The sequence below is a fragment of the Silurus aristotelis genome (genome assembly GCF_946808225.1).
Source record: "Silurus aristotelis genome assembly, chromosome: 26".
In the NCBI taxonomy this organism is placed as follows: Eukaryota; Metazoa; Chordata; class Actinopteri; order Siluriformes; family Siluridae; genus Silurus; species Silurus aristotelis.
Genome location: NC_139599.1, coordinates 12,872,920 through 13,017,098, shown reverse-complemented (window position 1 = coordinate 13,017,098; position 144,179 = coordinate 12,872,920). Strand labels below are relative to the sequence as shown.

The window sequence follows — 144,179 nt, the reverse complement described above, 5'->3', positions numbered from 1 at the left end:
GTTGCAGTACTAAAATTATATCTTCTTCTTCTTCTTCTACTTCTTCTTCTTCTACTTTCGGCTTCTCCCATTAGGGGTCGTCACAGCGGATCATCTGTCTCCATACCCCCCTGTCCTCTACATCTGCCTCTTTCAAACCAACTACCTGCATGTCTTCACCACATCCATAAACCTCCTCCTTGGTCTTCCTCGTTTCCTCCTTCCTGGTGGCTCCATCCTCCGCATTCTTCTACCGATATACCCCATGTTCCTCCTCTGCACATGTCCAAACCATTTCAATCTCACCTCCCTCACCTTGTCTCCAAAACGTCCTACATGCGCTGTCCCTCTAATAAACTCGTTTCTAATCCTGTCCATTATCGTTAGTCCCAACGAAAACCTCAACATCTTCAGCTCTGCTACCTCCAGCTTCACCTCCTATCTTTTACTCAATGCCACTGTCTCTAAACCATACAACTTTGCAGGTCTCACCACAGTCCTATAAACTTTCACTTTCACTCTCGCAGATACTCTTCTATCACAAGTACTAAAATGACATGCAGTGTGTTAATGCTGGAAATTTAGTATAGCAGGAAACGATATTTTACCATGTTCTCACGACACACCCGTGTGAAAACTCTAGAATAGATTACAGAATATAAACATGCAGTAATATTGTGGTATGTTAGACGGATGTGATATCCGTATTGAGAAAGGTCAATGTTGAGCTTTTGATTAACAGTGGTAGTGTTTTGCAGTTTTGTACACACACACACACACACACACACACACACACACACATACACACACACAGCCTCGCTTGAGCTCTGACCCACAAGCCCTGCTGTCAACTCCGAGACTTTGAGACGTGCAGTGCTGAAGGGAGTGAAAAGAACATCTCCCATCTGTCTGAGAGAGGGAAAAAAGGGAAGGTGAGAAAGAGAGGGTAGCTCTCTTCGCTTGTCCTAACGTAACCTTTGCATGGAGTTTAGCACACTGATGTTAGTGCACATCTGTAGCAGGAATATTGAAAACGGTTCGCTAAAGTGAAGCTTAGCATCATGTACTGTAGGGCTGAAACGATTCCTTGAGTAATTTGAATACAAAAAAAGGCAAATAATTTGCTTCGATGCTTCGTTTAGTCTATTTTACTACACACAGAGCACTGTGTTTCCCCACGGACCATTATTACTAACGCACCACCTGCTAAATTTGGATCGCTCTGGGGTCTCATTTACAACGGTGGCTACATTCGCTACTTTCCACGCATCGCTGTCGCCGATTCCCCTTCTTGCTATCCATCCATCTATCCATCCATCCATCCATCCATCCATCCATCTATCCATCCATCCATCCATCCATCCATCCATCCATCCATCCATCCATCCATCTATCTATCTATCTATCTATCTATCTATCTACAGTGCATTTACCTCTATTACCTTTCTATTTTTAAATTATTTATTTATATATTTCTATTAGCGTTTTTGATGTAATATGATGTAATATGGGGGAGTGGTGGCTCCAGCGGTTAAGGCGCTGGGTTGCAGATCGGAAGGTCTGGGGTTCAAGCCCCGGTATCGCCAAGCTGCCACTCTTGGGCCCTTGAGCAAGGCCCTTAACCCTCTATGCTCCGGGGGTCCCTTACGAGGGAAATATCAAGGTCCGTGACGTCGGAGTGACGTGGGGCCGCCTTCCCGTGGGCTCACCACCTGCAGGAGGGACCGTAAGGGACGGTGCTGTGAGGATTGGGCAGCAGTCGAAGGCGGGGGCCTGCTTAGACTGCTGCCCCCGCGACCCGAATTACGGATAAGCGGAAGAAAATGGATGGATGGATGGAATGTAATATGGCAATTTAATGCACTAAATGGGTTTAGTTTTCACAGATTGCAATTTCAGCAATTAAAATGTAATTTATTCTAAATAAGAAAACAAATTACTTGTTTATTTTAAGAGACCCGTTTTAGTTTCTCTTGTATATTCAGTATCGCTGTTTAATGAAGAAAAAGTACTTCTAATCCGATTACTCGATTGATCGATGAACAGTAGATACTAAAATAATCGATAGCTCCAGCCCAAGCGTCATTTCAGGTGCGTTACAGATGTGAAGTGCATGGGAACTTTTTTCGGAAAAGCGGCACTGGATTTCCACAGCTTCTTGGCAAGGATCGTATAAGGCCTGGAAAGGCGAACAGATGTTGAAACGGAGCGGAGGAGGTTCATGGCAATGACTAAAGCCCAAACACATTCCAACTCGCCATACAGGGACCAAAAACAACACCCTGGGAGCGCTAAGATACACACAGGGGTTATCACAGATACTGTCACTTTGACACCACACACACAGTAGTTCAGTTCTCACAAAAGCTTTGGCGACGAAGTAAAGGAGAGCGAGTGATATTTATATTGGGTTCTGTGCTTTCTGAGGACTGAATGGAGGTCAAGCAAGATTAGTTGGTGAAACATAAACACCCCACCCACACACCAAACTACACACTGCCAACTGCACCAGTGTACGGAGCACAAATATATCCATTCACCAGGATGATATTTTTGTAAGAATGACAAAAAAATGCAGAGAGATTTTTTTAACCCTTAGTTTAAAGTTGTAGAAGAATTGATAGAAACTCTGTGGATTCTGTGGGATTGCGTTTAGCAGCCACTTCACCATGATAAGCTCAACATTCAGGAACGTTTAACTTTTAAGGGCAACACTCATATCTCTCATGCACAAAAAAAAATACATAGAAACGAAGAACAGAACCTGAACGGTGGATCAAGAATTACAATAATCAGCGTCATGAGACGAGGTCTTATGATGTGCAGGGGGTGATGGGAGACATACGCATAATCCTGACAATATATCCACCTTAATCCTATAGAAACACTGACATAAGTGAACACAAACATTTATAGGGATTTACACTAGTACATGTCAGCTAACCATGAATGCTTTTTGTATGTATAAAAAGGGGTTTATTTAACCTTTTAAGGATGGAGTCTCCAGTATCAGTGCTATCAGTGCTCTGTAATAGTCTTACACATGACTGTTGAAAGTTTTCTGACACAGAACGGGTTTTAGGTTCTGAGAAAATGTAATTGGCTTAATTTAACTTATTGACTTAAATTGTGAAAAGAAAACTGGTGAAGGAACTGAAGTTTATAGATTCTATAATGTTAGCGATTAAAGGAACAAACCTGTGCCCATAAGTACCGTATTTTTCGGACTATAAGCCGGTACTTTTTCCCCACGTTTTTTTAACGTGTTGAGTCTGGGTGAAGAGAGAGCTCACTAAAACTCCAGTTGCAACAGAAATCATATAAGCACAGACAGGTTTCCAAAACTCGTGCTTTTTTATTTTTTCTTGGCAACAGCGTTACGGGTTAGTCAAAGAAACTTAGAAATTAGCATCACAAAAAATAATAAGGACATATTCTTTGGTCTTGCACACATGCAGTAATACCAGTAAAATGCGGCGGAGGCTATTCCCAAAATGCCGCTCTGCTCTTAAAGGAGCCACAACATATTTCACCCGTTACACCGTGTAACAGACACTGTCTTTCGTTAAAGCCTGTGTAAAGTACATTAGTTTCAGTGTAGACATACTGTTTAAAATAAAAATCTTTGTCAAATTCAGTGAGTGCGGCTTATATATGGGTGCGCTTTATAGTCCGGAAATTACGGTAGGTATAATGTGAGAAAATTTGTAATCATTGTGTATGATTAATGAATTAATGAAAAAAAAAAAAAAAGTTAGTGTTGGTAAATGGATGTATTGATTGTTGATATTTTCCAAATGACTGAGACTTGCATAGCTCCTGCTCTGACACACAACAAGAATGAAATGTACGAACCTTCGGCTTTTCTCTAAATCCCCTCTTGTTGCTCAGGTACACACACACACAGACACACACAGACACACACACACACACACACACACACACACACACACACACACACACACACACACACACACACACACACACACACACACACATTATTGCTGGTGTCTGTCAGATGGTCTTGCCTTTATTAGTTTTCACTGGCAGCCTATGCAGTCACCAGGAGGCGCCGGGGATTTGATCCGTTCTTTAATCCTTCCGTCACATTTTTATTATCTCTCCTGCATCTTGTTTATCTCACCTCTTGCTGTTCTCAACCTTCATCCCTCCTGTTTCAATTTTGTACTATTCTTTCCCCTAACAATTTTTTCATTAGGGCTCACTTGTATGTTTGCACGTTCGTCTGAACTGTTCACGAAGCACGGTTTAGCCGATCTTTTCAAACAGTAATACAGCCTGGCTGGGTATGATTAGCGCACAGCCTCCGAGCTGCGTGAACACATTTGCATGTCTGCGTGGTCTGTATGTCTATTAGCTTGTTTAGTGAGCTGTGTGACAAAAACATCTGTACGCCGATGTCCTGCTGCGATATTCGATACACGAATAGTGATCATTGAATAGGAATAATAGGAATGAATTTCAAAAAGTTGCGACACTTGACGATACTGTGGTCAAAGAGATTGCTGTTATATAAATGCTATAGTCTGGTCAAGTGGCAATTCAACAGTCCGCAGTGAAAGGAATTAGCGCTCTTTCAGAACCGAGGTGCTACCCAAGACAACACAGCGTTATATGAGACAGAGCGAAGACACAAGAGGACAAGGTCCTGCAACCACATACTGTATAGTGGTATAAGACCTGCGCACAGGACCACATATACTGTACAGTATTGCACTAGTACAATAAAAACAACAGTACAATGAATTATCAGTGGGGAAGCTTCCACACGAACAGCCGAAAGATCCATGAAGTTACACCTAAAAAACGAGGGATCTATAATGGAAGGATTTTCGGTGCCACACAAATTTTCCTTTGCCACAGTCGCCACTGGCTCGCACATTAGGAATAAACTTAGTACTAAATTTATACAGTCCAACTTTCTAGTCTCTGTATAGCTGCTATGAGATAATGTGCATTGTTTAAAGTGCTATACAACAAAACCTTTGTGTTGAATTGAATTGAATTTATATAGTGCGATTATGTGTGAACATCCAGATAGAAAACATCCCAAAATTTGTAGATGTTTTAAACATTGGTAAAATGTCCTGGGCTATAAAGCTGTTGAATTAATATTATTTCATTTAAATTTTCTCTTATTTGTTTGTTTGCACAGTGAGTTTACTGTATAAAAAAGGAAGAAACAACAACATGAGTCTTGTCTGTAGTGATATAAAACCTTGCTTATAGTAAGGATGTAGTGGAAAACCTTTGTCCTACATAAATGTTACATATTATTACTGAAATAGTATTCATTGATGAAACATGGGTAGGTCACAGTAGATCTGGAGCTGATCCCTGGAACACTGGGCACAAGGTGGAAATATGTACTAATTAAAAAAATAAAAAAACATTTAAAACTTTTTACCCACAAAGCTGAAAAACAGAAATATGACAAATCTTAACTGTTAATATTCCTACTGTCCTTTTAAGTTTGAGAACACATCACATTCATGGTGCTCTAATGTGATTAAAATGTGTTACGATAGATAGATAGATAGATAGATAGATAGATAGATAGATAGATAGATAGATAGATAGATAGATAGATAGATAGATAGATAGATAGATAGATAGATAGATAGATAGATAGATAGATAGATAGATAGATAGATAGATACACACACTCTGGAAATGATTCTATTAATATAAAAAAAATTTTGAGACGTCATGTTTCTATAGTTATATGTTTAAATATATATATATATATATATATATATGTGTGTGTGTGTGTGTGTGTGTGTGTGTGTGTGTGTGTGTGTGTGTGTGTGTGTTTTTTAGTGGTTGTTTTTTTATGTTAAATATGGTACATGGCTCCTACGTATGTGCGGCAGTGGAGAGGTCAATGCTAAAATTGTCTGGAAAAGCAATGTTTAGTGAATAAAAGAATTTTTTACGGGTTATTATTAATAGTTTTTTATATCTGAGTAAAGAAAGGACATCATGAATAAATGTGTGTTGCTTGAGACAATGTCTGTTGTGAAAAGCGCTATACAAATAAACTTGACTTGAAAACTTGACTTGTGTTGCGTTAAAGGTTTTCATTTCGCCTCTTTTATTTTTGATTTATTTATATTTTTGAATAAAAATAGTCGAACAGAAATGCGTCACAAATGCATAATCACGCGATCATTAAATTAGAGCCGTTAAAATGAATTTGCGTTAACGTGTATTTACCGCATACATTTTTACATATAGAATTTCCATAAGACTTTATGAACCAGAGCTGTTGATTTGTGTTCGCATGGCTTCATGCATTGCTCTCCTCCTACATGTCCTGCTCATTCAGTGGGGTAAATGTACAAACAAGTAATGTAATGGTGTTTCTATTAAAATGGCCGTGTATATGCTTGACTCAGTCTGAGTAGCCAGTTTAATATTTGCTTCTATTCCTATACCCCAGTTAATCATACTGTATCTACAAATAATACCTGGTGGCACGAATACTAGATCATGTGTAATACTTGAAATACTTCCACATCTATTGTATCCCTGTTTATTCTCAAGTTTAGCTTTTGATTCATCTTAAGCTGCATTTCTAATAAAAAAAGAAGAAGAAAAGAAGCAGTGTTTTCAGCAGAACTTCTGTGAGATTTGCATGAACGCATATCCTAGATAAAGTCTTCAATGATTGCCAATGATTGCCTGTATTTCCTGTGCAGTGAGGTCGAATAAGCCGTTACATAACGCGTTGATTCAGGCGGCGTTCGAAAATAAAACAGAGTTACGGACAAAATATTCAGCTCTGTGCTATTTACATTTGTGCTGCGTCATGAAGGAGGGAGAGCGAAAAGCAGGACTGAGAATTCTGGACAAATAAAAAGAGGCTGAATAAAGAGAAAGCAAGAGGAACAATGCGGTACGCAGCAAAATAGGAGAAATAGATCTGAAATGTAGCACGTGTGCTTAATAAAGTAAACTTATGTACAGTATATAAAAATATGTTGCGGTTTTGACGTGTGTATTTGCATACCTGAGTCACTAAGTAATAAGTATAAAACAAGGATTCTGATTGGTGAAAAAAATTTGTACAGTACAGTACAGACCTCATCCCCCCAAACAAGATCCCAGACTTTTTGTCAACTGATCAGAATTACAAATTTTTTAATACGGAAGGTTGAAAGTTGTCATATTTACCAAGTTTCCCATTGACCTCTATTGAAAATTTTGATTATTATATTATCCCAAACCTTCTAATGTAATGCTACATTCTCCAATCTGAGCACAGCAGTTTAGCCATTTTTATCTGATAGAACTGATAAAATTACACACACACACACACACACACACACACACACACACACACACACACACACACACACATATATATATATATATATATATATATAGGCATAAAATATTAAATGCTAAATCATGTTTTGCTCCGTTTAGTTTGTTTGTGTATGTTCTATGAATGCTGATGCACAGCTGCTTGGATAAGTGTGCACATCCTGTTTAAAAAAAAAAAAGAACAACTCTAAATCAGCTCCTGATTGGTTCCCTGCCGGTTCCATTTGATTAGGACGGATCTTTATATCAGCACCGAAGCTCGTTCCTTTATTTCCTTCGTTCCTGCTGTTGTTTTAATAATAATCTATACCTGCATAATGTCCATGTCAACACGTCTTGTTTCAGCAACTACTTCTTAGTTTCAATTTTTGAAGGAATTGAACATGATTTAATAGCCAGTTATCACAGAGGGGATGGTTTGCCATTACATGACACAATGAACATAAAGTTAGGAGTGAAAAGTGCAAGTGAAGCATTTTTTTGTTTGTTTTTATTTCTTTCACTTCTTTTCTTTGCCTAATTTGATATCATTTCAAAACATGGGCTACTCTGCTTTTATTTTATTGATGTTTTCTCAACTATTAGAATCTTAATGACTTCTCTCAGGATTTTGTTCATTTCAACTCCACAATATGTCACCATTTTTCTCTCAGTTTAGTGTTTCCAATTTTCAACCGATAAATAAATCTTCCAGCTTCAAACCATGCAGAATGAAGACATATATATTCTTTCTCTTAGACACATGAATCTTTTCAATTTGCTGCTCATGCTGCCTCACAGGGCATCAATACATATGCAGAAGACGATGTGTGCCCCCTTTGGCATACTCACTTCACAAATTAGCTAGCCTCACCTTTATTGACCAAAAAAAAGAGAATATTCAATCCCTCTTATCCAGACAGCATAGCTATTTCTGCTGTCTAGGCTCCGGGCCATGGATGGCTGTGACATTGTCACGGCTTGAACTCATGATCTCCCAACAGTAGGGCTGCTTCTTCTCCTCTCTAAACATATTTCAATGAACTGCAGCTGTGTTCAAAGTGTAGCTTATTCTCCATTCATCAAAGTTCTTTTTAAGATGTAGGTCTCATTATAAGTTGCTTTCTGTTGGTTGGTTTTCTAGTTTTCCAGAACATTATAGTGCACTTTATTGCCAAAAGTATTGGGTCACCTGACCTTTCCTGCTATATGTGGTTCTTTTTCAAACTGTTACCACAAAGCCGGAGGCACTTTCAGATGTGCTACAATGAAATTTTGCATTCACTTGAACTTGGAAACCCAAACCTGTTTAAGCACGGCAATGCCCCTGTGCACAAAGTGAGCTCTTCGAAGATCGGGTTTATATACTTTGGAGAGGAAGATCTTGAGTTGCTTGCTATAGAGCTCTGATCTTATCCCTACTGAACACCTTTGGGATGAATTGAAATACTGACTGCACCCCAGGTCTCCTCACCTTCATCAGTACCTGATTTTCGTAATACCCTTGTGGCTGATTAACACAAATATCTATAAGCACACTCCAAAATCTAGTGGAACATCTTCCCAGAAGAGTGAAGGGAATTACAATAGCAAATTGGGACTAAATGTGGAATACAATGCTCTAAAATCCCCGTACTTATGAGCAGGTGACCCAATACTTTTGGCAATGTAGTGTATAAATAAATGAGACCCTTATCCAAAGAAAAAAAAAGTATAAAATATAATTTTTAACCCTATTTATTTACTTCATACTTATAGTATACTTTTATACTGTATTTTTATCTATATTCATTACATTTTTTTATATTCTATTTCTATTTACATGTTTACATGTTGCACAGTCACAACAAGCAGTCACGTTTCTGTTGGCTATGCACATGCAACATCCTTTGCTCGTAGTGTGAAAAGTGCAATCGTTCTGTACAGGAAGTAGAAATGATTAGCTCACTTTCCAAGTACTCTGGTCCAAGTCGTTTGTTTCTGTTTCCTGGGCAGAGCCCACGTGGCTGTTATGTGAGAAAATAACAAATTCAGACTAGAAGACCTTGGTGAGCTAATCTTTTCTGTTTTCTGTCATGTGAAAGATTGTTCAAATGAACAACCATTTACTAAGTGACTCACAATTATCTCATGTATAAATCTGAGCAGTTGAGGGTTAAGAGCCTTGTTACCAACCTTCTGATCAGAAAGCCAACATCGTAACCACAAAGCTACCACTTCTCGATTAAAACACTTTGTTGTTTATTTGTCTGTTCATCCAGGACTTCCTGACAGACCTGATGATGTCCGAGGTGGACAGATGTGGCGAGAACGAGCACTTGATCTTTCGCGAGAACACACTGGGCACCAAAGCCATCGAGGAGTACCTCAAACTTGTGGGCCAGAAATATCTTCAGGATGCACTGGGTAAGACTTGAGAATCATGCGATTAAATGAGGAAGTTACTTGCGCACTCAGAGGTCATGGTGTTTGGTAGAATCTCACATTCTTTTTTTTTTTTTTTTAAGGCTGTGGAATTATACAGTACAGCACTTTGGAGTGCTCGATTCAGTGTTAGTAACAGTTGACTAGGAAATTTTTGTAACATAATCGGCTTCTCCCATTAGGGGTCGCCACAGCGGATCATCCGCATGTTTGATTTGGCACATGTTTTTACGCTGGATGCCCTTCCTAACGCAACCCTCCCCATTTATCCGGGCTTGTGACCGGCACTGAAAGTGGCTGGGATTGGTTCCCTGACCGGGGATCGAACCCGGGCCACAGCGCTGAAAGAGCCGCATCCTAACCACTAGACCACCAGGGAACCTTGTAACATAATTGTATATATTGTATAATTACACCGATCTGATCAGTAACATTATGACTGGTGAAGTGAATATCACTGATTATGTCTTCACCATGGCACCTGTTAGTAAGTGGGATATACTAAGCAGCAAGTGAACATTTTGTCCTCAAAGTTGACGTGTTAGAAGCAGGAAAAATGGGCAAGCTTCAGGATTTGAACGAGTTTGACAAGGACCAAATTGTGACGGCTAGACGACTGGGTCAAATCATCTCCAAAACTGCAGCTTTTGTGGGATGTTCCTGGTCTGCAGTGGTCAGTATCAAAAGTGCTCCAATGAAGAAACGACTGAGGCTCATTGATGCAGGTGGGAAGCAAAGCCTGGCCCGGGTGTGGTCCGATCCAGCAGACGAGCTTCTGTAGCTCAAATTGCTGAAGAAGTTAATGCTTTGATGCTCGAAGGGTCGGAACTGTTTTGGTGGCAAAAGGGGGACCAACACAATATTAGGCAGGTGTTCATAATGTTATATCTGATCGGTGTGCATTAATTATATAAGTAGTCTTATAATTTAATATAATTAATATAAAGACAAAACAATGGTAACTTTAAATTTAAAAAAAATTAGATTTTACATGATCAACCTACACTTCTATCCTTCAGCAGCTTCTAGTTTATAGGTGGCCTTGTTTTGAAAATCTTGGAACATCAGTTGACACGCATCATAACACAGCTCTGGATTGTTTTATCAAAATCGGTAGAACGAGTTGAGATTTCATTATCAGAGTACAGCGTGTAACGCCCAGCACACTGATAATATGTTCTGGGTATTTCACATCTTGAATCTTAAATCTGTATTCCCAGTGTGACCAGAATAATCTGTATAATTTAGTTCTGGATTGTAATTTAGTTCTGGATTGTAATTTATAATGTAGTTCTGGATCGTTTTTTATTTTATGTTTTATTAGAGACACATTTGGCAGCGTTGAATAATGTAGAGCTGTTTTTATCTGATTAAAGCGACTCGTGACGCTCATCTGAATTATTGAACAGCTCACGCCTCGAAATTGACTGAGAGCCACAGAAAAGGACGACACAAGGACAAGACCTAAATATCTTCTTGTCTGTATGTGTGTGTGTGTGTGTGTGTGTGTGTGTGTGTGTGTGTGTGTGTTCTGATTACTAGAGAGGGAGAACTTTTTTTTACATGCAGATGACTGAAATAGCGACCGAAACAGATAAAATCATTAGAATGATCAGCTCCAGATGACTCTCTGTGGCTGAGCGTCAGCTATGTGACACTCGTCAACCCCAGTACACACACTGTGTTATATTCTGCTCGGGGTTACACGAGGGTAAACTCCTTTCTAATGGTCCCTATTGGTGTCCAGTAGATACCAGCATTTAATCTCCAAAAAACTAAATTAGTCCTTAATGGTGTCCACTAAACAGTGTGCCACCAGCAGGGACCTACAAGAGACTGTTACAGCATCATTACAGATTAATTATTATTATTTTTAAGCATGAGGAAGTGGATATAAGCAGTTTATTGGTTATGATATAATACATAATAAAATTTACTTTATTGGCACAATATTGTGGTGTAAGAAAAAAACTCTAAGATGTGATGCTATAAAATTATAAGCAGCTGCTTGGATTATTATTTTCCTCTTAATCTAAACTGTCGAATTAGGATGTAGTTTTTGAGTTTCCTTTTTTTTTTTTATTAAAACAAATACATCCGAGTACCAAATAATATGCAGTTTTGTATTATGTTTCAAATATGTTTAAAATCCAGATTGTTATGATCAATTAGAAGAAAATGTATTACATAGCTAGAAATCAGATCAGTTTCTGTTTGATTAAATATGCAGAATTGACTTTCGTTGTGTCCGAAAATATTATATCTCTTTTCATTCTAATCATATTCTGAGCTGGTGACGTGTCCAAGACTGTGAATGACTTCTGTTTTTTAGTTCCTCTTAGCATCTTCGATGGGGTTTTTTCTTTTTTCTTTCTATTGTCATCCTTTAATTTTTTCACAGGTTAAGCCTAACTTAACTTTTTTCATATCTAGGTTTTATTACAATCTATATAATTTATACTGCAAAATCGGACCATGAAACTACATTAGAGTTACAGTGTTTCAGTTACAGTGCGCAGCCTTTATGCTTTATAATGTAGGATATTAGTCACAATGAGTCACATACATTTTTTTTCACAACACGGAAAATACATGTGTCAGTTGTCTCTGATGTAATAATTAAGAAGAAACAGTTAGAGAGCCCCCTAGCTGCCAAACTATTGAGCAACATTTACAGTACAAAGCTTTTGCAATAAATCTATTCAACAACAAAACGTTATTTATTTGAACGCCGAGGTCGTTTATTTCATTTTTACACTCTGCTCTTACTTTCTTTCAATAGGGGAGTTTATAAAAGCTCTGTATGAGTCAGATGAAAATTGCGAAGTGGACCAGTCCAAATGTTCAGGCGGCGATCTTGCTGAACACCAAAGCAACCTGAAGATGTGCTGTGAGCTCGCCTTCTGCAAAATCATCAACTCCTATTGGTAAGTAAAATGAAAGGAGAGATTTTCTTAATATATACTCATTAATTACTCTTACTCTGTCTTATAAAATCGACTGTAATTTCATATTTCTATCCGATTCTTTAATTCATTAAAAGCATTTTTTTTTTTGCAGTGTTTTTCCACGAGAACTAAAAGAAGTGTTTGCCTCGTGGAGGCAGGAATGCAGTAACCGTGGGCGTCCGGACATCAGCGAGCGTCTAATCAGTGCTTCATTGTTTTTGCGTTTCCTGTGTCCGGCAATCATGTCCCCGTCCCTGTTTAACCTGACACAAGAATATCCAGATGAACGCACGGCTCGAACACTCACACTAATCGCTAAGGTCACGCAGAACCTCGCCAACTTCACCAAGTGGGTAACGCTCTTATACTGATATTATTAGCTGCATGAAAAGATTTAGTGGATGCTTGAGGCTTTCTCTGAATTGAAACATGATAATATTTGTAACATGATACAAATGGTGTTTGTCTGCAAGGTTCGGGAATAAGGAGGAGTACATGTCCTTCATGAACCAGTTTTTGGAGCATGAGTGGACCAACATGCAGCGCTTTCTGCTTGAGATCTCCAACCCCGAGACGATCTCCAACACGGCCGGCTTTGAAGGCTACATCGATCTTGGCCGGGAACTCTCCACGCTGCACTCTTTACTAGCCGAGGTCGTGTCTCAAATGGATCAGGTGGGCGCTGTTGGTCCCTTGCTAGAGCATATGTGTAATTCATTTTTAGACTTTTGTTATTGAACTCAGAAGTTCTGGGGTTTGGTTTAGGGTTACACACCATATAACCCCAATTTGACATTGTTTCCATTATCCGTCCCCTGATGTGCAACTTTTATCACCTTGAAGCAACTTCAGCCTCCAAAAAGAAAACTTCTTACAGTTGCACTTTGGAGTTGAATTATGGATACTGTTTTATGTAGCACTTTTAGTCACAGGTGTTGAGCTGGACATGAGAAATCCATTACACCCCCCACCCCCCTTCACTATTTAATAGTAATATAAAAATCTAAAATTGATCCACGAACAATCCATTGGGTATCTTGTGGTACAGCATTGCGTGGTATGTTTCATAGGATGGATTCAAAAACATTTCTCTCTTTCTCTCTCACTCTGCACATCCTTTGATCTCTTTAAAGGATGAAACGTTTCTGTTGCAGAAAAAACTCCACAGAACCAGAGCCATTTAAATCATTTAAGGATTTAAAGTAGGCCAAACATTTTGAGCGTTCTTTTATTTTCAAACACCTCAGAAAAAGTCTTGCCGCTTCAGAGAGTCAGTCTCAGCCAAGGCTTCTCACAGTTTTCATTGGCAGTATAAAGAGTTTCGCTTGCCCTCAGAAGGCTTGAATTGGAAATCCACAAGCCTTTTTTGTGTACTAATATAATGAGTGTCATAGGGGAATGAACTTTGCCAGTTTCATATGGTCACTTCTCAATGCTGTATTTTAAAAGTGAGTCGCGCACACATTTTATAGTTTATGAGGTGCGAAGATATTTGCACCTTCGCAGTTTCTACAGTTGATAGTCTATCGTGAAATTTGGCTGAATACGTTTGCTAAAGTTGATTAATGTTTCTGTTGACTCGTCTCTTTTCAGGCTGCCACCTTCAAACTAGGTCCGTTACCCAGAATCCTCCGAGATGTTCACACAGCATTGACTAATCCATCGAGTGTTCAGGTGGCTGCACCTTCTGATAGTGCTCCGTCCCCTCCACCCACTGGGTGCAGCGTCTCTTCTAGCCTGCAGAAAATGACCATGGACAGTGACCTATCAGGGTAACACATGAACACATATACATGCATACACATACATGTTATACTTCATAATAGAAGCTAAAAATAACAGGTTCTTACTTTTTTTCCCTATATTCTCCTAGCCTTGTTGACTTCACCCGTCTCCCCTCACCAACTCCAGAAAACAAGGATCTCTTTTTCGTGACACGTTCCTCAGGTCTCCATGGTTCACCAGCTCGCAGCTCCAGCTACTCGGAGGCCAATGAGCCTGAACTTGGCTTGTCCAATGGAGCTAAAAGCCTGTCCATGGTGGACCTACAGGAGGCCACCAGGACCTTGGAACTTATCCCAGTCACAACAGAAGGTACTGTTGAGAAGCACATGGTGGCTTGGAACACCCGGACACCACAGTGCAACCCATCTGGAGGGCCCACACTCCAGAAGGTGGGGCAGAAGTCAACAAGTATAGAAAGAGAGGTAGTGCCAGGCAGGCCGGTTCAGCTCCTTGCCCCGCTGTCCTTCCAAAACCCTGTGTACCAGATGGCAGCAGGATTGCCTTTGTCTCCAAGAGTGCCAACTGGTGGCGACTCTGGCTCAGAATGTCACAGCTCTCTTAGCTCACACAGCAACAATGAGGAGGCTGGGTGTGGGAAACTCAGCTTTCTGAACCATGGGAGTGGGGTTGGGGAAGAGTTGGCAAGACGCTCAGGGGAGTTTTCAAGAAGGCAGCTCTCGCTTACAGAAGCACAGCATGGAGGATGCCAATCTGCAGTGCCACGGCAAAACAGCGTCGGGCCCCAACGTCGAATTGACCAACCACCACCACCTACGCAAGCTGCTCCCCCCCGTGGACGGACTACACCCAGCATGTTGGGCTCTGCTCCTTACCCACGGCCCTCGAGTGGCAGCGCTGTTTCTTCGTCACCTGATTGGCCAGGGAGTGGTGCCAGACTTCGTCAGCAGAGTTCGTCTTCCAAAGGGGACAGCCCTGAGGTGAAGCAACGCTCACAGCACAAGGTTAGTTTCTCTTCCATTTCTATCTATTTATCATGAGACACTTCTGGCCATTAGGGAGGCACAAGCCAGTGCACTCTTAGTGCTGGTCCCAAACCCGGATAATTGGGGAGGGTTGCGTTAGGAAGGGCATCCAGCTTAAAAACATGTGCCAAATCAAACATGCGGAGGATCCGCTGTGGCGACCCCTAATGGGAGAAGCCGAAAGTTATCATTTTGACGTGAAATATTCCATTATATCTAAATTGCAGGTTTTAGATGCTTGAATGTATGACTAGATGCCTGATGTGCATGATGGACCAGGCTGGCTTGGGTTACAACACAAAGTAATATCTGTACATATCTGTACACATATAAACCGATATAAACTTGACCGAAAGGATTTTTACATTTGTTTGTCTGTTTTTGCTTGTTCAAACCACACTGACCAGTCAGTTAAGGATGAAAGAATAAATCCTGTGAATACAACACACTGCCCCCCTCATTCGATTTTCCATATTTGTTGCATCCCACAGGATCCCAGTGGCAATGCAAAACTCAAGCATATGCTTACATGCCTTTTCTAAAAACTTAACAAACCAAACACACCTTAACAACAACAACAAAAGAGTTCTTTTCCTATGTATATGTAATTCCAGAGATTATGTAAGACCTGAATGTGCCTGTTCTCTAAATGTGTGTACACATGCTTGTGTTTACAGGAGCGCGGATAATAACAAGCTCCTTTATATTGAGCAGTGAACATCATAACTACTTTGCCCATGATTTGCACACATTCATTGTTTCCCCTTTATGCGTTCTGGGGCCACATGAATACGTTTCCACCCCAAAGTTGAATTTTTTTTTTTTTTTTTTACAATGATCTTTAAACGCATTACTTCCTGATATATCTGCTAATATTCTATTCACAAAACCTCACAGTCTTCTCTGCAGGCTCAGATTGGCCATAGTTTTTATAATAGCATGTATTAAAGGAACTATTCCTCCATTACTGATGTACATCCTGCAGTAAATGACTGTAAATGCAGTCTGAGGTTTTGCCCTAAGCATATGGACTGCTGTCGATGATCATAATTGTACTTTAAAGGGGACAGGAAGGGCATTTCCTCTCAATGCTTTGGATTCTCTCAGGGGATTTGATTGATTTGGCCTGAATGATTGATGGAAACCTTGGGGCACCACCAACATCTCTGTCTTTCCATCTCTTTCTCTCTCTCTGTATTATTGACTGTGAGGTTACCAAGGCCATACAGTATCTCTCCATAAACAGATGACTGTGTAATTTAGGGACATTATTTCATGGCTTTAAAAAATACTTTCAAAAAGTAACTTTGGTGAGTCAGAAACACGAAAGAATTTTACTGTGACAGACAGACAGACAGACAGACAGACAGACAGACAGACAGATAGACAGATAGATAGATAGATAGATAGATAGATAGATAGATAGATAGATAGATAGATAGATAGATAGATAGATAGATAGATAGATAGATAGATAGATAGATAGATAGATAGATAATCTTTAGCATTGTATTGTACGAAAATACATGGTACAGATACACAGCAATGAAATACAGTTTAGCATCTACCAGAAGTGCAAATAGTAGCAAGCAATTGTGCAATTATATATAGTTACAATTCACACATATACACATATACACACACACACACACACACACACACACACATACACACACACACACACACACACACATATATACACACACAGAGGTGCAGCTCAATAAATTAGAATATAATTAAAAAGTTGATTTAGTAATTAAATACAAAAAGTGGGACTTGTATATTATATAGATTCATCACACACAGACTGATATATTTAAAGTGTTCATTTCTTTTCATTTTGATGATTATGGCTTATAGCTAATGAAAATTAAAAATTTTGTATTTTAGTAATCTAAGAAAATTAGAATATTGGGAAAAAGTTCAATATTGGAGACTCATGGTATCACACTGTAATCAACTAATTAAATCCAAACACTTGCAAAGGTTTCCTGAGCCTTTAAATGGTGTCTCACTATTTAAGAAAGAGTATTGAGTACATATACAGTAAATTAACATACTTTACAGGTCAACAATTCACCCAAAATGTTTTTTGATTGGTTTTATGAAGTATTAAAATCTTTGGAGATTTTTGGGTGGGTTGCCAAAATGATCAAAATTATAGGTAAATAAACACTTTAAATATTTCAGTCTGTGTGTGAGGAATCTTTATAATATACGACTTTTACTTTTTGCATTAAATTACTAAAATAAAAACATACATATATATATATATATATATATATATATATATATATATATATATATATATATATACACACACACACATGCATACATACATACATACATACATACATACACACACACATATATATATATATACACACACACATACATTTGGTGGATGCTTTAAGACCTTGTATATATACAAGGTCTTATATATATTTAAGACCATTGTAATATACGACTTTTACTTTTTGCATTAAATTACTAAAATAAAAACATACATATATATATATACATATATATACACATACATTTGGTGGATGCTTTAAGACCTTGTGTGTGTGTGTGTGTGTGTGTGTGTGTGTGTGTGTGTGTGTGTGTGTGTGTAGGCACCTTCCCCAGTGATCCCCAGTGCGTTGGATCGTACGGCTGCGTGGTTAATGAATGTGCCGTACTTAGAGCAGGACACGGAGACAGATCCACGCAGGGAGGATCAGATACTCAATGAGAAGGTAACAGTCCTAACACGTACGCCTCAATTTGTAATAATCTACAATAATAACGAAGCCATTAACATTATGAATGAACACATAAGGAATTAGGCAGTAAAAAAAGGCAAATACTTGAGACAAATCTTAACCATAGATCTTAAATGTGTTAACTGGTATTCTTTTTTGGGGGGAAAGGAAACAAATGTCACTTTTCCAGCAGCAGTGCATTGATGAAGAACAAAGGCTGAACTGATTGTGTCAAAGTGATACACAATAAAGTCATGTTAACGAAACAAAGAAGATCTAAAACGGTTTAAGTAACTGTGAGTCAGGAAAGCTTTTACATACCAATCAGAAGTCTAATTTAACTTGCAAGAATGAGTTGACAATGCAGAGACAGAACAGGCACCTCATAAATAAAATGTATTTCTGAAGAGTATCTAGGTCTTCATTCACAAAGCCCTACTACATAGTGAAATTAAATCATTTTATTTTTATATATGGGTCAATGGCACTACTCAAAAAAACACCTAGGATGCTAGATAAACATTTCTAACAGTGACACTGAACATGAGACCTGAGCTGTAAGGAAGCTCAAGTGGAAGACATTTTTTGAAAACAATTACTGTATCATCTCTAATTGTTATCAAACAGTATCTTTTACTGTGTATCGGATACTGAATTAGTTATATGTTGACTATCATGTTTGCTGTAAATCAAGGTTTTGCTTCTCTCCTTCTGTTTTAACCATAACCATAGCAATGTTACATTCCGAAGGCGATTTATTATCATTTTTGTGAAACAATGAAGATATTTGGGTTTCAGATCCGAAGATGAACACAACAATATAAGAGATCATTTCAGCTTTCATTTCTTGATATTTACATCTGGACGCGTTATCCAACCTAGAACATGGCACCTATTGTCCCTTGCTTGCAATATGTCTTATTCCAAAGGCTTTCTTGAGTAGTGGAGTGTGGTTTCTACATACCTGCCCTGTGGAGTTTATTGGTGAGGTCACCTAAAGGTTTTTATGGTCTTAATTCAACGCTCTCACAATGTTTCTGTTATCAACTGCTGTTTTTTTTGGAAAACTACATGCTAGTTTACCAGCGGGTTCTTTCTTTTTCAGGGAATTTCAGTTTATTATACCGGTAATGCCTTTGACTGGTTTTCTCTCGATTCTCAGCTTCAAAATAGCTTGCTTTTTATCTATAGACAGCCTGTTCTTGATGATTGTTTATCTTCTTTTACAACAAATGCAGCCTTCAGACGTGAATCTTAGGGCTCAAACCAAGAGTAGAAATTCATATATATCAGTTGTTTGAACACTTAATGTGACAGGAACAAGAAACACTTATCAATCATGTATTCCAATGTATTTGATCACTTAAGAATATGTGTGGGTTTAAATAAGAATTGCTGTGTTCCAAGTTGTTTAACATAACGATGTAAGCAACAGGAAATAAAGGCTAAAATTCTGATTAACCATCTCATATTCATATTTTAATCTCAAACCCAAAAGTGTTGTGAGTGTATACAAAAAATAAATTGGACTTGCCGTTAAAGTATTTTCAGAGGGGGCTGTAAATAAACTACGATAACAGGACATTTCCATGTGTTCATGTGTTTACTTACTGCATGTCACTAATGATCTCCTTCTCTTTCTCAGTATCAGGCAGAAATATCCTTGCTGCAGGATCAGTTGCGTGGCTGTGTGCAGCAGCTGGAGCAGTGTGAGGCTCGGCTGCACTGTCAGGACGATCAGGCTCAGCAGCTGCTGCTGCAGTACCAGAACCGTCTGGAGGAAGCTGAGCAGAGACTGCACCGCCAGCAGGAAGACAAAGAATTGCAGATGAAGAGCATCATTAGTAGGTGAGTCACAGTCTACCAGATGCTGAATGTACTGTATACTCTGTTCCAGTGGCTAAATATTTGCAGTGTATATAGGGTTTTTTTGAGCAATCACGTGGTTGTGTTGGCTAGACGACTGGGTCAGAGCATCTCCGAAACTGTAGCTCTTGTGGGATGTTCCCAGTCTGCAGTGGTCAGTATCTATCAAAAGTGCTCAAAGGAAGGAACAGTGGTGAACGGCCAAGGCACATTGTTGGACGTAGGGAGCGAAGGCTGGCCTGTATAGTCCGATCCAAAAGACGAGCTCAATTTGCTGAATAAGTTAATGCAACGGATCAGGACTGTTTTGGCAGCAAAAGGGGACTAACAATATCAGGCAGGTGGTCATAATGTTTTAAATGATCGGTGTAAATAAAATTAGGCCTAGTCAGTGTATCTTCGTTTACACACTATCACCTTCAAAATAGTCCCCTTGCACAGCAATACAGCACTCCCAGCATTCCTGGCACTTCTGGATATATCCTGGAAGTCTTCTTTTCGAAGTGTGTCAAGCATATTCTGCGATTCGCACTTGAACTCTGCAGTAGTGTCAAAATGGCAACCTTTGAGCTGGATCTTCATCTTCAGGAAGTGGGGGGAAATCCACAGGAGCCAAATATGGCAAGTAGGGTGGGTGCAGATGATGAGATCATGTTTTTTCCATGTGAGAAGAGCTCGGTGATAGGGTGCATTGTGGAGGATCCACTTTTTTCGCGTACCACAGATCCGGTCGCGTTTGCCGAATGTCCTCCCTCAGACGCCTTAAAACCTGCCAGTGGAACTCGCTATTGACAGTCTGGCCCCTGGCGACAAATTCTCCATGCACAATGCTGCGCATTTCAAACAAGACCATGAGCATGCACTTGGTTGAGGGCAGACCTGCCTCGCCTTTTTCGGTTGTGGAGATAATGGGCTCTTCCACTGTGAAGACTGTTGCTTCTTCTCAGGGTCTAATTTTTTATACTAATTTCACCTAATTTTGCTCACTGGTAATGATCCTCGACATGAAGGACAGTTCATCCATGGCACGCTGACAGAGTTTTTGGCAGACTTCAGCACGGTGTTCCTTCTGCTCTGGGGTCAGATGTCTGGGGACGAACATGGCAGCAACACAGCGCATGTTCATATAACATGTGAGTATTGCCTGGACTGTTCCGTATGACACACCAACAATGGCAGAAATTATATAGATTGTTGTCCGACAATCATTATGCACAAGTTGCCGGATGGTTTCTAAATTTTGGGGATTGAGTTTGTTGAAGGTCTTTCTGATCTCTTGTTGACTTCCAGTGATGTTCTTCCACTCTTGAAGTGCGCGTCACTCAAAACACCTGTATCACTGTAGCACACTGTAGCAGCTATCAAGAGTCTCTCCTTCTCGACTGTTTTAAATTACTCTTGATGTCAATAATCCTAAAAAGCAGCATGCTTAACAATGTCAAACATTTTAAATTATGTGCATTTTGTCCCTTTGAACTAAAAAATGATAACGTTAAAATGAGCACATTGATATGTAACCAATGTTACTACTGGCAGGCCTTCTAACCAAACAGATCTGGGAATTCAACAGCGCAGTGGTATAAATATTCACTAATATTAAATATTAAATAGCAAGAGGTAGATCGGGAGGGGGTTGTGAAAATACTGACCTCCTTAATACAGATGTTTTATTTATTTTTTAATTTTTTTATAAATAGGTTAAACCCAGTGTCCCAAAAACAATAATTACAAATACCGATCAACAATCTTAAATTTAATTACGATAAAAAGAGAGCCGAATTAAACACTAGCTCATGACTTGGACAGGACAGGCTGTTTGTTATTACCTACGATAATAGCTAGCCAGCAACTTGCTAGTGAATTAAACAGCAGTTTGTGAAGTACAACAAAACTAGATTTAGCACATATACAAAACCAGGATAAAATATTCACAAACATTGCAAACAATAAGAAAGCTTGTAATGTAAATATATGTTGAGATGACTATATTTCAAAAGAAGAATATTCAGAAATAGGAACCTGCTCTTTTGGTGTTCACTACATACATTTCTTAGTCATTTATCAGCACATCTGAGGTAAATACCTCATCTTTAAATATTTTGTTTCAGGTAAAAAAAAAAAATATAAAAATATTGATATTTCGTTTTTTTGTGGTAAATATACATCATCCTGATGCTATTATTTTCTTTCTGAGGTAAATATACATCATCCTGATGATATTTTGTTTCTGAGGTAAATAAACATCATCCTGATGATATTATTTAGTTTCTGAGGTAAATATACATCATCCTGATATTTAGTTTCTGAGGTAAATATACATCATCCTGATATTTAGTTTCTGAGGTAAATATACATCATCCTGATATTTAGTTTCTGAGGTAAATATACATCATCCTGATATTTAGTTTCTGAAGTAAATATACATCATCCTGAGATAGATATATATATATATATATATATATATATATATATATACACACACACACACACACACACACACACACACACACACACACACACACATACATCATTCTGATAAGATTATTTTGCTTCTGCATTTATTCTGTTTGAACATTTTCTTTAATTGTAGCATCAGTCATACGTGCTGTCCAGATTTTTCAGTTGCTAAGCGACAGCTGTGTTCTCATGACTGTAAAAACTTGAGTAGTAAGACAAGTACAAGAACACGTAAAAAAAAAAACATTTATTACAGTACATAATATTGTCATTTTTCTCTCTTGCTGTGTGCTCTAAATAAAGCCATGATTCCTGTTTTTGACAGTTTCAACACTTTACGTTTTATTTGTTTTTTTTTTAATGTCGGGAAACATCGGGAACCAAGGAAATAGAAAAATTAAAAATTAAAAAATAATAAAAATAAAAAATTTTCAGCTCTGTATGGTTTGCTGAACTGACCTGTACTTAACTGAACTGGGAACTCATTATGGGGGAAAAAAAAAAAGCAACAGACTAGAATAGTCTCAAATAAACAAACAAAAAAAATGGTGTTACATACTGGGACAGAGTATCCTTTTTCATTAGTGCCAGTCCTCTAAGGGTCTGGATGGATAAAACTGGCAGTTATTTTCTAGTCTCTGTTTACTGAGATTATTTGTGTCTACTGTATAAACAGAGTAAATTTGCCTAAATACTAAACCCATTTTTGGACCAATCTCCAAATACTGTATAGTCAATAAAATTCAATTATTGTTTGTATTATAGTGCTTTGGGCATTGTCCCAAAGCGGCTTTACAGAATTAAATTGATTATGAATAAAACTTTTACATTTATAAATCATTAAAAGTTTATTGGTGATGTGTCCGTGTGGAACAATGGACAAATTATAAGCGCTGAAAATGTGTGGCTTTTTGCAGGTTGATGTCTGTTGAAGATGAGCTGAAAAAGGATCATGCTGACATGCAGGCCATGGTCGACTCCAAGCAGAAAATTATAGACGCACAGGTATGAAATGTCTAAAATTGTCTGAAAATGTTAATGTTTACAGAGAAAGTAAAAAAAAAAAAATAAATGCACTGATTGATATTATTATTAATAATAATCCATTTAGTGAAGTCTAATTATATCTCTCAACACATCAAACCATTTCCTAAAATCAGTTGATTATAATTTATAAAGAAAGAAATGCTGCACTAAAAGTACTAATGTATTATCGAATAATAAGCCAAGAGGCACAGCGGTGCAGCAGGTGGAATTTGACGCTTCACAGCCTCGGGGTCCCTGGTTCGTTCCTGAGCCATTGTATAATGAATCAATTAATCTCTCGAAGTAAAGCCCAGGTTCCAGTCGTTAACATTAATTATCTTGTTACATTAATTAACGCTGGTAGTTTTTTCACTTTTAAAGATGCCTCGTACTTCCACACACCTTTTCTAATATTAATCAACTTGTAAAGGAACTAAACATGACAGTTTCTTCTTTATCTATTTAAATATAGGCTTAGACGATGTAGATCTTTAACCAGTCTCATACAGGAATGAGCTGTTGCTATAGTAGCAATAACTTAATATATTGAGAGCAGACAGAACTCGAGATCTACATGGAAAATTCATCAACGCCTTTCTGAACAATCAGATTTGAGAAGTCAGCAACGGTGTGGTTCAAACAATGACGCTTACGTATTCCAGCTCTAACCCAACATGCACATTAAAAGAAACATTGATGAAGCAAGATCTGAGAGTATTGTATGAATTGGAGCTGAAATTTTCTTTCATTTTCATTAATAATTATTGAAACGATTCAAATTGTGATTTTTGAAATAAAAACAAAACAAACAAAAAAAACAATAAACCAAGTAAAGTCTGAATAGATTAAGGTATTTAGGACAATTTTTCTTTATTGTTTGTTTGTTCACATTTGTATTATACTCCCAGTTTTCCAGGATTTCAGTGTTCTTACTCACAAAAGTACAAAGTACTTAATGAAAGAATTTTTCCTTTCACACTTCTACTTGCGTAAAAATCCAAAAGACTTGCTTTTAAAGGTACTTTGGTATCAAAAGTAAAAGTACTGATTTGTGAGCTATGAAAACCAAATTTAAATATTTTATTGCAAGAACCGTAGGGTTACGTTTGTGTATTCGCTTCAAAGTAGCAAGGAATAAAATGTAGTGAAGCAGAAAGTTAGATATTACACATAAAACACATGTAGTGCAGCATTAGTTTCCCCGAAATAAAAAATACTTGAGTGCAAATACTCGAGAAATATACTTAGTATTTTACCATCCACCATTAATAACTACTATTGAACATAGTTAAGTTTTTTTTTTTTTTTTTTCAAAATACAGTAATAAATCAATTTCAACCACAGCAGCACAAACCAGCATAAAGATCATAAAAAATATATATAAATATATAAACATCACATTCAGGGCACTCCCTTTTTAATGATCAGGAACCGTTCTGTCTCTCGAGCTTCATAAACTGTTCCTACTCCTGTTTCAGGCACCATATTGTTCTCATTTCTGCTCTTCTCTGCAGGAAAAACGGATATCGTCTCTGGACGCGGCGAACGCGAGGCTCATGGGCGCTCTGTCTCAGCTGAAAGAGCGCTACAGCATGCAGACGCGCAACGGCATCTCGCCCACCAACCCCACCAAGCTACAGATCACTGAGAACGGAGAGTTTCGCAACACATCCAACTGCTGAAGCCAAAATAGACAAACATTCATGTCTTAATCCGGACTGAAAGAACGGACGGGGACAGGAGACCCATCCTTGACGTCACTGGAAGAGAACGAGAAATTTCTCTTTTTTTGAAGGACTGTCTCCTGAACCCATGCAAGTTCTTTTGGAAGAAAGATGAACCGTTTCGTTCTTTGGGGAACGAAGACACGAGTGAAACCTCAGAATTGTTGCTGTGACCGAGCAGTAGTGTCTGCTACTTTAGTTTAGGACAAACCACTAGACATACATCAAATCTCTCTCAGTAAAAATATCTACATGAAAAAAACAAAACAAAAACGGACATACTGGTACAGGTACATTGCTTTATCAATATGGAAGCTTCAAGCTGTTGAAGCTGGAGTGCGAAATGCCTAAAACATCCCATCGGAAGAGGTCATTCTTTGAAGCGTTCGGTATTACAGAAATACCAAGCTTCTTCAGGACATCAAGTGCTGCTTTGCACTCTTTCATCTACACGGCCTGGACTCTCTCAGAACACTCCACTTTTCCCATACATAGTGCACTTTGTGAGCTATTAACATGATAAGCCTTAAAAAAGAGAAATGAACTGCAGCTCCTTTATTCCTTGATCTGTGTCTGTATGGTAAAGAGTCAAAAGTATTATTTATTTTTAAAACAATTCCTGGCCAAAAAACAGTTACTTATATATAATATATATTATTAGTATGTACTCTGCACACAGGTCCTACGTGCGCACAGCACTTCTGTGATTAGAAAAAGAATTGCGGAGTAGTTTAATACCAATGATATGTCATAATATTAATAATCTTAATCAAATTGAATCGATCATCACGGAAAGCAGATCACCTTCTAAAGTTTCAATAGCACTTTACACTTTATCCTGCTAGCTACGCCATTTCCTGGCTCGATTTCTTTTTCTACTCTGCAAATTTTTTTTTTGCCTCCATACACAGTATATAGTTTTTACTTTATTCAGTCGATACATCCAGACTTTATTAATGACTCCAGACGCCATGGGTGCAGTCAGTTCCTGGTCATATACATTATTTATTAGCGTCTATGCTTAAAATGGGGTCCATTGACTCATGATGATTTAATTTGATTTTTTTTTTTTTACAATTTTTTTATTTACTCTTGCCATGAAAGTATCAGTTAAAATGCTATGAGCAGTATGATCTTGGCAGCACCACCAGAACAGTTTGGTCCTCACTTCTGTGCCTTCTTTTTTTGAAGGCAGTGGTGTTTTTTTTTTTTTTTTTTTTTTTTCCTCATTTGTTGCGCCAGGTATAGTCCAAAATCCCTCGGCGTATAAGGTTTTTTATTTTTTTTGGTTCATAACTGGTTATGGAGCCACACGCAGTTATGACACGCACTGTGGTGAAATGTGTTGCTGAAACTTCAATTCAGCCGTTTCTCCCCTACCCCTCCCCCACCACTACAAAAAAATGGAAGACAAATGTACCTGTCTTTATTCGACTGCAAATAATCTAGCGATGCATCAGGCCTGGGTTTTGGGGACCCCAAAACTTCAGAAATGAACATGGTATCGCTATTTAAAAAGAAAAGGTCTGTCTGCTGTAGCAAGACAACAGCTGTGTCCTGTAAATATTCTATAAAATCAAATATATATATAAAAAACATATAGATATCTATAAACTTCACCATGTGTTCTGCTGATAGGACTTAGAGAATCCATTTCCTATAATGTTACTGCTGTTTAAATGCCATGTGTCTTTTTATTTTTGAGATCCTGTCGTGAATGCAGTCGTCCCGCTGATTTATTAATACGCGTCGTGGTCATGTTGCAAAAGATCTGTTTATATCCAGAGAGTTTACAGAATACAGAAGCACAAAAACCTACCATTTTATTCTGCCCTGTTAAACCCATTAAGCCTGTGCACTTTTTTTTCCCCAAAAAAGATATTTTGTCCTCCTTGAGAGGGAAAGTATAAGATCAATTAGTGTTAAAAATGGATAAATAAGCAGCAGTAGCCCAATAGAATGGGTGGTTCTACTAGTTGAAAGGTCATAAGTTGGATTTGAGCTGCTGTTCGGTGCTTGGACCCCTAAATGCTGACAAACTTGCTAGAAGGTCACGTTGGTAAAGTTTTGTCTAAAGCTGATCTGGTTTAAGAGATAAGAGGAGGAGGAGAAGTCTGAATTGTGTAGCAAATCAAAAAATGTGAGGTAAACATTTATACAAAATCACACTGTGATGATCTACTTTAGATTCATTACTATGTAGACAAAATCAAGGTGCTCATTTGCCCTGAAATGGAAGCACTTTCTGGATCTATTTGTAACCAAATTGTTATCTGTGGTGCTTTATTTTGTAAAATTGTCATTTGTAGCCACTAGCATACAAATAAACATGTGCTGCAGTTGCATTTAAAGTACTATTTAATCGCCAAGCCGTAGCCACGCTTAAAGCCCATTTTTTCCGTCGCTTACATCCAACTGAACTGTAGGCCTTTCCAAATGACAATCTATTCAAAATATCTCTGTTTGCTAAGTGGTAAAGTCATTGTGTTGATTCTTATCAAATCGTGCCGCATACAAAAAGCATTCACAAAACCGAAAGATTCGGGTTCCTCTACTTGTTTAGCTCTATCTCGTCCGATATCTCAGTGACACGCACCTGTTCTCAGCAGTCGATGTGGTATATACGCTTCATCAAAAGACATATGGATCTCTATACGAATGAGACTATGTTATATAATCCTTGTAGAGAAATCTTTTGTAAGTATGTTTTAAAGTATTGGCTTCTTTTGAAGGACGACCGAGAACAATAATGTACAGAGAGATATGTCCATGTTAAGAACTATGAATATGTGGCTGTGCAATTAAATGTACATTGGCAACTAGGATGATTAAAAGTTTTATTTAGATATTTTATATATCTGCTTTCTTGTCTTGATTTTATGCAGAACGTTCTACAGTCCGTCTTCGCCACGAGGCAAAAAGCTTTGGAGCTATTTATCAAAGAAATTCCAGGCTTGGTTTTTGGTCCTATCACTTTCAATCAATAGCTACATTTTCTATACTGCAAATCCTACACAGGGTTGTCAAGGACTCTGGAGGTAATCCCAGGGAACTCAAGGCACAAAGTGGGGGACATCCAGAACAGGGCCCAGCCCATCACAGGGAACAATCACGATACAAACAATGTGGAAAATCCAATCAATGCGGAAACACAATCTCTGGGTTGTGTTTGTACTGGGAGGAAGGATTTCCCTGTGGAAACCCCTAAAGCATGAGGGAAGACCAACTGAAGAGATGCCACTGTGCCCCCTGGAAATATTTTTCCTCTTATTTAGGTATAAATACTTCTGAATGTAAGACGTACTGCTGATGTCGGATGACAAATTCAACCATACACATTGTTTTTTCAATGTTATGATCAGATTCTAGATTTTTTTGCCCTGAGTTTTTCCAAATCACCAATGAAACGGGTCTATATGACCAATAGAACAGCTTGGACTTTTGAAATCCTAAAACTGAATCGGAGCAAACTTGCTTATTAGTCCCTTATAATAAAGTGTTCTCTAACATCAATCTGGATTAAGAAAGTAGTGGATGAGTAGAAGTCTAAATGGTGCAGCAAATAAAGCAACAAATTAATGTGATGATCCACTTCGAATGAATCCCGACGTACATAAAATCAAGGCGCTCATTTCCCTGCTTGCTTATAGTCATTACTATTATTGCTTATAGTTCAAATCTCTGGGTATATATAGTATTTAAGAAAAGTGAGTGCACCCCTCACATTATAGCAGCCATTTTAGTTTATCTTCTCAAGGGACAATACTATAGAAATGACTCTTGGACATACTGTATCTCAAAAGTGAGCTCTACTCACCTCAAACTCACACAAGAACTTTACAACCGTAGCGAGTAGAAAAAGCTCTTTCAATGCGCATGTCAGATCTTGTTTGCTACATCAGCAGAAGAGCACAGCAGGTTCCACAGCAGGTTCCACAACAGGGATCGAGGCTGCAGAGGGCACAGGTGCAAACTAGGCAACAAAAGACTGGAAAAACCTTTTCCAAAAATTACATTTGAATACAACACAAAGCTCTTGCATCTGCATTGTATGTAAATTATGTTATACATCGCATCATTGGTTGAACGGCTAATTATATGCAGGAGCTGCAACGATTGTGACTTTATGAAAATAAAGCAAAGTAGAAAGGCAAGTACACAAACAAAAAAAAAAGTTCAGTCAAGCTTTATTTAGCATGACCATCCAAAACAAGAGTTAAAAAGATAAATACAATATTAAATTACACTATACAGTAGGTAAATGGTCTTATATTGATTCAAATATTATATATTTATATATTTATATTGCATTTATGAGACCTAGCATGACCTGCCCTTTTTTAATCAGATGTGTTTATAAATATTTAAATTATAGTGATGCACTCTGTTATATATAAACATAAAGATACACTATTGAATTAAATACTCTGCGAATAGAAATGCAGTAGTTAAAGTAAACATTTAGTGCACTCAGTGCCATAACATAGTGTTAACACGGTCGATTTTAATAATAAGGCCGCTGTGTTAGGTTAGTTGCCGGCCGTCATAGTTGTCAGAAGTGGAACATCAGTGATACAAATCCCTTTAAGATTCAATAGTCTGCTCGTCCCTGATTCTGCGATTAAAGGGATATGAACTTTTCCTTAAAGAAATTATGTTTTTAGCAATGCAGTGCAATTTTTCAGTCTCGGAATACACAAGTCACAGTCCTTATGATGACAGTACTGACATTAAAAGCACACAAAAAACAAGGATGTGTGTGTGTGTGTGTGTGTGTGTGTGTGTGTGTGTGTGTGTGTGTGTGTGTGTGTGTGTGTGTGTGTGTAAAATACATGCACAAAGACAACAAGGTAATCAAGTCATATAATTTCCTTATGCAATCGCAAGTGAAGGGAAAAAAAGTTACCTGATCACATACAGTGCCCTCACTAACATTGGCACTCTTGGTAAATATGAGCAAAGATTTGCACTAGCCTACTTTTACTGCACAAATTGTGTAATTGATCATTCAAAATGAATAGTCTTTATCTATTTTTATTAGTTGATCATTTTACTTTCCTAGTTTCTATAGTTCGTCATATTATTCATACACCGTGACAAATTCCTTGTACAGGCAACCCAAGATAATTGGCAATAAAGATCATTTTGAAGGTTGTGACTTGAATCTTTATTATTTATCCTTTTTAGCATTTGTTTAAAGAAAAAAAATCTCTGCTCCTGAATATTGCAATTGCAAACACAACATCTATAAAAGAATTGAACTTTGTTAAATGTGTGCCACAATTATTGCCCTTTAAGACAATACTGTGTGCTACCTGCCTTTGCCAAAATAATGCCTTATGAGGTTGGACACAAAATGGCAGGAATTTGAGGCCATTCCTCCACACAGAATCTCTTTATCCTTCAAATTTCGAGGTCTGCATTGGTGGACTTTTCTCTTCATTTCACCCCACAGGTTTTCTATGGGGTTCAGGACAGGGGACTGGGATGACAATGGCATGACTAATTTTGTTGCCAGTAGACCATTTGTCTAATCACTGTCTTACTGGAAAATCCAGAAAGTGAGTCAACATTATATTACCATAAGATACTTTCCAATATGGCTACCCTTCTGTGTGGGCCAACCAACCTCCGTTGTTCATTACCAAAAATCTCCATTTTAGTTTCATCTGACCAAAAAAACCCAGTACTGTCTTGCAAATTGAAGATGCCTTTGTTTGCTTTTTCTCTCGAAACCCTACCAAACAAAAAAAACGTGTAGGGATGTAGGTGACATGGATGTCACCCAAATGAGGATGGGTTCCGCTTTTGAGTCTGGTTCCTCTCAAGGTTTCTTCCTTATAACATCTAAGGGAGTTTTTCCTTGCCACAGTTGCCACGGCTGCTCATTAGGGATAAATACAGACCATTCACCCTAACTCCTAAATTCTGTAAAGCTGCTTTGACACAATGTCTGTTGTGGAAAATAGAGAAATAGAGAAATAAACTAGACTTGACATTGTAGTTTTGGAGGCTTTCCGACTCAACACAGACACGTGTTCTTTTCAGCTTGCTTCGTAACATTTCCAGTACAATCCAACTTCTTAATTTGCTCTGATGGCGGTAAATGGCTGTTTTCAATGCTTCTGACATCTTCTTATGGTTACTTTTCCATTTGGTCAAGTTCAAAAAACCTGTCACACATCACAGCTTTATTCCTTGCTATCTAGTTGTACAAATCAAATGTGAAATATCAATGGGATTATACTTTAGATATTTTCTACATAATCGAATTCAAGGTGCCAATAATTGTGGCACACAAATATTAAACAAAGATAGGTGTTATGTTTGCAATTGCTTGATATCCATGAGCGGATCAAGATTTTCACAGGCGTCTTTGCTCATATTTAATAAGGCGGCCAATATTAGTTGAGGGCACTATGATTTTTGAATAATGCCATGCATAAAATATTAATGAAATATCTTCCACAAAGAGACAGCGCCGGCCCTCTGAATTTTTCCCCTCTATTATTGCTTCCTGTTTTAAGTAGTGGTGCGTGGGTCAGCCTCCCAGGTCCCTACGTTCCCTTTCCCAGAAGGCTGCAGCGCCTGACGACGGCGAGTGCTGGCAGGGGAATTGAACGCGCTTGGAACGTAAGCAGAATTGAAACCGGGGTGGGGTTTCGAGGGGCGTGGCTTCTCGGCTTGTCCTTCCCCCTCGAGCGTGGTTTCGCACAGCTCCAGCAGCGAGAGCACTTGTTCCTTCAGCGGTGATGCTTTAAACCTGCGTGAGGCTAAGAAAAAAAACGCCTCCACGAAGGCCTGCAGTCCCATTCCTGAAAGAAGCAGTAACCTTAAAGATGCATTCACTCAAAATACTCAAATTTGTGACATCATATTTAAATAAATAAATACAATTCTTTATGTATCCAAAAAAAAAAAAAAAAAATCACACGGTGGCAACTTGAATAATATCTTGTAGAGAACAGAAATACACATCTGCAGTCCTGCCGTAGCCATGGAAACCAAAGTCACCAAGCAACTATAAAAACAAGCGCTTGGTAGTCTTATTTGGCTAAGCAAGAAGCAACAGAAAAACTGCTTTAGTATGAAATCATTCACACTGTATTCATTTGCTGTATACGGGGCTATGAGCAAATCGCTTTGACGGTATTTTCACCGTTATATAGTATAAATATAAAGAAATATAAAAAAATATTAAAAGAAAAGAAACACACATTCACAATATAAATGGAGATCGTCCAAATATCCCATTTGCCTCCCCTGTTGTTGCCACTTTGTGTTAGATTATGTCAAATGTTTGTATGTGGCTATGCTTAATTGCTTAAATGCCTGCCAGTCCCAATATCCTGACTATTGTTCCCAGGATCGGCTGTAGGTCTGTGAGAACTGTAAGAACCCTAACCAGAATAAATCCCTTAACTCATGATGAATAAATGAATAATGATGTCATGATGAATCATGATGAATAAACCACACCATTCCAAAACATTCTAGAAAAAAAAATAGAAATCTGTTAAACAGATCAAACGCAGAACACCGGGTTGCTTACCAGCTTCTCTGGAGTCAGAAAGTGCACCAGCCCAGCGGCGAGTGATGTCGATGTACAAGATGTCCACTGAGGCCATGGTGAAACTGCTGTTACTCAGCTTGCAATTCCTTCAAGAGACAGTGTGCTAGTTTGAGTGTTTCAGTATGCTTTATTGAGTACAAGATCAAAGGTAATGATCTCACTGTATTATAATAAAGGTGTTATTTAAGCACGCTTTTTCGTACAATGAAACATAAACCTCCACACTTTTTACTACCTGATCGATCAAAAGGTGTTAGTTTCCAAAAAATATATAGCGCAATTTCCGGACTATTAAGCGCACCCAAATATAAGCCGCACCCACTGAATTTAACAAAGATTTTTATTTTGAACATAAATAAGCCGCACCTGTCTATAAGCCTACATATAAGCCTACATATGTCTACATAGAAACTAATTAACTTTACACAGGCTTTAATGAAAGACAGTGTCTGTTACACGGCTTGTATCTAAACAGTAGCCCACCAAGAAAGTCATTGTTCACTGTCTTCCTCCTTCCTTTCACAACTATTTCTCTCGAGAGTTTTTCTTTTGGCATCGTCGTGCGTTTAAAATCACCATCGGTGAAGCTTTTCTCCCGATACCGTGCAGCTCAGAACACAGGTGAAGTGTGTTTTTTCATGCCCGGTTGTTTTCAGCGTGACGAATGATTCGCATTTCCTGTAGACAGTCCGAGTGAGCGGCAGGTCAAACGTCAGAGGAACATCATCCATATTTATGATGTGGTGCAGGACGATTCAGTGGGAGCGCATCTGATTTAATATAAAGAGTTTCATTGGTTCACCTGAACCTGTTCCGCAATTTCATTGGTCTAATGTTATAGGGCTCAGTTTTTTGGCTTGAAGTTTGTGAAACCGGGAAAAACACATGAAAAATCCATTAATTTACCCGCTTCGTTGTTTAAGCCGCGGGGTTCAAAGCGTGGGAAAAAAGTAGCGGCTTATAGTCTGGAAAATACGGTAAATATATGAAATGTAAATAAAGTTTAGTTTATTGCAATCAATTTTGTTTTATATTTCTATAGAAACATGGGGGCCAGTGTTTTTTAGAGTCTCTATTGTTAGAACTTGGACACGGAATGGAAGTTTATTGGTACCATGAAAACAGTTTATATTATTATTATTATTATTATTTATCATTAACTTAGATTTGTATAGCTGTTATGGTATCAGATATTAAACTATTAAGAACAGATACTACTTTGTATAGCTATAGTTATAACTAACGGCTAATATAAACTTGTTTCATGGCCTTTCTGTAAATGTATAATATAAAAGTAGACTATTAATACATTTACAGTAGATTTTATATAAAAGTATTATGTCACTTTACATTCATGCAGAAATATTACTTCCATAAAGAAGAATCGACTAGTCTTGCCTGATGAAAGTGCGGAAGCTGGTCGGGCCAAGTTTCATGGTTCCTTTGACCCCAAGGAAGCGCAAGAAAATGTCTGCGATTCGCTCTAATATTCGCAAATAGTTGAACTGCTTCATGTACTTCGGAAAGACTTGTTTGAGACACAGAGACGGAAGTGACTCGACAAGCTCTGCCTTTTCATCCGATCCGGCTTCCACTTCTGAAGTTCTGCGGGAAAAGGAATAGGATCACTGGATGAACACTTTGAAAATGTGCCCAGATAGTATTTTACCCAAGCAACAAGACATGGTCTCTTACTTGGGTTAGAATTATAAAACCATTAAAAGTTTCTTTTTAATCATGACTTTTTGTCTGTTCATATAGTAGAACTTCACACAATTAACTTAATTTCATGGAAACCATCATTAATGCCCCAAACTGATGAGGTGTAATCGGTTTTTATTTTCCTCGATCTCATTTGATGGACCATTAGTTTTATGTAAACAGTGAAGAAATGCTTGTAGCTGAAAGTCTAGAGACAAAAGAATGAATGAAGAATTCTTTAATGACATTGAGATGTTTTCGTGAGATTTTCTCCTATATTGATAAAAAGAATCCGTGAGCGGATTTTAAACAAAGTAAGTGCCCTTCCCAATCACAGGCATTTTAAGTGTTTTAATTGCAATTTAGAATTTTTTTTTTCTTTGATATTTGTAGCATTTGGTCAACATAATAGTAAGTCGCTGTCATGTTTCTTTCGTGAGAAAACGAGAGAGAGGCCCAGCCCATCAGAACACTTTGATGCACCTTAGCATTTGAAAGATGTGATTTTTAGCAACCAATAATCATCTTTTTAAATATTAGGACATCAACAGATGAAAAGTGGTTTACCAATGTTAAGCTAAAAGCAGGAAAATTACCCACTTTTGAGAATAGGAAAGTTCCACAGCATGTTTAATCATGAGGTAAAATGAAAGATTTGGCCTTGAAATTTTATTTCTAATGTATTATTCCTGGCCTAATATTTTATGGGTTGCTTTGTACTCTTATTTTCCTTGTATAAGTATGAAATACTGTGTAGGCCCCATGGGGGGGGGGTGTAATATTCTGTACATTATATTGTGGACACCTGTCTATCAAACGTGTCTCAAACTGTCACCACGATATTGAAAGCAAACAATGGGATGATGTGGTATTATATTCCCCCTTCACTGGAAATTTGATTTCAAAACATGTTCCAGGTGTGCAGATTTTTCGGGGCTACAATGCAGAAATGTTCACATCACCAGAAGGAGAGTCACAGTGCAGAAATCGGTACTGTATATTAGTCAGTGCTTGGAATGGGTATAAGCATTAGCAGAGACTACATACACTATATTTCCAAAAGTATTGGGACACCTGACCTTTCCTGCTATATGTGGTTCTTTTCCAAACTGTTACCACAAAGCCGGAGGCACTCAATTGTTCAGGACGTCTTTAAATGCGCTATAATACAATTTTGCATTCACTTGAACTTGGAAACCCAAAACCTGTTCCAGCACGGCAATGCCCCTGTGCACAAAGTGAGCTCCTTGAAGATCTGGTTTACATGCATTGAAGAGAAAGAGCTTGAGATCTTGGTCTGCTATAGAGCTCGGATCTCATCCTTACTGAAAACCTTTGGAATATATTGGAATGCTGACTGCACCTTAGGTCTCCTTACCTTCATCAGTACCTGCTTTTCGTAACACCTTTGTGGCTGAACACAAATATCCATGAGCACACTTTAGTAAGACAGCTTCCCAGAAGAGTGGAGGGAATGATAAGAGAAAAGTGGGGCTAAATGTGAAATGCGATGCTGAAAAATCACATATACTTATGAACAGGTGACTCAATACTTTTGGCAATATAGTGTATGTGGACTGCTGAAGAAATGGGAAAGTTTAAGTGAATGCAGACACTGATTCGATCACCTGATGAGTGACAAACAAAAGCCCTAATAACTATTAGAAACTGTCTAAAGGTATGAATTATAGAGATTGTACTTTAAAAATGGACAAACATAACCTAAAGCCAAATTCTAATCCCATGTGCTATTAATAATGACCATTTATACCCCTTTCGTGAATCAACTGGAAACCCAGATGTGGTGCAGCAGTGTGATCATTTATTGGAAAAGGCTTCTGATAGGAACTGTAAGCTGTAATTCCACAGGAAGGCAAGAACATTGGTCATGCCATTCATGGAAAATGTTTGATTTATGAAGCATGGATTGGGGCTAAAGATTGTTTATAGGCCAGACCTTGCCCTATTTGGTTCTAGTGGATTTAACTCTGCGGCAGCAAGACCGATATCCCATTGTTTGGAGGTTTTAATGTTTAACAATAGAATAAATAAAAAAAGACAAGAGTAAACTGCTTGAAACACTCCTACAACGTAAGAGCCCAACACCTGTATAGGATTTTTCTTCTGTTGAACTAGGAGACCCAAACCTGTCCCAGCATGACAATGCCCCTGTGCACAAAGCCAGCTCTGTGAGATATAGTTTATTAGGTTTGGAAAGGAAGATCTCCTGCTGTAGAGCTCTAAACTCAACCCTATTGAAAGCCTTTGGGATGAATGTGAATGCTGATTGCACCCCAGGCCTCCTCACCTCACCTACATCAGAACCTGACTGTACTAACACCCTTGCGTCTGAATAAGCACAAATCTCTACAAGCAAAAACTAGTGCAGGGGTCCTACAATTCAAATTTACATGTCAAATTTCCATACTTTCCCAGACTCGAATACGCCGATTTCCCTGAGGTTTTTTTTAAGAACTGATCCTAGCACCTCATGAACTGGCACATACTAGCATGAATTTACGGATTAAGTAGGAGAGTGAGAGAAGTGTATCTGCTTCCCTTGGTGGATGCACTCTACAGCACTGTGGGTTTTATGGTTCTGGTTAAAAGGTTCCAAAGGAGTGGATGAGCCAAAATGGTTTCACTTAAGAATATAAAGTTCTTACTGATCCAATAATATTTTTTTTTTTTATACAGTGAAGTCTGATACAGTGATTTGTCTTGCACAGCTGTTCAAGAAGTCTTATTGAAATGAAATGCCAGTTCCAACAATCTGGGTGGTCAAAATGTATTTTAGACCTGTTGTCTAACAGAGGAGTGTTACAGGCCTGATTTTTAGAAAAGCTCACACTAGATGCACACTAGATCCCCTTTTAGGTGCAAAGCAAAAAAAAGGCAGGTGTATCAGCACATTGCGTCAGGATGTTAGTTACAAATCCCAAAGGATCCTAGTCCAAAAGAAGACATCTATACAAGACGATTCATTTTCTCTATAGTCTATGGGATATACAGTAACTTATGATATATTGTCATTCCAGTGGCTATTAATCCCTTCAATGTTGGTTTCATGGCATCCATACATCTCTAATTTGTGTATTAGTTTTCCACCTGTTACACATCAATACCAGAGTGAAATATCATGTACTGTACTGTGAGCGACGGAGCACGCTGGTCAGAAGGCGGGTCCATAATTTGCTATGCAATTTGAAAACTTATCTGACGCATGTAATACAATATTTTCATTATGCATAAGCTCTGGGAATTGTGTGGGAAGTGTTCTTAAGGGAAAAAAAATAAATAAATAAATCGATTTCAACAATTGCAGGAAGCCATTAACCTCGAGTCTCGTTTATGTTCTCTGTTCTAGTCGTGATTATGCAAAACGAAGGCAGTGAATGCCCACGCACAATCCAACAATTCATCTTTCTCGCTTCTGCTGCGTTCTTGTTTAAACAGATCACCTCCTCCCTTTTTTTCCCCCTTTAAGCTTTCAGTAAATGGTAACGTTGAGGGGTGGTGTTTCTTGAGGGTGAAGTCAATTTCGATGCTCTATTTAATTTAATTACATAGATTTTTGGAGATAAGGATGTACACACAGACAAACGGAATTCAAACCAAATGCGAAATGCTTGGTATGAGCGATCCTGAAACACACACACACACACACACACACACACACACACACACACACACACACACACACACACACACACACACACACACACACACACACACACACACTGTAGAGCTTAATTTATTAGATTTTTTGATTCGTGGGTCTGTGACAACCCGGCTACCAGACATTACAAGAACGGTGTACCGTACTTTATTCCCCAATGCCTACATGGTGTTGCAAGAAACAAGAGTCCGAATAATGCTGCACTACACACTTCCTCACAGCAGATTCAACCTTTTCAAAGCAGATTCCTTGTCTTTAGTCTGTGTTAACACACCTTGCCATGTCTGCTTTCACATTACATTAGTTTCCAGGTTTAGCTTAACCAATTAGTCTTGCAGCAAGCACACAAGAACTTCTATTCGCCCAATGGAGAAGCTAATGAATTCATCATTTATCTGATGGTATAATTACGTTTATTGGCATTCTTCTACTGGCATGAGTGCAAGGGCATGGTTTTGATGAAGACTACAAAGCACTTCGGTGAGATTCTCTGGAAAATGGCATCTGCTAAATGCTGAAATTGTCCATGTAAATGTGGGGACTGAGAAAGCAAAAGTTCAGCAATGTGGATGTCGAAGGTAAACAAAATGTGAAATAGAATGACCTGCTCCTCTTTAAAACTCTAAAAATGCCCAATAAATGTGTGTGTGGAATCAGATTTTCCCTCAATGCTGCTTCAGGTTTTTTCATTTGATCATCACAGGCACTTTGGTATCAGTTTAGTGACCTCAACAGAAAAACAGACTCACGTGGTTGGCTTCCTCTGGGCTGGATCCATAAGGCGGAGAGTGTCCCTGATGACACCTACTTTGACTTCCTCATCCACTGGACTAGGTACATACTCAAAAACACCAGGCGATACCTGAAACATAAGAATGTTTCATAGTTGCATTTTAATATGTGGGTCTTTATACTATGATGAAATATAGGACAATAAAAACAGATGTAATAATACAACATTTTATTCTATTTCCAAACTGCATGCTATTGTAAATATGAATGCATGAGAATTTTAAGTAACCAATAGAAGTACCGTAATTTCCAGACTATAAAGCACACCCATATATAAGCCGCACCCACTGAATTTGACAAATATTTTTATTTTTAACGTAAATAAACCGCACCGGTCTATAAGCCGCAGTGTCTACACTAATATACTTTACACAGGCTTTAACGAAAGACACGTTACACATAGTGTAACGGGTGAAATATGTTGTGCTTCCTTTGGGAGCATAGCGGTATTTTGGGAATAGCCTGGCACTGCATTTTCCAGTATTACTGCGTGTGTGTAAGACTTAGGAATATGTCCTTATTATTTTCTGATGCTAATTTCTAAGTTTCTTTGACTAACCCTTAACGCTGTTGCCAAGAAAAATTAAAAAGCATGAGTTTTGGAAACCTGTCTGTGCTTATATGATTTCTGTTGCAACTGGAGTTAGCGAGCTCTCTCTTCACCCAGACTCAACACGCTACAATGGCTTGTATCTAAACAGTAGCCGACCAAGAAAGTCATTGTTCACTGTCTTCCTCCTTCCTTTCACAACTATTTCTCTCGGGAGTTTATCTTTTGGCATCGTCGTTGCGTTTAAGAAAAACGTTTTGGGCAGCTCTGAACACAGGTGAGGTGCGTTTTTTCGTTTCCGTTTGGAAATTTCATTGGTCTAATGTTATGGTGTTCAGTTTTTTTGCATTGAAGTTTGTGAAACCTGGAAAAACCCAGGAAAAATTCATAAATTAGCCGCTTCGTTGTTTAAGCCGCGGGGTTCAAAACGTAGGAAAAAAGTAGCGGCTTATAGTCCGAAAAATACGGTAGCCATTTCTGTCCAGTTATAATAAAAAAACAAAACATTTAGCAAATCCTGAATATGGAAGTGTAAAAACCTTATTTTCTTTTGACTGTTCCGCATAAGAACACAGAGAATAATTTACCCGAAGGTAAAAACAAGAGTGCCGTAGATCCATTTTTACCCTAAAGACACTGGTCTGTTGTCTATGTCAATACTCTTCTATATCTGAGCTGATAAGTGCATGGATAGCTTTCCCATCTACTTAAATAATGACACAACAGTGCCTACACTGTCTGCATTACTCAACATGAACAGCCCTCCAATTCAGCCTTAATTCATGTAGGCACAACTAGATATTCACTCCATGTTAAATAGTACTGAACTTCATTTCCAAAAAATACAAATAAAAAAACAGTACTCAATCATGAAAATGTGCTATATAAAATAAATATATTAATAGAAATTTAGAAAAATAAAAGAGATTCATTCAAACTGAAACTAAAAGTAACACTCCAAAAATATTTACATCCAATATAAATATTTTTTTTAAAAGAGACAGTGTCAGTGATTCGCCTCTAGAGGCTGCTCTTGTACTGTATAATGACAGCAAACCTTCTCAGCTGCTCCAGTAACCCGAAAAAACTGGATCAGTATGGATTTTTGCTTATAGCCAATAGTCTCAGCAATCAACAACTGGGGAGTATTAATAGGCAAAACTGCAAAATCGGTCACCCTCTAGTCACAACAGCGGACCAAACTGGACATCACCTTCCCATGTGAACATTGTGGAGACACTGCTTCATTTAGCTTGCAGAAATGATTAAACAGAAAGCATCCAGAAAACCTTTATGAGAAATCAGTGGTGGGTAATTGTGTCCAAGCTGACTGTGGTTTCAAATCAAGGGTTGCCACATTTTAACCAGAAATTGCATGCTCTATTACTGGGACTTCCTATGCTGTTTACACTATTTGCAGGCCCCTATATGATTTTTATGATTGAACCTGTACTTTATTAGTCTTATGCCATACATTTTAAATAAATATTCTCCTACAAAAAAATATCTGACAAAAAAGAAAGAAGTAGTGGTGTCTTTGTAGGTTGTTGGTGTTGGCCCATGCTAACTTACAGCTTCAACTTTATGGATTCTACAAGTCTTTGGAATTGTACTGGAGTGATTAACACCATTTATTAAAAAAAAATATTTCCTCAGCAGTTGGAAATTAATGGTACTGACAAAAAGTGCTCTCTGGTCCAAAATCTCCCAGTTTCACAAAAGTGTTGAAAATTTCTGACTGTGAAAGCCATAGTGTATGATTTATCATCGTTTTCTTTATCATCATCAAACCATTCGATGGGTTCATGTACCCTGAGGATAGAGTCATTCCAAAAGAGAAGGCTCGTGCAAGGTGAAAAAAGGTTTCATCGTTGGAAGAAGAACTGACTCAAGTGAACAAAAATCATGGGAGTAAAATAGATCCTACAACATAGTGGTATTCACGCTTCATGTCAAGCATTGGGGTAAATACCATTCTCTGAAAGTATGCCATGCTTTCCCGATGTATTTCAGTAATTCCAGAATTGGGAAAAGAAATCAACCTAGTTGAGCCTTTTTATGAATAAAACTTCTGCAATCTGTGCCTTTCGCCATCTTGATCCAAAACCCATTGGCTGGCGGTCAGGACCAGCAAAGCAAAAGGACCTGCTGGACTAAACACTATCAGAAGCACTGACCTACATTTACAAACTAGATTCTAATATTTGTTCCATGAAATTGTATTAATTTATTCTCTTCATTTCGTAGCGTTTCTCTTGGCTGCACTGCTTCCAGTACTTGTATGTGGATTTTTTTGTTCAGTTGTCAGCCTCTATGTGCTGCCATATCAATCTAATCTGCCCAGGGCCTGCAAAGTCTGTACTGCTGGCCCTTTTACCTCTGAGAATATTATCAACGGGTCTGTTTATTTACCCAATCAGATTTCAAATTCACCTCACAGGGCAGCTAGCTGGCCCAGAATAGCGTCAGCATTTTTCCGTCCTCTAAATTGGTTGGTCAGAGGGAAACTGTGTTCGATTGTAACCCAGTTCGACTGGCAAAACACGTCTGTAGCTCTCTCCACACATTAATACATCTGAGATAGATTATTTTATGCCTACGGAGGAAGAGAAATTGATTTTTTTCTCAGACATACTTAAAAATACATTTTAAAGAAAAGCTAGACATTGTGAGGAGGTCGGCCAACCCCGAAGCCAGCGTGTCTCAGCCCCGAAAAGGGTTTGTTCTCCACTTCCAGACCAGTGAATACGAGCGGTACCACTATGTTTCTCCCCTCATTTATTCAGCTGTGTGTATTGAATTTTATATCACCTCACCTCCTGTTCATGTTCAATCCTCATGCTCGGATTGGCGTTGACCTCCAGGAGAACAGGCTTTAAGTTCTTCATCAACAGGATGTCGAAGCCCAGGATCTATAAATTCATAAGTTGTTCATAGAATATGGAATCATTACCCACTATCACTGTTGTCATGGTGACATTTTAGCATCGCTATATGAGCTGTGAACAGCAAAAAAATTGTTATCTAGAAAATGCTGTGTTCAAGTGTATTTGTCTTGTAAAATAGAATTGTATTATATCATAAAACATACCTGAAAACAAGTAGGTCCTGGTTTGCCTGGTGGTATATCAGCTTGATAATAGACCTTCAATTCAGGTACAAGTGCAATAACTGTCTTGATAACCAGCGCTATGATATCTGACCAAAGCTTCTTAATGTCAACTCCTTTAGAGGCGAGACGATAAAGGACACTGGAAAACGTGCGCTTGCTCCCTGTGCTGCAGCTGTCCGAGTGCACAAAATTGCCACTTTGAATGTTCAGCGAGTAGTTCGTCAAATGCATGAACACATGATTGAGGTTTTTCTGGCTCGGTTCCTGGTACAGTTCTGTGCAAAATCTAGAAAGGCCTTCTTTAGCGATGTAGATTTCTAAAGGGTCCAGAGAACGTACAAGAACGTAAAGGCGAATGTCAAACTTGAGCTTGTCGATGAGGAGCGGTTTCTGAATGTACTCTTGAACCACCGCCTGCTTGACTTGTGATCCTGAGATGGCCCGGAGGTCAGCAGGGTCACGGATGAGGTAGATGCCGTCGCCTTGGGAGCCGGAGTTGGGTTTGACAATGAATGTGGGTTTCAGGCTGGAGTCGCTGTCTTTCAACAGCCGAATCTATTATGCATCAGGTTAAAAGAATGAATGGGGGGGGGGGGGGGGGGGAAACCCTTACATTTCTTCTCAAATTCCAGCTTCGAATTTACAACAGAACTCTGCTGCCCTCTACAGCATTTGGGTCAAAATGTACAGTTATGTAGTTATAAACAAATCAAATGATTTCCTCACCTGAATTTTCCTCCTTCCTGATTCTAAAAGGGGTTTGCAGAATTAACCTAGATCCCAGGTTGTCATTACTTGCTTTCTGGCAGATACTGTAAATGGCTAAACCTGGATTCACAGTAATTCTATTTCTGCCAATTACTGCCACAACTACTGCTAAAAAACAAAACAAAACAAAAAAACAGACTAGGTGTAAGTGAGGGGAAAAGTTTGCACACTGCGTATACGCCAAATACAACAGCAGCAGCCATATTCTCTGCCTTGCTAACAATAGCTAGTTGCACCAGTTAAATAGAAATTTCATTGTAAACGAAAGCAATATAGAATTTCCGCTACTCGATTGAAAGATGTACGTGTGTCCTTTTAACACAATGTTTTGTTTGTTTGTTGTCCATGATCATTTCTAACCTATCAAGTTACATTTTTTTTGTTCCTCTTTTCCAAAAATTAAACTAGCAACTAAACTAGCAGTTACGAGGCAGTTACATAGGAAGCTCGCATGAATGCACAAAACTTTCTGGCATTACCATTTTCTATCCTACATGGGTTACATTGCTAATACTGGGTAATAAGTCGTGCTCTTTAAATCACAGAGTAATAATTTTAATAGAATAATATTTCTCAGGCTAGTTCGATAGTTTTGATATTAATGGCATCAAGCTGTAAGAATTTACAGACTCTGCCTCAACCCAGATTCCACCCCAAGCTTGATCAAAATGAGCTCATCCGCAAACGGCTTAAAAATCACAAAAGTAATTATGGAATTTGTTCGGAATTTCAGTCGAGTCAAATCTAATCATAGTCTTAATTTAATCAGTGTGCGAGAGGCAGCGAGCCCTCAAGGACTATCTCTAACCAAAAGGTGTCCGAGACCATGATTATCTTTTAATCAATACCCTACCCCGACCTGCTGGGGGCGCCGGCACCAGCAAAGGTGTAAATTCCGTTGACTACCATCTGTTGACCTCCAGCTAGATAGTGGTATCACCCAGCCATGTGTTTCTTTACTCATTTCCTACACTTCATTTACATTTAAAGACTAAACCCTATTTACACTTCAAAGAATAGAACAATATAAAATGTCTGGGCAGAATTTGTTCTGCGTTCTTTTTTTCCACTCCGATGAACCCAAAGTACTTCATTAAGATCGTTGTTGTCCAATAGCTGGCTCATTAAAGGCTTAATCATTAACTAATCAAGTGGATCAAGCAGTTTGGCAGGGTGTATTGTGCCTTTTATAGTATGCTTTCTTTCTGATGGTATATTCATTCTCTTCATGCTCATGAATAGAATTCTGCACCTCAGTGGAGAACAGCTGATACTCCTCAGGCAGGATCCATGAGCGAGGGTAAAAGTTGTACTCTTCCGGGAAAAGCTGCTGCATGGTGCGTACAGCACGACTTAGGTTGATCTTGTGCAACATCTCTACCATTCCTGCACATAAACAGAGACAAGACCTTGTATTACTAGTAATCACTTTCTGACTGGTAACGATATTTGATCTAATGTAATAGAGGTTTCATAAGTCAGTCATCTATCAATGTCAGAGTCAAACATGGTTAAATGTATGGTCGGGTCGAGATTTAAACATAGTTACATGCACTGTTTCACTCCTTCTGACAGTCACAGGCAAAGAGCTTCCAGCAAATAGACATATGATGCGGCATTTGTAATAATAACATCGGTCATACAGCTATTTTTCTTTTTCTTTCTCTTAATTTATCCATGTCAGATTGTGTGTACAACAATATGGAGTTTATGGTAAAACCAGAAATACATTTACATGTGCATTTTGACAGATGCTCCTTTTTGGAGCGACTTACAATTATCTTAGCAGATGAGGGTTAAGGGCTTTGTTCTTGCTGGTGCTGGGATTTAAACTTCTGATCAAAAGTGCAAAATCTTGACCACTGAGCGACCACCTCCCATATACAAATACACGTTTTAGTAATGTTAATGGCAATTGTTTAAGATTTTAATATAATGTATTGAATAGGTTTTTTACATTAACAGACTGTGGGACAGTATTACAAAGGAGTTTATTAGAGAGACCGCGCATGTAGGACGCTTAGGAGACAAGGTGAGGGGGGGCGCGATTGAGATGTGCAGAGGAGGGACATGGGGTATTTCGGTAGAAGAATGCAGAGAATGGAGCCACCGGGCAAGAGGTAAAGAGGAAGGCCAAGGAGAAGGTTTATGGATTTGGTGAGGAAAGACATGCAGGTGGTTGATTCGAAAAAGGTAGATGCAGAGGAAAGTGTGGTATAGCGACGGGTGATCCACTGTTGCGGCCCCTAACGGGAACATCTGAAAAAGAAGCAGCATTAATAATGTTGTGTTGGCTTCATTCACTATTTGACAATGGTTCACTATTTCACTATTATTTAGTAGCTACTGGTCTTTGCTGAGATCTGGTAGGGTAAACATAAAGCAGAGGGTCAGTTCCTTTGAAACCATCTCCCTGAGCATTAACAATCCAGCGGTCAAGCCTATGCATAGGTGTTGCAAAGTGAGATCAACCAAGTGCATCTTGAGTTCGGTTCCTCCCATTTCCAACACATCTCTCCACCAGACGAGGTCCTTGCACTGCATTTATTATTGGCCCATACTACTCTGTGGCTCGGGCTGCTAAAGTGATGAGAGACACACATCTGGAGTCGGGTTTCCATCCATCCACAGCCCATAGCTAAAAACTGCTAGCATGCTTGAATGAATTTCCCCTGACCACAATATATACAGTTTCCAGTTAGTCAAGCTGGAAGGGTGACACCCCTGTACTTTGTGTTAGAACACTTTGGAAGCCAAGCAACGATGCATCAACAACGTGCTCACTGCCTTAGCATTGACCATCGTACCAGATAGAGTTCTGCAATGCTAACAATGCCAACATGGAATGCCCTTGACGAGTGATTTGAACCCCAACTTGAAATGAATCCAAATAATTCAGCCATTTAGCAGTGCTACCAAACCACTTAATGGCCAGGGCCTACAGTGGTGTGACTTTCAGCCAAAAAATATTGCACACTGGACATCAGGTCAGCAGGTCTTGATGACCATTTTCACAGAGATGAAACAAACGCCTGGCCCATTTCCAATCTCCAACATTCTCTGCAATCAGGGTTTTCCACATAGGTCTGTTTTGGAGGGAAGCATGAAAAGTAAAAATAAATCCAACAGCCCAGAATAATGGATATTACTAAAATGTATTTTCCGTTTTAGAAGACGTACAATGACTTCTATCCAGTCTAGATTTAAAAGGGCTGAACTGGTTATTTAAAGCTGTTCCATTCCCATGTTCATTTGTGCTATGCAAATACAGGACTAGATCGTGCCAGTGGAATTACGAAACACATATTTCCATGTTGCCAAAACACAACTGCCTTGGGAGATTTGCCAGACATTCCCTGTTCTACACTTTAGTCTCTCCCTCACAAGTCTTTCAATGATGTACCTATGCAGGTGGCCCTAAGACACCGGTATACAGCTCTATATATATGTAATTTCACAGAAGATGTGTTATTCAGGATACATCTGAACTTCTCACTGACATTACACACTACTTAGACTGAGGACGGCCATTCTTCAAGACATGGAAGGCTGCCTTTTCTAAAGAAAGACAGGCCCAGTGGGTGGTGAACATACTGGTAAGCTGGTTAGACACCAAACCTGTACCACTCAATTAGTAGTGTCTCCTCCTCATAGTCATTACATAGTTGTATGCAAGAACACAATATTTTGTTCTATTTGGGAATCACCATGCACCATCACCAGGTTCTACTAATTTAACATCACACCTGCCAGTGGTCTGAGTAGAGATTATTATTATTATGGGAGTTATTCTACAAACCCAGAATGACTCCCATGGTGCTCTGTCGTTCACTATTAGTGCTGAGTCGACAAGGAGTCGACAAGAACATTCCAGGAAAGGATGGTGGTATGACATATGATATTAACCTCAAATACCAGATAGAGTAATTTTTACATTTTAATACAGGGTTCATCAAACCACAGCTTTGAGCACAGCAAGCATTTATTTGTCCTTATAGAAAACATTTGGCGCATCATAAAGAGGAAAATGCGACAAAGAAGACCCAAGACAGTTGAGCAACTAGAAGCCTAAATTAGACAAGAATGCGACAACATTCCTATTCCTAAACTTGAGCAACTTGTCTCCTCAGTCCCCAGACATTTGCAGACTGTCAAAAAAAAGAAGAGCGGATGCCACACAGTGGTAAACATGGCCTTGTCCCAACGTTTTTGAGATGTGTCTTCCCTTAAAATTATACATTTTCTCCGTTTAAACATTTGATATGTCATCTCTGTTGTATTCTGAATAAAATATTGAAATTGAAACTTCCACATCATTGCATTCTGTTTTTTTTTTTCACAATTTGTAGTGTCCCAACTTTTTTGGAATTGAGGTTGTAGTAAAATGAGTAATAAACAAATCTTTTAGGTATTTACTGTAAAATAAATATACCTGATTAGAATAATGCATCAAAAAAAAAAATATATATATATTATAAATACTAGTAAGAACGATCATGGCCACAATATTTTTGAAAGTCTGTAACAGCTTTGCCAGGATAATTTACCGAATTCAAACACATATATCGTATACACCTTATTCAATAGACTTACATAACACAATTTGTTTCCAAACAGCCAAAAAGTCCATATACTGACCATGCATTTCTAAAGCCCTGAAGAAAATTTAACTTAAATAATCAAACCCAGGTTGCCCTTATGAAATGTTACAATGCAATTGGTTTACATCTTATCTTGGAATTAGATAATTGATTTGAATTAAGGTTTGTATATGTAATGATACAGTATATATATATTTTTTTATATATATGCCAAGCATATATATATATATATATATATATATATATATATATATATATATATATATATATATATATATATATATATATATATATATATATTTTTTTTTTTTTTTTTTTTTTTTTTTTCCCCAGTGTAACTTACCTGGGAATTTGTTGACCTGCCCTGAAACAATATTCTCATGATCATGAAAGGAGACGCCATGCCAGTAAATATCACATGCAGTCCGTCTGCCTGTTGGAAACTGAGAGAGTAAATAGAGAGAGAAGGAAACAACATTAAAAATCTTCAACTACAGACCAAATTCAGTACTGATACTTCATAGAAATACCGAGTAAAAGCCTAAGGTGTATATAACACAAAAAAGAAAGTGAAGCAACTAGTATAATATACATTTCAATTGTTCTAAATTAAAAAATATCTGTTTATGTGCAGTACACGCACATGTAAACTTATCACAGATATACACCTAATACAGTTATTACATTGATCACTGTATTAATACCCCATACTGAATGAAATAAAGTGAACACATCTATTAAAAAAGTACAAATAAAAAGTCAACATTAATTCACAAACTTTAAATATCTTAAATTAGCAGGTGTTTATTATTGGCTTATGGTTTATTTATTCAATGATTCATCATATGAAACTGCAAAATATGACGTATTTTAATTGTCTAAAACTAACTAATGTTCTGCTACACCATCATTGTATGGCAAAATTGTAGGCTTTTGAACAGTCAACAAAACTACACTGAAAAATTCACGAGTGAGAGCTAAAAACTGTGCACCATCCCCCAAATTAGCGATCAAGAAAACATTTTTAGGTACTATTAATAGTGTATGTAGTTATTTGATTAGAGCCATCATTTAGATTTTCAGTCTTATACTACATTGGATAAGGTTTATTTTTAATCCCAAACTACAAACCATGGGGAAACAAACCTGAATGTCCCCCCCCTCAATACAGCACCTATATAAAACAGTACAGTGGTACCTTGTCCTAAGAGTGAATTAATGTCCGAGTTTTCCGAGGTACGAGTCGTCATTTGTCGATTTTTTGCTCTGTTACGCGAACAAAAAATTAAGGTACGAGCTCGAGACGCCGCTGCTAGATGGCGTAGTGAGCAGGGACGCCACAGCATCCCCCAGCCTCCAACACCCTCTCATTCTCTTCACGTGTTCACCTCGTAGATTAAACACTGTGATTCGTTGTGCTCGCGGTTTCTTGCTTTGTGCTTTGTGCGAATTCCTTCTTCTAACTTTTCTTCTAATGTCTCCCAAAAAAAGGAAGTTCTAGTGACAATGCAGAGAAAAGAGGAGGATGATGTCCATTGAATCAAAGTGTGAAATTATCGAGAAACATGAACAAGATATGCGCGTTAAGGACTTGGCCAGGCGATACGAACGTTCAACGTCTACGATTAAGATTATAACGCCAGCTAAAGGTGTTAAAATAATTTTTAAGCTCCGGGAAAAGATGGAGGATCGGCTGTTGGTGTGGCTGACAGAGAAGCAGATTAACTGAGACTATTATTATATCTTGACATACTCTTTCTATTATGTTTTTATACAATATTTTTTATTTAGAAAGGTATTTTCCTTATTAAATAACATGAAACATAAAAAAATGGGGTGGGATTTTGAGGGTTAAACAGATTAAGAGCATTGTAAGTATATTCAATGGGGAAAATTGATTTGATGTGCGAGCAAATTGAGCTACGAGCTCGGCCACGGAACGAATTAAACTCGTAGGTCAAGGTACCACTGTATATAGATTTAACAAGCATATACATCTAAATCTTCACTTTTAGAGTAGGAATTCTAAGGGCACATGGTGATTTCTTTGGGTTTACCTGGTTGAAGCTATGCCCTCTAGATATAACTAGCTAGCTATCACTAGCTCTTGATAACAGCTAGCTAGAACACACTGTAGAGTAGATTTTTATGATTTACCCTGTGGAATAAAGTATATTTATAACACTGGAATTTCTATTTTGTCCTTTTAATCTGGATTTATTTTTTTTTGATCTGGAGTTTTATATAAATTGCACTTTTTGATTCTACTGGTTTTTATTAATCAAAGGAAACTTGTAGGTATGCTTTTTACATGCTTATGCGTGTAAAGTATGTCAAAAGTATATCAAAAGAAATAATCACCTCTTTTATCAAGTCTTTGAGACACGTGCATGTTCTTTTTGGTTTTTTTTATGTAACAAACAAGGTTATTTAAGGGTATGAAGGTTTACTTTTGACCAAACAAATGTACAATTTTACAGATTTTGCTTGATTTTAATTTTAAAATCCTCCCTTAGTATGAATAACAGCTTTACACACCCTTGGCATCTGGACAGTTAGTTTCTCTAAACATTCAGATAAAATACTTTGCCATGTCTCTTGTAAAACTTGCCAAAGGTGTTCTTCACTAGTGCAAAATTTCACTGAGAGTTCATCCCAGAGCAGTTCAATGGGATTTAGGTGCAGTGACCGGGCAGGACAGGCCATTCCATGATAGATAACACGCCTGCTGACTGTTTGCTCTTTAAAAAAATGCTTACAAAGCTTTGACCTACGTTTCGGGTCATTGTGTTGGTTCCAATTAGCCGCAGTTCACACAGAATGTCTTCGCAATGAAGTATGGAATTAGCCATTTTGGTTTAGAATGCATTTCACTTGGAATAAGTCTCCAAACTTCAATGCTCCGAAACAACCACAAAACATTAAGCTTCTCCATCTTGCACAAGATCCGTAGTTGGAGCCAAAAATGTGCAATTTAGAATCATCTGTCCACTAAACTTTCTTCTAATCATTTACTGTCCAAATCTTGTTTGTCTTTGTCATTTTTTTAGTTTGTTGCAAAAAGTTGCAGTTGTCTGAAAACGATAAATGAAACGGTCTCAATAGTGAGCTTTTTTTGAGCCTGCTGTGCCTTTTTAAGAATTAAATATAAACGCGATGTTCAAACTGTATGTAAAATGACGTGTACCAGATTGGATTCTGTGAGGACTATGTCACTGTTTAACAGGGTAATAGAGATGGAGCACTGTTTCTATATTAGGCACTTGGTACACTAAGGAAACGAGGGATGTGATCAGATTAGTAATGTGTAAATAGGGTTGTGGGAAGGTCACATGCAATTGAGAAACAAACACACAATCAAGGAAAATCTCTATTATAATCAGTGACTCTCATTATTTACAAGTCTTTTGGTTTAAAAAACCAAAAGAAAGGATTTTCTATTCAAACTTTATACAAGTACTTAAAAGTAGCTTCCACACTGGCTTCTGTCTGTTAAGTCCCTCATTGACCTGCAAACGGGATCGGATAGAAATAAGATTATCCCAGATTAATCACTAATCATGCTTAATCATTTTCTACCTTCAAACTGCGACCCATGAGTTTAACGTCAGCAGGAAGAGCTGAGACACTTTTTTGACACACCAAAAAGAATGGCATTCACTACATTTTCATTTTTAATTTAAATAATGCAGTACATTTCAGAATGATCTACACTTCCAGAAAAAAGGCCAACATGTGCTATTGGCATAAACATACCAACAAGCATAATTACACAGTTGGAAAAGGACCAGGATGAGGAAGATAATTAATACATTTTTAAAATGAATACTGGATAAAAAAAAATTAACACTATGTAAAATACTACTGAACTTTATTACAAAAATAAAACACAGAATTTTGAAAATGGGCAAAATTAAATAAGTATGAATTATAATAATAAATATTAAAGAAAATAAGATTTAATAAACAGTATTTAAACTGAAACAAAAAGTAGCACTTCAAATAAATAAAACCAGTATTGAATGAATACTAAATTGAATGAAAGAAAAGACAGTAAACATGATCAGTAAATCATAAACAGTATGTTGTGTCAGTAATTTACCTCTAGAGGCCGCTCTCGTACATTATAACGTAACCCGGAAAAACGTATCGGTATGGAGTTTTGCCATCCGATAATTCCAGCAATCAACTATCCATGCAGATCAATCGGCAAAAGCGATGAATCGGTTGACCTCTACCTGCGACCTCAACATCATAATATGACATAACAAAAAATTTTACAAAATGACTGCAGTATAACACAGTTAATATAATGACAATTTAATGTATTTTGATTTGGCTAGGAGTTTAGCTTTGAAAGTTCGTTTATTTAACTTTGTGGGTTTTTTCATTTAAGTTCTCTGTTTCTTAATATTTTTATGCAGGTGTACAGAATAGTCTTTTTTTTTTTTTTTTAACCAGACAGGTATTTTATTCGGAGCGGGCGTGTAAGTCTGCTTTGGACCATGGCAGCTTTGGATAGTTTTCACACACCTTACACACCAAGCATAAAAGTCAGTACAGTCAGATGCCTCAAAATAAATCCAAACGAAAGATAACTTTCACTGTATTACCTCTAGCTCACTGCTTTTGCTTTTTTTTTTGGACCATCGCTCATACCAGGGCCTTTATCTGGGTTAGAATTTGTCCAGAGCCCAGTTCGGAGTTAGCATTTTTCCTTTTCAAATATATCTCCAGTGCTGTCAATTGCTACCTGTCGCACTTATGATTTAAATAAACAGTACGTTGTGTCAGTGATTCACCTTTAGAGGCCGCTCTCGTACTGTATAGCGTAACCCGGAAAAACTATCAGTATGGATTTTTGCCATTCGATAATTCCAGCAATTAACTATCCGATCCAAAACCGTTTGACCTCGAACTGTGACCTCAACATCCTAATATGGTCATCAACAAAACATAAAAACGTATGTTTCCACACATACACACGACTACAAACTTACTCAAAATGCCAATCATTAAAACTCTTCACATTGTTATGAGCAACCCAATACAATTAAGTTATAGCCACCAAAGCCAAACATGCTTTACTCTGCTGTCAGACACTGTCGGATTTAGTTACTTGAGTGACAGTTTTAGTAACTTATCTTTGTTTTTCAGTCTGTCTCATTACCAATATCACTACCCAAGAATGTACATGAGTCTTTCGGTTTATTATAGGCGAACAGCACAGGACAAAAGGGTAAAACAGATACGGATCAAATGAAACCCAAGGCTTACTAGGAAGGTTTAATGTTACAAGTGAGTCTTCACATGCATTCATCGTGTGTATAACTCGCACCAGGCAGCCGTCACACAACACACATGGCCATGCGTATGGTGCCATGTAATGGGTAATTATGTATTAATGGGAGGCATGGAGTCATTCCTGTTACCCCAGAATGTGGAATGTAACCATACACGAGCGACTCTGAAAGTGTTGAAGAACAAAATTGAGTTGCAAGTGATAAGTGATAAAATATTCAGCTGAAGTATATGAGCCATTGGAAATTTGACTCTAGTATCATTCAGGAGATAAATTTACTAATCAGGCATCTTATTCGTGATGATATATTTAGGCTTTAGCATATTTTGTTAAAATTCATGCGGAAATTCATTTACCGGCCATTTAAGTCATCCAGAACAAATTCATCCAATTCCATCAGTTAATTCAAATACAATATAAATGAAAACGAATCCATATGATTTTTTTAAATTAGTAATTTCTAAATAAACAACATATGCTAATGCATGGTGTAAAATGCTTAATATCTAAATCACCTCTAGAGGCCGCTCTCGATATAGTATAGTATAGTATAGTATAGTATAGTATAGTATAGTATAGTATAGTATAGTATAGTATAACGTAACCCGGAAAAACTGTCGGTATGGATTTTTGCTATCCGATAATTCCAGGTCGGTTGACCTCTACCTGTGACCTCAACATCATAATATGACATAACAAAAAATTTTACAAAATGACTGCAGTCTAACACAGTTAATATAATGACAATTTAATATATTTTGATTTGGCTATGAGTTTAGCTTTAAGAGCTCGTTTATTCAACTTTGTGGGTTTTTTTTTATTTTTATTAAAGTTCTCTGTTTCCTAATATGTTTATGCAGGCGTACAGAATAGTCCTTTTTTTTTTTTTTAAGAGAGGGCGTTTAAGTCTGCTTGGAACCATGGCAGCATTGGATAGCTTTCACACACCCTTACACACCAAGCATAAAAGTCGGTACAGTCAGATCCCCAACATTCATCCTCATTCATTCATTCATTTTCTCCCGCTTATCCGTAATTCGGGTCGCGGGGGCAGCAGTCTAAGCAGACCCCCGCCTTCTACTGCTGCCCAATCCTCACAGCACCGTCCCTTACGGTCCCTCCTGCAGGTGGTGAGCCCACGGGAAGGCGGCCCCACGTCACTCCGACGTCACGGACCTTGATATTTCCCTCGTAAGGGACCCCCGGAGCATAGAGGGTTAAGGGCCTTGCTCAAGGGCCCAAGAGCGGCAGCTTGGCGATACCGGGGCTTGAACCCCCGACCTTCCGATCGGCAACCCAGCGCCTTAACCGCTGGAGCCACCAAGATCCCCAACAGTAAACAGTAAATCCAAACGAAAGATTTTACCTCAAGCTCACTGCTTTTGCTTTCTTTTGACCACCACTTATACTAGGACCTTCATCTGGGTTAGAATTTGTCCAGAGCCCGGTCCGGAGTTTGCATTTTTGCCTTCTCGAATATATCTCCAGTGCTGTCAATTGCTACCTGTCGCACTCATCATTCATGCGACTGTCACGAATTAACAAGGTAATTCTTGTGCTACCTACACTGCCACCTATTGACAGGCCCCGGTACTCGAAAATGGCAAATTATTTAAGTTAATAAATAATTTCTTTGGAACAATTAATGGGAAATTATCCAATTGTGAGCGGTTGAAAATCACAGCTATATATATATATATATATATATATATATATATATATATATATATATATATATATATATATATATATATATATATATATATATAAAAGAGCCACTCCTTGGTTATCCTGGCTGTGTGCTTCGGGTCATTGTCATGTTGGAAGACCCAGCCTCGTCCCATCTTCAATGCTCTAACTGAGGGAAGGAGGTTGTTCCCCAAAATCTCGCAATACATGGCCCCGGTCATCCTCTCCTTAATACAGTGCAGTCGCCCTGTCCCATGTGCAGAAAAACACCCCCAAAGCATGATGCTACCACCCCTATGCTTTACAGTAGGGATGGTGTTCTTGGGATGGTACTCATCATTCTTCTTCCTCCAAACACGTTTAGTGGAATTATGACCCAAAAGTTCTATTTTGGTCTCATCTGACCACATGACTTTCTCCCATGACTCCTCTGGATCATCCAAATGGTCATTGGCAAACTTAAGACGTGCCTGGACATGTGCTAGTTTAAGCAGGGGAACCTTACGTGCCATGCATGATTTCAAACCATGACGTCTTAGTGTATTACCAACAGTAACCTTGGAAACGGTGGTCCCAGCTCTTTTCAGGTCATTGACCAGCTCCTCCCGTGTAGTTCTGGGCTGATTTCTCACCTTCCTTAGGATCATTTAGACCCCACGAGGTGAGATCTTGCACGGAGCCCCAGTCCGAGGGAGATTGACAGTCATGTTTAGCTTCTTCCATTTTCTAATGATTGCTCCAACAGTGGACCTTTTTTCACCAAGCTGCTTGGCAATTTCCCTGTAGCCCTTTCCAGCCTTGTGGAGGTGTACAATTTTTTCTCTAGTGTCTTTGGACAGCTCTTTGGTCTTGGCCATGTTAGTAGTTGGATTCTTACTGATTGTATAGGGTGGACAGGTGTCTTTATGCAGCTAACGACCTCAAACAGGTGCATCTAATTTAGGATAATAAATGTAGTGAAGGTGGACATTTTAAAGGCAGACTAACAGGTCTTTAAGGGTCAGAATTCTAGCTGATAGACAGGTGTTCAAATACTTATTTGCAGCTGTATCATACAAATAAATAGTTTAAAAATCATACATTGTGATTTCTGGATTTTTTTTTTAGATTATGTCTCTCACAGTGGACATGCACCTACGATGACAATTTCAGACCCCTCCATGATTTCTAAGTGGGAGAACTTGCAAAATAGCAGGGTGTTCAAATACTTATTTTCCTCACTGTATATATATATATATATATATATATATATATATATATATATATATATATATATATATATAGATAGTAAGCAACGATTCGCTTCACCACTTGAATAAATTTGATTGGTCAAACATTGCAAAAGCGCTCATATTTCGCGTGTTTCGATGTGTGTATCTCTTTGCCGGGCAAACAATCCTTTTTTCAGGAACACAATTTGAAAGCGTGTTTGATGAAGATGAAAAAAGTACCACGGGCTGGAATGTACAAATCAATATACACTAATTAACCAGCTATAAAGTGTGTTTTTTTTTTTTTTTAATTAGGATCTATTTCTGCTTCAGGAGCAACAGTAAATAGAACATACTGGTGAAATATCACTGTTTATAGACCTGCTGTATAAAAATAATTATGTGGCTATACTAAATACTGTGTTGCAATTTTGTGCATCAAAATAAATGTGGTCTCGTGGGTTTCCTTGAGGTTCTGCTGGTTTCCACAGGAAATCTTGGCATGTGGATCAGCTATAGTGCATCTCTTCCAGGTGTGGATGCACGTGCATATGAATCAGTGTGATGCCCAGAGCCAGGGTTCTAAAGATACTACAAACGCCCTTGCTGACTAAGATGCGTGTTGTGACGTCACAACTCCTGCAGTTTCTCTCACCTCTTTCCATTTGAGCTGTCTGATGCTGAGCTTGAGCGCCTCCAGGGACGTTTTGGCTTTGGACGTGTCCACCGTGACCGATCGTGGATTTCTTGCACCTCTGGTCGCGTCCTCATCCTCCGCGGCTTTGCACGGACTTCCGGCGGGGGTCAGCGCGTGCCGTCGTGCGCCCTTGGCGGCGCCGGGAGCGCATGCGCGCGCCTTGCTCCGAGCCACCAGATCGGGGCCTCGCTTCACGATTCCGGTTATTGGTTTGCCCTTAACTTTTCCACAGCTCTTTTCGGGCGTGCCGGTGGTTTCTGGAGCACGAGGACCGGATGCCGGTGAACACGCCGGCAAATGCCCGGTAGCGCGCGCCTCCATCTGCTCGTGCACGTTGGGCTTCTCATAGTGATCAGTCATAGTGTCTCAGCTCGCGCATAAGCCTGTTAAATACACATCTACCTTAGATCTAGCAATAAATAAATAAAATAAACAAAATCGGTGCATTGCATTTGCATTTAAATAAACAATTTTTTCTTTCTATTTTAAATAGTATTTGTTCTCCATAATATGTTGCACTCGTATATTAAATCAACACTCTTAACCCAATTTTTTATGCATTTCTTTTCATTCTTTTTGTAGGGGAAAAGAAAAAAACCCCCACAACTGATGGAATCTACCCAAACGCTCCAAGTGCAAGCATTGCAATGCATTCAGCTACTAACATTTTACACCAATCGGAGACACAAATAATACAAAATAAACACTAACTTAGCTTAAAAGTGTTTATTTCATGCATATTCTATATATAAGATGTATAATCACCTGCTATTTCTGCCTCTGTTATTCCGTTAAACAGTTCATCCTCCTCACCATGATGTTCTCTTTAATCTCGGAATAAAATACGGAATTAATTACAAATAAAACATCAAAATCCCCGTTAGGAAGGTAGAAAAGCTTCTTGATTTCCTCGTGCTAGAAAACAGTGCACGTCCCAAAGCACCTCCACTGTCACCACATTCACCGCGACTGTTTTGGTCTCATTGACCACGCAACGGACGGAACCCACAGAGGGACACGAGAGAAAATGCGTTTCAGTTTTTCCGTTGTTGTTGTCGTGGAACCACGAGAGGCGCTGTAGAGCAGTGCGACGTAAAGTATACACCGACCAAGTTTACGACCACTAATCAGGAATAACATTATGACCACCTGCTTAATATTGTGTTGGTCCCCCTTTTGCTGCCGAAACAGTTCTGACTGAGCATCAACAGCAACTTCTTCAGCAATTTGAGTTACAGGAGATCATCTGTTGCTAGACTTTGCTCCCCATGTGCATCAGTGAACCACATGATCCTGTCACCGGTTCACCACTGGACCACTTTTATTAGATACTGACCGGAACACCTCACAAGAGCTGCAGTTTTGGAGATGCTCTGACCCAGTCATATAACTTAGCCCTTATCAAACTCACTCAAATCCTTACGCTTGCCCATTTTTCCTGCTTCTAACACGTCAACTTTAAGGACAAAATGTTCACTTGCTGCCCAATAAATAAATCCCACCCTCTAACGGGTGCCATGATGAGGAGATAATCAGTGTTACTTACTTCATAATGTTGTTATCTCGTAATGTTATGCCTGGTCAGTGTATTTCGTGCCGCTAGTACAGATAATACATTTTGTTTTTATCAGCAGCGGGCCCAAGCATTTTAAACCCAAGCCTTCGGTTGTGTCCTGCCTGAATCAGTCCGCCTTCAAATACCATTATTATAACGGTTATAGAACTCATCAACATTATACAGAAACTCAGCATAATAATGTGTTGCGTCAAAGACAGGAATCACATGCAGTGAAAACAACAACAAACAACAAGTCTCCTTTCACTGCAGCCAAAGCTGCCTCACATAAAATGTGTCTTAACCTAATAAAAATGACCCTGGGTTTTCTGTGTATTGCGCTTTTCCTGAGGCAAATTATTCGTTTTTGTGCAAATTCTATTGAAAAAAGTATGTACAGTGGGTACGGAAAGTATTCAGACCCCCTTACATTTTTCACTCTTTGTTATATTGCAGCCATTTGCTAAAATCATTTAAGTTCATTCTTCTTCCTCATGAATGTACACACAGCTCCCCATATTGACAGAAAAACACAGAATTGTTGACATTGTTGCAGATTTATTAAAAAAGAAAAACTGAAATATCACATGGTCTTAAGTAATCAGACCCTTTGCTGTGACACTCATATATTTAACTCAGGTGCTTTCCATTTCTTCTGATCATCCTTGAGATGGTTCTACACCTTCATTTGAGTCCAGCTGTGTTTGATTATACTGATTGGACTTGATTTGGAAAGCCACACACCTGTCTATATAAGACCTTCCAGATCACAATGCATGTCAGAGCAAATGAGAATCATGAGGTCAAAGGAACTGCCTGAAGAGCTACGAGACAGAATTGTGGCAAGGCACAGATCTGGCCAAGGTTACAAAAAGATTTCTGCTGCACTTAAGGTTCCTAAGAGCACAGTGGCCTCCATAATCCTCAAATGGAAGACGTTTGGGACGACCAGAACCCTTCCTAGAGCTGGCCGTCCGGCCAAACTGAGCTATCGGGGGAGAAGAGCCTTGGTGAGAGAGGTAAAGAAGAACCCAAAGATCACTGTGGCTGAGCTCCAGAGATGCAGTCAGGAGACGGGAGAAAGTTGTAGAAAGTCAACCATCACTGCACCCATTCACCGGTCGGGGCTTTATGGCAGAGTGGCCCGACGGAAGCCTCTCCTCAGTGTAAGACACATGAAAGCCCGCATGGAGTTTGCTAAAAAAACACCTGAAGGACTCCAAGATGGTGAGAAATAAGATTCTCTGGTCTGATGAGACCAAAATAGAACTTTTTGGCCTTAATTCTAAGCGGTATGTGTGGAGAAAACCAGGCACTGCTCATCACCTGTCCAATACAGTCCCAACAGTGAAGCATGGTGGTGGCAGCATCATGCTGTGGGGGTGTTTTTCAGCTGCAGGAACAGGACGACTGGTTGCAATCGAGGGAAAGATGAATGCGGCCAAGTACAGGGTTATCCTGGACAAAAACCTTCTCCAGAGTGCTCTGGACCTCAGACTGGGCCGAAGGTTTACCTTCCAACAAGACAATGACCCTAAGCACACAGCTAAAATAACGAAGGAGTGGCTTCACAACAACTCCGTGACTGTTCTTGAATGGCCCAGCCAGAGCCCTGACTTAAACCCAATTGAGCATCTCTGGAGAGACCTAAAAATAGCTGTCCACCAACGTTTACCATCCAACCTGACAGAACTGGAGAGGATCTGCAAGGAGGAATGGCAGAAGATCCCCAAATCCAGGTGTGAAAGACTTGTTGCATCTTTCCCAAAAAGACTCCTCGCTGTATTAGATCAAAAGGGGGCTTCTACTAAATACTGAGCAAAGGGTCTGAATACTTAGGACCATGTGATATTTCAGTTTTTCTTTTTTAATAAATCTGCAACAATGTCAACAATTCTGTGTTTTTCTGTCAGTATGGGGTGCTATGTGTACATTCATGAGGAAGAAGAATGAACCTAAATGATTTTAGCAAATGGCTGCAATATAACAAAGAGTGAAAAATTTAAGGGGGTCTGAATACTTTCCGTACCCACTGTATATATACGTACAGTCTGAAGATTTCAAACATTTCTTAAGCTTTTAAACACACATATATATATATATATATATATATATATATATATATATATATATATATATATATATATATATATATATATATATATATATATATATATATATATATGTATATATATATATATATATATAAAAGCTTAACAAATGTTGTGATGTTGTGAAATTTTTTGACTGACTTTTTCTTGTAATGTCCAGTTTCTCTTTAAATATCCAGCTTGTAAATGTCCTTGTAAGTGTATCTATGACCAAATTAGTTTTTCCTCTGTCTCACACAATTATATTTGAGCTTGTGCAGTTTGCAGCAGATGCGGTTTGCTGCCGCTGACTAGTTTACCATCTATCCATCCCTAATCATCTAATTAAAAGATGTGAAAATGCTGACATGATCATACACCTGCTAGAAGGCAACAGCAACATGGAGTTTGAGCTGAAAAAAAAAAAAAAGTCACAGTGCTGAGTCTGGTGGTCTTACAATACTTTCTGTTGACCCCAGCAACACGAATAGTCTATCAGGAATAACTGAATTCGTGGACAGAAATATATTGAAACGTAAGCCAGTGATTCTGATTTGGTAGAGTCTGATTCTACTGTAGTTCAGGCCAGCAGAGAAGGCCTTGCTGGCCCACCATGGAGAAGAAGTTGGTAGATTTATGACCGAAAACACATTAAAAGGATTAACCCTCTAATCACCTCCTTTTCTGTGAAAACCTTGATTTTATATATGGTGAAAACGATTTTGACAGATTTTGAAAGATCTAAAGAGTAACATCGCAATTATAAAAGGGCATCGTGCCATGTTGCTCTAGCAATATTCTACACCAATATTCAGGAGAAATGATCTTATACTGTTAGATATTAACTGTTAATGTTAATATCCTGATAACAATGGAGACATTATAGCTTTCTGTTTTCACTACACAAATTTTGCACTTGTTCCATAGACCAGCCACTTGAGGGCGCTCTAATTCTAATTTTTCAAAACAGGATTTAAAGTACATTCAATCTCCAAGCTCCTTTAATGTAATAGTAGACACTTAAACATGTCACGTTTACGCTTCCCAGAGGTGGAAATATTAATAATTGTATTTGTAAATATGTATTAAATTTAGCCATATGCATTATGCTCTGCCACTGTTGAACCTTTGAGCAAGGCACTTACTGTAATCTGCTTAAGGGTCTCTGTACCATGGTGTGCCCTGTTCTCTGACTAGCTGGGTTATGTGAAAAATGACAATTTCCCTTCAGGATTAATAAAGTACTCAAAATTTCATAAATAAGAAATTAATTAAAGAAGATAGGTCATCTTTTGTTCGCTAAGTTCTAAAAATGTCTAACATTGAACAGTTTCCTAAACATTTAGCAAAATTATTTTGGAAAAAGTTGTGAACAATGAAAAGCTTATTTATTATGGAATTATATAATAACTGATTTTATTTCAACGCTCAAAACATGTCCAATTAAAAAATGGGATATCCATCCAGTGACTATTTAAAAAGCCCAGTTTAGAATACAATCATATAATTTTGCCATTGAATTTAAAATACATGTAAGTTCTATTAACTTGTTAACATGAAAATGCTTTTGGTCCTTTCCTAATACCAGCATCAGATGCACCACCTAGTTTTCCATGTTTTTGTGTGAGTTTCTTTCCCAGGTTTTTCAGTTTCTTCTTGCGGTTCAGAAAAACGCAGGTAGACAGAAGCAACTATGCTGGTTCGCATAAAAAAACAATTTTTTTAGGCAAACCAGCTTAGTTGCTTCCATTGACAGGCCATGCATTTGGTACCTGGGACTTAAGTGCAGATGTACTCGACCTAATCCACCTTTTAATACAACCACTATCACGTCACAATTAAAGAAACCATCAACACTATACAAAAAAAGCAAAAAAACAACGCGTTGCATTACAGAGAGAGAGGCATTTCACATATGGGGGAAAAATAACAAAGCAAGAAACCCAGTTAAGACTCCAAACCTCTACACTACAACCGCAACTGTGCCACCTACATCATCTGGAGCAGTTCAAAATTAAAATTTGTCCAATAACCTGACAAAAACATTTAAAAAAATACCAGTGGTATTGCTCGTATTCACTGGTCTGGAAGTGGAGAACAAACCTTTTCCCGGGCTGATACAAGATTCGGAGTTGGCCGACCTCCTCACAATGTCTAGCTTTTCTTGAAAATGTATTTTTATGTCCAAATCAATTTCTCGTCCTCCGTCAGCCTTTGTGGGCATAATAAAGTCTAACTCAGATGTATTAATGTGTGCAGATCTGCACACATATTTTGCCAGTCGAACTTGTACTTGTACTTGCTGTAACAATTTTCCTCTGACCAACCAATCAGAGGACGGAAAAATGCTGCCGCTATTCTGGGCCCTGTGAGGCCCTGTGAGGCGAATTTAAAATCTGATTGGTTAAAGAAACAGAAACATTGCTAATATAGTCTAAGGTACATCGGCCAGCACAACAGATTCTGAAGGGCCTGTTTTCGGCTTCTTCCATTAGGGGTTGCCACAGCAGTTAATCGGTCTCCATACTACTCTGTCCCCTACATCTGCCTCTTTCAAACCAACTACCTGCATGTCTTCACCACATCCATGAACCTTGGTCTTCCTCTTTTCCTCCTGCCTGGCGGCTCCATCCTAAGCATTCTCCTACCGATATACCCCATGTCCCTCCGCTGCACATGTCCAAACCATCTCAATCGCGCCTCCTTTACCTTGTCTCCAAAACGTCCTACATGCACTGCCCCTCTAATAAACTAATTTCTAATCCTGTCCGTCCTCGTCACTCCCAACGAAAACCTCAACATCTTCAGCTCTGCTACCTCCAGCTCCACCTCCTGTCTTTTACTCAATGCCACTGTCTCTAAACCAAACATCACAGGTCTCACCACAGTCCTATAAACTTTCCCTTTCACTCTTGCAGATACTCTTCTATCACAAATCACTCCTGCTATCACTCTTCTCCACCCACTCCACCCTGCCTGCACTCTTTTCTTCACTTCTCTAACACACTCTAGATTACTTTACACAGTTGACCCCAGGTACCTGAACTCCACCACCTTCACCACCTCTTCTCCCTGCAACTGCACTACTTCACTGCCCTCCCTCTCATTCACACACATGTACTCTGTCTTACTCCTTTCTCTTCAGCGCGTACCTACACCTCTCCAGGCTCTTCTACTCTCCCTACACTCACCACAAATCAATCATCTGGAAACATAATAAACTTTATCTATGACTCTGACTGACATAAAGGACATCACGAAGACTTCTGTCTGACCTCATCTGTCAACCTGTCTAACCTGCAAGCAGCAAAGGGCTCAGAGCCGATCCTTGATGCAGTCCAACCTCCACCTAGAACCAGTCTGTCGTTTCCACTGCACACTTCACTGCGGTCACACTGTCCTCATACATGTCCTGCACCACCCTCACATACTTCTCTGACACACCTGACTTCCTCATACAGTACCACAGCTCCTCTCTCCACCCTGTCATACGCTTTTTCTAAATCCACAAACACACAATGCAACTCTTTCTGACCTTCTCTTTACTTCTCTGGTCCTACTGACTTTACACTCTTCATCCTCTTAATCAAGTCAAGTCAAGTTTATTTTTATAGTGCTTTTCAGAGCAGCTTTACAGAATTTAACAGTTAAGGTGAATGATGTGTGTTTATCCCTGATGAGCAGCCATGGCGACTGAGAGACACATGAGGAAGAAAACCTTATGATGAACCAGACTCAAAAAGGGGAACCCATCCTCATTTGGGTGACAAATTATTCGCTGCTCTCACTTCCTCCTTACTAATCCCATCCACTTCCTGCTTCACCATATCCACATCATCCAACCTTTTCTCTCTCATTTTCCTCATTCATCAGCTGCTAAAAATACTCCCTCCATCTTCTCAACACACTCTCCTCACTAGTCAACACATTTCCATCTCCATCCTTTATTGCTCTAACTTGCAGCACATTCTTCCCAGCTCAGTCTCTCTGCCTGGCCAATCAGTACAAATCCTTTTCTCCTTCCTTAGTGTCCAACCTCTGATACAGCTCCTTATGTGCCTTTTCCTCCATTTGCCACATCCCTCTTTACCTCCTGCAGCATCTCCTTGTACTCCTGCATACTTTTCTTATCACTCTGTCGATCCCAAATCTGTTTTGCCAACCTCTTTCCCCTTATGCTCTTCTGCACTTACTTATTCCACCACCAGGTCTCTTTGTCCTTCTTTCTATTTCCAGAATTCACAATAAGTAGTACCTTTCTAGCTGCCTCCCTTATCACTTCTGCAGTAGTTACCCAATCATCCAGCACATCTTCACCACCACCGAGCCCCTGTCTGACCTCTTCTCTGAATCTCACACTACACTCTTCCTCCTACAGTTTCCACCATCTTATTCTTCTTTCAGTCCTCACTCTCCTCCTCTTCTTCTACATCTCCAAAACCATCCTACAGACCACCATCCGATGCTGTCTAGCTACACTGTCCCCTGCCAACACTTTACAGTCTCCAATCTCCTTCAGATTGCATCTCCTACATAGAACATAGTCCACCTGTGTGCACTTCTCCGCTCTTATACGTCACCCTATGATCCTTCTTCTTAAAATAAGTATTTACAACTGACATTTCCATCTTTTAAGCAAAATCTACCACCATCTGACCTTCCACATTTCTCTCCTTAAGGAAATGATCACCTTTTTTCCCTTTACCAACATGCTCATTAAAGTCTGCCCCAATCAATAATCTTTCTTTTCTAGGTTCACTCTCTACTACTTTATCTGACTCACTCCAGAACTTTTCTTTCTTCCTCATCTCACAACCCACTTGTTGTGAAATTTTATTGGAAGGCATGGGATTAACTTTCACTGTTATGCGGATAAAACCCAGTTAACGTATAAATCTCATCAAAACCAGACAAAACATCTTAATTGTCCAGGTTAACTGTGTTAAAGAATTAAAAGACTGGATGACGCATAACTTTCTATTAATAAATTCTGATAAGACAGAGATTTTGCTCATCAGCCCAAAAACCAGTACACAGAAGCTCCTGCATTTTAACCTGCATTTAGAAGGATGTACTGTAACTACTAGTTTAACAGTAAAAGACCTGGGAGTTATTTTAGACACCCACTTGTCTTTTAAAAATCATATCAACCAAGTTACAAAAACAGCCTTCTTCCACCTTAGAAATATTGCTAAACTAAGAAACATATTGTCTATATCTGATGCAGAGAAGCTCGTCCATGCATTCATGACCTCCAGACTGGACTATTGTAATGCATTTCTAAGTGGATGTCCTGCATTATTAATAAACAAGCTACAGTAAGTTCAGAATGCAGCAGCCAGAGTCCTGACAAAGTCGAGAAAATATGACCACATAAACCAATCATACAAACTATCATATCATCCCCTACACTGGCTACCTGTTAAGTTTGGAATCGACTACAAAATATTGCTACTTACCTACAAAGCCCTAAATGGTTTATCTCCCATCTATTTATCCAATCTTCTAACACTCCACAATCCATCACGCTCCTTGAGATCCCAAAAAAATAGATTTTTAGTAGTTCCCCAAAATAGCAAAGTCCACTAAAGGTGGTAAAGAATTCTCACATTTATCTTCTAAACTTTGGAATAGTCAATAGACAGTGTTTAGGGCTCAGACACACTCTCCCAGTTTAAGTGCAGATTAATTTGATCCTACAAATAACACCCATCACATATCATAACCTTGTGCTCCATTACATCTGATCACATGCACATTATCAACTTGTGCTTGTTAATATCATGAACAGCAGCTACACTAATTCCTCTCCATTGCTTCTCTTTTTTTACCCATCCTGAGGCATATCGAGGTTGCGCCAGCTCCAGTCACGTTCCACCTAATGAAGATTATGGACCTTTAAAGAAGCAGATGCCGACCAGCAAACATCCCGAACTATCTAGAGACGTACCAGCGCCATTTGGATCCCACTTCATGTAGAGATTGGACATTGGACCTTTTTGAGGGTTATAATGTCAACTGACTGTATAAGACTGTAGAAAGGACATTACTCACAATCTTACATTATGGTGCTCATATTAGTTCTCACTCCCTCTTGTTTTGTATTGCTTTAAGATTCATAATCACACTCATGATATCACCCAAATGAGGATGGGTTCCCTTTTTTGAGTCTGGTTCCTCTCAAGGTTTCTTCCTCATAACAGTTTTTCATTGCCACAGGTCACCCCAGGCTGCTCATTAGGGATAAATACACATCATTCAGCTTAATTCTTAAATTCTGTAAAGCTGCTTTGAGACAATGTCCATTGTGAAAAGCGCTATAGAAATAAACTTGAACTTGAACTTAAACTTGTGGAGCATAAGCACTGATGACATTTATCATCATTCCTTTAAATTCCAGCTTCACGTTCATCACCCTATCAGAAACTCTCTTCACCTCCAATACACTCTTACTGTACTCTTCCTTCATGATCACCCCTACACCATTTCTCTTTCTATCCACAACATGAAAGAACAGTTTAAACCCACCTCCAATGTTTCTGGCCTTACTCACGTTCCACTTGTTCTCCTGAACACACAACATATCTACCTTTCTCCTCTCCATCATATCAGCTATCTCTGTCCCTTCACCAGTCATAGAACCAACATTTAAAGTACCAACCTGAACCTCCACTCTCCTACACTTCTCCTTTTCCTGCTACATCTGTAGACGTCTTCCTCCTCTCCTTCTCCTCCTTTGGCCAACAGTAGCCCAATTTCCAATGGTACCCTGTTGGCTAACAATTCCTGTGGCGGTTGTTGGTAACCCGGGCCTTGACTGATTCGGTATGAATTTCTGGTTTGATTTGGCACATTTTTTACGCTGGATGTCCTTCCTAACGCAACCCTCCCCATTTATCCAGGAATAGAGTTTCTGATGAACAGGAAGCTGGAGGTTGAAGGCGTGATGAATAATGTCATCAGTGCCTAAGCTTCACAAGTGGGTTGTGAGATGGAGGAGAAAGAATTTTTTATATTTATTGTTAGATGAAGTGGTGGAGCGTGTACTTTGGGAACAAAGATTACTGATTAGGGCAAACAATTTTTTTTGCATTATTGTATATGTCACTTTGACTCTGGACTGTCACTTTAATTTGGGACTGGCACAGCACAATGTCACTTCATGTCACTTATACCCTCACATGGACACTTTAAGGACAAATTACAATGGATCACTTTAATCTGTACTTCTGTCAATATCTCCAAAATGTTTGAAACCACTTACCACTTACCTAACATGCAACATTTACTTTCTGCTCATGGCCCTAAATCTAGTTTTGGCCCTCCACAGAGGTTTGAGCACCTCAAAAATCCAAAAGCAGGTGTCTCATATTTTTTTGACGAAAATACTTTATTTTGTTGGGTCGGTATGTATAAAATATAAATATGTTTATATAGGGGAGGTGTTAGCGTGATGGCTATGGCATTGGACTTTGTATCTAAAGGTTGTGAATTCAAAGGCAGATCTCTGAGCAACCCTGTAGCTTCTCAGTTGTATAAATGAGATAAATGTAAGTGACTCTGAATAGGGGAATCTGCCAAATAATGTAAGTATTATATATGTTTAATAATACAGCCTGTGTAATATAAATCAATCAGAAAAACAGAATCATTTATTGATCTTTTAGGCAAATTGTTTGGTTGCAGTTGCTCACAGTAAAAGCCAAAAAAAAGAGAGAAAATATAAATATACATACAAAGTTATATATAAAGTGAATGCAATGTGTAGCAACATGAAAGGACATTTGAGGCAGAAAGTCAGTAATAAAAGTTATTGCAGATGCAACTAATGAATATTACAGCAAATTATTATTATTGCCCAAAATAAAAAGAATAAAATCTTTTTGTGTGTGTGTGTGTGTGTGTGTGTGTGTGTGTGTGTGTGTGTGTGTGTGTGTGTGTGTCACGTGACTCGTCGAGCTCAAACCAGGTCGCAAAACAACGGTCATTTTTTGAATTGCGGTGTGTAAACATACACAACAACGTCCCTGCGCGGTCACGTGACAGAACTTTGCTCCAATACGCTCGAGATTGTGCTTTGATATGCAAATGAGCTCCGCCCCACGGCCCGCGTGCCAACCTGCTCGAGCAGGAGGAAGCTCTTGGGAATTGTTCGGGATTTTCGAAGTGCGGTAACGGGTTCGGTTCTGAGTGTCAGTATTTAGTTAGAATTCTGTAATAAAATATTTAACAAACCAGAAAAAGGTCGGAGGGGCAAGTTTGGGGAAAGAATAAACATATATTTATTAATATTTTGTTTATTTTTGGAATCCTTCCTCCTTTTATTTGTCCTGCTCCACAATGCGTGCTGGTCTCCGGTCCTCGGTTACACGCTGGGACATTTTAGAAGAAACGGACACGTTTGGTGGATCTCGACCCAGCGCAGATTTAGGAGTGGAATATCCTGTTGACGTGTGGATTGTTTAGTTTATTTTCTGAATATAAATATCTATATTTTTCCTGAGTTTGGGGAGAAAATGCCTGGCCGGAACAGGTACAACCTGGTGGATGACGCGGCGGACTCGCGCGTGCCGCTGCACAACGACGAGGCGTTTCAGCACGGCATTAATTTCCAAGCCAAGGTGAAGCCAAAAGCGAGTCAAGTGCTTTTGCGTGGACTTCAACTTATTTGCATTTCATTATTGCACGCAGCATTTGGGATTTTTTAACATCCCTCGAAGAAAAAAACCCCAAACAAGAGTGGAAAAGAATCTTTTCAGAAGTAACCTGAGCAGGAAAAGCTCGTGCATGACTCTGCTTTTCATACTATACCATATATATATATATATATATATATATATATATATATATATATATATATATATATATATATATATATATATGCAATGATTTGTATATTTCGATTACAATCTTACACACGGTTTACATAAAGGAAGATCCAGAGCAGGACATATACATGCATATATCACTGACCAAGTCAAATCCAAGTTATCAATGAATAAATATTTGTGGCATGCAGTCCAATTCCTGAATCAGACCACGATCATCTGCCACAATACATGTTTTTGAGATGTGCATGAGAAAAATTAGGTCTTTTTTTTTGTTTCCTCAAACTCTGGAAGCGGCTGCTTTATTGTTCAATATTACAATACTCACTTTTCAGACAATTTGATATCATTTTGTAGACAATAAATGAAATCGTGGAATTAATGTTAGTTTTTTAGGAAACCTACATTCACCATCCACCTTAATGGCAAAACTGTAAACCTTTGCATTCATGAACTTAACCAATCAGCCAATCATGTGGCATTGCATAAAAGTGAAGAGCTTCAGCTAATATTCATATGAAAAAAATTAGAATTAGAATTAAAAAAATAAAAAAAAAAGTAAAAGAAGGACAACAGAGTATTTTCAGAAACAGTTGATCTTACAAACAATTTTAGATTTTACACAGAAATGGTGCGAAAAACAAAAAACATCCCACCTGCAGAGAGTCGGCAGGCCGAAACATCTTGGTGCTGGGAATGATCAGACTGGTCTAAGATGCATAGAAGTCTATGGCAACTTATATAAGCATCTCAGGATACATCAAACCTAAAGGTGTATGGGATTAAAAAATAAACAAAAGATAGCATAAGGTTTCACACCAGTCAGTTATGAACAGCAATCTGAGGCTGTTGGGGGCACACACTCACCTAAAGTGGACATTTAAAGATGCAGTGGGGGCATGATTATTGTTTTCTTTATTTTATTTGAGCATATGCATAGTTTCTGAGAGAATGCATACCAAACATTGCAGAAAATCTATTAATAATTACTTAACGATTATTTCCACAGTGTCAGTGTTTATCCCAAATTGTGTGGTGGAGGATTAAGGCGCTTTTTAGATTTTCATCCTTTACACTTTTATCCTTGGGAGGAACGAAGCTTTCATGCAGATTCGAGATCTTTTTTTTTTTTTTTTGCTGTGGGCAAGGATTTAAAAAGGTTTGGAGAAGGTGGATGATAAGTGGAAGTGGATTTGATCCAGAATAGCTTATCACAGCTTTCCCAAATGTTACTAAAATATATAGATATATTTAACAGATCATGAGATATATTTTGGAAGATCTCTGAGGAATATCTGATTATTAGATTTTCTAAAATGTAGGACGTTTTACTTTAAAGTACAAAAAAAAAAAAAAACCGCAAAGAAAACTTGCTTTTACCATTCTAAAGGTCTTTTGGCTTCGGTTTCTTAAAATCACAGACGTGTCTGATGCAATTCAATTCCAAGGTGTTGATTATAGTGTTCGAAATTCAGGTATATTAGCGGTACAGACCAACTTAATAACTTCTGATGTTTCATCTGCATGTCAATTAAAATTTCCTATTCGTATAACACTTTTAGCAGGAGGTGCGGCAAAGTAGTAGTCTCGATCTGGATCTCTATTCAGTAAGTCGGAAACTGTGGCAAAAAAAAACAACTCTTGAAATAAAAGAATAAACAGGAACTTATTCTCTTTTGGGTGACTTGTACAGGATCTTGGTTAAGAGCATATTGCCAGTAGTATGTTTGAGATGATCACAAAAGTAATTCTTTAGATTTTTAAGTCGGTTATTCTAAATGCCTGAAGCAGGTAGTGAATCATGAGTGCAAACAAAGCCAGACAAACAAGCAGCCGAAAAAGCAGTGGAAGGTAAAGGGCAAGGATCAGGCCCCAGTGCTATTTCTTTCAGGAAACAGCAGGAGATGTTTGCTAGGATCTGGCACACCAGGCTTCAGGAGTATAGTTCAACCAGGAAAGATGAATAGGTATGGTGAGAATGAACAGTGGCATGAAATGATCAGTGTGCAAGTGGGAACTCGGTTGATGAATATCTATGTCTACATCGCTGTCTTGTCTTGCAGTCATGGGCTGTGGATATCGACAGCAAGAATAAGGTCATGAGTACAGGCTGTTTCTCTCCAGGGTTGCTGGGATTATCAACCTTGATAGACTGAGGAGTTTGAAAATCTGGAAGTCTGACTCTTTTGCATTGAGCTGGTGATTGAGTGACCTGGCTGTCTCTACTTGGGACCAGGATTTAGACCGAGGAATGTTCTGTAGAATGAAAATAAATGACAGGAAGGTGGTACACAAACATGGAAACTTTGCACCTCATTACTTCACTGTCTCAATCCTTGTACTGTTGATTGAAGATGGTGCTCTACCGTGAGCATTAATAAGAAGTGTGTGATGGTCTTTTTTTTTCAAAGCAGCAAAGGTTTATTCCCTTGTCCTTTTTGAACTACACTAGAATCCCCCACCTGACTACCCCCCCCCCCCCCGCTGTTAAAAAAAAAGTTAAAACTCTGTAAATTTTACTTTTACATTTTACTTGAGTAGATTTTCAGACCAGTATCTTTACTTGTACTTATGTAAAATGTCATTGAAGTAACAGTATTTTCACTTGAGCGGAATATTTGATTACTCTTTCCACCTCTTTTCTTCTGACTCCTTCCTAAATTTTCCTACTTGCATTTGTGTGTTACAGTATATTGGAAGTCTGGATGTCCCGAGACCCAACAGTCGCATGGAGATCGTGGCTGCTATGCGGAGAATCAGAGTAAGTTCACACCCTTGCTGCTGGGTGTCATTTTTTGGGTTCCTCTGCAGGTGCTGTGTTTTTGTGGCTTGGCTTCCTCCAGCAGTTTGAATGTGGTTCATTAATAAGTAGTTGGGGGGGGGGGATCTCCTTCCACTTCATCATCTCTATTAAACGCACCTTTGGGCATGTGCATGCATGTGTGAGTAGGTGGTTCACCTTCAGTCTAATTTGCGTAGTGGTGTTTGCTCATTATTGTTCTCGAGGGTTTACTGTACATGCACAGAACAAAACCAAGTGTGGATAAATGAGATTAAAGCCCGGTGCACTTACACGCACATGCTGTCATTTCTATGCAGAGGTTATGTTTAGAACAGAGCTTGTGAAAAATACGGTTGTAGTAACACAAAGTCAGTGTGAGTTCTCCTTTAATAGAAGGGTTTTGCATACTGGGGACACGGAACATTGGAGTTTCAATGATTCTTCTCATGTAAATTCAGTGAAAGCTGAATATTTTGTTCAAGGGGTTGGAAAATGATGAAAATTGACATAAGTTTAAGGTTACAAAACATCTACAATGATTTTGTTTGATACTAAATCCAATTTGTTCGAATTTCAATGTTGAACCTTTTTGTTTTTTTGAATTATACCGTACATTCGATTCATATTTAAATAATAATTTCCATAATGGCACATTCCAAAACAGTTTGTTTATATTTCAATGGTTATATTTCATGAGTCTTTTACCAATCCGCCTCTCTATTTCTCTTTCATTTCTATATTCGAACATAATGGGCAAAAATGCAGGCAGTTTCTGCTTTTTATTAGAAAGATTTAATTTGAAGTTTTTCTTTTACTCAGTTTGAGGTTTGTAAGTAACTTTCGATTGAAAAATACAAACATTTCACATGATACGACTAAAGCATGACACTAATCTTTAGGGCGACAACTAACTATTATTTTGAAAAATTTATTATCGGACGATTTCTTTCCGAAGTAAAATAAGCTGTTTTGCTTATAATAACTTCATAGAAACTAATTCAGGGTATTATATGTATTAAAGTGTACTAGAAAAAAATGCAAACGCCAAATAATGAATTTAACTGTCTTTAATTTAGACATTTTAAAGCATATAGTGGTACATGGGGAATTTCTCCTTTCGCCTTCATCCGTGACACCGGTGTGTTACTAACTAATCGATAACGGCATTTGTTGACAACGAATTTCATTATCGATTATTATCGATTTGATCTATTAGTTGTTGCATCCCTGCTAATCTTCCTACATACTGGGTGATTTATCCTACATTAATACTGCATTTATTATGCCTCTTGTAGATGATATTGTTCTAGAAACACAGTTTTGGGTTGGAAACACTGCACGCATCTCCAGTGGGTATCTAATCATTGTTCTCCATGTGTTTATTCTGTTTTCTTTTTCTTTTTTTTTCCTATTCTCTTCTCTTCTGATTTGCTGCTTGATTGTGTTTCTCAGCCTGGTGTGCTGAACGTGTGGGTTTTCTGTGTTGATTGTCAGCGAAGATGACAGAAGATCACAAGGATTTATTTTTACCTGAGGATATCTTCCTCTACCTTTCATCCACTTTTATGTTTTAGTCATTGACTGCGGACCATCAAACTTAGAATAGTTTCCTGCTTATGATAAAGAAATTACACAAGGCCTGACTGCATTATGAAGTTTGTATCTGATGATGTTTTCTAGGTTGCTGTAATGAGAATGTCTCTGTTATCTGTCTTTCTTGTTCTTTCAGGACTGCAAATTAGGTATGCACAGACAGTTTTGATTCCCACCTGCTCTGTCTGTGTGTGTGTGTGTGTGTGTGTGTGTGTGTGTTGTACCTACATTGATCTGAATAATAATTTCTTAATATATCTAATAATTTTCAGTGAATTGGTCCAATTTTGCCACACAGAAATACAAATGACCTAATAAACTGTCATTTTGACATGTTGTGCATACGGTAAGGGCCAAATGTTTGTGTCCTATTGTAATTTTTTTTTTATGTAAATAATTAAACTACAGTTTACAATGCATCTTTGATATCCTCTCCATTTACAGACCTGATTTCAAGTAAGCAGCTTATCAGAACAGATATGTAGTGCTGGTTCTATACTTTATTTAAAGTTCATTTGTGATAAATAACATGTATAATGATAATCAGGGATAAATGCACACCATTCACCTTGACTGTTGATTTCTGTAAAGCTGATTTCAGACAATGTCTGTTGTGAAAAGTGCTATAGAAATAAACTTGACTTGACTTGACTTGACTTAATTGTTGCCATAAAATATGACCTTATATTAGACACTATTTAAAGACACACATTCTGTTTGGTTGATACTTCATTCTTGAACATTATACAGTTAATTGTCTTTAAAAAAATACCATTATGGTTGATGGATGGCTAGAAATTAATATACAACCCAGTTGTCATTACTATCAGTAATGACACCGCTTTAACACCGCTTTGAGCTGGCAGGGTTTACTCACTTCGAGATGGGCTTTCTTTTGAGTCTGGTTCCTCTCAAGGTGTCACAGTCACCACTGGCTCATTCACTAGGGATAAACTTATGAGGGATAAACTGATAAATGGATTTATCTCTGTAAAGATACTTTGGGACAATGTCAATTGTTAAAACTTACAAATAAACAAATAAAACTGAATTAAATTTAATTGAATTGAATTTAGTTGAATTGAAGTGTTTGCAAGAAAACATTTTGTGCAACTTTAAATTGATCTATTTATGGAAAATGGTAATGGAAAATGGTAATTATGCCGTCTTATGTTTTTTTGGTACTCACAATACCAATACAAATATGACTAAAGAACTTGGTAGCTTGGTAATTATAATACAATTTTGGTGTGTTAGAAGCTTTTAATGATCTGTTTTGTTACGTGGTTTACTTTGTGACAATGAAAAACAAGTCAAGTCAACTTTATTTCTATAGCGCTTTTCACAACAGACATTGTCTCAAAGCAGCTTTACAGAATTTAAGAATTAAGCTGAATGATGTGTATTTATCCCTAATGAGCAGCCTGGGGTGACCTGTGGCAATAAAAAACTCGACGTTATGAGGAAGAAACCTTGAGAGGAACCAGACTAAATCGGGGAACCCATCCTCATTTGGATGATATCAAAAGTGTGATTATGAATCTTAAAGCAATACAAAACACCAGGGAATGAGAACTAACATAAGCACCGGAATGTAAGATTGTTAGTAATGTCCTTTCTACAGTCTTATACAGTCAGTTGAAGTTATAAAAACACCTATACATGAGGTAAATTTGTTACCTTGTATTGAGTATTATTGCAAAGAAAAGTTTAAAGATTTTTTTTTTGTCAGAATTTATGACTACCAAAGAATGATAGTGGCTGGTCATCGAAAATAACATACTTGGTAGAAGCTGTTATTTTCACTGCCACTCTCCATTGCCTGAATTTCTTTTTCTAGCTAGTATTTGCTACATAGTCAGGTTCTCCTGCATGTTGCTAGATTGATGTTTTAGATGTTTTATTAGGGAACTTATATTGCAAGAATTTTCTAGTAACTGCTCTTGATATTTACACAGAGCACCATTAGCAATCTGCTTTGTTTAGATTGCCATCACTAACTGTCATTTTGTGCCACCTGTTCATTAGTGCAATAGCAAACAGTAAACTCGCATCAAGTAAGTACTAAGTGGTATTGTGTGTCGGTATCATGGTAGCATTTGACAACAAGTACGAGTAAATATGGCATTGGACGATGATTATAGGCTCATAACCGATGAGGTCATTCCTGCAAAGTAAGTCACCACACATCGAGCTTTAACCACAAACGAGCTTTTTTAATGATGAAGCATTTTTAAAAGATCCTTAAAAAAAGGAGCGTTTAGGAGACTTGAGTTAAGGCAGGCTTAATTCTTGTTGATTCTTGTGTCTGGAATGTAAGCAGTCATGTATTTTATAATGTTTCATAAATATACAGTAAACAGCTATTAGATATGTTGTGGTGTGAGTTTTAGATCTCTGCTTGTAGCTGAAGGATAGTGGTACTGAATGTCCTTCCAGCTGTGGCAACCTGACACATTTTTCACAAGAGTAATTGCAGGTATCCAAGTCATAGGATTCGACTGAGGTTCAGGGCTAGGACGCAATCGATTTTCAAAGACTGATGACATCTTAATTTGGCTTGAATTATAGGAACAGTAGCCCTGATTTTAGATCATTGGGTATCGAGTGGTTTCTTTTTTTATAAGTAATGAAGAATCTAAGCACATGGAGTTTGGGGATAATGGAAAGTGTCTATAGTAGCTATTAGGACTGTTAGCTAAAAGGCTGATTATAGATTTGCACAACAATTTACTGTCTTTGAAGTAATGAATTTATAATTTCAGGTGTGAAGATCCCAATTTTTGTAGTAAATACCCTCACTTTTTTTTTTTTTTTAAATACAGTATTGGTCATGTTAGCTAGACATACAATAGTATGTGTCAGAAATATACTCTCCCAGTATGCTTGGTGGTTTTGATTTTAGTCGTGTCTTTATCTCTATACTGTTCAATGTTTACTTCTCGTGTGTTTACCCGTTCGATATTTACTTCTCGATTTGTTTATCTGTTTATACTCAGTCACCTCACATTATCTTTGTGAAGTCTAAATGTCATTTATTCATAGATTCCTACTGTATGAAATCTTGAAACCCTTGTGGTTCGTGTTTCTTTATTGTTTATGCTAGGTTGTGTTGCTACATCCTCAAAAAAATATTACTTATCTTGATTCATTGATTGGTTCTGTCAACTTTATACTGGTAGTGTGAGGATTATTGTGTTCGGTGCCACAGAAAATACATATTCATAGGAAGAGTCCTTTATAAAGACGAATTTGTAGTCAGTATATAAATGCTAATGGGAAAGTTACACAGTGAATGATTACGAAACAAACTAATTATTTAGATTTTATCGGAATTATTTTCCTTTCTTTATTCTTTTGAGAATGTTGCTCAGAAATGGAGCACGATTTGGTTTAGGTCTTTTGAAAACCACTAACCATACTGATCTGTGGAACCCTAAGGTAGCGCTGTAACAGTGCAATAGAATGAGTTTGACAACCCAAAGTTAGAGAGTCATGCTTTACTTATGTAGTGTGTTTGTGTGATTCCTGTGGAAATGAGGACATTTTCATAAATATTACTGCAATTAAAAAAGTATTGTGGCTGGGTGTGTATCATGTGTATATTAAAAAATGTCAGAGATTGTTAGCATTTGGAACTTTGTGCTTTAATAGCCAAATGCACTTGTGCTGACATGGATGCCACAAGGTTTTGTGAAACCTGACGATCCATTTTAGATCAATTCATCATTTTAGATCAATGAATTTTAGATAAATTCATCAGTGTGTCCTTGATGGATTTTACACACATTTCAATGGAAATTTGGTGAAAAAAAGGTGAAAAAAAGATGCTTTATACTTGTCGCATGTACTTTTACAGCACCGTGAAATTCTTTCTTCGTTTATTAGAAAGCTGAAGTCAGAAAGCCATGATACAGTGCCCCTGGAGCACTAAGGGTTAAGGATTTTGCTCATGGACCCAAGGGTAGCATCTTGTGGATTCCCAGGTTCAAACCCCCAAGAGCCTTAACCACTTGAGCTACCACCTTCCCCATATGAGGCCTTTTACATAATCAAAGTCACAAATCTGCTTAAAATTTGTTTTTGTTTTCTGTGAAAGAATTAAAACACATACAGGAAAGTGGTGAACAAAGATTATTAAAAGCACATTAAGGATTGGATCAAATTTGGAAAATGTGACAATGACAAATAAAGTGGCAAAAGTTGAATCAGTCGGAACTGTCCTCACTGTGTAGAATAACATAAGGAATTATGGTGTGGTGTAGGGTTATTTTATGTTTATTTTATATAATGGCACATCATTGTGCCAGATTTTATAAACAACATAGGAGCAATTCTTTGCAAAACAGCTACTTAGAATTGTTTTTTTTTTTTCAACTTGCAAACACAAACGTATCATTTTATTTTATGCTTGCCTTATAATTGTAGCAAGGTCTAAAACTTGGCAGACCGAGACCCAGATTATGGAGTGGTATTAATGTGTGTGGTGATAGTGACAGTAATTGAAACTGCTCGTTATCAGTGGAGCAGCGTTTGATACCACATGGTTTGAGATTCATGATTTATTCCTCTCTCTGCATGTTGGGATATGATTCTTGTGGAAATGGGTCACCTTGTTACATAAACAGCACACTCAAAAACATGGGAATATAAATATATTACAGAAATGTATGTGTGTAAGTGAGAGGAAGAGAATATTTCTGACCTGCATTCAGACCAGTGCTATTTTGAAATTGTAGACTAATTCGTTTCTTCCAGACGTTTTTGTATAGAGCATTCTTTCTTTTGTGTTACATCCTATGGTTAAAATATTGGGACACCTGATTTTTTCCAGCCATATGTGGTTCTTTCCCAAACTGTTACCTCATTACATTGTAGAAGAAAATTTTCCCTTTACTTGAACTAGTAGACCAAGACCTGTTCCTGCATGGCAATGCCTCTTTTCTAGTGGACACTCTAGTTGTACAACTTCCCGGAATATTGTAAATTATTACAACAGGAAATATGGACTAATTGTGGAATAGGATGTTCAGAAAGCACATCTTAAAGTCAGGTAACCATTAACTTTTGTCCATATAGTGTATGTCTGCTATAGCAAAGTTTGAAGTTACACATTGTCCAACGTGATATATTTTTATTTACATCTCTCATAATAGAAGTAAGTACAGTAACCTTTCTTGGTTAAAAAACGAATGTCACAATTTGCTGACCATGTACCAGAGACTCGTTTCATTAATGTTTACAAAGAACTTTAAAAAGAGCTCAATTTTAGCATAAAATCAACAAAATCAACACAAGCTGTTACTATTGAAAACGTGACAAAGTAGTATGCGCTGACTGTGGCTTGTTTTCTGATTCTATAGTTATCATGTTCTCCTGATATAAATACATGTGGGGATTTGTCTTTTTTTTCTGGAAAAGATGATGTAAGCTGAGAGAGGAAATTGTGGAATGGACTGGAGCGAAAGGAACTAGGGTTACTGAAAGAATGAATGAAAGGAAGAAAGGACTCATTGTTGTGTGCCGGCCCATGAGCTAATTCTATATCCAACAAATATCCTATAGGAGTTACCCTACATTTGTTCAGCCCTCAAAATGCCACTCACTTAGTACACTGTGGATTCTCCAGCCTGTGTGAGGAGAGGAAATGCTAATTATAAATGCTAAAATATTGCAAGCTTTAATAAATTAATCATCAGCCCTTCACCTTGTGTGTAATGATGTCATTTTCTTTACATCGAGGACATGTTAAGAATGTAACTTGCAGCCTGACACTTTATACCTAAACAATGTGGATTAGGTAAGAAATAAAACACAACAGTTAGACAAATACATTCACATATAAAAGCCTGGTCTGGAGTGTGTTATTCCATCAGGCCTAACAGAGATGTGTGAGTAAATACCATGTTCAATTCACTAGTATGTGACATTTGCTGAGGAAAATGTGAGTGGTGCTTGACGGTGCAAAACTGTTTTAAGTGTGAACCACGAGATGAGCGTTTTGCCTGGCACATGCCTGGCATCCCTCTTAATTTGCGAGGGGTCAGTGATGTCACATGACGTCACCACATTCTCCAGCATTCAACTTACCTCTCTGTGCTAAACGTTTAGACATATCACACGCCCGTTTTGCCAGAGTTTAGCGATTTATTATCGAACCACACTTCTGAATTTTGCTTTGTTCTTGTCCTGGGACTAAATCTTTTTGAATTTTATTTGTATTTATTTATTTGTTTGTTTGTGCAAAGTCTTAACAGACAGACACACACACACACACACACACACACACACACACACACACACACACACACATACACACACTTCACTACCTTCCCCACTAGGAAACTCTATATATAATGGAGTTAAACTGCACAGTTGTACACGCGTGTGCCGTCCACGTTTATGTTTACCAGTGCAACTGAAGTATATTTAATGAAAGAATATTCATTAGTGGACCTATAGGAGCAGGCTGAATCACACTACCATCTGTCTGTCTTTCGTATTCAATTCAAGTGAATGGACGCAGCAGGGATCCGCCCTTTTTTTTCTTGCTTTCCCGCTTTCAAATCAAGGGTCACTCCAGACCCTGAACCAGTAACATGAGGCCCCTTGTGTCCTATTACCATAGCAGCCGTTGTCCCTGCAAAACATGCTCTGCAAGTGTGTGTGTGTGTGTGTGTGTGTGTGTGTGTGTGTGTGTGTGTGTGTGTGTGTGTGTGTGCGAGCATACAGGTGCACAAGTGCTACAAAGGCTGACAAACAAAAGGTGCTTAGGAAGATGGGGTTCCTTTTATAGAGCTTTGAGAAGGCCGAGTAAAGACTGAGAAAAAAAAGCTAGGAGGATGATGAAAGAGAAGACAGCATTGAGAGAACGCTGAGCGAGAGAGACGAAAGAGAACAGTGAGAAAGTGAACTCTGAAATGAAAGGAGGATGGATGAAAAAGTGTATAACAGGAGAAAGAGGATAGATAGAGAGATAGGGAAACAGAATGGTGACCTGCTTTCCTCACACTGTTTCAAGATGATCAGAAAAACTTCCTTGGCATCAGTGTACCTATAAAAATACTCGTTTTTTCCACGTTTAGAGAAACACTTGATATTTGTAGACTAGCTATTTTTCCTTCCAAAACACAGGTTTGGGCAGCCTATTACATAGAAGCTAAACACATTCGGACGAGACACTTATTGCACTCTAATGTACACGTGACGCACGATGGCTTACAATTGATTCTTTAAAATCCTGGCCATAAATATCTGCCACATCAAAGTTGGGGGAGTGGTGGCTCCAGCGGTTAAGGCGCTGGGTTGCCGATCGGAAGGTCTGGGGTTCAAGCCCCGGTATCGCCAAGCTGCCACTCTTGGGCCCTTGAGCAAGGCCCTTAACCCTCTATGCTCCGGGGGTCCCCTACGTGGGAAATATCAAGGTCCGTGACGTCGGAGTGACGTGGGGCAGCCTTTCCGTGGGCTCACCACCTGCAGGAGGAACCGTAAGGGACGGTGCTGTGAGGATTGGGCAGCAGTCGGAGGCGGGGGCCTGCTTAGACCCCCGCGACCCGAATTACGGATAAGCGGGAGACAATGGAAAATGGATGGATGGATCAAAGTTTTCACCTCCGACGATATCATAACTATTGCAGACATTTGGATAAATATTTATTTATTTATTTATTTATTTTTCTTTCTGAGATTTTGCTCAGTTTGACATTTGGGTGTCAGTGCACTGGATATACAATACATTGTCTGCTACAGGAAAGCCTTAAGGACAGAAAACATTCTTGCTTATGTAGCGAGGGGTAAAAAAAAAGAGAGGCTTGTGTAAATAACTGTTTATAACTGAATCACATTCACAGCTCATTAGCACTTGTATATAACCTCAACTTCTACAGCACTCATTGTTTCACATCTATCTTCCCATGGTTGCTGTTGATTTCCCACAGTCCTTGTCTTCACTCTCAGGTTTCTGTTTCTTTGTGTTTTGTTTTCTTTGTATTAGTTACTTATCTCCACATTTTCTTCCTTTCTTCTCAGAGTATTACATGACAACAGCCTCTATTGCAAGGTTTCTCTTTGTTTCTTAGACATCGCAAAGCATTAAATAAATAACGTTATAATATAATTAAAAAAAAATATTTTTATAGTATTTATTCCAAATTGTAATATGGTCGCCAGTTATAACTTGTTCATGCCATGGCACATCACATGACTACAGTTTTAATCATTTTAAATATTAAATGCCTTCGGAAATGATAAAAAAACGTTTCCTGTTCCATCACTGATACGTGGTTTCAAGAAAACCACAGGATCCTGAACCTGAAATGTGCTTTGAAGTGCATCATTATTGATAACTTTTGTTCTGACAACCCTCAGGGACATTTAGATGAAGTGTTCATTGGTAAAAGCCTTTGCCAGTATACAATTCTTTTAAGCTCTAATGGCTACACACACATGAATATCACTGATTGTTAAGTAAATACGGAGCTACAGTACTGAAACACATTTTTCATTAGGCATGTTTGCTTACAGTTCCCAAGAAGCCCTTGTTTGCTGAGTTGACATTTGTACTTCTACATTTTTAATAGTCTGTGAGTTTCCTGTAAAAGCTACACACATGACCAGTTTCTGTATTTATAAGGTGCACAAAAGGACCAGTGGAAAAGAGAATGTCCTATTCCATGTGATGAAATCATTTGGGTCACAGAAATGGACAGAGTACTCATCATCTTAGAAAGTCCAAATATATAACTGTCCTTTCCCAAGAAAGGTAAATCATACTTTTGATCTTTTATTGAAATCACGTTTAATCCCAGTCTGGAGCATTAATTTCTAGTACATCTTGAATTACACAAGTATTCGGACTTTTCGACACTTGAAATTCAGCTCGGGTGAATTTCTTGTCTATCGTCCATCCTTGAGACACTACAAACTATTGTATGATGTCGGTTTGGCATAAGCTACATTTCACAGTGTCATTGCAGGAAGAAACTGTGTACTGCATCAGCTATATATGGTTGAAATGACAGTAAAAGCTTCTTGACTTGACTCTTGACTTGAAAACCAGTGATGATAAAGCCAGTGAAAGCCAGTGATGATAAAGCAAGGCCTCAGAAACAGGATTGTGCCATATTAATGATCTAAAATATCTGCTCTTAGGTTACCACACTACTATGAAACAAAATGCTAATTTAAATGGGTAATGATAATGTGGATTGTTAATTAAATGTATAGATGAATGATGGATGGATTAATGGATAATTAGATAAATGGATGAATGATTAGAGGGACAAATTGATGATTTGCCAGATGGATGGATGGATGGATGGATGGATGGACAATTAGATTAATGCATGAATGATTAGAAAGACAGATGGATGATTTGATGGGTCGATAAGAGGGATAGATGGATAATTATATTAATGGAAGAATGATTATAGAATGAATAGAATGAGAATGAATAGTTAAATTAATGGATGGATGATTTGCTCTGTGAATTATATAGTTGGATGGATAATTAGATTGATGGGTGAGTGTTTAGGTAGATGTATGGATGGATGGATGGATGGATGGTTGAAATTTAATTACATAGATAAGATTCTGGGTCAATAAGAGAAAAAGATAGTGGAAAAAACAGGATACTGTATATAGAATGAGATATAGGAAAGAAGATAGAATTTTTTTGCATAGTATCAGATTTAAATAAGATCGAAAGATGGAAAGATCGATAAATTTATGGTATAATGACATGTACACTATGCACTTGAGTAAAAGTCATGAGGAAACCCCCACTCGTCATGTCCCATTCAGTGCGACAGTTATTGCCTATGGAAACGAACATCTGACTCAAAGAAAGACAGAGAGGAGGACTAGGCTAACCGAGGCTAAATGCGATTTTAGCTTAAAGGTTGACAATGCTTTAATTGCCCATTAATACATAGGACATGTGTGCATAGATTGGACAGAAAAAACCCAGTAAAGCCTTTGAATTGGTATGGAAGTGATTGCATTTGTGTATTCATACACATTATCCTGGATCTTTTAAAATACTGTCTCTGATTCTTTGAGTTAAAATAGTGGTTTGTGCTATCGATTTGAGTGTCCTGAGCAGTATGAAAAATTCATTACATAATAACCACACATCCCAAAATCACACTGAGGCAATATCAGCCTACATCACATATTGACATAGGAGAATTGGAGAGAAATTTACATAGAGATACAGTAAATTAATGTATGATGTAACTCTTTTTGCATTTCCTGTGTACAATCACAAAACTGTTTGCCCCTTCGGCATTCCTCGTTTCAAAAACGACAGCTTTTAACCCAGTTTATATGAAGTGCCCAAAGAACTGAGTCTCCTCTGTAGTCTCAAACACACCACACACACTATATACTGTACACTGTTATTTTTTGGCGTTTTCAAATTCAGTTAACAGTGTGCCAGATTTGGATTGTGCCAACATATAATTTTTTTCTCAGCTATGTAGCAAGTGATAGCATATATTACACAAGCCAGCGTATGGTCTATGAAACACTACTATAAATATATCAAAGATTATTTCCTAGTTATACATTTGCCACGGAGCTCTGATGACATTTGACTTGAGATTCTGTCCTCAACTGTGCAAAATATTCAATTAAGCAGCAACGCATCAGTTACAACTTATTAAATTCTTGGAACAATCTTGACGTTTCTTCAATTTCCTTCTCACAACTTTTCTTCCTATAAGCAGTTAGTTGTCTTGTTTTTGACATATAGAGAATAGTTATGAAAAAAACAAGTGGAAAGGAATAGTTGCATTCCATCAGCACCCTGAGCACCAAATGTAGTTCCTGTAGCTAATGTATATCTACAAGCTACATGAAGGACAGTTGCCTGCTTGCATAAATATTATTAGATTATATAGGTGTTTATATTCTAATTAATGTGCATACTATGAATTTATATTATTTAGATAAGGTATTTACCACACTGATTGTAAATATTCTTTTTTTCAAGCATAAATTCTGTTCATGATACGAAAAAACGCACATCAACATCTTTGGTTTTATTCGTTTTATTAAAACATTCCATTCCACATTTAATCCCCATTTGCTGTTATAATAATCTCCACTCTTCTGGGATGATGTTCCACTAGTTTCTGGAGTGTTCCTCTAGAGATTTTTGCTCATTCAGCCACAAGGCGTTAGTACCGTCAGGTACTCATGTATGGTAGGTGAGGTGAGGAGGCCTGGGGTGAAGTCAATGTTCCATTTCCTCTTAAAGGGTGTTCAATAGGGTTGAGGTAGCAGGCCACTAAAAATCTTCCACTCAAAACCATGTAAACCATTAAATTTTACATTTGGCAGACACTCTTTTTCACACAGACTTGCATTTATATCATTTATACAACTGAGCAGTTGTGGGTTAAGAGCTTTGCTCAAGGGCTCAGCATTGGCAGGTTGGCAGAGTTCAGGTTTGGATTTAAAACCTTCTGATTAGAAGTCCAGCATCGTATCCACTCAGCAATGACTTCTCTTCCTCTGTGTTTATGCAGGGAACATCATTTGCATTCAGAGATTATGACTGGTTATGATTAAGATGATATCTCCTGCAGTGCGAAAGAAAACAGTCTTTTGAAGGGATAATACAATCATTTACAAGGTCGTTTTTATGTCTTGTGTCCTGGCAGCAGTGCCATTTGTTTTAGTAGGAAACTCAAATATAACTTTGCTAAACTTCAGAACGCTGCATGTGCATTTTTAATTGTTTACTGAGATGTTTATGAAAGTGGGTGAGCATTAAATATTGAATAAAGTTTAGTGCACTTGGGCTTGAGATCTACATTATTTATAGTTAAACACAGTTTATAAACTCCACTGATCTTAGACTGGCTATTTGAACTGGGAATAAAGTATATTAAACTATAAATATTATACATAAATATGTGTAATTTGTTTAGGGCAACGTGTTTAAAGCGTTTTCCCAGTTTTAGTGAAATCCTGTAAAAACCCGTAGCATTTTTTTTGATTACATGATCATGATTTACTAATGACCAAATATTCATTTTGCTCCTGTGGAGACTCGTTTTTTTGGGGGTTTTTTTTACCCAGAGAAAATGAGAAAACATAGGGCAGACTTTTACATGCCCAAGCACAGCTTCAGTCGAGTAAAGATTTGTTTGGCTCTGCCAGAATCCCTAGCTTGGTGAATCTTCCTTTGTGAAGATGTAAAAATGTGAAAAAGATCATTTTGTGGTCCGGATCTAGGGGTTAATGAGAACAGGTTAAGCTAAATACAGCAAAGGCTGGTTGGGATATTAGACATTAGGCAGATGAAATGTGATATCTGTGACCATCTTGACAATGGATCTATTAGAGTTGTGCAGGAGATTATATCCCAATATTGCATAATAACAAGGTGGAGAAAGCTATTACACTCACCCCCCAACCCCCAATACACACACACACACACACACACACACACACACACACACACACACACACACACACACACACACACACACACAGTCTATGTTTCAAGTCTGTAATGCTTTACTGAGTTCAAGCTGAGTTTCCTCTAAATTCCAGATATGATTATTAGAAAAGTTTAAACCCATTTGTTCAAACCAAAAAACTCCAAACTTGCAGTTCTTTTTCCTCAGAAATAAACTTGTTGCTTGTTGCTAACCCTAACCCTAACCCTAACCCAAAGCCTATAAACTTGTTTGTTTTAAGTTCATCACATGTCTAAAAATCAGAGGTCGAGCGATATGGGTTTTTCTCTAGGCAATGCCGATGCAGATATTTTAGAAATCGGGGCAGCCGATGGCCGATATATGATGTTGGCTAATATGTTTGTCCGATTTTCTTTTTTTTTCTCATAAAATCTAACAATTATTTAAAAAGATGTGATACAAAAAACTGCTTAAATTACACATTTATTGAACAACACAAGCCTCTTCAATCAGTACACTTTACCAGGTTTTGGTTCCCATGTCAACCTCTAGGCTAATCTACAGCTGGTTAAAGGCTCGCTAACAATACCAGCATTTTATAAATGTTATTCTCATTCTATCTTCTAGTTTTTTTCTGCACCTTTGGCCTTGGTCGGACCGCGTCAGCTTTTTTTTCGACTGATTCTGTATGTCCAATTGGAGGCAGAGCTCGTCGGCGAGAAAGAGAACTCCGACTGGCTAATTAGCTTAGTGAATGTGTGCAAAAACGGAACACGCTTGTTGTTATTCTTGCAACTTAGCAAACACAATGGAAAAAAGCTACACGAATTACTTAGTAATGATAGGAGCAGGTGTTTGCATTATATACAGTGTCGACAGTTCTATCTCTTCCTGGTTCCCTGTTTGGATGGCGAATACACACTACTGCCACCTGCTGATAAGGAATATTTTTGTTCCCTCAAGCAAGCGGCGAACGTACACACACGGTTTGGTGTGTCAGATGCGCCTGCATAATAATAGACCTAATTTGCAGCACAATTGACCGATGCCGATTAATAAAAAAATAGCAAAAATAGTTTTAATAAAGGCTTTTTTTGTTTTTTTTCAAAAACGTTTTTAAATCGTTTTGTGTTTGCTACACAAGCGAATTCAGCCCTAGCTTTGCATTCTGCATTTTTTTATTGCATTCTGTGTTTTATGTGACTATTAGTGGTAAAAATGTATAACTGAAAGACTAGGAAAAGGAAAAGCAGTTCGTCCCTGCTGGTCAAATGTCTTACTCAAAGCATTAATATGCGCTTTAACGAAAGTGACAGTGCGTTTGTAAGAGTCTACCTACTTTTGGATGTCATTCTCAAGGCACTTATATAAAATTATTAGCACAAGCAGTGTACCGAAAGAGCAAGGCTTTATCATCCTCTCACATGAGGTATCAGCTGTCATGGCTTGTTCTTCTCTCCTGCCACATCTCCTCTTTAAATGCACTTCTCTTCACTGGTTCTCTTCCAGCTTATGAAAGGACCTGACTTGAGTAATGAATGCTGCAGTTGTTTATCAGAAAATCATTTATTCGTGCTAGTGATGCATGGATTAATCAGAGACCTATTTGGTCCTAACAAGAACAACAAAGTCGTTTTACAAAAGGAGCTAACCGAGGCAATTTCTGTTGCCTTACAAATGCAAGTCAGAGTATTGTACTTTCAGCACTTCTATGTCTTATGGAATCCCATTTTGCATACTAATTACATATTCTAATTTCTCATTATTATTCTCGATTGTAATTTAGCCAATAATATATAAAAAATAAATGACCAAAAATAGTTTAAATATACATTACTATTAGTATGATTAATATTATTGCCTAATGCACAACATGAACATCTTTTTAAAATTAGTTTTATTAGAACATTCCGTTCCACATTTAATCCACATGTGCCGTTTTTATAATCTCCACTCGCCTGGGATGATGTTCCACTAGATTTTGGAGTGTTCCTGTAAAGATTTTTGCTCATTCAGCCACAAGGCGTTAGTTGTCAGGTTCAGGGTCAGGAACGAAGAAACCACCTTGTCAGTGCTCGGGAGCGGAGCCCTCTTTGGCAACCGCTGCGAAGCTCGGAATAAAGAAACCACTTTGTCGGTGTTAGGGAGCAGCGAGGAACAAAGCCTGGGTGACGACCCCAGTGGGGTTTGAGAGTTGGAGAGTTTGTCAGCTGCCGGGATGACCAAACTGGTTCATGAGTTCCTCGCAAAAAATCTGAATAGCTTGAGCAACAGGCTTTCTGACGCTCCCAGACATCTGCTGCCCAGTCCAGAGCCTTGCTTGAGAGGTGGAGGATTAAAAAGGCTAAACTCCTCCTCCGCTTAGTCTGGTATTCCTCTAATTGGGCCATGGGCCAAGGGTGCATTGGCAGAGGAACAGGTTGCAGTTGTCCAGATTCCCTAAAAAAAAAAATTGGGAGTCCCGAAAGCAGTGTGCTTCAGCGATAAACAGTTTGTCTCCGATAGTCTGTGGTCTCTGCTGGGTTCACAGTTGGTTGGTTCATTCCATCAGGTTCAAGAGCGGGTCTTAAACCCAAAGGTGTTCAATAGGGTTGAGGTCAGTGCTCTATAGCAGGCCACTCACAAGGAAACTTGCACTCAAAACTATGTAAATTATTACATTTTACATTATCTCATTTATACAACTTAGCAGTTGAGGGTTAAGAGCCTTGCTGAAGGGCCCAGCATTGGCAGGTTTGCCTTCTTATTAGTAGTCCAACAACGTATCCACTCAGCAATGACTTCTCTTCCATTACCCCTGTCTGTATTTATGTAGGGAACATCATTTGCTTTCAAATTATGACTAGTGATGAACAAATAACTATTATTATTACCACTAGCAATTCTATTTATGAACAATATATTTAAAAATAGGTTTTCTGTAAATACACCAGGGTTTTGAAATAATATAGGCCATCCCTATATTAAATAATTTAGTAATTTAGTGTAATTTCTTCAGTTAGCTGTGTAAGTATTTACTATACAAACAAGCAGCGAAACTACACAAAACAATTGCCATAGACATATCTTTCTAGCACTAATCATTATGATTATGAATATTGTTGTTTATATATACTTTCTATAAGTGTGGAGGATTTCTACGCTTGTCTAGACGAAAATTCTCAGTTGTCTCAGTAGCCTCAACATCATTCCACTTGTGTGGTTCATTACTTGTAAAAAAAAAAATCGCTTGGCCATATAGGTGTGACCTGCATTTCCCCGCTTCACAATTGCTAAAAGTTTTCTCACTCTTAGCCATCATGTTTTTGTGTCGTAGTACGAGTTCAAGGCGAAAAGCATCAAGAAGAAGAAAGTGAACATGGTGGTCTCGGTGGACGGCGTAAAAGTGTTACTTCGCAAGAAACAGAAGGTAAACTGTAATGTTTTGTTCATGGTAATATTTTATTGAGGACATGCTCCTGTAAAACGCTGCAAAATCGTTGTGTTTGATTCTGAATTTTGAATCCCACAGAGGAAAGAATGGACATGGGATGAAAGTCAAATGCTAGTGATGCATGACCCAGTGTACAGGTGAGTCAGGTGACTCACATTTTTATTGAATCTATAAGCACAATGGTACACAATTAAGTATTCAGATGCGGTGAATTTCCAGACATGCATATTAGCCAGTTTTGGAGGAACCTGCATATATGCACATTCACACAACTCATGCAGTTCCTTTCAGGAAGGCTACGATAATTCACATAATCACTCCGTACAACCGAGGTGAGCAGAAAAGCATCTTAGAACATGTCAAATTTTGTGCTGAATCGACTACAATAACAGAAGGCCACATCTGGTTTCACTTCCATTAACAGAGAACATGAATCTGATGCTACAGTGTTTAATAAAAGTTGACCTGGTGATGCTTTACCAATCCCCAACTGCCCAATTTTACTGAGTCTGTGCCCAGTGTAGCATCAATCGCTGTTTTTGGTTGATAGGAATGGAAACTATTGTGGTCCTGAGATGCTTTTCCTTGTCTAAAGAAAGAACTTTATTTGTGTTATTCTCTCCAGAACACATTTCTCTAAACATGAATAGTTAATGTGAGTTTCTGCCAACTCTGCTGCTGCAGGAAATTCTAACAAATTAACTAATGAGAAAGTTGGCACAAGTGAAGAAAAATCAGTTGTGTATTGTTTTTATGGTGTCTGATTGAATTTTACAAATAATAAAGCCAGACCAGTACTAAGTGACTCTGTTCTATACCTTTAAGATGCACTAATTCTTTTACATTCATTTTAATCATGTCAATTAGTTATACTTTAGTACTAACACCAGCATAAATTAAGGATTTTTAATTCTTTAAGTACTGTTGGTGTAATTGTACACAAATTTCACGATTCAGTAGGTCCATCGGTCACGGGCCAGTTCAATTTTCATACGGTTATAAAATTGCTTGTAAGTTTTCATAATTAGTCATATTATTATTTTTTATTATTATTTTACATTATTATTATTTTTAATATTAACAAATGGAAACATCAACAGTTTACATTTTTAAAACAATTTTAAACGAACGTCTTGCTTAATTAAATAATTAAAAAAATAATAGATTATAATATTTTTTTATAAATATAAAATATATCAAATGAAAAGAGAATAAATGAAATTAATGCAATAAAAGTTTGTAATTTTGTTGATGAAATTGAGTAATCAAATTGATTGGCATACATTAAGTTGATTGAATACAATTTTATAAATGGAAAGATTTAATTAAATAGTTTACATTTGTTACAATTTGGTTAATATTACATAGTGTGTGTTTATTAAAATTAACAAAATAGTAGTTTTACAATGCACTACAAATCGTATTTCTGGTACGGAGTATGTAGCCACAGTGACACTGTTCTAACTTTAATTTCTTTTTTTATGCTCCTGCCAATGTTGTGTATGTTTTTCAGTTTGATAATAATAACAACAAAAAACCACTTGACACTACACGACATTGCGTTAACAGCAATAGCAATTATAAATATATAGTTAAAATCGAATATAAAAAATTTTGGTACAAAATGATAAGAAATACATAAATAATTAAATACTGGAAATCATAGCCTTAGTTAAAAACACAACAAAAGCTGTAAATTTCCCTGACAGAGGTGTGGATCAAAAATGCAGATCATAAATAGACTCTTAACAGAAATGTTCTGCAGAAAGGATGAGCAAAGATCTTTCAACAAGGTATTACACTAGTGTAGGTGGGGATGCCAATAATATTGAAGCCTATGTTTTCAATTATATCCATAGGAATTCATTAGATAAAAGCTAACTGGATTTCATACCAATGAGGTTGCAAGTAAAATGTATGTGTTAGCAAGTAAAAGTGATGCGGGATCATTTTAGTGCTGTGAAGTCTGCCAAGTAGTTTTGGCGTCCTTTAAAAAAAAAACAAAAAAAAAACTGCTGATCAATGTTGCCTCTGTGTTTTCTGCTCATAAAACTTTTTCAGTGTAGATGCCAAACATCAGAGAGCTTTAGTGTACATCTTGTGCTTTTATGCATTTCTAATTTGTTAAATAAATCCATATATCAAAAGTAGCCTTCTTAGCGTTTAAAACCGAGCCCATTCAGGATCAAGAAACACTTCATCTTTCTTATTGTACTTACATTTTAGAAATAAAAATAATTTGTCTTGGGTCACTTTCTGGCTTCTTTTCTTTTAGGATTTTCTATGTGTCCCATGACTCTCAGGATTTAAAGATTTTTAGTTACATTGCCAGAGATGGGTCCAGCAACACCTTCAGATGCAACGTCTTCAAGTCCAAAAAGAAGGTATTCTGCCATCTGTTGTTTTTACCTTTCAAGGGCAGACCATGCTTTCAAGTTATATTGGCATGGAGAGTGATTATGGAAATGCAGCGGGGGAGGAGAAGCTCCCACGGGTTAAAAAAGTGCTGAACAGAAGAGTATGGTTCGTAATAGAAGTAGTTCTGGAGGCAAAGGAAAGACAAAAGATGTTTTCTGCAACAGAAAGTGTGTTAGATGACATCATTTGTATAGACAGGGGCCAGTGAAGTGATCATCACGAGAGAGGGAGTGGGTTTAACTCCTGCTAAGACTTTTTAAAGGTTGGCTAGAAGAGGAAGGTTTTTTTAAACTGGGCAAAGAAATGATGAAACAGGAGCTTTATGGTACTACTGGGCGTCCAGATGGTAGGGGTACTGAAGACATGCACAGGAGCCTGTTGTCTGCAGAGTTTCTTTAACAGGATCAGGGTGCAGGGGTAGTATATGCTTGACTTCATTCTATTGTGGGATGAGAAAGAATGAGATATTGAGGTGGGGGAAGGATGAGTGAAGAGGGAGGGGTTGGATGAATAAGATAGGTTGATTGGGATGAATGGGGGAATTTGGAAGGAGAAGAAAGATGGGGCTTGGATGAATGGTGGAGGGGTTAAAGGGGGGTCATATTGTGGTGAACAGAAAATTGTCTGGGATGAATGAGGGAGCTGATGGGAATGAATGGGGAAGGGGTTGGGTGGAAGGGCAAATGAGGTTGAGGAATTAGGAAAGAGGTTAGGAGGAGTAGGGAAAAGGATTCGGAAGAATGAGGTATCAAATTTAAATGAATTTTCGAGGAAACGGTTGGGATGAGTTTTGGAAGGTTAGAGTAAAGGTAGGGTTTTGGTTGTGGACTGGGATGAGTGAGAAATCAGATTAAGACGAACAAAGATGGGATTATTGCAATAGTGAATGAGGTAAAAAAAAAAAATAGGAAGGTATCTAGGATGAATAGGGAGAGGCATTGGGATAAGTTTGAATGAATGATGGCAGGATAGGTTTGGGGTTATTGGTGGAGGAGTAGAATAAACATTTGTGGTTAACCAGGAGGGGAATAGATGATTTACAGGGAAGGGGTAAGTGAGGGAGGTTGAAATGAGGATTAGGATGAATAGGGGGAGGAATGGTGAATGAGGTGGAGGAATCAGCATAGAGGTTAAGGTTGAGGAATGTGAAAGGGTATGGGAAAAGTTTGGAATGAATTTTAGACATATGGGTTGGGATGAATGGTAAATAGGTTAAATGAGGTGAACAGGGAGATGGGAAATGGGATGGATGAACATAGAGGGGATTATTGAGTTTCAGAATAAAAATGTATGCTTATTGTAAATATGACTCTTGCCTTTCAGAGTCAGGCAATGCGTATAGTGAGGACAGTAGGCCAGGCCTTCGAGGTGTGCCATAAACTAAGTCTGCAGGCTGCTGACGGACAGATGGACAGACTTGCAATTGGAGACAGTGGAAAATCTGAGGATGAGTCACCTAGTACAGGTGAGACAGAAACAGGTCACCTCTTTTGAACATAACTGAGTGGTGTGGAAAACAAAATAAGGAGATGTTCTATAGCTAAAAACTGAAAAAAAACAAAACAATTAGGGCTACAATTTATTTTACTCTTCTGAACTATTTGTTTTTGGTGTACCTTTGCTCATTGTAGACTCAGATCACAGTTAATAGCTGATAGGACTGGAACCTGATATTGTTTTTTGCAGGTGTAGTTTTTCCACCAAAAAGCTGTGCATTCTGTCAGGTTTTCTTGCCTGCCACAGGGATAAAGAGTAATAATTTGAGTTGTCTGTCAGCTTAAACCACACAGCTCACATCAGCAAGGAGTTTCCACCCACAACTTGTTCACTGAATGTTTTTTTGTTTGCACCATTGTGTGAAAATATACATATTTCTTGGATAATTGGTTATTTCTGATTATTCAAGGGGACAAGGATTCCTAATAAAGTGGATGCTAATTGGATTTTTAAATGCAAAAGTAAACGAAACTTAGTCCTGCTTGCTTTTATAAGAGATGACAATTTAGAAGCACTGCAGAAGAGATTTCACAGCACTTGGCAACAAAACCTTAGACTGTGAGCTTACTGTGAGGATCAATAACAGGTATTGGCTAAAACCCATAAAATGCCTTCCACTCTCACTAAATCCAGTTTATGTTCAGAGACAGTTGTTTCCCTTATTCATGCTCACTCTATGCGTGTTCCCATTTCCCTTTTTCCCCAAATCGATGCGTGTCTTTGATTTCTGTTTGTTGCCGTCAAATGTATCTTTGTCTTTATTCTCCAACTAGTAGACACTAAACGTCTGCTTGCCTTAACCACAAGTTAAGATAGATTAATTTTTACAGCTCCAAACAGACACAGGCTTTTAAGATGCTCTGCTAGACTGGGCTTGTTTATTGGGCTGTGAGTTTCTTGGGCTTTGGTATACTGGATAATAGCTTGAATTTTGAAGTGGGCAGGAGTTAGCTAGCATTACATGTATTTCTGTGCAGGTGGTTTATGCAAATATTTGCTGTACCTTGTCCTTTAAATGATGGAAAGGTGCTTACTTAAAACAGCTTTAAAATAGCTTTATTTTAAAAGCTGTAAAATATATTTATATTTAATTAATTAAAGAAAGATTCTGCATCCAGCTTCATCTGATCATCAGGTTCATATATATTTTATGTTTTTAATTTAATTTAAAGCATCTTAGAATATATATAGATATATAATCATTTCAAAACACTTTACCTCAGACAGTGGTATCAGCGCTTATTCTAGTTACTGTACTTTATTCCATTACTGTATTTCTTTTGGAAGCACAGAGTGATTCTTTGCTCACTGGAGAATAATCTGGCTGTTCTCAGTGCTTCCTGCTTTCAGCCATGCTGTTCCTTTCAGCCTGAGATAGGGGTGGAGTAAAAGGGCGTTTATGTGGCCGTCTATAAAAAGCGTCCTAAGTAAACACAAACACTGCAGCCCATAACACAGTTTTCCAAACAGGGTTTTTTTTCAGCCACATAATACACTTGGGTTTAAGCCTTTGCATAAGCAACTACTGTTTCTTTAATCAAGAAATAGCTGAAATATCACACAGCTTTTACAGAACAAAGATACCAAATTTGAAATGGTTAGACAATACTTCAGTACTACCCAATTAGAGTGTTTTATATGATGTATTATATGATGTATTCAGAGTGGATGACTTCAGTCACATCAGTATTTATATCAGGAAAATTGTGCCTTTTTATACAAATAAAAGGAATAAAAATAAAGGGATAGAAAATACAGACTTAAAGGAAAAACTGCCTTTGCTTTATTGTGAAAGGATTTCCAATGTAAAAAAATACCGGCCTCGAAATGGCATTCAACATTTTTTACTTGTATTTACAGCTCGAAGCATAAACTTAAATTTGACATATTGACAAGCGGTTACATAAAACCACCAGGCAGCGGAGCATCAATTTCTGTATTAAAGCATCACTACGCATGCGTAACTCAGCTCTGCATATCGGCCAGTATTTCTTTGCTTATGAAAAGATTGAACATTGCGCTGTTTCTCACAGGCCAGGAGTTGACTGGAGCTGAGCACATCAGTGGCTTAGAAATGGAGATGAAGTCGCTGCCAGCCAGCGCTTGCGATCAAGCAATTACTGATGTCCTTCAGAGTTTATCAGAGCTGAACATGGTGAAGCCAGGGCAGGTAAGAATGTCTGGATATCTGTAGTAGTTTGCGAATGTATAATAAGGTCATGTGTATTGTACTGATGTTTTACTTTATTAAGTGTGTCAGATGCCAAGATAGTTATTAACATTAGTATCTCTTTATAATGCAAGTCCCCTTATTCTTTCTTTAATTCTTTTGTGTCCATGAGGCATTTATAAGAAACCCTATATTAGGTCTATACATTTATAAATATTTTTAGTAGTTATGTCTTCAGCTGTATAACAGCATCTAAAGCCACAGCTCAAACATATATTAGGCTTCAAAACAGCTTATCTGATCTGAGTCAGGTGACAGTAATATTAATTCAGCTTTCTGCGTTTTGAAACCGATCCCAGTCTGAGCGCTCATGCTGACATCAAGCACGGCATCATTATCGGATTAGATATTCTCCAGTCCGAATCTGTGGTGCGATTCATGCAATAGACGTTGACCGATGTTGCATTTTAAATATAGGACATCGTGCCTCCGATGGATCAACAGTAGCATTCAGAAACAGAAACATACCTAAAAGTCGGCCTGGTTGCTAAGAAAGTGCCGGCATTGCATCAGTGTCTGCTATCGGCCAAAACCCCCAGGGCTCGCGTATCGCTGGGGGATTAAAAATAGACAAAGTGGAATTGGCGGCGCTTATTTTGTACTGCCGTTTTTTCAGGCTGCATGTACTCAAAACGGAATGATTCATTTTTAATGCAAGAAGAAATTTTTTTCCTCTAAATGTACATTTGTGTTATTGAGCTGTTTTTAAATAGAAAAACTGTATTGCATAAAACTAGTAGTAAGTAAATTGATTTAGTTATTTGCTTTATTCGACTAGTTTAAATATTGGAATTCATGTGTAATACGTGGAGCTTGCTGGCTCAGTCTGGCAGAAAGGGAAGACAGGTGACAGATTCCTCAATCAAAAACAAACACTTTATTTTGACAAATCACGCTTTGGAATTTTACTTTAAAAACTAAAAAAACTTGTAAAACCTGTAGACACATGCACACACACTCAGCTCGCCATCGCTCTCTCAAAGCTCCTTTAGTTTCACTTTATTATCCCCTTCCTCATTCACTGCAACAGAGAACATTCATTAGTTAAATCGCATACAGGTGTAATAATCCTTACTACTCAATTCCTCCGGCTCCGTTCCACATTAATAAACCGCCCGCCGGCACAATATGTTTTTATTCTGCTTCAGCAAAATAATTCTATGCACCGTTTTAGTGTAAAATTTTACAACATTAAGGAAAGTCTTTCTGAAATAAGAAGGAACATAAACATAATTTTGTTTCACCTAGAAACAGAGATTTTTGATTGTGGAAAATGTGAAAATTAAGATAACAATTTTGGAGAGATTTTGACATGAGATTGACATTTAAAATGACACACAGACATGATTTTAAGAGAAACATGGGTAGTTTGGGGTGGGGCGGAGTCTATGCTTTAAGCTCCACCCACTTTTAAACTTTTTTTAATTTAGAATTTACATTTTATATTACTAAAGTGTAAGAGAAGACACTGTAGATATTTCTTCCTGTAGTATATCATCTTAATTACACTTTAAGTCAAGTCAAGTCAAGTTTATTTGTATAGCGCTTTTCACAACAGACATTGTCTCAAAGCAGCTTTACAGAAAACAACAGTGAAGGTGAATGGTGTGCGTTTGTCCCTGATGAGCAAGCCGTGGCGACAGTGGCAAGGAAAAACTCCCTTAGATGATATGAGGAAGAAACCTTGAGAGGAACCAGACTCAAAGGGGAACCCATCCTCATATGGGTGACATCAAGAGTTTGGTCATAAATCTTTCAACAATACAGAACAATTTGTGATCATCATAGATCCAGCATCAGCTTCTCCATGCCAGGGCCTTTAAACACTCGGCATCTACTTCTCCATGATCATCCATAGGTCCATAATCTTCACGAGGTGGGACGTGACTGGAGCTGGCCAAACCTCAGGATGCCTCGGGATGGGGAGAGAAAGAGAAGCAGTGGAGAGGAATTAGCGTAGCTGCTGTTCATGATATTAACAGCACAAGTTGATAATGTGCATGTAATCATATATTCTGGAGCACAAGGTTGTGATGTGATGTGTGTGATGTGTGTTATGTGTAGGCTTTGCTAAAAAGATATGTTTTTAATCTACACTTAAACTGGGAGAGTGTATCTGAACCCCAAACACTGTCAGGAAGACTATTCCAGAGTTTAGGAGCTAAATGTGAAAATGCTCTACCGCCTTTAGTGGACTTTGCTATTCTAGGAACTACTAGAAGCCCAGAGTTTTGAGATCTCAGGGAGCGTGACGGATTGTAGCGTGTTAAAAGACTGGATAGATACATGGGAGCCAAACCATTTAGTGCTTTATAAGTGAGTAGCAGTAGTTTGTAGTCTATTTGAAACTTAATAGGAAGCCAATGTAGGGACGATAAGATTGGGGTTATATGATCGTATTTTCTTGACCTAGTAAGAACTCTTGCTGCCGCATTCTGAACTAACTGAAGCTTGTTTATTAATGATGCAGGACATCCACTTAGTAATGCATTTCAGTAGTCTATTCTAGAGGTCATAAACGCATGGACGAGCTTCCCTGCATCAGATATAGATAACATATTTCTTAGCTTAGAAATATTTCTAAGGTGAAAGAAGGCTGTTTTTGTAACTTGATTGATGTGATTTTTGAAAGATAAGTTGCTGTCTAAAATAACTCCCAGGTCTTTTACCGTTGAACTAGTAGTTACAGAACAACCGTCTAAATGCAGGTGCTGGATGCTTCTGTGTACTATTTTTTGGGCCGATGAGCAAAATCTCCGTTTTATCAGAATTTAATAGCAGAAAGTTATGGGTCATCCAATCTCTTATTTCTTCAACACACTCAGTTATGCGAGCTAATTGAGCTGTATCGCCTGGTTTGGATGAAATATATAGCTGGGTATCATCAGCATAACAATGGAAGCTAATTCCATGCCTTCTAATAATATTTCCTAATGGAAGCATGTATATTGTAAAAAGCAGGGGTCCTAGAACTGACCCTTGTGGCACGCCATAATTTACTAGCATTATCCTGGATAGCTCTCCATTTAAATCTACGAAATGGTAACGATTGGACAGGTAGGATTTAAACCAGCTTAATGCCTGTCCCTGAATACCGATGTAATTCTGTAAGCGATCGAGGAGAAGATCATGATCTATAGTGTCGAACACAGCACTAAGATCTAGTAAAACTAATAGGGAGATGTAGCCTTGGTCTGAAGCTAAAAACAGGTCGTTAGTGATTTTAACTAGAGCAGTTTCTGTCCTATGATGGGGCCTAAAACCTGACTGAAACTCTTCAAAGATATTGTTCTCCTGCAAGTGGTTACATAGCTGGGCAGCGACAATCTTTTCTAAAATCTTAGACATAAATGGGAGATTTGAAATTGGTCTGTAATTCGATAGCGTGTTTGGATCCAGATTAGGTTTTTTAATGAGGGGCTTAATAACTGCTAACTTGAGGGATTTAGGGATATGACCTAACGATAGTGAGGAGTTAATAATATTTAAAAGAGGCTCACCAGCTGTATATAACACTTCCTTCAGTAGTTTAGTGGGAATTGGATCTAACTGACATGTTGTTGATTTAGCTTTCATAATAGCATCATACAGCTCTTCCTGTCCTATACATGTAAAACAGTGTAGTTGTGGGGTTGTAAGTACGATTGTGTCGGGAGATGCTGTCAGAGGTTGAACTGCCACAATTGTTTTTCTAATGTTATCTATTTTTTCAGTGAAGAAATTCATAAAGTCTTCACTACTAAACTGTGATGGAACACATTTTTCAGATCCCTGATTTGTTGTTAATTTAGCGACTGTACTGAAAAGGAACCTGGGGTTGTTTTTGTTATTTTCTATGAGTTTGCTCAGGTGTTTAGCTCTAGCAGCTTTTAGCGCTTGTCTGTAGCTAAGCATACTGTCTTTATACGCAATTCTAAATACCTCCAATTTAGTTTTCCTTCATTTTCTCTCCAGATTACGTGCTGTTCTCTTTAGGGCATGCGTATGACTATTATACCAAGGTGCAGGTGCTTGTTCTCGAACCTTTTTTAACCGGATGGGGTCAACAGTGTCTAAAGTGCTAGTGAGGATAAGGTCTATGTTGTTCGCCATCTCATCAAGATGATCAGCAGTTATGGGTTTAATGTGAAACTGAGATAAATCAGGCAGGTTATTTATGAATCTGTCCTTAGTGGTTGGAATAATAGTCCTACCAAGTCGATACCGTGGTGAAACATGGTTAATCTGCTCTACCGGTAGTGTGTACAGTAGGAGATAATGGTCTGTGATGTCATCACTCTGTGGTAAAATATCTATATCAGTGACGTCTGCTCCGTGGGATATTATTAAGTCTAGTGTGTGGTTAAAACGGTGGGTTGGTCTGGTGACGTTTTGTTTAACTCCAAAAGAGTTCAGTAAATCGACAAATGATAATCCTAGGGCATCGTTTGCATCATCTACATGAATATTAAAATCTCCTACAAGCAGCACTTTATCAAAACTGATCAAGAGGTCTGAGAGAAAACAAGCAAACTCATGAAGAAAATCAGCGTAGGGTCCTGGGGGTCTGTACACGGTGACCAGAGCGAGTTTTCTATGCATGTCTGAAAGTGCAATTTTAAGATCGAGCACTTCAAATGATTTAAAGCTGAATCCTAATCTCTGACTAACATTAAGAGAAGCACTATAAATGGTTCCTACACCCCCCCCCACGACCAGTCTGACGGGGCTCATGCTTATAAACATATCCTGACGGTGTAGACTCGTTTAGACCCATATAATCACCTGGTTTAATCCAGGTCTCAGTGAGACAGAGTGCATCGAGATTATTATCTGTGATCATCTCATTTACAATCAGTGTTTTGGGTGCAAGTGATCTAATGTTTAAAAGACTGAACTTTAGAACTTTGTTGTGTTTGTTTATCTGGCATTTTTCAGTTTTAACTGCAATAAGATTATTTCTGGATCTTGTGTATGTAATTCTTGGTTTTGCTACACGAGGAATAGATACGGTTTCTATAAACTGGGCTGTGTGTGAACTTGTAACTATTTGGTCTGTAGTATGCGTGTTCTTATAGTTGAAGATTTCTTGATGTCTTACCAGTCAGATGGTGTGAAGTATCCTAGAGATGTTATCTGATAGCACTGCTGCTCCAACTCTGCTGGGGTGCAGGCCATCAGGGCGGAAGAACCTAGGACGCTCCCAGAAACAGTTCCAGTTATTAACAAAGAGAAGTTTATGTTCTCGACACCATGACTGTAACCATTCATTTAGAGCTAAAAGTCTACTAAACTTCTCAGCCCCTCGCTGGTAAGTGGGAAGAGGTCCTGACACTATGATCCTCGTTGTGGGTGATGTGCTGCGTACCGTCTCCACAAGGATCCTGAAGTCCCTCTTTAAGATCTCCGTTTGCCGCAGCCTGGTGTCGTTTGATACGGCATGGAGAACAACCGCTCCGAAGTTCTCGTTCAGGATCGCGGGTACCTGCGCAGCGACATCCAGAACACGAGCACCAGGAAAACAGCGAGTGTGCACCTTACCTTTAGCTCGGGTAGCGCGGACATGCCGGACGATGGAATCTCTGAGAATAACAGTGTCGCGTTCCGTCTCGCGGAGGGGGACGAAGCGGTTCTCGGTCAAGATCTCGAAGGCCGGTGGTGGAGGTGGAGACGTCCTCGATCGGGGCTTGGCTTGTCTCTTCCGCCGCGGTCGCATCCAGGGTCCATGTTGCACCGGTGCCGGAGTTGTAGGTGCGCTGGGCCTGGGCAGAGAAGCACGCGGAGTTGATGTGCTGGGAGCGTTAGGTTCAACCCGGGAGTTTACCTGGGATGAGTGCGCGTCCGCCCGGGATGTTTCCAGCGCCGCTTTCCGCTCTCGCAGCCGGTCATGCTTTACATGCAGCTCGCGAATCTGTTTCTCCAATGCCTCCATCTCCAACGCCACCGTTTGCAACTCGAACGAGTCCTCACCTGTGCTCGAATGCAGACAAACTGTAAAATGCTGTAAAAATACTGCAAGGACTTTCTAATGATCTGACAGGTGTCCATAAATTTCCTTATAGTAGAGTGGGGTGAAAACAGCATGGCTGCTTCCAACAGTTTCCTAATGCAAGTCACTGTTTATAGCAAAAATAATAATAAAAAAAGTTGTGGGCTGTTCAGCGGTGGTGTTTTGATTGTCACTGGTGTCACTGACTGCATGGAAATACCAGTGATGCTTTGTGATCAACGCCGGATTATATGACTGCAGCCTCCAGCAAAAGCTCATAAGCCTGAAAATAGTACAGTACATGCACCCTCGGCCCAACCACAGCAAGCAGCCACTGTAGCATACAAGAGACGCTTTTCTGATTCGATCCACTTCCGAAAGTCATCCATCATCCATCATGGCATCTCCGACAGAAGAAAAGATCAGCCGCCTGCGAGTGATGTGTAATTAATAGTAAAACAGGGGGAGAAAATGACAGCTTATACAAATGACCATGACGGGGCCTATCAGCAATGATTTATAGCTTCTACTGATTTCACTAAGACACAGGGCAATTAGGGAACAGCCAAGCAACACGAATCCCTCCTCATGGATGACAGTTTTCTTCTAGGCATTACAGAAAGAGGAGTGTGATTCAGAGCTGCAGGCTCGAATTCAATGCTACACCGATTTTTACCTAAAAAGACTTTCTTTTATTTAAAGTTCAGATTGTCTGGGTTGCTGCGTGGGTTCACGGGATGTGGATGCACGTTGCGCTGAATCCATCCAGTCCCAAAACCTGAAATGTCCCTCATGGCTTTTAAAAGCAGACCATGAAATATGGTCAGAGACTCTGTTTCAGAAAGATAAGAGAAGAAAGAGAGAGGGAGAGAGTCAGATGAACGGATGGATGAATTTTGATAATTGCTGTCCTTTAGACAAATAGAAAGGAATCAGTGGGGAGGAAACATACACATAGTTCTACTTTGGCATTATCCTAATTTTGCTTTTCTTTTTACATTTCTCAGTCTATGAAGTCTCTGTCTCTAAGGTGTGTGTGTGTGTGTGTGTGTGTGTGTGTGTGTGTGTGTGTGTGTGTGTGTGTGTGTGTGTGTGTGTGTGTGTGTGTGTGTGTGTGTGTGTGTGTGTGTGTGTGTGTGTGTGTGTGAGAGAGTGTGTGCGCTGTTTTAGTAATGTAAGTAGCTCTCCCTAGTGGACACAGTAATCTGTTGCAATGGAAAGAAGAAACCGAGCATCACGGCTTGCATTACTATTATTCTTGTAATTGTTGGTAAAGGTGGTGGCACTTTTGTTTTAAATCAGTCATGCCATTGCACAGCTGGCAAATATTAAAAAAATATTAAAAAGAGTTACATAGGCTAGGAAAAACACAATACTTGTGTGTTTTTTTTTTATTACACTATTTCCCATTCACATGTTCACATAGTGAACTAATTTTTTTTACTGTAATTAGTCGTTTTATACATTATTTAAATATTATGTGAAAATAAATGATGCTGTAAAGATCGTTTATTGATGAGCTGTTTGTACACAGAGTGACACAACAGTCACAATTTTTTAAAACATAAGCAAATAGATTTAGCTTCAATATTTTGTTCTTTTTTCACCTTCAAATATTTGAATATTATGAATATTCATTTGACATTTTGTTTGTTTTTTTTTTGTGAAAAAAATAGGTCAACTCAATAATCACATTATGGTCTTTACAAATATTATTTTCAAAAATCAACTGATTTACCAGTAAAATGAAAAAGCGACATGAATAGCAGATGCACAGGATAAAAGAATCCAGAAACAATCAAGGTCTTTAGTAGAAACTGGTCATAATAAGTAATATAGGTTGGAGAGATATCATTTCAGCCATACGATGTTAAACTTCTTGTCCCTTTGACACCAACAGTGGTGGTGAGGCCAAGGAAAGTGCTCGCTATAAGGTTTCACACAATAAAGCTTTTCAGAATATTCACATGCATTCGATTTGATCTGATGTATGTATATGTGTATGTATACAGTATATAGTGTTATATTGGAAATCTTTTTTTTTCCTATGATTTTTTATTATTATTCTATTTAATGTAGTCTGTAGTTGATGTAAATATTTTGGTTAATTCATACCTTATGAGAACCTAGACAACTCAAGTAAAAGCTCTGACAGCTCTGATTAAACACACTTTGAGTGGTAATGTATTTTATATGGATGCATTTTATTTGAACTTAAATTGCAATCAAATTCATTCATTCTAATACATTTTTAAAGCCAAAAACATCATGTTTTAATGTTGCTTTGTCAGCATGTCTTCCCTCTCCACACCTATAAACCTCCTCTTTGGCCTTCATCTTTTCCTCCTTCCTGGTGGCTCCATCCTCAGCATTCTCCTACTGATATCCTCTGCACATGTCCTAACCATCTCAATCGGGCCTCTCTCACTTTGTCCCCAAACCGTCCTACATGCGCTGTCCCTCTAATAAACCTCGTTTCTATTCTTGTCCATCCTCATCACTCCCAACGAAAACCTCACTCGTCCTAGACAAGTGACATCACTAAAATCACAAGGTCAATTTCTTCTTATAATCTGGTTACTCAGAACATATTTGAAGTTCTTTTGGGATAGTCATAAAACATTTGTCGTCTAAACGGCAAAGGAAAAGAACTTCAAAGAGCTCTGTTCAGCATTGTGGCAGATTTGTGGTTTTAGTGTGCCTTGAGCGCTTTGTGTACATCATTTTAATGAAATCTGTATGCTACGTTGTGCATACCGGACAGATGTTGTATGGCTGGTTCTCGTTACCCAGTTTGGTTTAGTCCAATGTGGTGCTTTTAACCTTTAAGGTTCAATATATGTTTTTTTTTGTTTGTTTATTTCGATGCACCACAGGTGTAAATAATAGTTCTAAATTAGGCTTGCTTTGTTCGAAAACACTTTCGAAAAGACATGAACCAACAGCTGCCTAGAGCTCTGACCTTAACTCCACTTCACACCTTCTGAATAAACACTAACAGGATTTCATGGCAAACATCAATTAACCTTGTTCATTCTCTATTGGCTAAATGCCCACAAAACCCTACAGTTTCACTCCCAAATCCAATGGAAAGCATTTCAATCCAAATTCTTTTTATTTCCCATAGTTATGGAAAGTAATATTCAACAAGTACATCTGATTGTGATAGACAGGTACTTACTATTTCTCATCCTGGGAAGGTGTCCAGGGGTAAAAAGTATTCATTTTATTTCTTCTCTCTTTTTTGTGCAATTACTGAACGAATATCTAAAAGAAAATTGTTATGGGCTGATATATATTAGCACGTTATGTTTGGTTTGTACTATTTGGAAAGATTTGGTAATCTTGCTCACAAAATGGGATCACAAGGAGTCACATTCAATTCAGTTCAGTTCAGTACATTACATTTTTATTTGTATAGCGCTTTTAACACTGGACATTGTCCCAAAGCAGCTTTTCAGAGAAAAAGAGGTTAGAAAGTGATGCACATAAAGATGAAGCTGTCCATCCCGGTTGTCTATTTGTGATTGAATCACTGAAGGCAGATGTTTGAACCGAGCAAACACTGAAATTGGACTGCTTCAGAAGAATGTCAGGGAGGCAGTTTATCATCTGCACAACAAAACAGTTTAGAAAAAAATAATATTTGCAGAGATCAGAGTCCAAACCTAAACGCAATAAAGGCACTCTGTTGTGACCTGAAGAAGGGCTCCGAGAGTCCAGTGAATATTGAATATTGAATAGCAAAAACACATACGTTTTTCAGCCTGGATTGTAAATAATTATTCAGTTCAATAAAGAATTTTTTTTGTCTAATCAGTTTTGACGCCAATTGTAAATCCAATTACTTCCAAAGGGCTTGCAGACGTTTGCTATTGCAACTGCATTAGTCAAATCCTTATCCTCTTCCTCTTCTATTGGCTGTTCCCATTAGGGGTTGCCACAGCAGATCATTCATCTCCATACCCCCCTGTCCTCTACATCTGCCTCTTTTAAACCAACTACCTGCATGTCTTCCTTCACCAAATCTATAAACCTCCTCTTTGGCCTTCCTCTTTTTCCACTTCCTGGAGGCTCCATACTCAGCATTTTTCTTTCTATATACCCCATGTCCCTCCTCTGAACATGTCCAAACCATCTCAGTCTCACCTTGTCTCTAAAACGTCCTACATGCGCTGTTCCTCTAAAAAACTCATTTCTAATCCTGTCCATCGTCGTCACTCCCAACGAAAACCTCAACATCTTCAGCTCTGCTACCTCCAGCTCCACCTCCTGTCTTTTACTCAATGCCACTGTCTCTAATTCATACAACATCGCAGGTCTCACCACAGTCTTATAAACTTTCCCTTTTACTCTCACAGATACTCTTCTATCACAAATCACTCCTGCTATCACTCTTCTCCACCCACTCCACCCTGCCTGCACTCTTTTCATCAATTCTCTAACACACTCTCCATCACATTGTACTGTTGACTCCAGGTACCTGAACTCCTCCACCTTCTCCACCTCTTCTCTCTGCAACCGCACCACTCCACTGCCCTCCCTCTCATTCACACACATGTACTCTGTCTTACTCCTACTGACTTTCACTCCCCTTCTCTCCAGTGTGTACCTCCAGCTCTCCAGGCTCTTCTCAACCTGCTATTCTAACCACAAATAACAATATCATTAGCAAACATTATAGTCCATGGAGACTCCTGTCTGACCTCATCCATCATCCTGTCCATCACCACTGCAAACAGGAAAGGGCCTAAAGTCGATCCTAGATGCAGTCAAACCTAAACCTTAAACCATTCTGTCATTCCTACTACACACTTTACTGCTGTCACACTGTCCTCATACATGTCCTGCACCACCAGACTTCCTATTACAATACCGCACCCTGTCGTACACTTCCTCTAAATACACAAACACCCAATGCAACTTCTTCTGACCGTCTCAATACTCCCACCAACTTCTATTTTCTAAAATGAATTGGGTGACCGCGGCTTTTGAAGGAAAAATACTTTGAAAAATATAAATGGCTTGGAGGATTATTGATTATGGAATTTTGAAGGACATTTTGAGGTCCTTTTTTTGACCCCCTCCCCCCATCCACCCATTAATACTCATTGCTTTTTCCTGGTATTATTAAACAACTGCAGTTCACTTTGTAAAGAAGAATTGAGAGTTTTTTTTTTTTTTATGACACACCAGAAGGATAAAATAATTAGTTTTAATTCTGTATTAGCTGTGTTCCACGCTTCTGTCCCCAGAGACCCAGGACTGCTCCAAGCTAAGCAGACAGGCCAAAGCTACTTAGAGAAAATGAGTTTCTTGAGCTTAGAATATGAATGCGTTTGAGCTCATAAAAAGATAATGAGCTCCTTAAAGGTAGAGGGGTTCGAATTTTTATGTGTAATTGGCACGATAAGAAATTTCGGAGCAAGCCTTGAATACTAACTTTTGACTTTCTGCCATCTTTATATGAATTTGATTGGAAATCGCTTCACGTGTACATGCCTGACATGCTTTTATCTGTTTTCACTTGTGCTTTTTATAGACTTGCTATCATTTACAGTTTAAGATTTCACTTTCAGTAGACTTTTTAGGTATGTTTGCACCAATCTGATGCTTTGCACAAGCAACCACCATAAGACCACTGACCAGTTATTATTCGTTATTTGTTCTAATTAGTATGTAATAAAATTCTTGGTAGTAACAATGAGGTGTCATGTGGATGTTTCATCACGTCCATTAATTATATATAAAGTATGAATACTTAAAAAAGAAATTATAATTAATCCCCACTGTCTTTGTAGGATTTAGAGGGGATGCCTATTCACTCCCTGTCTCCCAGCAGCCCTCGCTCTCTGTCTCTCACACCATTGGCTGACCAGCACCAGCTGCAGTTATTACAGCAGCAGGTTCTTCAGCAGCAACAACAAGCTCAAGTGGCTGTTGCACAGGTAAGGCATGACACACACACACACACACACACACACACACACACACACACACACACACACACACACACACACACAAAACACACACACACGGCAGTATACAGCAAGATTTCTTAATGGTTTATTAGACACTCCATAAAAACTAGTTTCTTGAAATACATTATAGTGTTATAAAGAGGGAACAAAACATTGTTGCTTAACAGTAAGACACAGCATACAATTGTTAGGTGGTCCATTATTTATTTATTTATTTGTTTATTTGTTTATTTATTTATCTTCAATTATTGTAGCTAGATTCCCGAACCTTACCAGAAATTTTTTATATTAAATTTTCTTCAAATTGCATAAATGCAATATCATTATGTGGACATCCAGTTCTCAAAAAGGGCATCAAGTTCAACTAAAATACACTCGCGCAAAACATGCACGCGCAAGCAAAAAAGAATAATTGATGGCTTCATCAAATGTTAACACCGGGCAGATACTGCTCAATAAATCCATCCCATCTCCTCTGTTCCTTTTTGGCTAATGTGCAGAGACATTATGATTGCACTCATAAACCTAGCATCTGATCGTGAGATGCAGTATGCAGTGCTATTTGCTCTCAGATTCAGTGTGTGCTGAGATTCGACTGCACTGACCAGCTGCTCCATTATGGCCCATGGAGCTGCATTTAATCAAATATTCATAAACACACACATACACAAGCACACACACACCAGACTTTCCAAATGTCATGACACAAAATAAAGCAATAATCTTTTCTCATATCTCTGTGAACTTTTTCTCGAAGGCATTTTAAAAGCACAAATCTGGCAATCTTGTGTTTTGGTTTATTAGCCACAGGAGAAGTGCGTGTATATAATCAATGACGTCAAAGGATTTTAAATGTTTTATAACAGTTAGTTCTTTATCACTGACATGGATAATTCAATAAGGTTCAGAATGTCAGTTACTTCTTCAAGTAACTTATTCTTCAAGTAACTCGAGTAATTCGAATTCATCGAATGCATTTTGTTATTATTTTGTTATAATTATTTGTCTCAAAGCTTTGTTTAGTCCATTTAACTACACACAGCACTGTGTTTCCCCACGGACGATTATTACTGAACCACCACCACCAAACTTATAACCAAGTGACCTAATACTTTTGGCAATATAATGTATGTAGGACAACAAGACTCAGGTGTGCTCTTTTAGTGATTAACCCTGTAGGTCATCCCCAAACACCCTCCCTCTGGGTGTAGACTTTCCAAACCTACATCAAGATTTGATATACATTTTCCACCAAAGGGTTTTTTTTTTAGATCTTAAATGATCCTAAAGGTAGATGAAGACAAAAGAGTTCAGCCCAAAAGCAAGATAAATGTCCAGAAAATGTTTACAGGTATTAATAAAAGGACGAATTGAAGTTCATGGACTGATACTATCTGCTGAAACAGGAAGATGAGTCTTAGTCAACAACTGTTTTCTTGGAAACTGTATCCATGGGAGATTTCATTACAAATTAGTTTTTTTCCTACACTGCATTTGTTAAAACAGTGTAAACTGTGAGGCTGTAAGCAGGAACTCTTGTAGGTCTCGCTCTTAAAGGTTATTTCTGAAGCTACGAGACACTGTCCATGTCACTAAATGAGTTATGACATTAATAAATGACAAAATGCTAAAATGTTGACACATATACTGTATATACAAAAATCTGCTGTTGGGACATAAAAATGCCTACAGAAACACCCTACAATATAATTAAAATGAAGGGTCAGAAGGTAAGGCAGATATGAGGGCACCACAGTAGGACATTACTATCCCACCTGAATAATTACATGAGAGAGAAGTGGGTGGCATCAAAGCATACCAAATGTCTTTCTGCCTCTGAATTGGATCCAGAACTACACCTTTACTAAGAGAAGAATTATTTAACATAAGGGTTGACTAAATTTATACATTTAATGAAACGAGGGTCTGTGGCCTGAACAAAGCTAGGGGGCTTTATACAACCATCACATATACTATAATCTTCATTATTCTAGGTACTAATAAAAAGCCTGTACCTTTTAATAAAAACAGATTACAATAGACGAGAAAATTGCTCAGGTCAACATCATAAGGACATTCGGTCCTTCAAAGGTAATTATTATTTTAGAATGAATGTAAATTATACTTTGTGTGTAGTGTGGATTCAATACTGGTAAATGGAGCCACTTTTTGGTTTCAATAACAATGCTGAAATAATTGAAGCTTGTACACATGCTGAGAGGTTTAGAAAGAACAAAGATATTACAGTTATAGTTAAGACCAAAAATATTACATGAATCAGAATTTGTGATTAGTAATCAAAAACTCCTGATCTGCTGATGTGAAACTGTCTCTGCATTCACCTCTTTACTCTGCAGACATTTAAGTGAAGGTTATTGCTTTTGGGAAATGCAAACAAAACTAATCAAAGTCAAGAAGAAACCAGAGCACTGTCCTCCCACACTGTTTGAATATGGTGTGTATGTGAGACAGGGAAAGAAAGAAAGAGAGAGAGAGAGAGAGAGAGAGAGAGAGAGAGAGAGAGAGAATGAAAGTGCCAGTCAGTTTATGTAACAGCCTGATTAGCCTGTTTGTTATCTGACCACCTGAATTCAACACTCCTCTTTCCTCCAGTAACTCTCCACTCTCGACTGATCATCTTTCTCACCTCAGGTGCAGCTGCTGAAGGATCAGATAGCAGCAGAGACGGCTGCCAGGATGGAGGCTCAGGCCAGGAGCCATCAGCTGCTGCTGCAGAATCGAGACCTGCTGCAGCACATAGCGCTTCTGGTCCAGCATGTTGGTGAGCTGGAAGCTAAAGTCAACGGCTATGCAAAGAGTAAGACACACAAATGCATCTTGCACTAGTAGGTGATAGAGAGGGGTGGCTGTTTAAATTATGCGTGTGCTTGACACAGAGTCCTGTCAAATATGAATAATGATTATCTCAGGAATATGCTAATTAAATACCTTAGCAGTTGATTCAAAAGATCAATCCTGTGAAGAAATATAAAGCTCGGAATGATGCAGCAGAAATAGATGGTGCATGTTTTTCAACTTTTAACAAAATATAGTACCATACTATGACCGGATAGTGCACACGGACAAATCAGCACATAATCTCCGGATGGGAAGGATAGCATGCTCCATCTCCCCTGTCAATCAATGTGGCACTAGCCAATCATTCGAATTAGAATAGCCTTTATTTGTCACATATACATTAAAGTACAGTGAAATTCGTTCTTCGCATATCCCATCTTGCTCAGAAACTGGGGTCAGAGCACAGGGTCCGCCATGATACGGTGCCCCTAGAGCACAGGGGGTTCAGGGTCTTGCTCGAGGGCCCGAAAGTGGCAGCTTGGTGATACCGGGGCTTAAGCCCCCGACCTTCCGATCAGTAACCCAGAGCCTTAACCACTGAGCTACCACTCCTCAACCTCCTCATAAACATCTCCTCATCTTTGGTATGTGGAAGAAGACAGGTAGCGCCTTTTCTCCAAGCGTATAAAGGTACATGAGCAGTAATCCAAAAAAATGCAGTTGTCTGGCTTCATATGTCTTGGAGGAAGAATGTACTATCCCTCAGCTTTCATTGCTGGTAATAGGGAAGGTCTGGCTTGTGGGAGGGAATTGGTGTAGGGCCAAATTACGGAGCGAAAGCGCTAAAAAAAAATTTATTTAAGCTTTTAAACGAGTATTTGGGACAATAATATGACCCCACCCCCCCACCCCTATAGTAAGAGGTTTGTCTTTTAGCTTCTGTCATTTTGTAGCATGACTTAGCTAGACTTAGCTATCTTAAATAAATGCTTTAGACGCAGTTAGTGAATCGGTTTGCATGTTTTCTATTGCGTCTATTATCAAGTTTGCATTTTTTTACAGATACACACAACATTTTTTGTCAGTTGGGCTGAATGGTGTCATGCATCATTTTTTTTACTTTAGCATAAAAAGAAATCTAATCTAAGAAGACAGAGATGGAGTACATCAGCACTAGATAGAGATTAGATTCAATTACACTCTCAGCACTTCTGCCCACACCCGAAAGCTTGGTGCGCCAACTGTATGGATGGAATGTTTTTTATGGAGTCTATCTTTCAAAGTGAATCCATTCCAGAGAGTTCATGAGGTCATCATCGCTGGGCCTGTTGCCAAAACATGTAGAAGAGTCTTTGTGAGAAAACATATAGATTTATTTGGTTTTAACCGACTTATAATTGATTAATCTCCCCCTCATCCTTCTCATCCGCCTCCTCCTCCTTCTTCAGATGAAGACTGGAGAAGATCGTCATCCTGTTCTCTCTCTCTCAACCTCAAAAACCACTACAGTTCAGACCAGCCCATCACCTCCACGCCGGCAGGAGACGTCCAAGTCTCTCCCACAACCCCTTATAGCATGATGTGCGCTGAATCCTACCTCAGCCTGATCAGAACAGGAACGTCCCATGCAGTCACGACCAACGGCATGCAAGCGAACCTAGGACACAAGCAGAGAATGGGGAGCGCAAGCAACGACTTCACAAAGTTCAATTCAGCAGCAGTGGATCAACGGTATGCAGGACATACACACACACACAGAAGCTTATACATGAGCACAGGGTTTCGTTGGCTGTTTTTTCCTCTCTTTCACCTTCATAATCAGCTCATTTAGTGAGCAAAACAGTTTTCTTAAATAAATAAAGTGCACTTAGACTACAGCAATGTGGCACTTACCAGGAGCAGTTCTGTGTGGAAGTCCGAAGAGGCCATGAGTTATAATGTTTTTTAATAATGTGGACCAAAAAAAATGATGGGCATAAAGAAAAGCAAAGCAGTGGACAAAAAGAGCAACAGGTTTTACCCCTCGATGTGTGTGTGTGTGTGTGTGTGTGTGTGTGTGTGTGTGTGTGTGTGTGTGTGTGTGTGCGTGTGTGTGTGTGTAGTCGGCCAAGCTAAATACTTTTGGCCATAGATAAAAGAATGGCAAATGAAACGTCTCAGACCTGGGTCATTCACAGTATTGACAAAGCACTGCCACATTTTTCATTGATCAATCTTTCTCTATTTTTGTGACACTTCTCAAATCTCTCCATCTCCATTCGCTTTGCCCTATCACTCAGTCCTGAGACATGGAGAAAAAAGCATCAATGGATATTTTACATTGTAGGAAGACAAACAAAAATAATGAAAGTGTATAAGAGGACTGTCCTCCCACACTGTTTGAGCATCATATAAAAATGTGTTTGTTTTTGTTTGTGTGTTTCTGTTTATTTGTGTGTCTGTGTGTGAGAGAGAAAGAGAATTTGATGTAACCGGTAATGGAAAATTTTTGACCTTCTGTTAAGTTCTAAAGAGTCATTACTGTGTGTGTGTGTGTGTGTGTGTGTGTGTGTGTGTGTGTGTGTGTGTGTGTGTGTGTGTGTGTGTGTGTGTGTGTGTGTGTGTGTGTGTGTGTAAGTGGGAAAAAACAGGACAACGGTCATGGAGCATTGTTATAAACCCAGCATGGGGAAAAACTTAATGACAACAAGAACTTTTATTGAAGTATGCAGCAAGCAGATGTCCTTTATAAACACGCTGAGAATTATAAACACTCAAAGAGCATATATGTAGCTGTTCAGGAGAAAAAAACATACTTACCGGATTGGTCTTTCTAGCATGCTGAGGACCGTCCATTATTTCATATACACAATGTTTTTGTGTTAAGATTTTTTAATTAGTTAAAGGGATCGGCTAAATGTCCACACAAAGTTAAAACTGTTTAATATCTCAGTCCTGTAATGTCCTAAGAATTGTGTATATATGCACACACACACACACACACACACACACACACACACACACACACACACACACACACACACACACAACAGTGATCACTTGCTAACCTAACAGTGAGTCACTAAACAGCATGAAACGTCTACCATGTTGCACTCACACACCACTACATTCACAAACACACACACACACACACACACACACACACACACACGTAATTATGTCTTGTTTACTGCATGTCACTTTTTTGAGTACTTTCTCTTCTTTGTGAATCCTCTATCCCCTTGTTTCACATTCCCTGCATTTCCATTACTTTCTCAACACACACACACACACACAAACTGTAAATATTTTCTTTCTGTCATTGCATCCTTCATTTTCAGTCATTTCTTCTTTCTCTTTTCTGATTCTGTCCCTCCTGAATTACATTGTGATAAGCTTTGGCTTTGCAAGACCACGCTTTTCAGCATGTGCTTGTCAGTGTGTGTGTGTGTGTGTGTGTGTGTGTGTGTGTGTGTGTGTGTTTGCTTGCGCACGCATGTTCAGGCTTCACTTCCACACACTGCAGGCTAATGCCACTACTGCTCCCTGTGTGTGTTTATGTTTTCAGGGTCAGTGCTCTCTCGTGTTTTGTCTGGGTGGCTGAATTGCGTTGACATTTTTTTTGACCATGTGTGTGTTTATGTGTGTGTGTATGTGTGTGTGTGTGTGTGTGTCTCAGTTCAAGCCCTCTGCTCCCGCACGGATGTGTCTCACACTGTGTTTCTTTTCAATCGGTGCAGATCTGTTTTTGGGCTTTCTTTCTGTACTCATTGATTTTTTTCAGAGGGAAACAAAAAATCTTAAGTGGGTGGGGGTCTGTCTTGAATCCCACTCAAGTCTCATGCTGTGTATGTGTGTGCTTGCATTTCTGTTCATGAATAGTGTGTATGTGTGAAAGAGAACGAGAGAAAAAGATTGAGAGCTGTAAAGCTGCCTGGATTGGCCTGTCTATTGATCTCTAATAGTGGTCACGCTAATTACAAGCACTTACAGAGGGCAGAGTTTGTGTGCGTGTGCGTGTGTGTGTGTGTGTGTGTGTGTGTGTGTGTGTGTGTGTGTGTAGGATACTCACTGAATACCATGAAGGAAATTAGCATGACACTAACATTAGCACATAATGCTTCTACTTTGTGTTCACAAAATAATCCACAGTTTAAAATTTCTCTCGCACCCCCCCCCCCCCCACACACACACACACACCACACACACGTTCATGTTCATGGTTAAAGGAAGCATGTTTTAACCTTTACTCTTCCTGGTTGTATTATTGGGTGAAGTTGGATGGTGGTTGAGGACTGACCAAAGCAAGTAGTAGTATAAAGTTCTTGTGAAGACTACAGAAGCACATCTGTCCATCACAATTTAATGTATCTACTTTTTTTCTAATGTTACGTTCACCAGTCACTATACAAAGAATTATAGGTAAAGGGACCTATGACTGGTTGCTACAGTAACTTTTATCAAAGGGTGGCACAACTAGCATTTCACTTTTGACGTCAAGTCAGGAGACGTTTTCTAGTTTTCTAGTGCGCGCTACTGTCTTCACTCCCACTGGTATTGGGTGTAGCAGTTCACTCCATATTTGCATAAAGTCCGCATCTTTCCCATGTCTCTAGACACACCCACATTCAGTCACTGAAATAATCTCAGATTGCTTTTAGTCGATTTGTGTGTGAATGTAGTTTCCAACTATTAATACACTTTACTAGCTAGCTAACACATTACATTAATTAGTCTAGGTTTTTTCGGTAGAGCTTTAACTTACCATCTGGGCGAGCTAATGGATTGTCCTCTCCTGTAAAAGAGACGGTATACATTTGTGTGTTTGAATATGGCCTGAAGTTGTTCTGTGTTTTTTAAGACAAGTAAAGTATATACAGTATAAACCCACTTATGATGCAAGTTTGAGAAATTGAAACTGATATATTGTCCTGTCTAGATGGCCTTTATCTGAAAAGGGCTCGGAATAAATGCATGCCATTTGTGCCATGGTTAAATTAGCACACTTTTTAATTATGCATAACCTTTCTAAATATAAATCACTGAATAAAGACGTTCTTACCTGGATAGTACTGTGAACAGATTAAGTGAACATGTATAGTGATTGGAAGTGGTTACTAAAGAAGTGAATTCTAGCTGAGTATTAGCAAGAAGAAACATGCTTTTGTACTGGTTGAAATAAATACATGAATAAATAAATGAATAATCCAACAGCAAAGGTTAACATCAATCCTATTCAAATTTTAATATGCATGTGTAGTGATTTTCCTGGAATATAGATATAATGCAGCACTACTGCTGAAGATTGCTTTCTTTGTATTAGAATAAAATTATAGGATTTTACAATGTAAGATTTATTATATACGCATGGATAGCACCAAATGTATGTTATATCAAAATATAATTATTTATTGTTTATATCGAAAGTTATTTTGACCCACCCAACAAATCAGTCAGCTAGCATTGTCCGAAAGATACCAGCTTTTCAGGGTTCCAAAACTAGCTAACTTACACAAACAAGCTAGTCTGTTATAATAACCAGTAGTCGAATGAAATATCTTTACAAAACAAACCAGCAGTTCCTGATTTAATTTAATGTAAACTGCTGTGAATCCTTAAACATTTGATTTTATAACATTTGTCACTTACTCTAGTTTTGCTTCCTCAGAGAAAAGAAATAGGGCACGAGAACTGGAGATAAATAGAGAAACACCAAAGTGCGTTTAATGAAATGAAAAAAGCACCCTGTGTGGCTTGTCATTATCGCCGGAATCACAACTCAGATTCAAACAAGTACATAGGAAATGAGTGTTTGCCTGCAGCTTTGTTACCTGTTCTTGTGCTCTCTCTCTAATACACACGGGATATAACCAAATATGAATATCATTTTCCAGAATGAAAAATGTATTCTTTTTACCTCCTTTTGCAAATCAGTCATTTGTTCCAGTAGCCAGGCCTAAACACAACCTTAATTGCTTCAAAATACATATTGCCACCATATTCGCAATGTCCCCTACCATCCCCTACCATCTGGTCAAATATCCGTCGTCCTCATGGTGAGACTCCAGGAACTGCACAATGCTGTTCTCTAAGACAAGTTGGCATTCATTACAAGCACAGAAACCCTGTCTCAATACACAGTGCCACATTCACACGTTTTACTGACTGTTCCATTACTAACAAAGCTCAATGCTAATTTAATTACGCATGATAGCAAAAAAAAACTTGAGAGTGACCCCATGACCCTGCCAAGATATAGCCATGTTGCCAAACTGAGTCAGTAGGTAAGGGATTGGGCTTGCTCCTATCTACTACACAACCTGAGCATGCTTTTCACAAACCAATGTTTATGGAATACATGCCCATAAAAACCACCAGCCCATCTGGCGCTAATAGTGTTCATTTATCGAACTCCAAGACTGTTCAGTATAACCAGCCCTACCAATTTTACTTGGTTACTTGAAATGCACATTAACATTGCTGTATTGACAATAAACTTGGCCAGCTTTGTTTTTACACATGTTCATTTCTGTACTACTTTACGAGACCATGTCCTTCAGTGAATCTCTGCTACTGACATACACATATCAGGCATAACATTATGACATTGGAACATTATGACTGGTGATTGAATAACAATGATTATCTCTTCGTTATGGCACCTGTTAGTAGGTGGGATATATTAGACAGCAAGTGAATATTTTGTCCTCAAAGTTGATGTGTTAGAAGCAGGAAAAATGGGCAAGCATAAAGATTTGAGCAAGTTTGACGAGGGCCAAATTGTGACGGCTAGACGACCGGGTCGGAAAATCTCCAAAACTGCAGCTCTTGCGGTGTTTTCCCGGTCTGCAGTGGTATCTATCAAAAGTGGTCCCAGGAAGGAACAGTGGTGAACCAGCGACAGGGTCGTGGGTGACTGAGGCTCACTGATACACGTGGGGAGCGAAGGCTTGTCTGTGTGGTCCGATTCAACAGACGAGCTCCTGTACTTTAAAATACTGAAGAAGTTAATACTGTTAATGCTCGATGGCTTCAGGACTGTTTTGGCAACAAAAGGGGGACCAATATAATATTAGGCAAGTGGTCATAATGTTATTCCTGATCAGTGTATATAGTATCTCTAGTGCTAGATGCCAAGGTGATAGCTCTATTATTTCTATATTGAGTTTATTCTCAGATTTCATGTAAATACCCCTTCTAACAGAACTCCCATACCTTTCCGTAACCCCTTATTGACATTAAAATCATCACAGTATCATTAACACACTTCATAGCCATGATCCTCTTAAGACTAACTTGGTTGTCACTTGAACTGAAGTCAGTTTTGCCTATCAGGAAATTGACATTTATGGCATTTGGCAGATACACTTATCCAGTGTGATGTGCAAATATCTCACTTATACAACTGAGCAGTTGGGGGTAGAAGACTTGCTCATGGTGCTGGGATTTTGAACTCAAAACCTTCCGATTAGAAGTCCAAAATCTTTACCACTGATCTACCACTTCCCACCACTTCAACAAGTATAGGGATGTCCTTTAATGCTAGTCACACTGCCCATTTCTTCTTTATAGTTTATTTTTATCTCCACAATAAACAAAGATTTGAAGCCATGTATAGCAGATACCCTTAGTAATTTTCCTTGTAATATTTAAATCACAAGCGTCATGCCAGTCCTCAAAAATTCTTGTCCTAACCGTAATGGCTATTTTAATTTTGGACCAATGTCCACACTTTCATTTCAATCCAAACTGTTAGAAAGCACTGTTGTGCTTGGCTCCCAACTCCAAAATTTAACATTAGCAGTCTCTGAGCCTATTCAATCAGGGTTCCATTCTCTTTGGAGCACCAAGACTGCTCTTTTGAGAGTCACAAATTACCTTTCTGCTGATACTGGTGCCATCTCGTTCTGTTCGTTCTCAGTACAGCTTTTGACTTTCTGCTCTCTCGAATGTGTCTCACACTCCCGGCCGGGTTGATGTTTGCTTTGCATTGAACCATTTAGACAGACTTTATAACCTTTTGCAATTTATACAATAACATTGTTGAAGGATATAGCCTTTAGTCTCTCAGACATTATGGAATGTGGCTATTGAATTTTTTGCCAATAAGAGCATTTGCAAGGTGGGGCAACTCTACACCCTTGATCGGACTCAGAGAGTCTTGTGACCAAGACCAAAATGTTATCAGTGTGGCAGAGCCTTTCAACCCAAAACCTTTGAATAAGGGAAATGCCATATCCAGGTATCTTTGTAACTGCTTTTTCTTCTCTTAAGTAACCCAGAAGTACCTTTTCATATCTTTGCAACAATCAATGCTCAGCTATCACAAGCCAGCAGAGTCGCTGCTTCACAGAGTCTGCTTCTGTCTTTAGAAATAACAATTTTAACCAATTTAAAGTACTTTTTTCATCATACTTTTCACAGCACATTGTAATTGTATTGTAATGTAATGAAATGAACATTTTGACTATAAGGTACATTTGTGTCCTAGCGTTAAACAAGATTCTGATAGTGTTGTTAAGTGCGATTTTCTAAAAAAAAATATAAGTAAAGATGTTGGATGAATATACCGCTGTTAGTTTAGACCACGCCCACTTCATATTTTCGAAGGTTAACGCAGACAATATGACCTATTTGAACTAAGATTGTGCGAATGTGTTACACTTCTGAAACACATACAGCACATTTATCTTCATTTACAGCTCTTTTCATTTGGTGTTTCTCCCCGTGTGCTTCTTCGCTAACTTTTTGTGGAAATTTCTCTCCCTCCTGTATTCCCTTCTCCATTCTTTCCCTCCTTCATATTTCTTATCGCAGGATATTTAAAAAATCTTACTTTCCATCTTCCACATCCACAGAAATTGCCTCTCCTTTTTTTCTTTTTAACTGTCTTAGTTTATTAAGGAGTGTTTACGTTTTTTATTGGTGTGTGTGTGTGTGTGTGTGTGTGTGTGTGTGTGTGTGTGTGTGTGTGTGTGTGTGTGTGTGTGTCTGCCTGGAAGATATGTTACACTCCTTATCAAAGCTACAGTGTGTGGGATTAATGCACGTGTTGTGAGCATGCATGCACTCACTCCCTCCTGCTGTGAAGTATTGCTAGGCAGTGAAAGAATGTGAAACCCTGTGATACTGGACCAGACACACACACACACACACACACACACACACACACACACACACACACACACACACACACACACACACACACACACACACACACCAGCAGTCATATTTCTGACCATATTTGATGAAGGCAATCTCTATTGCCTTGGCTTTTTTCTTCTCATCTCTCTCAGAGTGTCTGGTTCTTTTATCTTTCTCTATCTTCTATCTTTCTCTCTATCTTTCCCTGTCTGTCTGCCTCTCCGTTCAGAAGCAGTTAGATTGGACTGGGATGTACATAATGCACCTCTGCACATGGCATTTTGGCTTCGGCAAGGAATGTTATAGGTGTTTTTAATAGCTAATTGGAGAGAATGGCTTGAAGTATAATTTATTTATTGAATTTTATTTATGTACCCAGAATAGATGATGAACGGAACGTAGAGAGAGAAAACAAAATGGAAAGATCCTTTTAAAAGGAGTGGGGGATTGCTGTTTATGACACTCGCTTGGATTGCTGACTCAAGGCTTATGCTAATAGCGGAGAGAGAGAAAGAGAGAGAGAAAGAGAGAGAGAGTTATGGATTTCCACCAGTAGATGAACCAAAATCAAATAAATGCCTGTCAGTATCTCTATGGTTACTTCAGGGTATGTTTGTTTTACTGCTTTGTGTATCTACATGAATTGTATTTTAAAGTCTGGACAAAGGCTGGTGTGTGTGTGTGTGTGTGTGTGTGTGTGTGTGTGTGTGTGTGTGTGTGTGTGTGTGTGTGTGTGTGTGTTTTTCTGGGTAACTACAGACAACCTTTGCCCCCTCTTTGTTTTTCCCCTCTTTTCTCTCCCATTCTCCTCCCAACTCTCTTCTGTCATTACATTGAACGGAACTGTGGGTGAGAGATAAGTGCACGCACACACACACACACACACACACACACACACACACACACACACACACACACACACACACACACACACACACAAAGAAGCTGATAGTTAAAAAAAATGTTTGCTAAAGAGCTTTACCTTGATGCCACATACAGTATAGCCAGATTTATAATAATAATAATAATAATAATAATAATAATAATAATACTTTATTGCCAGTCCGATTTTTTAAGTCCTTAAAGTAATTTTACATTTATGTCTATTTTTCCCACACAGGGTTCAAGAAATAATCCCAAAACTGGACCCGCCCCCTCCTCCTGTCAACCGAAAGCGACCGAACAGAACAGGATCTGAAACAGCGTCGAGTCTGGCCTTCAGCTCGACCTTCCCAGATGTCACACCGTGTTCCGTTTCTGCAGCTGACCTCGGTAACGACTTTAGCGCCTCGTTTTCGGCGAGCGAAGATTCTGGCATGCGCTCTGACAACAAGCCGTCCGGAGATGATCTGTTCGAAGATCGCAACTCCGCCCTCCTTTCTACGTCCAGCACGTGCAGCAGTTTGCCAGAGGACCTCCCACTGGCTGGAACCCCGCCTCCTTCGGCCACTCCCATCAACTACGAGCACACGATTCCGTTTTCATCACCCCTCAACAAAACCTGCCTTCACATCAGCCTCAGCGAAGACGAGCTTCTGGACGATGGGATCTTTCCTACATCAAGTTCACTCAGTAGCTCACTTAGTTAGTAGTCAAGGCAACCAAAATGAAATTAGCCCCAGGCTTCAAGACTTCTATATAAGCTGTGTGAGATGAGAAGTTCTGTAAAAACTTCAGTGCTATTATGCATTGTATTCCATTTCAATTGTTATTGTAGTGAAATATTGTATGACTCCATAGTTCCCAGTTCGCTCCTGCTAAAGTCGAGTTTCTCATACTCTTCCCATTTCCATGGAGGTTTTTCCAGGGTTCTCCGGTTTCCTCCTGAGGTGGCTTGGCAAATCTAAACGAGTGTACATGGTGCCCTGTAATAGACTGCCATCTCATTATGCATGGCACTCACTTTTCCTGGAATAGGCTACGGATTTATCACGAACTTGGGAATAAAGTGGTACAGAAGATGAAGGAATGTTTAATGGAATTCTCTTCCTTTTGGACCTTGATGCTGATGGATTTTTTTGCTGTAAGACAAGACGCTCACTGGGTCGTATTCAGAGTTAAATGAAGCTCACATTGCACACGTTACACATGCTGGGTAAAATTGACCTAAAACAAACGAAAGCAACAATGCAATATTGTTCATTATATCATTATTAACAATGCTATTTCTACATTCAAGTGATTTGCACAATATAAATCGAAGGCCCAGAAACTGGATGTAAGCACGTGTGTAACTAATGTTTAAATATGAGGACATTTTCTCATGTAAACCTTTTTTTGACTTATTTGGATTTAACTGATGAACTCTGAATTTGGCCCGTTGTCTTCATTGGGTACATGCAAATGTGCTGAAAAATAATATACACTGGATTGCTATGTAAAAATAGAAAAATAATGAACTGTTAACGTAGAACATGGCCTAAACTTTATACACCCCAAGTACAGATTAGAAGTAAAAATGAAATATAAATGAAATGCATGGGGGGAAAAAGGTACACATTTTTTTATGAATTTTGGAGAATAATCTAGATCAGGTATGGAAGTGAAATGCAAATGATCATCAAATATATGTTTAGGCATATGCAAAAAAAAAAAGACACGGAAGAAGGATCTTAATTACACTCCAGAAATTACACTGGGAGTTCATTGCATTTCATTTAGTTCTGTTTAAGGAATGGAAAAGATCCAGACTGAGATGAAGCAGCGCATAAATGAACTCCATGTTCGTAAACCCGCCACGGTGACATCATCAGCTGGAAAGCAGGACAAGAATCTTACCGCGCCGTTCTTTCTGATGAAGAGTGGCATTGATACACAGACCGGGAACGCGGGGGAGGGGGAAATAAAGTGTTGCCTTAGCAGCGAATTGACTCAGAGGAAGGGAGACCAAGGTAAATCAATTTCCTTGCTCTGTGGATTTCCATGTCATATTATTGATACCGATAACATCATGCTGAACTCAAAAAAATCGTTTTCACTCTCCTAGATTTGGTGACATTGTGGTAGGTTTAAATTCGCCCAACAGATGTTTGAGACCCAAAACTGAAATGTGCATGAAGACTATTAGCAGTATATGCACCTCAAAAAAACATGTTAGCACTGTTCCAGAGTGTGAAGAGACAGAATTAACCATGGGAGACAGAGCAATAAGAATGAATGAGATGGCAGGGATGCAGAGAAGATGGCAGGGATGCTTTTATGAATTATTTTGAGGAAGAAAAAGGTGAAAAAGACATAAAGGTAGGGAACACGTTTGCAGTGTCACTGTTGGAAGCAGTTGCGGTAACACCTACGCCACAGCAATAAACAAATAAATAGACAAAATATATCTTGAACAACCGCAGCATTAGTTTTTTTTTCCTTTTCTCAGTATTGGTCCAGTTATATCATTATCATAAATATGCCATGGTGACCAGAAGTCATTAAGGCTTCAGTTATGGATTTCATCCATTGACTTGGTCAGCCTCCTCATTCTGAATGATGACTCTTGTTCCTGCTGTATCTCTCGCAACCCTGACGCCGACTTGCATACTCAGCTGAACTCAGGAGCATAGCTAATTCTTTCTGCCTAAAAGCATTTTCAGTGCTACAGTTAAACTGCCTTGCCTGAGGCTATCACTTTTGCTTTAATAGTACAGCAAAGGTTGACCCCTTCAACATCTGTATTATTCAGTAACCCTTCTTAAAGCATGGTTGTATAGAACAGTGATAAATTATTCAGGACAATACAGTATAGAAGTACAGAGTATGTATATTCTTAAAGGGTGCTTTTATTGGTTTCAGTTTTCAAGAAGAGGAACTCGCTCTTCCACAGGGGATCTTTAGGTGTGTCTCCAAAAAGTACTAAGAAAAGAGAGTAATGGAGCGTCATTTTGGGTGATAATGATAATATTCTCGTTAAGCATTTTTTTTATTTTACGTATTGGACATTACGTATTTTTTGAAAGGAAGATTAATACAACAATGTAAAGTTATGATGAGTTTAGAAAACACCTATAGAGTTCCAATAAAAGTGATATTAATTATTAAATTAAAATCAATATTATAAACAGAAATATTAATTACAGTTTTCAATATTCTCCAGAGCGTTATTCCGAAATTTCATTAAAGATATCTGAAATATATATATAAAAAAACTTTTTGCACCAATGTTCTTAACTATAGTTTTAGTTTCTTCTTCATAATCAACCAGTTTTATGGAGAAATCACAGTTTGCTGTTTACCCACAATTAAGGAGAATTAAATTTATTAAAAATGGATGGTCTTTTGGACCACCCGGACATACGTACTGTGTAGCCATTGTTACGCTTGAAATTTATCTCAAGGACATTGTCCAAAGGATTGGATTGAAGAGATTGACAAAGAATTGCCTTAAACATAACCCTGATGGAGGCCACGTTGGACTTTTTAGGGAGTGAGGAGCTTTTAATGCTAACAACGAATCAAATTCAAGCTGCTGCACTTTTTTTCTGATTTAAAAAGCTTTTTTGGAGAAATTAAACAGAGGGATCAGCTCAAATGGTGCCTTGACAAATGAGTTGTTAGATAATGACAGACTCGGAACCAGACTCGAAGGGGGAACCCATCCTCACAAGGCCCATCTCCTTTAATTTCCTGCCTTTCTAAAATCTCTCGGTTGCAAGCGACTTAAAATGCAAGTGTCTGTCAATGGACAGGAAAACTGCTTAGTATCCTGACGAGAAAAAGAAGCAAGATAAAACATATTTTTGGTCCACCTGAGAAAAGTAATCTGGTAGGCAAGTAAATGATGAAATTTAAGTAGAGCTATGTGGGAATCTTCGCTCTTAGCTTGATCTGTGAGAAAAGGAGAACAGGGAATCCCTCAGAACACCCTGCAGGTCACAGGGAACAAGAGACGATCGCACAGAGGGAAAGAATGAGAGAATGAGCGGGAGATCCTCTGTTATAGAATCGATTTCGAGAATCACGTTAACGCTCGCTCGCTCTGTGCCTCACTCCATTTCTGTGACTCATCCTCCACCTCTGATCCTCTTCTTATTGACATATAGGAGAGGTCTATCAATACACATTACCTTGTGATGGTGAGGGAGGAAAAGAGCAAGGAGGGAGAAAATGGACAGGCAGAGCTCTTTAAAAGCTTTTCTCTTAGGCAGGGAGGTTAAAAAGACAGGCAACTGTAAAGGATTAAGCAGATGCTTTGAGCCTTTGGAAACTGAACTTGATTGAGCCAAGCAGAAATGAGGACCTGGTGTTTATAGAGTGCTCACAGAAAATATTTCAACAATCTTGCTGCTTAGATTTTATATTAACAAGTATAATGTTGTCCAGAGTCACCTGACTGCCTGATTGAACATCTAGGGAAATTACCTGATAGAAAAATATATAGATCTCTTATTGAGCTTAGAGCTGTGTTTTTCTAACCTTTTTTTGAGGCACACTTCCAACCAAAAATGGTACAAAATGGCACAGTGTAGTCTAACACAGTGTATATTATGACCTATTTACCGTGATTTCCGGACTATTAAGCGCACCCAAATATAAGCCGCACCCACTGAATTTGACAAAGATTATTTTGAACATAAATAAGCCGCACCTGTCTATAAGCCGCAGGTGTCTACATTGAAACTAATGAACTTTACACAGGCTTTAATGAAAGACAGTGTCTGTTACACGGCTTGTATCTAAACAGTAGCCTACCAAGTAAGTCATTGTTCACTGTCTTCCTCCTTCCTTTCACAAGTTTTTCTTTTGGCATCGTCGTGTGTTTAAAAATCACCATCGGTGAAGCTTTTCTCCCGATGCCGTGCAGCTCAGAACACAGGTGAAGTGCGGTTTTTCATGCCCGGTTTTTTTCAGCGTGACGAATGATTCGCATTTCCTGTAGACAGTCCGAGTGAGCGGCAGGTCAAACGTCAGAGGAACATCATCCATATTTATGATGTGCTCCGGCCTGATTCAGTGGGAGTGCGTGCGATTTAATATAAAGAGTTTCATTGGTTCACCTGAACCCGTTCCGCAATTTCATTTGTCTAATGTTATAGGGCTCAATGTTTTGTCTTGAAGTTTGTGAAACCGGGAAAAACCCAGGAAAATCCATATATTTGCCGCTTCGTTGTTTAAGCCGTGGGGTTCAAAGCGTGGGAAAAAAGTAGCGGCTTATAGTCTGGAAAATACGGTAATCTCGTCTGATCTACTTATTATAAAAGTAAATCCAAACAAAAGTTATCTGTATTGTCTCAAACTCACTATTTTTGCTTTCTTTATACCCCCACTCATACTAGGACCTTTATCTGGGTCAGAATTTTGTCCAGGGGCAAGTTCATAGTTTACACGTTTCCATTTCCAATATTTCTCCATTGCTGACATTGCTACCTGTCACACACATCATTCATACTATTGTTATACATTAACATGGTTATTATTCCGTTACCTTCACTGCCACTCACTGATGTGGAGGAGCATTTCCATTACTATGCCAGTCACTACATCAGGGGTACAGGTACAAAATGTTTGGCCTAGAGACAATTATACTAGGGACCATTAATTTATGTTCAGTCATAGAATTCTGATAAATAAACTAGTCTGGGAAATAAATTCTAGATATTTACTAAAGGTACATTTATCCAGTTTAATGGTCTGTCTTCAACCTCAAGTGCCCCTTCCTTTTAGCTGTGTTCATGAACCCGGAGTTCTAAACGACAAGACTTTTAATCTTGCTTTAAATATTTCTCACTAAAGAGCCGTTTCCACACCCTTTTTTTTAAATCGTATCTATAATTATCTGTCTGTCTCTTTCTTTGCGTTCCTTGGTAAAGCATTAATTATCTTGTCAGCTTTGACACGAGTTGGAATCTTTTAAAACATTTCCTATTTCTCCAGGCATAAAAATAAAATAAAAAATGTGGGTTTTAGCTATTTAATGCCACCCCCTGTGTTATCTAATCAGACCACAGGGGAACGGGAACCTCCTAGGTTTGCTAGCATTTCTTTTATTTTCTCTGCAGTGACATGCTGTGCTATTTATAGTTCCGAAAACGACATGCTTTCCTGAACTCAGATGTTTCTCTTTTGCATGTGTCTCAATCAGGAGTAGTTCTAGCACATCTAGATTACCTACAGAGGTGAAAAATTAGAACCTTGCAATTGCTAAGTATTTAAAGGTTGTATTTAAACTCCACTGAGAGACACCATTACATTCAACATCTAAAAGCAACAGCTGTCTACAGATTTATAGTCAGGTTTATAGATTGTTTGCATTTATTTGAATAGGTAATAAATTAAAAACGTATCACTAATCACAAAATGTCTTTATATAGGCCTTTTTTCATTTATGCTCTTCCCTTTCACACTGCCATATTGGCTTTTTCCACCACAATACCCATCTATCTAGATATCTGGAACGTGGCTTACATGATGCTGGCATCGTTGAATGGTTTCCTCTCTGTGTGCCATGTGCTGTTCGTTGGCGAGCTTGCAAAATTACTTGTATTTCTGCTCATCTAAAGCTCTGAATTTGGAGTTGCTTTTCCTTCCATGCAAAGAACTCTTTGACAGTTGAGTTAACACATTTCCTTTTGTGGTTTTCCCTGGCAGAGCTGTACAGCCCACAGGGACAGGACAACCTGGGTATGACAAATTGTTATAAGCCTTTTCCTTCTCCACCACAGATTCTACCCATGCTGTACATAATTCATCCACTAGTCGACAGTCATGTCAGAACCTCCGTCATACAAACAAACCTTTACAGCTTCCTCTCTAGTTAAATGGGTGACAATATTTGACGTGTCTGTTGGCCTGGCTTTTGTGCTCAATTTCACATATAAGGATTGCAAACTTGAAAGAAACACTGACGTCACAATAGTGATTAGTGGATAAGCCTTGTATGCCCATTGGTGGACGCTGTCTGTGAATGGTTTTCAATTGATTGCCCGATTCCCTGACTTTTTATGTAAAATATTAGCAAGCCTTTACAGTATATTTGCTAAAGAAAGGTGAGGTGTCTTTAAATGTTAAAGCTCGCTTAAGGTCCAATGTGTGACCTCTTAATGAAGGTAACATTAATAAGTTTAGATAATTACCAGCCATTGTTTATTGGCCATGGAACAAAAACCTAGAAGCTTTTCTTATCTAAATATGAACAATTGTTTGGTGACCACATTGACATGTATTGGGTAGTCAGCACCTACTGTGATATGCCACTCTGCCACATCTATAACTTGTGTAGAGGTGTGCTCCTCTTGGATGTCTGTGCATCTTCTACTTAGACATCAATATATACTTTCTCCAGATTCTACAAAGTTCATGTTTTCCATCCAAATGTGCCAAGTGTGGTGGTCAGGTGGTCATCTCTGAGTAATCTTTAAGAAAGTCCTATAGTGTATGTCCTAAAAATGTTCCCTGAAGTAAGAAAAGTAATGAGTAATCATACAGTTAGTAAAAATATCACAAGCCTGACTCTGTAGAATAAAGTCCTATCTCAGTAAGGCTCATTACTTGCTTGATCAATACTTGGAACTAATGATGTAATGGCTCTTCACAGTCAGTTTCACACATCAATTACAGTCCAATATTCAAAAGGGTTCTGAAAATATCAGGTTATAGTCCATACTGTGAGTGGTTCAAATAGTACAACTGATAATTCACAGGTTTTTTTGTTCTTAAACCTAGGATAAAAAGATTCACATTTTTATTAGTATGTAAAGAAGCCAGTTGTTGCGGAACAACGTTGCTCAAAATATTTGAACTAGACAGTAATCAGGGAGATTGGAGCAGGAGATAATTAACAGTTATACAAAAATAAACCTTCTAACACAGAGTGATTATTTCCACCCGTCACGGTTCTTTTTTCTTTCACATTATTAATTTGACATTTTTATGTCGCTTTCTTTTTTTACAACAAAAGGACTCACCCATTTCTTTCTATACAGATAACTCAGGGTCTTGTACAGTTGCTTTTGATTTGAAGACTGCACTATTGGCATGTCCGCCTCTCAGCACGATTCAACTTCTGCAATTGTTGCATAACTTGTTTGAACCCTTTCAAAATTCTCCCACACCACCCCATTACAATGTCTCCTCCATTTGCTCCCTGTTGATTCCTGCATCAGATTTGAATCATGGTTATTTGTCTACAATGCTAAAAACAGACTAATGTCATTCTACCTCAAAGCACTCATAACACACTCCACTGCACCATGTTTCCTCATCATTTGGTACTGCATGTCTGGTCTCACAATTTCTCAGGGTACAAGGACGGCATACATCAATTTGCTTCTCTGTTCTGGTGACTAGGTGGTGGAAAGAACCTTCTCTAGATTTCTTCAAATGATGTCTGAAGCACTACTTTTTCCAGGAAGCATTGTTTTTTTAACTGTATAACTTACCTGAAAGAGTCTGTAGACTTATGGTATTCTAAGAATGTGATCGAATGAATCATTTTCAGGATGTATTTATTGATAAAAACTTTGAAGCACTTCCAAGTCCCTCTGGATAACGGCATCTGCCTTGATTCCATAAATCCACGTCAGTCATGATGCACGACCCCTGCTTTATGTTGTGTTAATTAAATTTGGATCCTAGATCCATGTTTCACTATAACCTATGCTCAGATTATTATTCTCTCTGAGTCCGGCCTTTCTTTTTCGTCTCCTACTTTCCTTCATACACAAGAATTCCCAGAACACTACCCCAATTTTTTTGACAGATCAAATAAAAAAAGCAATATGTACACAGGCAGAGCAGCAAAACCCAAATTGTACTGTGGCTTCTGTAAGTTATATGCTACAGTTTCTTGCCATCAGTCAAACCGCAATGCACTCTGGGTCATGGGTTTGGCAGGCGGCCAGGACAATTGAAGGCACTTCTGCAAAGTGAGACATGAGATATTGTATAGTCAGAATATTGCAATTGTTGCCTCTGCGGGTTCTTTGCATCTTAATGAAGACTGAATGATTCAGGAAAAAATGTAATCTTTCTCAGATACTTTCTGTTTGTCCTGGTTACAGCTGTTATTTTTCTGTATCTCTCTGATTACATGCTAATAGAATCAATAGTTTTGAAGTTAAGTACACTAAATTAAATTAAAGCAACTGATTGTAATTGCGAAACTGAGACACCTGGTCAAACAAATGATCTTGATTTGTCGTGGCACCTTGGCTACAGTGTGTATTCTAGCAGACTGTAACCAAGGCAGTATAAAAAAGACAATAATGTGTGCTGAGAGATCAGTGTGAATGAAACGCTGTGGCAATGAATAGGGTTTTCCACTAGTTACTGGGAGCCTAAATCCCTAAGCAGTCAGAGAGCTACTTTTGAACAAGACCCTTAACCCTATTGAACTCTATCATCTGGACCTTTAGTTTGTCCCTATTTTGTGAAACCTGTAATTGATTTCTACATGTTTGAGCAAGTTTGCACAAGCAAGAATGCAGTTCCATTCAATTAGACTAAATGTACTGAATTAGCTGGGGCAGCTGCAGTAAATCAAAGTCATACCAATATTCAGTATTCAGCATAAAGGCACTATTGTTTTTACACAACAATCTTATGAAAAAAAGAAGCTTATATTGAGAATGTGACATTTTAGAGACATTATATTTCATTCGTCAAGTCCACTGATGATGTCTCAAACAATTCTGGAGTAACAGCTGTAAACTGGAATTTCACCTGGCGGACACAGAAGACAGAGTGATACACAATGTGAAAAGTCCCAGTTCTTTCTAACTCTAACCCTTAACTTGATTGCCACTCATCCATACAGATTAGCGGACTAGAACCTGTAGAACATAAGTATGTCACATGTCACCTACATTGCATCTTTGCATGTTTAACGGTTTAATGTTTGTACAAATTATCAACATGTACCACATCAACCTTTCAGAAAGTGAAAGCCAATATTGTAGGGTTCTACAGTAATTGCAAATGTTGTCCATGATTTATAAAAATAAAAAAAATAACTAAGATTTCATTTTTGGGAGCTTGGAATGAATTATTGTGGGCGAAAATTCACTTGCAGGATTATCAGTTACACTTTAAACCTTGTGCTTTTTTTGTTGTTCTGCAGATAGGCCATTAAAGTGATTAGAAAGACAGTGTTTCTGCAACTTAATCTCTTATTTGGGTTCAATATAAATATCAGTGTAAAAAAAAAAAAAAAAAAAAAAAAAAGAAGACTCTTGGTTTGTCATGCTCGGATGAGGAGTCGGAGACCAGAATGCAGTCAACATGCATTATTTGCATCAGTACACAAAACAGGAGCTTAGGCAGAAGCACAGACTGAAAAACGGGTATAATCCGGAACGTGGGAAGTCCAGGGATCATCTCTAGAGTGAACAGTGAGTGAGAACGGGGGGCCTTATAAAGGGGAGAGTAGAATGAGACAGGTGAAGGTGATTAGTAGGAAGGCGAGGCGCTGCGAGTGTGCTGAGTGCAGGGGGGGCCGGGGGCCGGGGGCCGGGGCTGGTGGTTTCCTGACATGGTTACTGATTGGAAGGTCAGGGTTTAAGGTTCAGTATTGCCAATCTGCCACTCCCGGGCACTTGAGCAAGGCCCTTAACCCTCTAGGGGCGCTGTATTGTGACTGGCCCTGCACTCTGACAGCTCTGACATCCCCCAGCTTCCTTTAAATATCCTCAGGATATGTGAAGAGAAGAATTTCACTGTGCTGTAACGTACATGTGACAAATAAAAGCTCTTCTTCTTTTTCTTCTGAATGCAATGGATAAATATGGTGGCCTGTAAGTGCAAAACAAAAACCAAACACAGCAATCCAAAGACAAAAGTACTAAAATACAGGCAAAAAAAATTTCACAATTGCAAAACCATCATTCAAGAATGGACGGTATGTCCGATAAGGATCTACTGTTCCTGTGGCTCTTTGCAATACTCTTTTCTTTGTGAATTTGCCAATGTGTTTCTGCTTTTTGTTGCTCTTTTGCTTGTACAGTCGTTTACAAATTCTTTAGTTTGTACATTTGTCTTGCTTTTTGAACATCTTTCACTTTTATTTATTCTGTCGTTGACGCAGAATGCTAGCACATTGCTTTAATCCTTAGTTTGTGAGGGTGGGGTTTAATGTTAGTCATGGCTTTACAAATCATACAGTATTTCCAAAAGAAATGCAATTCAATCGTTGTTTTTTTTTAATTCAGTAGTGTAAACTGTACACCCAATTTCAGTTGTTTCCCAAAAGTTGCTCATACACACTGAAACGTATCGACACGTTTATGTCCCTGTACTGCGCAAAAGCAAAACGTAAGACGCTTTGACCTGCACCATTTCCGTCTGGGGTTTATTCGCTTTCCATACTGCGAAAACGGCATTTCAAATTTGTCCCTTTGCAAAAAGCTAATTTTTTTTGACTGAAAATTCCGTCTCAGTGTGGATGGAAGGCCAAAATGGAGAGAAAAATAAGGGTTTTTAAACAAAAACATATTAGTGTGGACATGGTCAAAGGTCATTCTTCAGTTTTTGTTCGGCTTTTGTTTTGTCGTGTTTTGTTTTTCTGTAGATCTGTTTGTCATTTAACTTCACAGTGCTGTGATCATGTACATTCATATTATTCTGGGATGTTATATAGTGCATTGGTGAGCCTCAGACTAAATTTAGCGCTAGGCTGCAGGCTAGCCGCAGACCACAACTGGCATTTGTTAATCATAGGCTGAGCTTCAAAACATCAAAACCTCCATGCACGTGCACCAAAGGGTTTATATCGCTGAGAATCAGAATCAAAAACATTTTATTAATTAAATCTATTGGATACAAAGCTTATGGAACTGTAATACAACAGAAAGTTAAGATGTAGGGATTATGAACTACATTCCCTGTGGTTACAATTTCTGGCTTGTATTCAAACTAGAAATTGCTGCATTTTACTTAAAGATTTTGACTGTTTAAAACCCAAAAATAATTGGTACTAAACCAATTTTCAAAAGGGATAGTCATTTTTTACAACGCGTTGATCAATGTTTTGTTTCTTCTTTTCTCCAAAGTTCTTTCACATGCTATTTTTAACAGTATAAAGTCCCATAAGATGCGAAGACCACAAACTTATTTCACTGGCATGATAGGATTTGAAACCACAAAACAGAAGCTCTAGAGTGCTGGAACATTATAAGGATTTCTTCTGTACTGTATTTTTCTTTCCATCTGAATGTGAAAAGATGTTTTAAGAGGTGGAAAAGCATCCATAAGTCACTTTGTAGACTTTCAGAAAGCTCTAGAAAAGCAGCTAGGTCCAGTAGCTCTATTTGTTTTGTCAACTTAAAATTTGTGTACACTAAATATCTTTTTCTTGTTTTATGCTAGAAAACCTTTCCACAATCTTTATTCCAACAGCCACAGTCAGGCATTTTCCCATTAGTCTTTCATTGATCTGTCATAATTTTACCATAGCATAAATACATTGGGTATTTTTATTGATGAATTGATTGATAGATTGATGGATAGGTGGATAGATGGAGGTGGATGCTTATAGGTATATTACTTAGAAAAAACATTGTGCATCACTTTTACAAAGTTACATAAACTTGAAGAACTTTTACTTTATAATATATTTTTCTACTTTAATTTATCAGTTTGATTTTGGTTAATTTTTCAATGCCATTTTTCTTGCACTTGAGCCACTGGAGTGGCTTGTGGACTGAACAGACAGAGTATATGCCTGTCCCAAAAATGTGAAGGATGAGGACCACCCATTCGATGGCCAAGCATTGCTTTTCAGTCGTGCTGTACCTGCTTTTCCAAACTTAATGCTGATGTACAGCACTGGGCGTTCCTCCCCCTCTATCACCAGAAACACCACTGCCCCCAGCCCTGTCCAATGTGTCTGTCTACAAAAGGGACGATAAGTTAGAAAAAAGTAAAAGTGGTCCACCACAGAGTGAAACTTTTATCTGAGTGAAAGCCTACTGGCATACTGGCAGTCAACCATCCACTGGACCAGATCTGACACTCCCTTCACATGGGATCAGTCAGAGGGCTGATGACATCTTGTAATTAGGCACAAACCTAAAATAGCCAGTCAGCCCCAGACTCGCTGCTGTCATCATTTTGGGGACACACCTGTCCATGGCCCAAATGGCCCACATTTTTAATCTGTTCTATATGCACTTAACATTAATACTTTAACACCCTAATCAACATGGGTATAGAAAAGTTTTTATGCTTTATGCAAATGTATATTTATTAGCAAATCCACACTTTACATCGAGCATGAAGACTTCATGAGGTAATTATGGTGTTTTAAAATAAGTAAATCATCAAAACAGAACCAAACAGAACTTTTGCTATGTTTCTACACGGACAGTTTTAATTACATCATTCCAGATTTTGGTGTTTAAATTGAGACAAATGTTTATTGATGAAAAATTATTTTTCAGTGGAGTTTTATATATATAGATATGTGTAATGTGCATATAATGTGTATGCGTTTATCTATTTTTATTTATTGAGGTTATATAACCAAATAAATTGGTTACAAAGTATGATGCCTTTCCAAACAAGAAAACAAATAATTATTAAGGCAGGATTAAAAACTAATTCTAAGATAGACATCTGGTTATCCATTTATCCAGTTTTATATATTATATCATAAGATTAATATTAAGGGCAATATTATGAAATAATAGCTGAATATTAGTGAACATAGTGCACTCCAATTCAAACACACAAATGAAAACAGTTACTGCTAAGTATTTGTTCATGCTATAAAGTTTCAATTTCAAAATTGGCTTCCTTAATAAGAAGTTGTATGTGGATTTAATATTAATAATAATAATAATAATAATAATTTTATTGTGATTTGTGGTGAGAGTAGTGAGCAGGTGGAGAAGAGCCTGGAGAGATGGAGGTATGCGCTGGAGAGAAGGGGAATGAAAGTCAGTAGGAGTAAGACAGAGAACATGTGTGTGAATGAGAGGGAGGGGGTGGAGTGGTGCGGTTGCAGGGAGAAGAGGTGGAGAAGGTGGAGGAGTTCAGGTACCTGGGGTCAACAGTGCAAAGTAATAGAGAGTGTGTTAGAGAAGTGAAGAAAAGAGTGCAGGCAGGGTGGAGTGGGTGGAGAAGAGTGATAGCAGGAGTGATTTGTGATAGAAGAGTATCTGTGAGAGTGACAGGGAAAGTTTATAGGACTGTTGTGAGACCTGAGATGTTGTATGGATTAGAGACAGTGGTATTGAGTAAAAGACAGGAGGTGGAGCTGGAGGTAGCAGAGCTGAAGATGTTGAGATTTTCATTGGGAGTGACGACGATGGACAGAATTAGAAACTTGTTTATTAGAGGGACAGCGGATGTAGGAAGATAAAGGAGGTGCGATTGAGATGGTTTGGACATGTGCAGAGGAGGGACCTGTAGGTAGGAGAATGCTGAGGATGGAGCCACCAGGCAGGAGGAAAAGAGAAAGACCAAGAAAGAGGTGTATGAATGTGGTGAGGGAAGACATGCAGGTAGTTGATTTTAAAAGAAGCAGATGTAGATTACAGGTTATTATGTTGACGGATGATCCGCTGTGGCGACCCCTAATGGGAGCAGCCAAAAGAATGTTAAGAAGAAGAAGAAGAAGAATTCTATCAAATCTTTTTTTTGTATTTTGCTTACATACACAATATGACTTTTAGTGTACTCTGTAGCTAAACATACATTATATACACGTATGCATCATACATAGTTATAGCAGTCAAATTTTTCCATGGTCACTAAACAAGGTTAAACCAACAAGCCTAATGTTTGCACTGATAACATCAAAAAGTGCTGGAAGGCTTGCACAATTGCTAATACAGTACATGGCATAACACAGAACCTACAGTGTGTTGATTCATACAAGGGTGCTTTATGAACTTCGTGTGTGTTCTGAGTGGTAAGAATTTAAGTTGGAGCTTAAAAAAAGTAAAACAGGAACTGTCTCCAATTAAAAAAGAGAGAGAGAGAGAAAGAGCGAGAGAGAGAGAGAGAGAGAGAGAGAGAGAGAGAGAGAGAGAGAGAGAGAGAGAGAGAGAGAGAAAGATGAAGCTGTAATTACTGTTATCAAAAAGGCACAGGATTTCATGACCTTTAAACCAGATAATCGGCCGCTTTTAGGCCATTTGAGACAGAAGTATTTAAAATGCATTCGTATCCCCAGAACAAGTGAGCGCACAGCATGCTTTTTCAAAACCCTGCTGTCTGTATGCTTGTTGTAAATGTGTAATATGACATCCTCTTATAATCAGCACCTCACCTCTTCAAAGATAATAACTATTGAAATGCCCACAGTGTTCGAATGTCAGGGGGTCCAGACGGCTAGCATTAGTTATTTGTTGCAGAGTTCAGGTTACTCTGAGCTTTACGTGTTCTCCCCGTGTTCTTATTTTGTTTTCTCTGGCTTTTCCGGGTTTCTAACCACATGCCATCTTTTCTTCTGTTTTTTTTTTCACATTCAAGGAAGGAGTCTCCAGTGTTTTTCTGATATGGGATAATCTTCAGGACAGGCTCTTTTCCACATGCTATTTTTCTTTTTCTTATCTCATTATATGTTTTTCTTGCGTTAACAAGAGTCTCTTTGAATGTCTGCAGCAATTAACGGAGGCTGGCTCTGTCTGCACCTTGGACAGTTTTGAGGTGGTGGAAAAGAGAACACAATAAACTCACAGCCATTCTGGACAATTACCAGCAGCTTCTCAGTGACCTACTTATGACTCATATAGGCAGGAAGATTTCCCCCTAGGAGTGGAGGGGTATTTGAATGTGACTGTGTTTGGTTGCCCTGCTCAGGCTGTATTAATTACTGCACTTATCTCTATATCTGTGTTTTTCGATTGTACATTTAGCAATGCAGCTCTACTTGCTGTTTATCTCTCTTTCTTGACATATTTTCTTTGGATAGCTTTTTTTGGCTGAGGCTTTTCAGCTATGTCTATAGTTATAATGTTCCTCAACTATATAAAACCTTACATCCAATATTCCTGAGACAAGTTCCAGATCCACCGAAGTGACAGAGTGACTGAGTGAAAGACAAAATCCTTTGTAAACCTTTGCCATCTTACACATTTTTTTGCAGGTGTGAACGATGTGAAAGACCACTATGCTGAAGGAAAAAGTTTTTCCTTAACCATAACACTTCAAGACACTACCATTAATGACCATCTTGACTGTCATTTAAGTGAACATGATAATTATGTAGGAATTAATAACTGTGAGATCAGGAAATAGCTATATATATATATATATATATATATATATACAGTGAGGAAAATAAGTATTTGAACACCCTGCTATTTTGCAAGTTCTCCCACTTTAAAATCATGCAGGGGTCTGAAATTGTCATCGTAGGTGCATTTCCACTGTGAGAGACATAATCTAAAAAAAAAAATCCAGAAATTACAATGTATGATTTTTTTTGCTATTTATTTGTATGATACAGCTGCAAATAAGTATTTGAACACCTGAGAAAGTCAATGTTAATATTTGTTTGTTTGCAATTACAGAGGTCAAACGTTTCCTGTAGTTTTTCACCAGGTTTGCACACACTAAAGGAGGGATTTTGGCCCACTCCTCCACACAGATCTTCTCTAGATCAGTCAGGTTTCTGGCCTGTTGCTGAGAAACACGGAGTTTGAGCTCCCTTCAAAGATTCTCTATTGGGTTTAGGTCTGGAGACTGGCTAGGCCACGCCAGAACCTTGATATGCTTCTTACAGAGCCACTCCTTGGTTATCCTGGCTGTGCGCTTCGGGTCATTGTCATGTTGGAAGACCCAGCCTCGACCCATCTTCAATGCTCTAACTGAGGGAAGGAGGTTGTTCCCCAAAATCTCGCAATACATGGCCCCGGTCATCCTTTCCTTAATACAGTGCAGTCGCCCTGTCCCATGTGCAGAAAAACACCCCCAAAGCATGATGCTACCACCACCATGCTTCACAGTGGGGATGGTGTTCTTGGGATGGTACTCATCAGTCTTCTTCCTTCAAACACGTTCAGTGGAATTATGACCCAAAAGTTCTATTTTGGTCTCATCTGACCACATGACTTTCTCCCATGACTTCTCTGGATCATCCAAATGGTCATTGGCAAACTTAAGACGTGCCTGGACATGTGCTGGTTTTAACAGGGGAACCTTCCGTGCCATGCATGATTTCAAACCATGACGTCTTAGTGTATTACCAACAGTAACCTTGGAAACGGTGGTCCCAGCTCTTTTCAGGTCATTGACCAGCTCCTCCCGTGTAGTTCTGGGCTGATTTCTCACTTTCCTTAGGATCATTGAGACCCCACGAGGTGATTTCTTGCATGGAGCCCCAGTCCGAGGGAGATTGACAGTCATGTTTAGCTTCTTCCATTTTCTAATGATTGCTCCAACAGTGGACCTTTTTTCACCAAGCTGCTTGGCAATTTCCCCGTAGCCCTTTCCAGCCTTGTGGAGGTGTACAATTTTGTCTCTAGTGTCTTTGGACAGCTCTTTGGTCTTGGCCATGTTAGTAGTTGGATTCTTACTGATTGTATGGGGTGGACAGGTGTCTTTATGCAGCTAACGACCTCAAACAGGTGCATCTAATTTAGGATAATAAATGTAGTGGAGGTGGACATTTTAAAGGCAGACCAACAGGTCTTTGAGGGTCAGAATTCTAGCTGATAGACAGGTGTTTAAATACTTATTTGCAGCTGTATCATACAAATAAATAGTTTAAAAATCATATATTGTGATTTCTGGATTTTTTCTTTTAGATTATGTCTCTCACAGTGGACATGCACCTACAATGACAATTTCAGACCCCTCCATGATTTCTAAGTGGGAGAACTTGCAAAAAAGCAGGGTGTTCAAATACTTATTTTCCTCACTGTATATATATATATATATATATATATATATATATATATATATATATATATATATATATATATATATATATATATATATTATATATATATATATATACACACACACACACACACACACACACACACACACACACACACACACACACACACACACATACATACACACACACACACACACACACACACACACACACACACACACACACACACACACACACACACAGAGGAACCAGGTACAAAATAAAAAACAAAAGAAAGAGAAAACCAAAGGTGGACAAAGTGCAAAGTACAAAAGTATTTACCTTTAAATGTACTTAAGTATTTAAATTACTATCATTATTACTGTCAGACATCCACCAGCCACGCCCCCCTCAAACACTCAACACTCTCGCTCAGCCTCTACCTCCTATTAATCACCTGGACCTGTTTTCCCTTAACCAAATATTGATGTCTAATAAAAATTATCATGAGCCCTTAACCTTCAAAGAAATCATGCAAATAAGGCCAGAGGTGTGGTGGCAAGTTAGAGCCAGAAGTTTTTTTCAAAATATTTACTTTAAAAATATAATTGACTTGCTGTTCTACTTAACTGACGCTGAACTGTATAATGTTGATAAGTAAATAACACCAAGCAGAAATCAAACGAAGTTCCAAACTAAGTGTGCGCTTGGCCCTGATTGGTGGTTTACTGCATGCTTGACTTAAGTTTTTATCCACTCATTAAAAAAAGGAACAACTGATTTCGTAAAATATAGTTAAGTAAAAAGTAAATTATTTGAATAATAAAAAAAAAGTCAAAGTTTTCCTGAATGGAAATACTTCAGTAAAGTACAGATACACAAAAAATCTACTTAAGTCTTCTTCTTCTTTCGGCTGCTCCCATTAGGGGTCGCCACAGCGGATCATCCGTCTCCAAACCCCCCTGTCCTCTACATCTGCCTCTTTCACACCAACTACCTGCATGTCTTCCCACAGCAAATCCATAAACCTTCCTCTTTTCCTGTTGGCTCCATCCTCAGCATTCTCCTACCGATATGCCCCATGTTTCTCCTCTGCACATTTCCAAACCATAAAGCTACTTGAGTACAGTAACAAATTATATTTACTTTCTTACTGTCCACCACTGGAGAAAACTATTACTGGGTATTGCGATTCCAACTATTTGCATTCTTCTTGCAATAAAATGTGCATTGAGGATGATTTGTCCTTCTTTGTATATATTTAATGCCATTTAGAAATGTCCAAGTGTACTCCCAAACGTGTAATAAAGTATGTTTGCCTCAGTGTGATTGGAAAATCCAGCTATTGAGGCATTAACTTATAAACTTATTGATCAGTGGCTCAAGCACTTAAGCCTGTTAAGGTTAAGTCAAGTGATGAAGACCTGCAGGTACCTGTGTGTGCTCTTCTCTTAGATGATAGACTTGATTAGAATGCCAGTACACATAAGGACACATGTATTTTCTGAGGGAAATGTGATTCTTCATGTATGTAAGTGTCTTGTATGGACAGTGTAAGGTGAAGATAGAAGCCGAGAAAAAGTCTCTGTAAGGTTCACCTGCATGGAGAATGACTTTCATCCCAGAAGTATACTTGCACACCTCTAAGCAGTCATGTTATGCTTTTCTTGCCCGTGGCATTTGAGAATGTAATGAATCACCCTATTATCAGTGTACTGGTTTCTCCCTTTGGCTTTGGTGATATCCCGACCACCAGCATACATACTGTATGTGTCCAGCGTTATGTTATTCCTCATAATATTTCATGCTAAAACAATTCTGCCTTTTGAGACTTTTGAGGCTCTAATGTACTTTCTTCCTTTTATATCACATGTATAATATAGGTGAGGTTTTGTGGCCTGGGAAAACCATTTTAATTTTGGCACAACTGTTTGTCCAGGAGACTTTATCTCCCAGGGTTCTCTCATGCTTGTGGTACCATCTGCCTCTGTCTAGTACTCAAGCTATATATATATATATATATATATATATATATATATATATATATATATATATATACAACCCTGTATGATCACAACTAATGATCTTTCCAACTGTCTGTCATGCTGTACATGTCCTAGTTGCCCCATGCAATGCCAGTGCCAGATCCTAACACAATCCTCCTACTGTGCCTCCTGATGCTGTTTTATCGTCTGGAGCGTTCGGGACTTGTGATTTACCTCCCGTTGCTGTGGATTATCTCAGCAGGATACCCTAAACACTTGCGCATCCCACAAAAAAGAAAGGCCTACTTCTTTCAGTACATAATGTCACATGGATAGTGTTGTCTTGTACTGTTGCTGTATTCTTGTAACACTGTACTTACTCTGGAACTCTGTTAACAACCGTTTTTTTGGCCAATACTGCTAGTTTTGTAAACCCTTTTCATACTTTAAATTTTTTCTATATAGCTTTTCATATTTTTTTGTGTTTGTTATTAAATGTTTAGAAGGTTAAGGTTAGGACCTTGCCACTGGCTTGCTTATTAGGAATGTGGATCAACATCTGGATTTCTGTAAAGCTGAATTGATTCTTGATAGATTTGTAATATTTATTGTAAAAAGCATTATAAAATTGAAAGGAATTAACCTATGTACCTGAAACGATAACGGTGAGAAGGAGATCTACTTCTTTTACGGGTGCTAACAAAGTGAGAGTAGAAAATGTTTCTCCACAAAAATACGGAACCTGTAATTAAAATATTGTTCTACATACATTCGTTCTGAAGCACCATGGTGGATCCCTTCTGGACTAGAACGATTGCGTCTTTGACAAACATCAATAGAAACGTCATCTTCATACCACCACAAGGGTCGACTACTATTTCATTTATTTCAAGTAATTGCAAATTAATTTTTTTAAATATGCACCATTTACATTTTTGCATTTAACAGATGCCCTTATCCAGAGCGATGTACAAAAGTGCTTTGAAGTCGCTGATCAATGAATAAATCAACACCGAGCCTAAAACTCTGCCTAAAACACTGTTGGGAGTAATTAAAGCATAAAAAAAAGATAAACACATAAAACCAACAGGTAGAATCCATCAGATAAAAGTGCTGATTGGACCATATACGCTATCGAAGTTTTGAATGTAGCTGTGTTGCCACTGCACCTGCAGAAGAAGCTTTAAAAAACAAACAAAAAAAACCCCTATGAACTGGTGAAACTTTGTCATCTTTCCCAAACTCTTGTGTATTTCAGGGCAGAAAAGCGAGCAGTTTGTTCTACGAACGCATGATTGAGTAGGGCGATTGACATGATCGATGCCCTAATTGTTTGAACATCTGCAGCAGGCATTAACTGAGCTTTGTCCTAACTGCAGCTTAATGGCATTAGCAATGCACAAAGCACAGCTGGCTAAGGCTATTACATTACTGCTGGCTATTCATCATCTTCTTGCATTGCTGTGTGACCACAGCAAGTGGGAGCAAAGCAAGCAGCTGGGATGGTTGCAAAACACATTGGGATTAAACAAAAGAGGATAAGCTCCTTCACCATGTTTCTGTGGCATTAGATTAGAAATGGACAGAAGACTCTGTTGATCAATTCTATTGAAGCATTGAAACATAGTGTCTTTTCTGGGTTGGAACAAGTGATGGGCACAATTTTGATTCAACGCCACAATAAAGCTAAAAAATATTCTCTTACACAAACATGCAGTCATGTGCTATTAGTGGCTGTGATTCATTTACTGAACCTGAGGCCTACTTCAGAGGAGGGTAGAGATGGGTGTGAAAACCATAAGCACTGTTTTAAATGCAGTAAAGACTGTTGTTTTGGATGTCTTGCCCAAATTCAAGCATGATCCTTGATTAAATATGATTGCACACATGCCTCAACTATTTAAGGCATTATAAGGCAATATATAGGTTCATTTCCAACCTGTGACAAGATAAAAAATGTAAACACCCGATAGTGGTTGCAGTGGCAGATAAAGATCCCCCAGCCTTGAGATCAATAGCTCAAGTAGAGAGAATGGTCACCTCATTACTAGTTCATCAGTGCATACAGTGGTCTAAATAGTATCGCCAATACAGAAGCACACTTGCTCCTGGCTCTTAAGAAAATGCAGAATTGGCCACACCAAAGAGATGCAGTGTACATACAGATCCCACAGACAGCACTGCAAGGAATGGGAGTCATAGCAACCGGGTGTCCAAGACTAGACTTACTGTACTGTCCCAGATAAACGGGCTGCTGTGACATGGTGCCTGTCAAAATCGTGTGTCTGCAGTGGGGATTGCGATGACCACTCATTTACTCACTTCTCTGGAAGCTAAAAGAACATTTTGAGTCACAGTCACAACTTTGCGGTCTCGAAGGGTCTCTGACTGCACACGCATACAGTTAAGTAAAACAGTGTATGAATCTATGAGCACTCATCAGTCTGCAAGTGTGTGTGTGTGTGTGGAGGAATATCAAGGAAGATTATTAGGGATTCATTTTGGAGACAGATCACACATTTATTCATGTTCTCGATATCAGAAATAAGGAATGTGTACAGTATATAAAAGGACATTTAAAAAATGTATTTGTTATTTCTACTTTGCAAATTTTGGAGGACTAAATAGCAGTGCAGAATGGTCAAGACAAGATAATAAATACAGCACACACAAATGAGGTAACCGTAAAACCTTCAGTATTGATTTGATAAAATGTCTCACTTTGCTGCAGAATACACATGCAAAACCTCTCTCCATACATTTTCCTTTATTTGTTAAAATCTCTGACTAAATAGGATGCATTCTACCAAGCTCGTTGTATGGTATTAATAATTCTCAAAACTGTACTTCATGTAACTGTGACTGTAGGAATTGACCCTGATGAATATGCAAATGCATATTCACATATACAGCATGAGTCATTATTTGATTGAATCCAATCTGTATCTCTTTCTCAGTAAAATAATAAAGTATTACATGTACAAAGTGGGATAGTGGAATTCGATTGTATAGCACTGTATAGTATATGTTACTGCAGAGAAGATGAAGTTAAGAGTTTGGGCAATTAAACACGGGGTCACGTAGTCATTGCCAAAACAGTACAGTATTCCATACACATGTGGAATGTCGAAGGAGTCGTTTGTTTAGTCACTTAACATGCTGTGACTTTTCTAGGCCAGTCAGGTAAAATATAACCATAGCGTGTTATGTTCTTTCTGGTAGGAGCCATTATATCATGTACAAGAGTTCAGGCATTGGCGACTGATTGCATACTACATAATGAACTTTTTCAAACAGTACAATAAATTGACAGAAACTAAAAAACTGTTTAGACTCAAACAAACGGTACATGGTGGTATCAAAAAGATTCGAGACTAGCTCTGTTTTCAAGAAAGTATGGCAATACAGTGGCCTCCTGTCACTTCTGGAATATACAATAAATGTCCTGAAAGTGTTTTTTTCGAAGAATGTCAAGCACCTTCAGCAATTCAACTGGATCACCGCATTGGGTGGGTTGCAGAAGTGAGATTGTTCTCCGACGCTCATTATGCACAAGTTGCTGAATGGTTTTGACATTTTCAGGGGTTGAGCTCGATGAAGGCCTTCCTGTTCTCTTTTCGTCTTCCAGTGATGTTCTTCCGCTCTTGAAGAGTGCGTGACACTCAAAACACTCCGAACGACTTGTTGCATCACCAAATGTCAAACGTATGCCATGTCAAACGTCTCTGTGGCAGATTTGCTTATAGCACAACTTTTTGATATAGCCTCGTAAGTA

General features: G+C 38.5%; 3 protein-coding genes across 15 annotated transcripts in view; 2 read left to right on the top strand and 1 right to left on the bottom strand.

Annotated features, from left to right (window-relative positions):
- dab2ipb (DAB2 interacting protein b) overlaps positions 1 to 28,118 on the top strand; it is a 164,618-nt gene extending 136,500 nt beyond the window's left edge. For 6 of the 12 annotated variants that reach the window (XM_083531719.1, XM_083531728.1, XM_083531723.1 and 3 more), the window contains 11 exons: positions 9,570 to 9,714; positions 12,515 to 12,659; positions 12,793 to 13,029; positions 13,154 to 13,355; positions 14,274 to 14,452; positions 14,554 to 15,427; positions 18,064 to 18,186; positions 19,838 to 20,040; positions 21,069 to 21,191; positions 23,433 to 23,520; positions 25,056 to 28,118. In XM_083531719.1, coding sequence (XP_083387845.1) covers positions 9,570 to 9,714; positions 12,515 to 12,659; positions 12,793 to 13,029; positions 13,154 to 13,355; positions 14,274 to 14,452; positions 14,554 to 15,427; positions 18,064 to 18,186; positions 19,838 to 20,040; positions 21,069 to 21,191; positions 23,433 to 23,520; positions 25,056 to 25,223 — 2,487 coding nt within the window. In that variant the 3' untranslated portion in view covers positions 25,224 to 28,118. The remainder of the gene's footprint in view (positions 1 to 9,569; positions 9,715 to 12,514; positions 12,660 to 12,792; positions 13,030 to 13,153; positions 13,356 to 14,273; positions 14,453 to 14,553; positions 15,428 to 18,063; positions 18,187 to 19,837; positions 20,041 to 21,068; positions 21,192 to 23,432; positions 23,521 to 25,055) is intronic. The other 6 variants (XM_083531724.1, XM_083531730.1, XM_083531727.1 and 3 more) reach the window with 1 other exon arrangement.
- Positions 28,119 to 31,295: 3,177 nt separating this feature from the next.
- Positions 31,296 to 57,931, bottom strand: ttll11 (tubulin tyrosine ligase-like family, member 11). 2 transcript variants are annotated; one of them, XM_083531859.1, is made up of 10 exons: positions 57,706 to 57,931; positions 56,899 to 57,323; positions 48,385 to 48,484; positions 44,693 to 44,826; positions 42,652 to 43,227; positions 42,377 to 42,472; positions 38,968 to 39,080; positions 34,237 to 34,443; positions 32,818 to 32,924; positions 31,296 to 32,080 (listed from the first exon to the last, which is right to left on the bottom strand). In XM_083531859.1, the coding sequence occupies exons 2-10, from the start codon at positions 57,298 to 57,300 to the stop codon at positions 31,788 to 31,790; spliced, it is 2,028 nt and encodes a 675-aa protein (XP_083387985.1). In that variant the 5' UTR covers positions 57,301 to 57,323; positions 57,706 to 57,931; the 3' UTR covers positions 31,296 to 31,787. The 2 variants fall into 2 exon arrangements, 1 of the variants encoding a protein (XP_083387985.1); XR_014531826.1 differs by lacking the exons at positions 31,296 to 32,080; positions 32,818 to 32,924 and adding an exon at positions 32,946 to 33,159 and having other exon boundaries at positions 33,712 to 34,443.
- Positions 57,932 to 68,682: 10,751 nt separating this feature from the next.
- On the top strand, positions 68,683 to 123,003 carry LOC310720805 (carboxyl-terminal PDZ ligand of neuronal nitric oxide synthase protein). The gene is made up of 11 exons (XM_083531892.1): positions 68,683 to 69,206; positions 72,103 to 72,174; positions 89,536 to 89,628; positions 89,731 to 89,789; positions 91,928 to 92,036; positions 93,394 to 93,535; positions 95,601 to 95,737; positions 107,567 to 107,713; positions 110,399 to 110,564; positions 111,994 to 112,276; positions 120,789 to 123,003. The coding sequence occupies exons 1-11, from the start codon at positions 69,102 to 69,104 to the stop codon at positions 121,255 to 121,257; spliced, it is 1,782 nt and encodes a 593-aa protein (XP_083388018.1). The 5' UTR covers positions 68,683 to 69,101; the 3' UTR covers positions 121,258 to 123,003.
- The last annotated feature ends 21,176 nt before the right edge of the window (positions 123,004 to 144,179 follow it).

What these genes read in the sequence shown, in the direction of transcription:
- ttll11 (XM_083531859.1), bottom strand. Translation starts at nt 57,300, where the DNA reads ATGACTGATCACTATGAGAAGCCCAACGTGCACGAGCAGATGGAGGCG. An exon ending in GGATTGAACATGAACAGGAG is followed by an intron (nt 39,081 to 42,376) that starts GTGAGGTGATAT and finishes CTTATGTTTCAG; the next exon opens with GTATCGCCTGGTGTTTTTGA. An exon ending in TTCTGACTCCAGAGAAGCTG is followed by an intron (nt 32,081 to 32,817) that starts GTAAGCAACCCG and finishes TGCTTCTTTCAG; the next exon opens with GAATGGGACTGCAGGCCTTC.
- LOC310720805 (XM_083531892.1), top strand. Translation starts at nt 69,102, where the DNA reads ATGCCTGGCCGGAACAGGTACAACCTGGTGGATGACGCGGCGGACTCG. An exon ending in ATGCATGACCCAGTGTACAG is followed by an intron (nt 89,790 to 91,927) that starts GTGAGTCAGGTG and finishes CTTTTCTTTTAG; the next exon opens with GATTTTCTATGTGTCCCATG. An exon ending in GGATGAGTCACCTAGTACAG is followed by an intron (nt 93,536 to 95,600) that starts GTGAGACAGAAA and finishes TGTTTCTCACAG; the next exon opens with GCCAGGAGTTGACTGGAGCT.